The sequence below is a fragment of the Hoplias malabaricus genome, chromosome Y (genome assembly GCF_029633855.1).
Source record: "Hoplias malabaricus isolate fHopMal1 chromosome Y, fHopMal1.hap1, whole genome shotgun sequence".
In the NCBI taxonomy this organism is placed as follows: Eukaryota; Metazoa; Chordata; class Actinopteri; order Characiformes; family Erythrinidae; genus Hoplias; species Hoplias malabaricus.
In genome coordinates, this window is record NC_089820.1 from 56650555 (window position 1) to 56793252 (window position 142698).

The following is a 142698-nucleotide window of genomic DNA, read 5'->3' on the forward strand; positions in this document are numbered from 1 at the left end:
TTACTAGATGCTAGTTGTTGTTGTTGTTGTTTACCAGCTTTCTGTAACAGTACAAGGCTTTCTCTAATTCTTACAGTTCTTCAGGGTTTTACACGTTCGGGCAACATTGATATCGTCGGGAATGTCACTGTGGAAACCATGGATACTATCAGTGCTGTCAGCATTGATTGTTTTTTATTTATTTATTTATTTTTAAAGAAAATGTAGCGGTTCTTTTTAATCTGTTCACAACTCTGGATTTACTGCAGTTTTTTTGGAACACCTACTATTAACAAACAAGGGTGTGTGTGTGGTAACGCACGCAGCACATTTGTTATTTTTCAGCTGCTGTGTGTGTGTTCGCCTGTTGCCCGGTCCCCTGTGATCCAGCCACCTTCTGCTTCGTCTTCAACATTCAGACAGCAAGGTTGGCGAGAGGTCCGTGGGCCGCGGTCAGATGTGTTCGCGATTACGGGCAGCAGAGTGCCGTCTGTCTGAAGAGCCGCTGTGGGGAGGGAGGGCTCTGTCGGCCTGATTTCCCAGATAAATTGAGCTGACTGGGTTGTGGAAATGGTGGCTCTTCCTGTAATCCGATGCCCCGGGGGGTGGGGAGAGAGAGAGAGAGAGAGAGAGAGAAGGGGGTGAGGGGGGCCGTACAGAAGAGAAGCAGGATAAAGGATGGTTGTGCCCTCAGGGTAGCATTAGAGCAGCCGTCCGCTCCTTAATCCCACAGTGCTCTATGAGCCACGTAGGTCTGCGTGTTCACAAAAGACACGGACCAGACCGGAGAGGTGCACAGCGGCGGCCTGGAACCGAAATAACACCAGGGCCGCTCCCTTCCTTACGTCTCGGGCACCCTGAAAACACACCCTCAACATCCGGGGTCATCCGGGAGTCTGTCATTGTTTGTACCTTTTTAATTGTTTTGCTGCTGCTTGTGTGTGATTGGACAGACCCTGACGAGGGGGCGGGGCAGTTCTAAAGTGTCTGCACTTGACGTCAGAAGCGTAGTACAATCAGAACCGCTGTATCACTGACTACTGACTCTCGTTATAGGGCGCAGAGGTCAGATTAAAGATATTAAACAAAGCCGAGAGGCTGTTCGATGGTGATTTCATGTTGCTTTCAGTTCTTGGCAGTTTTTCTGTGGCTCTTGTTGTTTATATCGTATCGACCGAGATGAAGGAATATATCGTGATGTAGATGTTGGCCGTATCGTCCAGCTCTAGGCTTGCACTGATTAAGTGACTTCACTTTCCGAACGCTCTGCGCTTTACCGCGTTTGAAACCTGGCTGTCGTGTGTAGAGATTTACCAGGTGGTTTGTCAGACGCGAGTGTGGTAAAATGTAAATGATGTCATGAGTAGACTGGTTTTGGAAGTGCCTTCTCTGGTTCTAGTTGTAAATATCAACCGGTTTTATCCGTCAGCCTCTGAACTGAGTGAGCTCTTGTTTCGGTCGTAGCTCAGTTCCCTCGGAACGCGTTGGGTGTGGATGATTGTCTCTGTAACTCGATGTGCAGACGTTCCTTTCAGAGTTTGACGACGTGTTCCCATCTCGAGCTCAACAAACACGTGCTGCGGCTCCGAGCACAGGAAATGTGTTTGTTTCTGAAGATTGTTCTCTGTGGCGGGTGGGTATTGTGATGGATGACATGATTGCTGATGCTGCGTGCTCGTTGGTCACTTTCTTTCTTTCCCTGCTCTCGTTATCTAGTCTCAGTGCTGGTGTGGACGTTTTTTCCCCCTCTGCAGTCATTTCCGATGTCACTTCAGACGTCAGCAGCACAACCACCAATTGCTCTGGGCTGATTTCTGGAATAGAAAATGGGCTGCTTGTTTTCTCTCTCTCTCTCTCTCTCTCTCTCTCTCTCTCTCTCTCTGTGTGTGTTTGTCTCTCTCTCTCTCTCTGTGTGTGTTTGTGTCTCTCTCTCTCTCTGTGTGTGTTTGTGTCTCTCTCTCTCTCTGTGTGTGTTTGTGTCTCTCTCTCTCTCTGTGTGTGTTTGTGTCTCTCTCTCTCTCTGTGTGTGTTTGTGTCTCTCTCTCTCTCTGTGTGTGTTTGTGTCTCTCTCTCTCTCTGTGTGTGTTTGTGTCTCTCTCTCTCTCTGTGTGTGTTTGTGTCTCTCTCTCTCTCTGTGTGTTTGTGTCTCTCTCTCTCTCTGTGTGTGTTTGTGTCTCTCTCTCTCTCTCTCTGTGTGTGTTTGTGTCTCTCTCTCTCTCTCTCTCTGTGTGTGTTTGTGTCTCTCTCTCTCTCTCTCTGTGTGTTTGTGTCTCTCTCTCTCTCTCTCTCTGTGTGTTTGTGTCTCTCTCTCTCTCTCTCTGTGTGTTTGTGTGTCTCTCTCTCTCTCTCTGTGTGTTTGTGTCTCTCTCTCTCTCTCTGTGTGTTTGTGTCTCTCTCTCTCTCTCTCTCTCTCTCTCTGTGTGTTTGTGTCTCTCTCTCTCTCTCTCTCTCTCTCTCTCTCTGTGTGTTTGTGTCTCTCTCTCTCTCTCTGTGTGTTTGTGTCTCTCTCTCTCTCTGTGTGTTTGTGTCTCTCTCTCTCTGTGTGTGTTTGTGTCTCTCTCTCTCTCTCTGTGTGTGTTTGTGTCTCTCTCTCTCTCTCTCTGTGTGTTTGTGTCTCTCTCTCTCTCTCTCTGTGTGTTTGTGTGTCTCTCTCTCTCTCTCTCTGTGTGTTTGTGTCTCTCTCTCTCTCTCTCTGTGTGTTTGTGTCTCTCTCTCTCTCTCTCTGTGTGTTTGTGTCTCTCTCTCTCTCTCTGTGTGTTTGTGTCTCTCTCTCTTGCGCTCTCTCTCTGTCTCTGTGTCTCTCAAAAAACACTTTTCCACATCTTTGGAAATACTCTGAGCAGCTCTTTTGAAGGTTTCGGTACAAGCCCCGACCCGTACGCCGCCGCGACCCGAAACCTTGCTCACGCTGCTGCTCTGATGTTGAAAAAGCTCGTAATCTAATTTACGAGGGGAGATTTGGAAAAATGGCCCTGCGCCTTTTCCTGCTTCTCCGAGGCGCGCACAGAGCTGGCCTTATGTGCTCCAGAGCAAGATGGAGGTTGAGGTTGAAACCATTACTGACTCCAGTGGCACGAGAAAAAGAATTCAGAGCGAGGAGAACGCCTCGAACAGCCTTTCACCGGGAGCCGTTTCTGTTCCACAGAGATCCCTCCTGGAATTCAGACGCCGAGCACAACGAAGGCGTGCGGATCTTATTTAAGATAAGGGCGTGTTTAAGGAGGAGGTGGTCGGTAGATTGGAGAACACGCCGGCGTCAGGCTGTTCTTTTCATCAGTCGTTCCATAGGAAGAGCCTCTGGTCATTTTGGGAATGTGTGTGTGTGTGTGTGTGTGTGTGTGTTTTGTGCTGAGTCGTTTCATGCCTCAGCAGTTTCCTCGTGTGTCGGCTTTTCAGTCCCTCATGCTGAGTCAAAGCTAATTAGTCAGAACATCGCTGATAGACGTGAGCAGCAGAGAATCCTCTCAGCACTGTAAACGCTGCCGTTTATGTCACGTATGATGGAGGCTGCATGCTTCTTCTGCAGCGGCTTGCGCTCGTTGTTTCAGCTCCTCTCCTGGTTGTTTATTGTTTTAGAAGTGTGTACTATACACCAGGTGCTCTGTGTTTTCATCTCTGACCTGTTTCACAGCTCGATTAAAGGCTGATAAGAACAGAGTCCAGCAGGTTATTAGAAGATTGGCGCGATAACAGTGACGTATCATATTTAAACTCATCCTGGTGTAAACAATAACACACTCCTTCTACTCAGATCAGTTCAACTGCACCTTCATTCGTCACAGAATTACCTGTTGTTTACGAGCTCATCGAAACTCCCTTTACGTACGTAAATGAATACCTCCGTGTCAGACGTCGTATGCTTCTCTGCGTCCTGTTCGTTGGCGTGGGCTTTAAGCTGTACGTCCACTAGAGGGCAGTTCCAAGTCTCACGTAAACAACAACAAACGAGGCGACTGGAGGCGGTGGTGATAATGGTATATGCTACAAATAGAGGCCTCTGTGAGGCCGATAAATACTTCACAGCATGGGGATGGAGGATTGTTTCTCTCCAGATGCCGTGTTTACCTTGAACTATCAGCTACGCTGCCCCCTGAGGTTTACTGTGGTACTGATGCGTTCTGATGTAAGCTTTCAGAGAATGTGACACGGACGAAATGAACGCAGAATACAGACAGAAGACTTTGTTTATCCGTGTTTAACTGGAGCTACGGGGCTAATGTAGATAAGAAGCTAAGGAAGGCAGTGTCGCAGACTTGGATTTCCGTTGTGTTAAATTATTTCCTTATGAATTCACGTTTTTTGGAAAGATTAAGACACATTCAAACTTTTTTTTACCATTAAAATGTTTTAAATCTCTGTCTCTCTCTCTCTGTCTCTCTCTCTCTCTCTCTCTCTGTTTCTGTGTCTCTCTCTCTCTCCCTGTCTCTCTGTGTCTGTCTCGCTCACTGTGTTTCTCTCTCTCTCTCTGTGTCTCTGTCTCTCTCTCTGTAGTGACGTAGTTTAATAATATAATGTTCAGTTAAGAAGTTCCAGGCTCCACTCTTTGGATTCTGCATTTTTTTGGTGCCCTCACACTCAGTCTAAGTGGTGTCCTTATCCGTGGGTGTTAGATGTGTTTTATTGGTGCCTTCTTTAGCCCACTTTTATGGAGATGTTTGTAGGCCACTGGTCAGGATGTGGGTAGCAGGAGCGAGGCCAGGCCCCTGCAGTGCCACTTCTTTCCTTTCTGCTCGAAGAGAATTGTGAAAGCATCCTCTTTGGGCTGCGATAATAAACAGCCCTTTGACTGGTAATTCAGAGTGCATGAGTTCCCTTCCTCGGGCCCAGCGTTTCCCTTTTAAGGTCAGCAGTGCATGCACTCTGCAGGGAGGGAGCGATTAAAAGAAGGGCTTCTTCTTTTAGCACAAGCAGCTAATGTGGATAGCAAACCGGTCTTTTAAGCTCTTATCTTCGAAGGAATCCGACTCTTCCAGCCAGTCTCCGACTGCTTTTTTTTCCCGCCCTCTCCCCTTCGCTGTAGGTTCAACTGCCTTTTGAAAAGCTGTTTGTTTAGCTGCTGATTTAAGGTTTTGTTTATTGGGGCAAACTGCACAGAAGAGCAATGTGACGTACGTTCTTGGAAAGCGAATAAAGAGGTGTTTCTGATTAGATTAGCTGTGGCACTGCTGTTTCTGCCTTTTGCGCTGATATAAAATGGGCCCCGGGTTCGCAAGCGGAAGCCTTAAATACCGTATGGCACAGTGTTTGCGTTGGTTACACGGCTGTTTGTGTGAAAGGGGAACCATTTAAGACGTTTCTATTTAGTGAATAGCGCTACTTTTAAAGCTAATAGTCTCTATTTTTAGTTCTTATTTTTTTTAATTAAATCCCATCTCTAGTTTCTCATAAACAACCCAGAAAGACGTGGTGCTGTGTTCATCCGCTCCTCTGCTCTGTAACAGCCCCATTGTGTATTCAGTGTATTTTTAATTCCAAATTGTTTTGTACCAAGACGTTCGATTCCAGTCCCGCTGAAACTCCGAAGCGCTTCCTGAAGAATCCTAATCAAATTACTCCGAGGTCAGGGAAGCTCTCGTGCTGTGGGTCTGGTCGTTGTTAAATGGGGCCATTGATGTTCTCATCAGCTGTAACATTGCTATCAGGGCAAGTCGCCACCTGAGCCCGGTTTCATTACCCAGACTCTTATTTCCCACCACAGAACCGTCGGATTTTTGTTTTTCCTTAATCCCCTTTGTATAAGGTTGAGAAACAAGACTCTTACTGTTGTTGTGGTTAATTGCGTCTTGTTTCGTATCTGACAGCTCTCAAAGATGTTGCTCGTACGTTAGACGTTTAATTATGCGGAAAATCCTTGTAGTTGTTCAGTGATGTGAAACTACTACGTTCATCCGTGATGTACGCAGCTAATTTTCAGGATAGTACCCTTCCTTATCACAGTTTGGATTGTTTTATTTGATTTATTCCATTTTATTGTAAAATAGGTTTTATTAGCTTGTGGAGAAGGCAGAGGGAGGTTTAATCAACACCTGGGTAGCTCCAGTGTGGCGTCGTGAGTTATAACAGCCTGTCTGCAGCTTCACAACAACATAGCGCTTTCACTTTGAGACTTTTTTTCCGTTGCTTTCTTACTCAAGTTGTGCTTTGAGTGAGTTTATGAACGTTTTAGGTCATTATTTTTGTTTAATGATGTATAATTAAGTGTTTGGAAACAGATGTACTGCCTCTGGACGCTGGCGTTCAGCTTCACAAATGTGATCAGGTCATTCTTATGAATCGATTCCTGGCGTTGAGTCGGTCAGATCGATTTGAACAAAACCGAGTCCAACTTTGTGTCCGTTTTGCCGTGTATTCCTCGTTTCTGTCTTAAATATTTCTACTAAAATGTAATCTACAAAAATGTTACATAGCAAACTCTGAGGAGACTTGTCCTTTATTGAGCAGAGTCATATGAAATGTTACATGAAACTAAACGGCTGTCAGGAAAAACAGGACGTTACCAGCGAGTCTATATTATTTCAAGGACTTCTAATGAGGAGCATGGACAGCTTTGGACCCACATGAATGAGGAATGCGTACCCATTGCTGGAATGTCTGTGATGCTTGTTGACGCCGGTCCCTTTGCACCTGATGGTGATCCGGCCTCGACTCACCTGGTCTCGTTTCCTTCATGAAAGTTAGCATTTTGCTAATATCACCGAATCTGCCAAGGAATGTACAGTGGCTAAAAGCACTTAATGTCCCCTGTTTATGCTGATAAGCCGGGGGCTTGCGTGAGCTGGAGTGTTTTGGACGGCCGTGTGTGTGTTGGGGCTGTGCTGGTGTGTGTTCTCTGCGTGGTCGGGGGATTTTTTTTCAGTAAGATTACCGGCCTCTTTCCAAGCTCCATTAAGAGCGAGTACACGCCGATCTGGATTAGTCCAATCTGTCAGATTCCTTCTGGGAGAAGCCACAGGGCTCAGATCCTCACACACACACTGCACAGGCCTGGCCTTAATCTGGCCTTTCCATCTCCTCCCCTCTCTGGCCCTCTGTAGAGTCTTCCAGAACCAGGCTGAGGACACAGGCAGAGCTCTGTTTGTGGCAATTAAAGCTTCTCTGAGTCACTCCAGGGTAAACAAATTTGCTAATCCTGTCGTTTATAAAAAGATCACTTCAGATATTGGTCACCCTTGGCTTTACCGATTTAAGAACGTGATTCACTGGTTGTACTTGGTCTTTTTGTGATTACGCTCATGTTGTTGGTCAAGACGTGCTTTTGTTTTGGTTGATAGCGTTAAGAGAGAGAGAAGGAGCAACACAACCACTAAATGAAATGGTATTTGCTGTGCTTTCTTTTGGCGTGGACTAGCGGCATTAACGTGATATGCTGTGAAAATAACACGAGATTTAATTACATCACCGTCGTCCAGCCGTAATATTAAAGCAGCTCTATTTAACAACAACATTATGCCAATTATCTCTGGCACAATAACTGCACAGTGAGTCTATAATTGTAGACTTGTATCTGACAGAAGTAGAACTGCTCTTAAGATGTCTTTCAGCTCTGCGGAGACAGTCGGAGGAAGGCTTTGCTCGCTGTTGTTTGTCTCTTGCGCCTTGGATACCACTCTTGCTTTGACTGTTCGCTGGCGTGCTGAGGTGTAGTGTGTGGGAGTGGGCGATAGCAGAGGTATGCAACCATTGTGTTCCCAGCTCAAGGGCCCCCTGTAATGCCCCCTCTGCCCCCCCCCCCCCCCCCACCCCCCTAAAAACACCTATACAAAGAGTGAAGAAAAACAAACCAGAACTCACTTAACACCAGGCCTTCGAGCATGTTTTTGTGCGGGTTCCAGCTTTTTGTCTAAAAAGCAGCTGATCAGCCAAGGTTTTGCGCTTGAGCTCCGAGGCTGTAACTCCTGTAACCTACGGTTTTATCGACAAACACGGACAAGTAGTTAGTTAAATAAACTTTTACAAGTCTTAGCGAGTCTGTTTAAGATTTGGTTTGGTGATTTTTATTGTGTGTAGTTTACACAGTGCTTAAAGATTGGCTTAGGGCTGGACAGTAATTCAATATCGATATTCATCGCGATATACAAGGGTTCAATAACAATAATGTGATTTTAACACACTATCACTATTTCAATACTCCATTATTTACAGCATCTGTCAGTCACTGACCGTCATTACCGGACGCTGCCGTCATATCATCACACTCAATTAAACGTATTAATATTGATAAAGCTAGGAGGAGCTTGTTTGTCTGTGATGTCAAGTTGTTTCCGTTCTTAGCAGATTTTCGGTGGCTTTTTTTATTGTTCCTATCGATATCTGAATTAAATCATATTGACAGAGATTAGTGCTGGGTGATATGAGCGCAAATCAATATCACGATTAATTGTACATTTTACCGTGATTACGATTAATGGACGATTATTTTAGTTTTGTATTTGTGACCCTCATATTTCAGCGACTGAACGTATTTTCCTCAGTGTTTACGTTTGACGTCTTTTTGTTCGGTGTCGTCTTAATTAAAGTCAAAACGCAGCACGTCCAAACCACAGACGCTGTGTTTTTCTTTGGTACGAACTGCTCCCACCAAAGAAATATAATTGATATAGACTGATTTAGAATTCTGGATGTCGGTTTCGATTAAGAAATATATTGTGATATAAATGTTGGCCACACCACCCAGCCCTAGTTTAGCTATGTTTCCATCACTTGTGTTAGCTGCGTTAGCCTTACAGCTACAGTGCAGCGTAAATTGTGGGTTTTAAAGTAACACTAGGCAAGATTTTGTATTTTTGCACCTTGGCTCCCCCTACAATTGCAGAGCATTGCATGTTATTAATTGTAAAATCCAGGGGATAGGGGAGAGCCTGGTGGTTTCCTACGTTCCTCTAAAAGTTATATGGTACACATTCTACAGTGCTGCGCTTAGAGTAGCAACAATGGTGCTCTACACGGCTCCACTCGCTTTTAGCAGGGCTCCCCCACAAAATGGAGTTGGTGCTGTTGCAAAACCCATGTCTTACAGGAATCACTGGCTTTGAAAACCACAACAACTGCGGCGGTAAATTTAGATGCTGTTTACACATCGTGTATCGCTTGTTGTTTTATGTTTTGGACTCAACACTTTTACTTGTTGCACGTTCGGCTTCCACTGGAAGTGTTTGTCGGCCGTCGGCCCAAGCCTCCTATAAACCTCTTCAAAACGCCTCGAGGGAAAGTCACGAGCCGCTGCTGTGAGTCCGATCAAAATAAACGTGAAAGCTGCTAGAGATTTGACAAGTTGCGGTTTGTGCTGGATTTGAATGAGCTCTGCATTTCCTGGTGATTGACATGGCTCTGGCCAATCAGAGCCCTGCAGGGTTTACACCTCACCATTTGGTACCTACTCAACACGGTTGGGACTTGAAAAGAAAAGCAAAAGAGTCGAGTCAAGTAGGTTCCATGCAGTGGAAAAGCGCCACGAGAGAGAGGCCTCATTCTCCCTGTTACACCTCAGTTTAACATCACAATGATTCTACCCAGTGTTCCTTTAATACAGATAGAAAGGTTTGGCAAACAAAATGCCTCTCTTTTCCATCCACACTCCTCTTTTTCTGCACTCACGCACCCTTTATTTATTTGTGCTCTTTATTCGGCCATGGCGTGTGAGCGAGACAAACCGCCTATGACCCGAAACTCCCCGGAGGACACGCCGCCTTCTCAGGGCACGCCTCGCTGGTGTTGTCCCGCCCCTCGGTGTGAAACCACAGTCCAGAAACTAATCAAAAATAAAAACAGGCATAAAGAAAAATAGGAGCGATAAAAGAAGCAGATTTATAAAGATGGAGACTGAGGAGACTCAGCACAAAACCCACTAAAGTCTGCAGTCACAGCCCTGACCAATGTTTAATGTGAGCGCACATAAACGATGAGGTTAAACAAGGCAAAACGGACATAACGAGCACTCCATGCCTTTAAAGCTCATCAGTCCTGCTCCTTGAGCTACAGTGGGGTGATTTAAAACTGGCTCGGCCTGCACTACACCTCAAGAACGCCTCACTTCTTGCCTTTATTCAGAGAAGTCGTTTGGAAGGGGATTGCTTGCTGAGTTACGATATTAGAGTTCAGACGTCTCCTCGGCCGGGCCTTGCCTGGCGTCGATGAGCGTAGAGTAAACGAACACCTGAGCGGGGAAAGATGATCCTCCGTGCCGGATCACTTTAGGAATGTGAAACTACAGCATCCAGGAAACTAACCTCTCTTTCTTCTTGTTTTCTTGTGTTTTTCAGGATTTTCTTGGAATACAGACAGAGAGCTGCGTTTTTCTTGGCTTTTTTTTTTTTTTTTTTCTTTTTTTTTTTTTTTCTTTTTTTTTTTCCTTTTTTCAAACCACCCTTGGATTTTAACCCTTCGCCTCTCTGAAGCCAGCCATGGAATCGGTAAATATCCCATTTCCCTCTTCTCTTACGTTGTCCTGAACTGAGCTGCTGGGTTTTATTGCTGTCCTCTGTCACTAGTCCTCCTCCTTCCGTGCCGGCAGAAGCCACGTTGGGCTCACGTCGATTTATATATATATATTAGAGCTTTTATTGCTGCGTGTCCGCTCTCCGTCTGACAATAATAAGCTCATTCATTTAACGCAATCGTCAGAAAATAGACCTGGCCTGTGACTGAGCTCCGTTTCTGGGTTCGCGCTTTGGGTGACGTTCGTCTTTGTGGTCTGTAAATGCGCACATAGGTGTGGGGTGTGTGGTCGAGTGTGTGCTAGTACAAACAGGCAGGTCTAAAGTGGTGGAATTTGTGTGTGTGTGTGTGTTAAGAGCAGGGCTTAAGCATGTCCAGGCCCTCCCCGTCTGCCCCTTTGTTGGTTTTTTTTTCATTGTTTTGAACTGATGAGCTAGTGTGAGTGTGGAGAGAGAGAGAGAGAGAGAGAGAGAGAGAGAGAGGTTTGTGAAAGTGGGTCAGCTCTTGCTCTGTCCCTAATGAAGAGTCCCCCTCCTGTGTGTGTGTGTGTGTGTGAGCGACTGCTTTTCCTGCATCAGTAGGAGTGGTAACTCAGTCCTCTACACGCTCCTGTTTCTCTCTCTGTGTGTTACACGCAGCTATTAGTGTTCCTCTGTGCACCAGGCCGCCCCTGCCTGCCTTCCCAGTGGAGCCGGGTGTTTAAGGCCGTGTTTTCCTGCGACCCACGGCTGAATCGAACATGTTTATGGCTGGTTTTACCTTTTTGATGTATTTCCTTATGCATTTCTCCAGTTGTTTTAGTTAAACACTAATTTATGAGCAGGACCTCCAGGGGTTTTCTGTCGGACGCTCTGTGATCCAGACCTTAGACCTGTTTTCTCTGGAGGTTTTTTTTGAGGAACGCACCACTGCATTGATTTTTAAAAATGATTGTGTTATCAATGATGATAACAGTTGTTATTGCAGTTTTCTGAATTTAAAATCCCAATACAGTAGTTTGTCTGTTCCAGTGGCCGTGCTCCTCCTCTTTGAGATTTCAAGAAGCTTGTGGTTTTCTTTCCTCTCCCCTCTCTCTTCTCTCCCCCTCTCTCTCTTCTCTCCCCCCCTCTCTCTTCTCTCTATCTCCCCTCTCTATCTCCCCTCTCTCTCTCCTCTCTCCCCTCTCTCTTATCTCTCTCCTCTCTCTTCTCTCTCCTCTCTCTCTCGTCTCTCCCCTCTCTCTCTCTCTCTCTCTCCTCTCTTCCCCCTCTCTCCTCTCTCTCTCCTCTCTCTTCTCTCTCTCTTGTCTCTCCCCTCTCTCTCTCGTCTCTCCCCCCTCTCTCTCTTCTCTCTCTCTCCTCTCTTCCCCCTCTCTCCTCTCCCCTCTCTCTTATCTCTCTCCTCTCTCTCTTCTCTCCCCTCTCTCTCTTCTGTCTCTCCCCTCTCTCTCTTCTCTCTCCTCTCTCTCTCTCTCTCTCTCTCTCTCTTCTCTCTCTCTCTCTTCTCTCTCTCCCCTCTCTCTTCCCTCTTCTCTCTCCCCTCTCTCTCACATCAGTTATTCCCTCCATCTTCTCGTGTGTGTGTGTGTCCTCCCGCCTTGGGCTCCACTGCTACAGGAGCTGCTGCTGTTTACCTCTGAAATCAGACCATCTCTGCTTACCGTCAGTGGAAACCAAGGAGACTGATCACAAAGCTCATTATGCTGGCAGGGGTGTGTGTGTGTGTTTCTCTTTGCCCCCTCCTCCCCAATCTCCTCCTCCTCTTCGTGTGATGCCAGTCACATGGTTTCCAGGCACCAGTACAGTAAATCAGAATCAGATTTTATTTTTAACCGCTCTAAATCCTCCACTGTGCTGATGGGTAGCTGTGGTGCCTACACACCTCTCTCTGCTGCTCACGCTCATATTTATACATTTAGACAGAACTGATTTTATTCACAGTAATTCTAGAGCTTTTCTATTGGTTCATCCATCGTGACACTCTCACACACAGTGAGGGACGTGTGCTGTGTTCAGACGATGTAGCAAACTAAAAATCTGCAAAAATGAAGGTACTTTATAATTTTCACCATTTCTCTTTCTCTGCAGCCTTCCCCCACATTCTCTCGCTCTCTCTTGAAATCTTCCTCCCTGCATTTCTCTCTCGCTCTCTCTCCCTCTTTTGAAATCTTCCTCCCTGCATCTCGCTCTCCCTCTCTCTCCCTCGCGCTCTCTCTCTCCCTCTTTTGAAATCATTTCTCATTTTGCATTTCTCTCTCATTCTTGCTCTCTCTCCTTCTCTCTCTCTCTCTTGAAATCTTCCTCCCTGCATCTCTCTATCTCTATCTCTCTATCTCTCTCTCTCTCTCTCTCTCTCTCTCTCCCTCTCTCCCTCTCTCCCTCCCCAGAAGGGCAGATATTATGTGCAGAGTTATCTGTTGGCTGGTAGTGAGGCCATGCTGTCAGTGGTTGCAGATGAAAGGAAAGCCCTCTCCTGTGATCACTCTCTCTGCACCACTTTGCCTCTGCTCATTACAAGCATGTTTCTCTCTCTCTCTCTCTACTCTCCTCTTCTCCCATCTTTCACAGTTGCATCTCATGTCTCTTTCTATCTTTCACCATACTATAGTGTTCTCTACCACACCCCCTCTTTGTCTCTCTCTCTCTTTCTTTTCTTTTCTTTCTCTTGTCCAGGGTCTGTCCCACAGCAGGGTTAGTCTGCAGTGCTCCGAATGAGGAAGTGGGCCCTCCCAGTCATATTACATAAGTCTCATAGCGCGGCTTGAGACAACTATAGGGGCTTTGTTCCCTTTTCTCCCCTCCCTCCACCTCCCCCCAGCCACACTGCCTCCCCTTCTGCCTGGCCACATGGTAATACTATATTGAAAGAGGCTGTGTGTTTCAAACAGGCCGAGCTCTGTGGTGAGACAGCAGAAATACTCGCATCATTACCCTGCAAAATGGCATCTCGCTCCTGTCTTCAGCACAGGAATGAGGGATTGAAGGAGCGGGAATGTTGATTCTGTCAGGTTTGTTTCTATGGGCGGTGTTGAGGGTTACTAGGGGAGCGAGGTGGCTGTTGGTCACACAGCATTATCCTGTTAGCAGCGTTGGTACGTCAGGAGATGGCCAGTAGAGTTAAGGCTTTGGAACAGGATCATCCTGTTATTGAGAGCGGACCAGTGCTGGGCGATATGAGCGCAAATCAATATCATGGTTAATTGTACATTTTACCACGATTACGATCGTTGTTGATTTTGTTGTTGTGTTTGTGACCCACAGATCAGTGACGAGGCCTGTGCTGTAAATATGCTCCAGTGTTAAAGCTGGGGTAGTGTTTCTAATGTCGCTGGGAGCTTGTTCCTCTCTCGTTTTCTGAGCTCTGTTTATATTTGGTGCTTTTTCTCAGTGTTTACGTTTGACGTCTTTTAGTTCGGTGTCGTCTTAAAGTCAAAACGCAGCACGTCCAAACCACAGACGCTGTACGAGCTCGAGTCGCTCGGTCGGCCTCTGTGTTTAGGTTCTCCTCCATGTGGCAGATAGGGGATGGAGTCACGTGACTACAGCTTGGTAGCGTGGTTTTAAAGGGACAGTACATGAACACACAGTGGGGACATAACAGAATAATAATAATAATCGATATAATGGAATAGACAAGTTCGTCGATTAGAAGTTCTGAATGTCAATTTTGATTAATTTTCGATTCATTGCCCAGCCCTAGGGCTGACGTCAGTGGGTTTTGTGCTGAGTCTCTTCAGTCACAGCCCTGACCAATGTTTATATGTGAGGGCGCACAAACGATGAGGTTAAACAAGGCAAAACGGACATAACGTGCACTCCATGCCTTTAAACCTCGTCAGTCCTGCTCCTTGAGCTACAATGGGGTGGTTTAAAACTGGCTCGGCCTGCTCTACATTGCAAGAACACCTCATTTCATGCACAATGCTATAACACCTTTATGTATCAACAGAAGTTCTTGCATCAGTTCAGCCCACGGTTCGCAGCATCGGGTGGAAGTTGTTGATGTTGGATGGAGATGGAGAACCAAATTGGGCACTTTATAACAAAGCTACAGATGCCCATTAGTGCCACTGTCTGCATTCACAAGCCAGTGCTGCTGTCAGATATAGACATGCAAATGTATATCCATCTCTCTCTCTATCTCTCTCTCTCTCTCTGTTTGTGTACGTTTCATGTCTGAGCGTCCTGGTGCTTACATAAGCAAAACTGGACGCTAAAAGAGGACCCTTTGCTGCATAATTTAGGTGATTTATGCAAGGCAGTAAGATGGTGGTTGAACAGAGGGACCATTTTGAAGCTGGCAGGGTTGCCAGACGCTCGCGAGTTGTTAAAAGCCTGGCACTGGAGAATCAGCTCTTAAGATCGTAATCCAGAAGAATGATGTCACTTCTCCATTCATCACGGTGACGGCTGATTGGCCGCGGTACAACTCCTCCCCACTACAACACCCCCAATGTCACCTTTACCCACTGAGTAAAGGCAAAACCGGCTTTAAACGCGCACTGTTTCACGTCTCAGAGCTCTCCCCCAAAGTACAGGTGCAGAGGAGTGACAGATGCTGCGCTGCACTAGATGCGCTGCACCATTGTTGTGGGAATTTGATGGCATTCAGCCTCGAGAGCATTAGAAATGAGGGATGATTTAGTTTTGGATCACAAACGCCATTCCTACTCGTCCCAGAGGCACCGAATGGAGGTCCGTCCCTTCAGAGAACAGTCTCATACTCCTCAGCTCAGTGCTGGAGGGCTTTACACTGCTCTAGCCCACACTTGGCATCGTGTATGGAGATAGCAGGCCCTTGCATGTCAAGTTGCACTCCTGAAAATTTATAAATGTATTAAATAACCTAGTCGTTTAAGTATGGGTGCATGGGTTACATAATATCTCTCTTCTGGCTTACTAACTGTGATTGGAAGCGCACTGATGCCTATATTTGGTCTTGTACAATGCATTCCATGAAAGGTTTAAAGTGACAGAGGCTCAAAAGAGGTCACGGTGTTAAATTTCAACACAGTGAACGTTGATTTCGTGATAGTTTCGTTAAGATCATGGCAGCATCATTGGAAAATCGAGAAGGTGGCGGTGCTGTTTTTTTGGTCAAAAAATAGTTTGCTTTAGCTGCTCCACTTTTGATTTTCCTGTGCCTTTCCAAACAGAACAGAATGTGTCTGTTCGTTATCAAAATGAAGTTCAGCTTGGATCAGGAGCAGTGCGCTGTCAGTGAGATGAAGCTCAATCTCATGCTCTGCTCAAGCTTTTGGTTGTGTGCTGCTGACGAGCCGACGTTTGTCCTTACTTTGCTCTCCTCCTACGCATGGGAAGGGAGAGGGAGGCATGCAGACGTAACCTCTCTAAGACCGTGGTGGCCTCGCTGATGGATGGATGGACAGTGCTCTATTAGAGTGCTCGGAAGGTCATAGGACTTGTACGGCACGTCTAGGCTGTACGCTTCAGTCTTTAAGCGATGGTGCTGATGCAGTACTGGCTGGTGTAGTTCGGAGTCTGAGGACGCTAATGTGACACTGTAGATGGGCTAGTAAGCTAGCACTGGGGCTAAGACCAGATCTAACGTTACCTTTAGATATGCTGAGCTAACATTACAGCTCACTGGAGCAGTACCAGCTAGTCAGACGTTGGGCGGCGATGCTGTGCATTTTTGTTGTTACGTTTACTGCGTTTGAAACATGTAAAATAAAATTGGCTCAAAATCCCACAAGGATCAAACCTCTCAGCCTCGTTCTCCCCCTGCCTAAACAGCCCTGTTCAGAACACCTACTTTCAGCGCCTGTTGCTTTAAATGATAATGAGCCACTCGCTGTTCACCCCGACCCCGAGCGCACAGCAGTGAGGAGCGAGGAGCAGAAGCTCTGGTTTTTAGCTGTTTTTGCTCAGTTCTCTTTCTTCTCTGTTTTTACTCAGTGCTCTTATTTCTCTGAACTCATCGTCTATTTTGCTGTGTTTAACCTCGGCTGTGTGCACTCACACAAACACGGGTCCATCACTGTGATTGGACAGACTCCGACAAGGGGGCGGGGATATTCCAAAGTCTTTTTGGTGGTCTTTTTGAAAGTGTGTGGTTTGATGGTCTCCATTAAGTTGCATATGCTCTGAATAACTGAATTTTTATGTCTAATTTTTTAAGTATTTGTGGTGTCCAACATGTCCCCATTTTTCCACTGCGTGAACTAATGTTTACAGATGTCCAGCACAAATTTAGAGCAGGGTTTTGTTTCCCCTTCAATACACAGTAGATCTGCTCTCAGACCGAGCTGTATTTTAGTCCTGGATCTAAATTTGGAATCCACCGTGCAGGGCTTGATGTCATTTGCCTGGAGCCTCTCTTTCCCTTTTGCCCGTGCAGACACCTAGTCGGAGCTTGATTTGTTATGTTAATGCCTGACTCACCGCCACGTGCACAGGCCCCATGCTACTGTGTCATGGCGGTGAAAGCTTGTTTGCTTTGCCAAGGCCCACACCACTGTTTTTTAGGAACTTCCCCTCAGTTATTGGACCGTCTGCCTCTCCCCGCTGGTCAGCGCTGCCGTGTCGCTGCATAGCTTCATCGGTCGGTCTACGGGAGGCCGCGGAGTAAACCATGAAACCCTCTGGAACAAATTAGAGTTTTTGTTCTAAACTTACTTAAAAGGAGACCTCCCTTGGTGTTTCATGGTAGCCATGGCTTCCGCGTGCTGTTTTGGCGTGTGTGGCGCTCTGGCACAGTGATTAAAGAACATGTAGAGCTTTGGAGGCATTGCGTTGTTTTTCATAGGCGCCCTTTCAACTCCATCTGCACGCGGTAATTGGATTCTTTGTAAATGCACCGCGCTTTATCCGTTCTTCGACAATAGAACGGATGGACAACTTCTGCCTTCGCTGATACTGGCAAATGTCAGATGCTTGACTCAGAATGGGGGAAGAAAAATTATATATATATATATATATATATATATAACAGCAGTGTCTGGATTAGCGAGGCCTACCTTGCGTCTGCGCTCATTGTCCATTTTACCTGTAGTTCTAGTCCACCTGTTGCTCTGCATACTTTCTTAACCCCATTTCACCCCTGTACTTCCATGCCTAGGACCCCCACAGAGCAGGTATGATTCGGGTGGTGGATCGTTCTCAGCGGATTACAGCCTGTAAACGTGGAACTACAACGTGGTCCTGTGAGTGTGAGGCGGTTGTAATGTTATGGCTGATGGATTTATCCACCGCAGCACTGCTGTCTACGAGGGCTGGGCGATTATGACCAAAAATCTCTTGACTCCATTGGCTGCAGCGCTAAATCATGGACAGCTAAGTCTGGCTGCTGATTGGCTGAATAAGAGTGACAACCAATGAGAAGCGCATTCTCTGTTTGGGAGGTGGAGTATCGGTCCCTCCCTGAGGGAGAGCAGTGTGTCTCAAGTCCTGGTCTTAACAGCGCTCTTTTGTATCCTGTGTATCCTCCGCATACTCGATATATGGTCATTTTCAAAATGGTGGAAATGTACTATGGAGTGTATCGAGAGAACCCCCAGCTTTGGCTCGATGCATGCGTCGGAAGCACGTGACTTACGCAACTGTATCGCGATATGGCAGAAGTCTTATCGAATTAATTCGGTATTATCGTGAACGATATATCGCCCACCCCTACTGTCTACTGCCTGAGAAAGGCATGCGTGATGTCTGTCTGTGATTAAGACCTGATAAACCCTTATTTTATACCTCTTTCCGCCCATTTATTCATCAGCGTCTTCACAATGGTCCAGACTGGAGGCCAGCTGAGCTCTTCTGCTGCTGTGAATATGAATCATAGACACTCTGGATATGCTAATGAGTAGCTCTGTCTGCGCTAGCGCTGTGTTGTAGCTGTATTTTGAACGGAGCGTGGGGAGAAATGGCTTAAATGTACGTAGTCCTGCTTCTCCCTCCTGAGTTTGATCTCCTGGAGTGGCAGGAGAAATGGGAGAACACTGGTGTCTCCTTCCTTCCTCAGTGTCCACGGCTGAAGTGCCCTTGAGCACGGGGCAGTGAATACACAACCCCAGCTGCCCCCTGTGTGTGTGTGTGTGTTTGTACACCCCCATTTCATTTGCTCACAATCGTAGCCGTTGCCTTTAATTGTGGATTATCAGTTTCACAGTTGGTGTAATTTAAACTCTTTCCTTCTCTCCTATTAATTAATATCTTTATTTTTACAAAATTGTGTTTGATTACGTCACACATTAAAGGTGTTTTATGGACGTTGTGAAGATACCGTTCTCAGAATCGGCCCCAGTCTCTTTTATGAAGCGGTGTCAGGTTCAAATCTGTTGGTGACAAAATGGCCACGTTGCCTAAGAGTACGTTTTTCTCTTTCGCGGATGTATTTTTTTTCACCGCTCACCCAGGCCAGAGTATCTCTGACCTCTCCACCATCCCCCTCTCTCTCCCTCTCTCTCTTTCCCCTCATCACCTCCTTTTCATTCCTGTGTGACATTCGGGTTTTTCCCTTGGCTCTTTGCTCTCTCACACTCCGTCCCTCGTTTTTCACCCCCCCCCCCTCCCCTTTTTCCTCTCCCCCTTTTTCCCTCTCTCTCTCTCTCTCTCCTGGCAGTGTCTGGATCATGATGACTGTGCTGTTTTCAGTGTCGCTGCAGCCCAGATAGTTATTGTATTGCATTTGATCACAGGCGAATTTGTACAGGGCTTTCAAACCCAGACCTCCTTCACAGACACACGTCAACACCGTCACCGCGGCCGTGAAAATAACAGGAATAATGCTCATGTTTAAGGTGTGGCGATGCTGGACGTCGCTGCATTAAACGATCTCCTGGCTCAACCCGAGAGCTTGGACAGTGGCGGAGGCCTATTTTAGGGAGATGCAGCTTATTATTAAAGAGTTGGATGGGATGAGTGCCCACTCCCCCCCCGTCTCCGGTTTCTGACCATAATGGCCGCAATAATGGCCCTGTTTTTGATTGTTTGTGTCAGCCAGGATCTGGTTTCAGGAAACTGTGCACTTAACATTTTTTCCAGTAATCTGAAGTCCCATGAAAGAGCCGGGAGTCGTGTTCACCAGGTCTGTAACACGAGGGCCGAGCCCACCGGCAACCCTAACCCGGCAAGGCCTGTTTCAGCCGGTCCCTCTGCCACCCCACCAGCCGGAGCGCTGCGACCTTGGTATCGAGTGTCCCTCGCCTGGTAGCAAGCCAATAGCACTCCTGGGACGGTGTGTCCTTGTTCCTGACCCCATGGCGAGTCTACATACTGCTAGCTCGTCTCGCTAGAGGTGCTGACCTTCATTTGTGCCAGGATTCAGTGGGAAAACTTGCTAGGATCTCCGTGATACACACCTGGTGATATTTCAGAGAACACGTCTCCACAGGTGGGGTCTTTATACCCCACTTTTAGCCCACGCACAGTGACCGAAGGGCTCCTACGCTGCTTCTCCAGAGCGTCCCATTGTGTCTAAACGCTGTTGACTACTGCGATAAGAGGCAGGAAACGGTTCTACAGACCCTCGGTAATGACTCGGCCTCTTCTGGTGCTCATCGACATGCACCGAGACCTTTAGGCTGACCTTTTAGGCCGGTGTGTACCTGGGAGACTTATTACCACTGTGTCTCTCATTCATTCTCCTCTTAATAAATGAAACGAGGCTTGTTTGTGTTGTTCTCTGATCCGTGTCCTTTCAGCAGTAGTTCGGAAGAGTCAGTTAAAGTCGCTGTGCCAGGTGCGTGAACAGGTCAGATTCACTGCCCTCTTGGATTATTTCGGTGGGTGAAATTGTTGCTGGCTTCTCTTGATTATCAGTCGGTGTCCAAGCCAAATCCTGTTTCCCTGCTCTTTTCGTTCCCACAGAACTGTGCGAGTAGCAGCAGGAGGCAAGGTCGGGGATCGCTAGGGGCTCCATGATACACACCTGGTGATATTTGAGAGAATACAGCTCCACGGGTGGGTGCTTATACCCCACCTCTAGCCTACGCCTGGTGACCTATGGCTCCTGTGCGTCTGCTCCACGGCATCTCATTGTTGTGTGAAGTGTTAGATAGTCCACTCATGACTGGGCCCGACTCCCTTTGCTTTCCTTTCATGGCTTGTGTCGTTCTGTAGGGCTTTATGGGGTTTGTATCTCACCTCCATATCCTTCAGGTAGAGCTTCTACTCTCGGAAAGCGCCCGGAGGTAACCCAGACAGACAGAGAGAACACAACACACTCCACAGACAGTCACCCGGAGGAAACCCACGCAGACACAGGGAGAACACACCACACTCCTCACAGACAGTCACCGGGAGGAAACCCACGCAGACACAGGGAGAACACACCAGACTCCTCACAAACAGTCACCCGGAGGAAACCCACACAGAGAGAACACACCACACTCCTCACAGACAGTCACCCGGAGGAAACCCACGCAGACCCAGAGAAACACGAGCAAGCTAAGCTATGTAAGTTGTACATTGTGTACCCCATTAGCCCACATTTTGCACCACAATGAGCATAGGGACCGTAGGCTTAAATACAGCATCCCACAGATTTCTAGCACATTGAAGTTAACTCGTATACACGTTTTTGAATAACGAAATGTGTATTCCTGATGCCTCGGGACATTGCACGGTGCATGTAAATCTCCACGAGTAACTCTGAGCATAATAAACACACCCATTTATATAATTGTGCTCTAAACTTCAGCAAGTTTCTCACTGGCACCATGAAGTCTGTTTGTTGTTCTGTCTCCAAACTCAAACTGCTCATTACTACAGCGTTCCTGCAAATGCTGCCCCCATCCTTCAAAACACACACTCCTCCTGCTTTCTTCCCGCCTTTCAACTCCCAACAACCTTCATCTCTGAGCGGAAAGGAGCGTCGTCTCTTCTGCGTTTTTCGTGAGCCAAGCTGAGCAGAGCGGAGGCGCACTCAGGAGGGTTATGGAGGTTCCAAGCCCCATCTGATCCAGGTGTTCCTCCATTACTGTGCTCTGAGAGACAGCAGCCGCCGCATGTGGGCCATTTCAGGCCCCCCCCCCCCCCCCCCCTTTCCCTGCTCCTGGCTTTGAAACCCTCCAGCTGGCCGGCTGGATCCAGTGCAGAATGGGCCTGGGCTTGTTTTCTGCGGAGGAGAATTCATGCTTGGAATTGTGGGTTTTCTTTCCCTCCGTTTTTCCACTCAAGATGCCTCCTTGCTTTTTTTCGGTGTTATTTATTAAACAGTGCTCTTTAAAATGGAATGTGTTTTTCGCTGTAGGTTGGTTTATGTGTTTTTGAGATGTACATGGGTTAGTTTATCAGAGATTGTAGCCCTTTTATAATGGACTGCACGCACTATATTTTAATCGCTAGTTTTACGTACGCTAACTCATCACCTTTTGTCGTATCCGTTCAGACTGGATTCATACCAGGTCCAACTCTATAAACGAAGGCTCTGCTCTGTAGCGCCCTCTCCTAGCATGCTAAGCTAATATGTCAGCCCTATGCTAACACCCTATCCACAGCACAGCAGCAAGCTACGCTCCAATGCAGTTCCAGTTCATATTTGCCTGACCTACTTTACTGGGATTCAGGCAGTTTTCCATGGAGACCTTCAGGAAAGGCTGGGATGTTTTTGGATGTGGTGATTGGTCAGCTGCAGCAAAAGGGAAGTAGAGAGAGAGAGAGAGAGCGTGAGCCTCCACCGGAGCCGAGCAGGGGCCAGAAACAGCCAGGAGAACAGACGAGGCGGCAGATGGGGCTCCTCATACTTAACCCTTCCCACGCCACACATGAACTGTCTGTCCAGCCAAGCAGCTCAGGCCTCTATCTTCCTCCTCCTCCTCCATCCTGCTCTCTTCCCCTCTTTACACCCACCCAAACTCTGCCCGTGAGCATACACAGGGTTTCTGATTAGCCACAGGCCATCACGAGGACATATGGTCACCTCCAATTGGGGAAAACCAGTGTCCTCTCCTTTCTTTTTTTAATTTATCAATTTCGTTTTTAAGACTAAGCTCCCAAAAAATAACCCTTCCTTGATGTCACAAAATCCAACATATGCCATGCATCCTCCAGCTGTTGGTTTCAGTCTAGACTCATTGAAATTAATTTTTCAACCAGCACTGCTTCTGAGTTGAGTAAACCATCAGCCAATCAGAGGAGAGGTTTTGGCATATCAGCTTATTTTAAACATGGATGCAATGATTCTGGGGAATTACCGTTCTCACAGGAAGGCACACCCTCTCTCTCATTTATGTTCATTCAGAAACCACATCGTTTAATGTATAACAGTGAGTTTGAGTAAGAAATGACTGTGACTGACGTGTAGCTTGAGAAACTCATTTGCAACCTGAGCTGCTGAGGTTTGTAACACTGTCTGTATGCGTTTATTTTAATGCAGCTACTAGTCTCCAGAGGTTTCAGTCCGTTCAATCTTAAGTAATGTAACTTGCAGCGAAAGTAAGTCAATATCACCAGCATGTGGCACAGGAATAGAGCACCGTCCTCATTTCTTTTCATGCTTTTCAATGTTCAGAGTTCTCTCCTCCATCCAAAGGCTTCCAGATGCCGTCTCTCGATTGTGACAGAGCCAGAGACGCGATGAGAGAGCTCCTGTGTCAGTTCGGGCAGTCACACTTAGTTGGTTTCCCTATTTACAGAGCCAGGGCTGCATACAAACATCTGACCTTTTTTTCAGAATTTAAACAAATTGGAGAATTAGGAATTGATAAGGAAACATTCCCTGTATTTTGTAAAAAGTGTATTGGAGTAAAATATTTAACATCACCTTTAAATACACAGCTGATTTGGTTATGGTTGTGTTTTTAAAGTCCAAACAAACGTCAGGGGAAGTGTATTTAAGTATAAGATTTGGAATGTGACTCTCTTAAAAGAGATTTGTTGCTCTGTGACGTCAAGCTACCAACCAAACATTCTTTGTGAGATGACATTTATCGTCTCAGCATCTCTTACCCAAACTGAACTGATCTGCCAAGTGGGTGCCTTGACGTAAGGCTGGCTTTAACCGTTTATGGTGGGAACGCTGGCTCCATTGTCCGAGATCAGCTCTTTTCCGTGGAGCGCGTTCACAAGGCTCCTCATTAAACACAGATCAATCCCTCTCTGAGCAAACTTTACGGACGGTTCCTCGTCTCCCTTCTGCCGCGGCACTTAAAATAGAAGCCCCTTTGGGAGGATCAATACAGACTCGGGGGTAATTGATGAGGGGGTTGTGGACCCTCTGGTGACCTGGTCCAGTGTGTGTATGGATCTGTGGAGACGTGAACGTGTGAGATTCCTTCAGAGTCACGAGATTCGGGGTCCTGCTGTTTCAGATCTTTTGTAAATTTTTCTTTTTATACACGTTTTAAGACATTGGTGTGTTAGACATTTTGACCGTTCTTGTAGAATTGATCAGGCTTGGTTCTGATTGGCTTGTGTCCCCTTCGGAATATCACCCGAAGCTGAAGGGGTGGAGCTAACCTTCTCTAAGCTGAATAAATAAATTAATGCCGTAGGAACTCTACAGTTGTGCTCTTAGCTCAAAGCTATTCTGTAGGTTGCCATTACCCACGTTTTTAAGTTTTCCCTTCGTGTTTGGTCTTGTCCCCTCACGTTTTTCACGAATAAGGCAACGTTATGTCATCTCTGTTTGGTTGAGCTTTGGTCACTTCTGGGGCCCATAACACTAGCAGTGAGTGATATCATTTTGACTTTTACAGCATTTGGCTGATGCTCGTATACATTTATGAGGGTGGAAAATGTTCAGGGAAAATGTGTTGTGTTTTTAAAACCAACACAAATGTAAGCAGGCTTCAGGGGACACATTTGGGCTGTGACCATTTTAGTTGCTCATGCTACGCCCTAGGAACAAACCATCTTGGTCAGGTGGGATAACACGGCGTTAGGAGTCTTGCCCAAGGATCTTAGCTGTATTTGCAGATGGGCAGAAATGTGTTTAGACCTTTACAAAAGAGCAGTGTGTTACTGTAACACCATTTCCGATACCTGAATAACTTCTACATGATTCCTGCCGTCTACCAAAATTAACGACCGTACCGCAGCCCTGAATTCCCCTCGTGATGTATCCCAACAAGCATAAAAGACGTGTGGGATTAGTTTTTGGGATTTTGGGAGTGTTGGGAAGGAGTCGGCTCAGAGCTCTTTTCAGCTTAGGCCCTTTGTGCAGGGCTGGGTCTTTTATGCCTATGAAAGGGAGCTCTGTGCGCTCTAGGCCCCAACAGCCTGACCTTTGTCCTGAAAGGAGATCCAGGGGTTTTGACCAGTGTCACGTTGCCCTCCCCTTCTGCTCTGTTCTCTGCGTGCTCCGTGGGGGCAGGGGCGCACACTCTCCGCTTCGGCATTGTGCTGGTCTCTTTCCAATTTCACTCCTGCAGCATTTCAGGACAAAAACTGGTCTTTACGCTGACCTCTGCCCGGGTTGAATGACCTCTCTGTGTCAGTCGGAGAAGGTTTATGTCCCACCCCACCCCAACCACCTTCTCTGGTATTCTTCGGAATTGACAAAGTTCAGTGTTGCGGTATTTCTTGTTTAAACAGACGCGGTGTCAGCGGGTATCAGAGTTGTAAAGTTAGAGAGTTCGTTAAGCACAAATATTACGCAAATATGGTGCTTCTCTAGACCCCCCAAAGCGCTTTCCATTATTTGGGACTTGAGAGAATCGCCACACCAACACACTGCAGCCAGTCTGTGCCAGTCCCCTCACCACACATCGGTTTTCAGATACAGATGCGATGAGAGCGAGGCCGGCGGGGATGTAAATTTTGTTCAGCGTTGGGAGGACAACAGACAATAAAATTCCTCAAGCACTTCCTGAGGGAGATGCCCGAACACTGTCATTTCAAGGCTACAGGTAGTATGTTCATGCAGTAACAAGGTTCTGCAGACTGGGTTTTTTTTTTTTTTTTTTGAAGATGGAGCTGATTAGGAGGTAGTTTTAGACACCAGAGTTATGCCTCGACTCTTTTCTGAGGAAACACCCAAGGATCTCAGAGTCAGGGACTCAGCTGCTTATTCAGTAGTGTTTCCCTGTCACTGCTCCTTGGCATTGGGATCCACATTTATATGGACAGTGCTCCCGGTTTGTCTCACCAACACAACTCCCTACAGCCATCTAGGCTTTCCTAGGTGGTCTCCCAACCAAGTGGAGCCCCAAACCTGCTTGGCTTCAGTGGGCTAGCGTTCCCTAGTGCTCAGACGCTCTGGCTGTAACAATAGATAGATATATCAGGATAATACTCTTGCAATGTTTTTAACGTGGCTCTAAGATCCTCACCACAACTGGAACGCAAGACTGCACTGCGCCGGTGTCTCCTTGTCCTGGGATTAACAACGTGTGGAGGTCACTGCTGCATGGGCTGGTTTTAAACCCAGCTGCAGCAAGGCTACCATCAGTAACCCTGCCTCTGATTACATCATGTGTGTGACTGATGACGCGCTGCTTTTTTGCTGGAGCATGGAAAGATTTGAGATCAGAGCCAACGCGACCGACTCTCTCTTTCCAGGACCGGCGGCTAAGGCGAGCACGGAGCAGCCTCGGATTGAAGGCGCTCTCTTTCTGTGCGGTTTACTTTGTCGATTAAGTCGTCTGCTGCTAACGTAGCGGAGCCTGCCAGTCTTGGACAGGGTTCACTAACCCCTGTCACCAGTTCTTGTTTGACTTGGACGTGGTGTGTAAAGCATTTGGGTGCGAATGAGAAACTTGACCATTTCGAGAGAGAGACTGAGTGTGTGGGTTCTAACCGAGACTTTTTTTTAAGGTGGAATTGCACATGACTTTAATTTGACACTTGTTATGAAACCTTTTTTTGGCTGGAGTCTTGTTTTTTTGTTCCTAGGCAAGCCTCAGAGTTTTTGAGCTTTGTGAACACGGCAATTAAGCCATGGCTATATGTAGAAGTGGTGTTCTGTGGACGAGCGTAGCCAAGATTTAGTGGACTCGAGCTTTTCAGGCTCTCTCTGTCTGAGAGGTGTACGTAGTTCCTGTTAAATTGGCAGTTTCCCGATGCTTTTCAGAGTGCCCTCAGATCAGAGAGTTCTGCATTCGACTTGTTTGCCTTGATGGCACCCAGGAATTGAGGCACAGGGCGTAAATGATTTTGAAAATCGTTCCACTTGTTTATCTCTGTGACCGACAGGGAAAAGAAAAGTGCTGGAGAATTGGATGCATGTTTACTGCTCCCTCCATTTCATATGTGACATAGTACCCTTTCTACAGTGCTGAGCCCAGAGCACAAGGACAGAGGCTACTGTAGAATTGAGCTTAAGAATAGTTTAGCCAGATGCTGCTAACAAGGTTAATTATGAATGGAAGCTCGTTGTAAATAATAATGACAGTGTCAGCTGAAGCACGTATGCAGCCTGTAAGGACAGAAGCTGCCAGAAAGGCAGTGGAAGCAGATCGTGTGCTGCAGGTGATGGCACAGTGGGATCTACCCGAGGCTGACCCACGGCGCAGGTCTTCAGCGTGGTCTGAGTGTTGTATCCCAGCAGCAACTGTGCTTTACCCTCAGCACGCCTCCAGCGCTCTGACGCTGAGGCTGGGAGCTTGGCTCCATCACCGCCCCGAACACCAGCGTAGCAAAGGAGCATTTCCAATGAGAAGGCACTAATGGTCTTTCTGAATATCTCTCTCTCCCTCTCTCTCCCCAGGGTGGGAGCATTATCTTTCCTGACTGTAAGAACTCCATTATTTACCGAGCACTGAGCCCATCCTAATACAATGTTCCATTAGATTGCATCAGCCAGATTTATTTCTCTCTCTCTCTCTCTCTCTCTCTGGGTGGGGGAGGAAGAGGCCTGTTTTCTCTATAAAGGGGGAGGGGGCTGGTGTGAGTGAGAGAGATTAAGTCTGGATACGGTGATGGTTTTGAGGCCTGTGGAAGAGAGATGGAGAGCGAGTGTTGATTGGTGTTAGATAAGGTGAAGAGCGAGTGAGTGATAAAAGCCCGGTTGTCTGTGGGCTGTGGAGCTGAATGGACCGAACAGACCCCAGGCTGGACAAAGGCTCCGTTTGGACATCGAAACCCCCCCATCTTGGCTACAGTTCATTTGACCGTGTAGACGAAATCACAGCACAAATGTATTGTTTAAAGGGAACGTCAGCAATCACAGTTCTCTCTGGTTGTTTACATTCCGAATCCAAGTGTGTTTTAATGTGGAATTAGTGTTGTTTGTGTGTGGTTGAAGCGTAAGTTCTCTCTAAGCTTTTATTCACCGTTTGAATTCCCACGGAAACTCGTGTGTAACTCGAGTTGTTTAGTTTTGTAGCACTGTCGCTAATGCAGTTAGCCGTCTCCTGAGTTTGGAAACGTTCCCAGCTTAAGTAATCCGAAACAGCAAAAATAAGTCAGTTTCAAAAATAAATCTCAGGACTTTGAAAAGTGTGACAAGGCTCTAATCCTGCCTCATAGTGTTACGAGCTGTTACAGTTACGTTATATTTGGTGGAACTGACTTTAAATTCGGGAGACCACTAACTGCATGAAAGTAAACGCAGACTGAAAATGCTACAAAACGTAACAACATCAAACAGTGAGGAGAAAAAGTTAGGTCAACCATCGACATGAGACAGACGGCTTCTTACACAAACACAACATTCCACCTTAAATGATGTGGAGCTTCTGTATAAACACAAATGGGAGGTGGGGGGTTGTTTTGTAGATCTACAGAGTGGTCTGTTACCTGTAAGAGACGTGTGCAGCCGTGTTTTAAATCGCTTGCTTTTCAATCACAATTCAGGTGTTTTTAGCTTTAAGCTAACTAGCTAAAGAGCTGTTTATTTGCATTAGCAAATGTGTTTAAAGGATCAGCTAACCTCATCCCTAATCTTATCTAAATCTAATCTGAGTTTACACACTAGTACTTCATCTATGTACCTTGAAAACCGGATAGCTTGTTTTGCTAACAGCTGCCCAGCCAAGGGTTTCTGACTAGAGTCTGAGGGACACGGTGAAATGACTTGCTAACTATGCTAGCTAAGCTAATGCGCGAGTTTCTTTTTTTAAAGCAGGTTTCTTCAAAAACCCGGTCCTTAAGGTGGTCCGTGCTCTCAGGGCTGAGTCAGTGCCGAATGTGAAGGTGGTCAGGAGCAGTTTGAAAACGCTGAGGAAGCAGCTCTCACTGTCTAGACCTGCACTGTAACATTTCACCTGAGCGCCTTTAGCGCCCACTCTAAATCACCAAATCACTCCCTGTGCAGTGTGTATACACACACACACACACTATTCCTTTTTTTTCCCTTGCCAGGTTTTTATTAAACCTCATTCTTTTATATTTCATTATATAGTTGTCAAGCTTCTCACTTTCCATGGAATTCCTTTTTTTTATTGCTTTTTTCTCCCTTTTTTCTTGCTTTCTCTTTCTTTTTTCTCTTTTTTCTATTTTATTCTGTTGATTTCTTAAGTTGCTCTTTTTCTTTCCCTCTTAGATTTATTTGTTCCCTTCTTTCCTCTGTGATTGTAAACCTTCTGCGTTTCTCTTCCTCTCTTCCTGTTGCTCACCCTCTCTCAGCCCCTCCTTAACCCTTGCTTTTATCTTTCATTGTATACCTCCTTGACTGTTGCCTTTCTCTGTATGTCTGTTTCTTTCTCCTCCTCCTCCTCCTCCTCTCTGTGGCTCCTAAGAGCCGTGTTTCAGCTGCAGTGAGATGGCAGAGTAATCTGGACTTTCTTCCTGTGCCAGAGCTGCTGCTGTACAGAGGCTCAGTGCTGATGAGGCTGAAAGGCCCTGTCCATTAAAAGGCATGAGCTTGCATCATGAATATTTCCACTCAGAGGCCTCTACATGCTGCATAGTGAGAGAGAGAGAGAGAAAGAGGGAGGGAATGATGGATAGAGAGGGAGAGAAAATGCCCATCATGCGCACACACAGCCTCTTCAACTTCATCTCTCCATCCAGGTCCCAACTCTGTGGAGACCGTGTGCTCTTGTGAATGCAGAGCGTTGCTCTTCACATGTGATCCATCCTTAATGAATAGAGCTGCTGATTAGAGCACATTATCTTCCATCATGATGTGCCAGGTTTGAACGGTTGAAGATGCTTCCTTTTTTGAGGCGGAATGCTTTGATCATGATTTGATTGATTCAGTAGATGTTTATTATCATTATAACGGAACCACAGGGTTAACGGTGACTTACAGTACCTTAATGAATTGACTGTGACCAGCTTTGGTCAAAATACCACAAGGATCAAACACAACAGCAGTGTTCTCCCTCTGTGTAAACAGCCCCTGTTCAGAACGCCCGCTTTCAGCACCTGTTCCTTTAAATGATAACGAGCCGCTCGCTGTTCACCCCGACCCCGAGCGCACAGCAGTGAGGAGCGAGGAGCAGAAGCTCTGGTTTTTAGCCGTTTTCACTCTGTTCTCTTTCGTCTCAGCTTTAACTCAGTGCTCTTTATTTCTCTGCATTCTTCATAAAATGCTCCTGGGTGATCTTGCTTCACAGTGTGTGGATTGGTGGGCTCCACACATCCGCTTTAACACAACACCCATTCACAAACAGATTTGATTTGTTTTGAGATAAAGCAGATACAATTTAATGAGAGCATTCAACAAGTCGTGGTCTACCTCACTGAAGGCTTTAGTCTCGAATTGATGTGTGCGCCTCAGGCTAACGCACCAGCCCCCGACGAACGCGCTGCGCTGGCCACAACACAACCATGTCACGTGCTGTGATTCCGTCTGATACAGAGCTGAATCCTTACACACGCTGGGAAATGTTCACACGATGAACACCATTAAGAGTTTTAGCTTCAGAGCTCTGTGTTTTTAGGTTTGTGAGATTTTTATTCAGTGTTTTAAAAACTCATGTGTAACGCGAGGCGTTTAGTTCTGTAGCGCGGTTGGCCATGCATTTAACCACCTCCCGAGTTCGGAGGCATTTCCACTTAGAAACAGTAAAAATAAGAGCAGGAATAGAACAACATCCTCTTCTCACTTTGTGCTTTTTAATGTTTGGAGTCTCTCTGTTGTCTAAAAAAAAAAACGACAGAGACATGAGAGAGAGACAGACAGACATGAGAGAGAGAGAGAGAGACAGACAGACATGAGAGAGAGAGAGAGACAGACAGACATGAGAGAGAGACACACAGACAGAGAGAGAGACGGAGAGACAGCCAGAGAGACTGAGACATGAGAGAGAGAGAGAGAGACAAACAGACAGAAAGAGACATGAGAGAGACTGAGACATGAGAGAGACAAACAGACTGAGACATGAGAGAGAGGGAGACAGAGACATGAGAGTAAACAAACCCCATCTCAGGCTTAGAGCTTAGCGTCAGCTGTGCAGGCTGCCGGTGCGTTTCATCATGGCTGCTGTTGTGTTTTCATTCCTCTTCTTCCGTGGCTATTTCGAACGCAGCTGTTTTTACCGAGGTGGTACTGGGCTGTATTTATGTAGGCAATCTGTTCTCAGTGGAGACGTTGCTGCTTTTCTCTCTGTCTGTCTCTCTCTCCCTCTCTCTCTCTCTCGCTCTCTCGCTCTCTGGACCTGTTTACAGTAATAGGCCCCAGCCCTTGCTCTCCCTCGATGGGGCTCACTATTTGCAGTTACCTTGGCAACAGCCTAGTGGACAGCATGGTTAGTGCAGAAGGCATAGGAGCAAACAGCGGCGTGCTACGTGATGGGAGGATGAGATGAGCTGGATCTGCTGTTCACCTGCCCCCGCTGAGAGAGAGAGAGAGAGAGAGAGTCTCTCTCTCTCTCTCTCTCTCACACACACACACACACACACACATATATATACCTGCAAGTACAGCAAGCTCCCCTCTCCTGAGCCCATCCCCGATAATCTGCTCAAGCTCCCAGTCGAATGCGCCTCCACCTGTTCCTCGGCCCTGGATCCCAATCCCACTGACTAATGCATTACAGACAGGGAAGCGCCTGCGTGTGGCGTGATGCGATTGGCTCTGAGAACATGGCAGGAGAGTTGGGGGGTGGGGGGGCTAAAAGAAGAATGTTCTTCGAAGTTCTCGTCTGCCATGTGGCTCAGGGGGAATGTAAATGCCGCTTCACAGGGAGGGAGCAGCCTCCAGCGAGAGGACGCAGAGGGAAGGTCGACATGGACGTGCCGGACACACACACACATACTCACACACACAAATTAATTGCTTTTGAAACCTGTAGGAATTGTGGGTGTGTGACGAGTAATACTTGGGTTCAGGGCGGCGTGTAATCTTTTTACAGCTGGAATAAAGAGTGAACATGTCTTGGGTTAAGATGCTGAGCGTCAGGTCACTGTCCGTGAGGAACGTGGTGTGTTCTCCCTGTGTCTGCGTGGGTTTCCTCCGGGTGACTGTCTGTGAGGAGTGTGGTGTGTTCTCCCTGTGTCTGCGTGGGTTTCCTCCGGGTGACTGTCTGTGAGGAGTGTGGTGTGTTCTCCCTGTGTCTGCGTGGGTTTCCTCCGGGTGACTGTCTGTGAGGAGTGTGGTGTGTTCTCCCTGTGTCTGCGTGGGTGTTCTCACATTGGTAGATGATTTGGCTTTGAGTGACTGGGTGAATGTGTGATGCCGTTACGAAGTGAAGAATGAAATGGTCACAATGGTTTTATTAGTAGTCATTTTATGTTGCTTAATTTCTTCTTTTTGGGCCCTCTGGTTCTTCAGAAATGTGATGTGGTGAACATTGGTTCTTAACCCAAGACACTGTGGTAATAGTGTATTTCTATCTGTAAATCTCTGCATGTTTTGTTGGGCATGAGCCAAGTTTGATTATCCTTCCTGGATAATACCAATGTTCATGGCCTGTTCCTTAAAGGCTAAGCACCACTTAATGGACCTCCATGAATATTTCACATTATTGTAGTTACTGACAGATATAAGTATGAATTAAAATGAAAATAGCAGCTTAATTTGCTTTAAAACTGACAATTTTATTAAATTGACGGAAAAACCCGAGCTCTCTACGGAAATTCTCGAACGCGACCGTGACGTCACTGGTGGACAACAGCTGAACAACGCCGCGGTAAAACACCGTTATGACTGACTGTTATGACAGTATCTAGCTAAATAACCAACATTATTCATGACAATAGCCTAGCAATAAGCTAAACTCAAATGTAGAGGTACCGTTATTCTTGTAAATGTGATCGAAGTCGAACTCGAATTCATCCGACACTATAAACCTCCGTAATGCAGCTACGTAGCCGAGTATAATCTGAGCCACCGAGTTTAGCGAGTCAAGCTAACGCTAACTAACACCAACTAAAACAGGCGAAGTGAGTGTCCTTACCCTGTTTACCTCCATGTTACAGAGGCTCTTGAACACCTTTCGTGTTCCTAACATCCTAACACCTAACATGTTTTCTGACTCTCAATAAACACAAGTTAGGAACTCAACCACTGTATTTATTTGTTTGACACTTTCATAGAGCTGCTGCTGAGCCTTTAAAGGTAACGTCTATAATTGTGGTGAGACACTGTGCTCTCGTTTGTTTACGTTCAGAACCTCCGGGTCTTTTTAAGGTGGTACAGTGTTGTTTGTCTATGTTTTAATTCACTGTTTGAATGACCACAGAAACTCATGTTTAACTCGAGTTGTTTATTTTTGTAGCACTTTCGCTCTGTATTTACTTTCGTTTTGGAGTGAGTTCCATCTGCAGCAAAAATGATTGAATATTTCCCACCCGTGGAGTAGGAATAGAGCCATGTCCTCATCTTGGTTCACGCTTTTCGATGTTCGGAGGAACCTTCAGATGCCTTTTATTTGCCGTGAGCCGAGAGAGGGAAACCCTAGCATGTCGTATATTTAAATCTCTTTCGCCCGTTCGCTGACCCTGGTGTTAGACAGTTTCTGATGGCGCACACAGGTTGAAAACCAGCGAATGGTGAGGAAGCATCCTGAGAATATTATAAAATGAATGCCGCTTATGATACCAACTTTCCGCCGGTCGCGCCGTAGAACCACGGCCGCTCCTGAGTCACCTCTGCTGACCCGCTCCCTGTCACTGCTGCGGTGGAGTGTGGGCTGGATGAAAGTGGCTGGGTTTGAAGTGGCTGTTTGTCCCGGTCTGCAGCTCTCTAGCTCCCGTGGAAAGAAGGAATGAAAGGTTCTGTGTTGTCTGTTCACCACATTCAGCAGAGCAGCGGGGTTTTTTCCAGATGTCTGGCCATGATCGCTCCCTAAGACCCTTCCTCCTTGAGCGTGGTAGACCCGGACGGCACCATCTTTGGAGAAGGACTTCTCCTGAAATCAAGGACGTTTTGAAGGAGTGTTTTCCCCGTTGGCGACTGTGAGAGTGTCAGCTTTTCTGGGGGCAGCTTGAGGCTTGATTTTGGGGCTTCGCTGTGAGGACACGCCCCATTACAGCATGCACGGTTAATTATCTCTTCACTTGTAAAGGACGGAAAGACCTACCGCGCTGGACGTGTGGCGCAGGCGCAGCGCTCCCGTCTGGTCGTCAGGGTTTTAGAGAGGAATGGAGATGTTTGTGGCGTGTTGTGAAACTTCTGCTCATTCAGCATTCCTTTAAAGAAGAAGAGGAGTGTGTTGTGGTTGGTTTCGTCATCTCTGCAGCGAGGATGCAGCGTTGTGAATTCTTCTTCTCCACATGGTATTAAACCAGTGCAGCCACGGCTGACCACGCTCCCCTTTCAGGCGCGTTCTCTCTGACATGGCTTCTTTTCTGCTCCTTATTTGTTTGTGCGTTTGTTGTTTTTTAGTGCTGTGTTTATATTCGGTTTATATCTGGAGTCTCTGGTTTCCTCTAGAAGACGTTCACAAACATGTCGGTTGGTGAACTGGTTGTTAAACTGCTTACAGGGTTGGGGGGTGTGTGTGTGTGTGTGTGAGAGGGAGAGAGAGTGTGTGTGAGAGGGAGAGAGAGTGTGTGTGAGAGGGAGAGAGAGTGTGTGTGAGAGGGAGAGAGAGTGTGTGTGAGAGGGAGAGAGAGTGTGTGTGAGAGGGAGAGAGAGTGTGTGTGAGAGGGAGAGAGAGTGTGTGTGAGAGGGAGAGAGAGTGTGTGTGAGAGGGAGAGAGAGTGTGTGTGAGAGGGAGAGAGAGTGTGTGTGAGAGGGAGAGAGAGAGAGAGTGTGTGTGTGTGTGTGAGAGAGAGAGAGAGAGAGTGTGTGTGTGAGAGAGAGAGAGAGAGAGAGAGTGTGTGTGAGAGAGAGAGAGAGAGTGTGTGTGTGAGAGAGAGAGAGAGAGAGAGAGAGTGTGTGTGTGTGAGAGAGAGAGAGAGTGTGTGTGTGTGAGAGAGAGAGAGTGTGTGTGTGTGAGAGAGAGAGAGAGAGAGAGAGAGAGAGAGACTGTGTGTGTGTGTGTTTGTGTGAGAGAGAGAGAGAGAGACTGTGTGTGTGTGTGTGTGTGAGAGAGAGAGAGAGAGACTGTGTGTGTGTGTGTGTGAGAGAGAGAGAGAGAGACTGTGTGTGTGTGTGTGAGAGAGAGAGAGACTGTGTGTGTGTGTGAGAGAGAGAGAGACTGTGTGTGTGTGTGAGAGAGAGAGAGACTGCATGAATGTGTGGAATTATCCGCAGGTGTAATTAGGGCTGGACAATAATCCAATATCAATAAATATCGCAATATAAAATGTTTCATTAACATATAATTTTTAAACACACATTCAGTGAACGTTTTCTACAGCGCTCCATCAGTTCCAGGTGTTCACATTCTAAAGTTAATTTCGAATTAGAATATTGACAAAGCCAAGAGGTTTACAGAGAGAGCTCCAAACGTTAAAAAGCATGAACCGAGATGAGGGTGTTGCTCTATTCCTGCTCCACAGGGGGGTAACACTGACTTATTTCTGCTGTTTCAGTTACATCACTTAAGGTGGAACATCCTCCGAACTCAGGAGACGGCTAACTGCATTAGCGACAGGGCTACAACACTAAACAGCTCGAGTTACACACGTTTCTGTGGGAATTCAAACCATGAATTAAAAAACACAAAGTTAAACTTCAGCCGCGTATAAACAGTTGTTTCTTCCCCCTCAAATACACTGTTCCACATTAAAATACATGGAGCTTCTGAATGTAAACAACCAGAGAGAACTGCGTTTTCCTGCAATCGTAGACGTTCCCTTTTAAACCAACACGAGAAATAAGAGCACTGAGTAAAAACTGAGAAAATGATTAGTGAGGCAGTGAAAAGGTGTGTGTGTGTGTGTGTGTGTGTTAAACGAGTTTCCGAAAGCCCAGGCACTGTCTCCTGCACTTCCTCCTCCGCAGCACGCTTCACACTCGCAGTAACGTGATCCTGAATAAATTGTCACACTCGCGCACAGATGAACCGGCCGCACCATGCCTCTCTGCTGGAGAACCGTTCAGATGCCTGTCTCACACTGCACTTCTCTCCTCTTCTCATCAATTCTTCTTTCCATTTCTCTCATGGGTCCTTCTCTCCATCCGTCTGTCGTCTCCTCTCCTCTCGGTTCCTACTTTGTTCTAGAGCTCTCCTCCCCTTCTGTCCTCATTTTTTTTATTTCCATTTCTCTCAGCTTCTCCTGTTTTTACTTTTTCTTCTGCTCTGTTCTTTCTCTCTCTCTCTCTCTCTCTCGTTTAGCACAGCAGCAGCACGCTCAGCTTGGACTCGGCTCTGTAGATGATACGTGGATGGAATGACAGACAGACAGAGAGAGAGAGAGAAGGGGAGAAGGAGCGAATGTGAATTTGTAGAGGCAGGGAGGGAGCCTGCAGGAACTGTTGGATGTCCGAGTGATGGGTGTGGGGGGGTTGGGGTGGTCCGATTTACGGCACTATTACTCATACCCCCCTCTCCCTGCCCCAGTTCTTTTTCAGCTCTGCTCTTAGCTATCGCTCACCTCTCTCTCTCTCTCTTCTCTTGTTCTTTTTATGAGTGCCCACCCCACCCTCTCCTCCCTCTCTTCTCGTGCAGTGATGAGCCATCTGAGAAAAGGCAGGGGTGGGGGGGCACAGGGCTGGGCACGGATAGAGAGCTGAAACACAGTGGGGGTGAACTGCTAAATTTAGAGCAGCTCTAGAGGAGTGATGTCATGGGGCAGCATTGGAGAGAGAGAGAGAGAGAGAGAGGGAGAGAGTGGTGCTTGTGTCTCCAGGACTTTCAGCTCAGTCTTGGAGAAGATGTAGTAATAATAATACATTGCATCTATTTAGCACTTTTCAAGAACCCAAACTCGGTGAACGTCATCGTTATCGACCAGCACCGACTTTCTCTGTGCCACAGCAGCCTTTAGGAGGAGGCCACATATAAAGCTATAGCAGCCACGAGGCTTATCCCAGATCGATACACTGCGCAGTCCACACACATGCTCAGACTAGATAAGCTTTACAACAGGATTGAAGCTTTGAGGAGACGTCCCATCATCTGGTTTATTAGCTCCTCTCTTTTGTTCGACTTTTTTAAGAGCGCTAATACTTTATTTTTGCAGCTCAGTGAATCGTAGGTGAAGTGATTACACCATGGTTGTGTATCATCCCTCTGTGTGAGATGGTTAGACTTTGGATATGTGTAGGGATCCTTTTTTAAGGAGCGAAGTTGTACCATATTCTATAATAATTCATTCGTTACCTGTAACCCTTATACAGTTCAGTCACCCGGAGGAAACCCACGCAGACACAGGGAGAACACACCACTCTCCTCACAGACAGTCACCCGGAGGAAACCCACGCAGACACAGGGAGAACACACCACTCTCCTCACAGACAGTCACCCGGAGGAAACCCACGCAGACACAGGGAGAACACACCACTCTCCTCACAGACAGTCACCCGGAGGAAACCCACGCAGACACAGGGAGAACACACCACTCTCCTCAACACACTACGTTCCTCACGGACAGTCACTCAACAGACTTGAATCCACAACCTCCAGGACCCTGCCACTAATGAAACACAGCTGAACAATATAGCGTGCCCGAGGGGAATGCAAATTTCCCAGATCTGTCACACCAGCTGACAGAGGTCCCAGCTCGCTAGCACAACGAGTAGGGAGAGGGGGCCGTCCTACACGCCCAGAGAGTGAGGTCAGTTGTGCTGTCTAGGACCTTGCCCTGCTTTGGTATGGGTTCGCAGCCCCATCATGAAATGTTTTTTTTTTTTTAACAGATTATAAACAGTTTTTAAAGCTGTGACAGCAGAGATGAGGATTTAAAATGTACATACTACTTTCCTCCGAGGACATCGTAGTATATTCACTCTCCTGCTGTGCGTAATGATTAAACAGCAGTGTGTTGTGTAGTGGCTGGTACGTGAGCTCCTGTTTTTAGACTCTGGCTTTAGAAAGACTCCCAGACTCTGCGAGTTCAGACAGGCCGTGACAGGTGTGCTGTTTGTTTTGGGTCTTTGTTTTGCTTCTTTTGAAAACTCAGAGCGCGGTGGAGGATTATGGGAAGTCTGCTGAAATTTCAAAGGTTTATGGGGGTTTTTTTTGTTTTGTTTTTTTAATGTAAAAGTAGCGTTTTATCTCCTGGAAGATGTTGTCTTTGGAGTTTACGTTGTGGGAAGAGGAGGAAATGGGGGCTGGGAGTCTTGGTTGCTTCAGAGTGATGCAATAACGGAGAGTCAGCTATTGGACGGGTTCGGGAACTGGGCTCTGACTCCACTTCGGCAACAACAAAGAGCCAGCGCTCGAGCTGGAGCCGAACGTTAGCTGGCGAACCTTTTAATGGACGGGGGACTTTCCTAATCCTGAATCAGAAGTTGAGAGACCTTGTATAAACCATGTTTCTCATGAGGATGATTTCAGAAGTGATGTTTGTGTTTCTTCTGCGGACCCCTGGTGACCCTCTGCTGCTGTTTTTACTGTAGATTTAACAGTAAATAGTTGTAAAGGTGGTGAATACCTTTACCTGGGGATGTCAGGGCTTCACAGGTTCGTTGAATCCAAACCAGCGAGCAGTGGACATTGTCCCAAGTCTATTTCCCATCACACAACAGTTTTGTTGCCGTGGGAGGAGTGTCTGGAGGCTGTTTTGATTGTGATGTCACACACGACTCTAATGTAATCATCGAACACACAACATTGTGTTTAAACTTTGACGTTAAAGCGACGTTAGCTACTGTTACTACTTTATTATTCCAGCTTCAAATCATTGCGTTACTCCCTTGACCTCTAATAGAGAGAATACAGCTTCTGCTGCTGTTAATCTCCGCTCAGCACTCCAGAAACTGCACTATGTAACCTTTGGAGCAGGGTGTTTGTGTGTTTCTTTTCGTGTTAATGTTGTTGAGCATTAGGTCTCAAACCTTTGGGGCTTGTTTGGTTGGGGACTGTTATTCTGAAAGGTTGAGATTCAGTGTGTGTTTGTTCTTTTGTGTGTGTGTGTGTGTTGTATAGGGCCTGGGCGGCGGGTAGCAGCAGGCAGGCGGGTGTTGGGCAATCCTGAGCAGAGCGGGTGGGGCGAGAGGACAGAGACGTGGTGAGCAGCTGTTGCTGGAGCAGGTGCTCTCTGTCCAGGCTTGGCTTTCACACCCTTCCAGCGTTCACACGACAGCATTCCCCCACAACTCAGAGACAGAGAGAAAGATGGAGGGAGAGAGAGAGAGAGGGAGAGAACAGGAAAGAACAGGAGAAGAACAGCAACCTTCGCATGATCCGTCTGGCCTTCTAAGCTCCCTTTTTTTTAAAATGTTTTCTACAGCTGTACTCACAAAGTTTGTTTCATCGCTGGCTTTAATGCCTCTGAATGGAAATCTGAGGAGGAGAGTGTGTCCAGGGGCTCGGCTCTCAGCAGTTGAGTCCCAATTTCTGCCTCAGGCGTCGCCTCAGCAGCTGACACCCTACTCCTCTCCCGCAAGCTAATTTAAGGCTGTGGCAGGACTGTGGCAGCTAGGACTGCTGCGTTTTTTTTCTTTCTATCTCTCCTTCTATCTCTCTCTGTCAGAGAGAGAGAGACACTTCAGGCCCGTATGGGTGGGCAACATGGCTGAAATATCACCATTCGTAAAGATGGAGGATATGTTCGTTGTGTTGTATTGAGTTAGTTTTGTCATATTCTAAACCACTCAATTTTTACGATGTGCAGTCGGCCCAAAAGCGCACCAGAGGCGAAACGCACCAGTGACCAGTGAAAAATCAGTGCATTAAAGGCATGAATATTTCACATTATTGTAGTTCCTGACAGATATAAGTATGAATTAAAATGAAAATAGCAGCTTAATTTGCTTTAAAACTGACAATTTTATTAAATTGACGGAAAAACCCGAGCTCTCTACGGAAATTCTCGAACGCGACCGTGACGTCACTGGTGGACAACAGCTGAACAACGCCGCGGTAAAACACCGTTATGACTGACTGTTATGACAGTATCTAGCTAAATAACCAACATTATTCATGACAATAGCCTAGCAATAAGCTAAACTCAAATGTAGAGGCACCGTTATTCTTGTAAATGTGATCGAAGTCGAACTCGAATTCATCCGACACTATAAACCTCCGTAATGCAGCTACGTAGCCGAGTATAATCTGAGCCACCGAGTTTGGCGAGTCAAGCAAACGCTAACTAACACCAACTAAAACAGGCGAAGTGAGTGTCCTCACCCTGTTTACCTCCATGTTACAGAGGCTCTTCAACACCAACGGTCTTTTAAACCTTATTCCTTCAATTAGTAAGAAATAACATGTTTTCTGACGATCAATAAACACAAGTTAGGAACTCAACCACTGGATTTATTTGTTTGACACTTTCATATCGCTGCTGCTTAGCCTTAAGAATACACAGAAGTAGTCGAATAGTTTGATACGTACAGAGTTGTGTGACGAAGCGTGTGAGTGGCTTGCCGTCCTCTGACTGCGGTGATGGGTTCGGCTCTGCTTTTCTCGACAGGCTGTTTGCAGTGGGGTGGTGGATATTTTTTATTCTTGCTTTTCGTTTTTATTTCTATGTGAATATATATTTATTTCTGAAGCGCAGTAGGTGGCTGGATGAAGCAGGAACACTCACTTCTTACGAGACAGGCTCAAACCTCCGTGATGGAGGATGGTTACACATCTGTGATGTTTGTTGTTATGCTATGTTTAAAAAGCTCCTCTGGCTGCTGGGCAGATCTGATGTGGCGCTTGCGTGTGCAGGTAACGTGACCTGTTACCAGCTGTGAACTTTGAGCTCTGTGTTGTGTAACCTACAGGGCTCAGGGCTTTGTTGGTGTAAATATGGCCGTCATAAAGGTGGTTTATACAGCCCGCTATAAAAAGAGCCTGTACAGACCTCAAGCCCCTTCTCTTTATTGTCCTGGTTTTCTGACTTCTCTTCTTGCCGCTCAACAAGCCACACATCTGCAGCTGATACTCATCCCCTCGACTTTAGCCCCAGTGCAGCCTAGGGCTGAGTCATGTGGGAGGGGTCCACTATTTTTCTGGCTTGAGAGTGAATCTACCCCAGTGTGATGTTTAGATGTTGGTTGTGACGTCACACCACATTGTGTGTTTGATTTTGATTGGTCTAACACCATACTCTCAGTAGTATCAGTGCTTTAAAAGGGACATATTATTAAAAGATATGTGTCATAGAGTCTGGAGGCCACCCAACCACACACTGTGAAACTAGACCGCCCGGTCCCTTCACAGTGGTGGACCCGTGTTTATGTGAGAGCGCAAAGACGGGGTTAAACGCCGGAAAATGGACACCGAGAAGAAAGAGAACAGAGTGAAAACGACTAAAAACCTTCTGCTGCTCGCTCCGCACTGCTGTGCGCTCGGGGTGGGGGTGAACTGCGAGTGGCTCGGCAATGTTTTTAAATTATTCTTGTGGTATTTTGCGCAAAGGAGCTGTCACGTGTTTCATTAAGACCCCAGGACTTTGTTCCCTTGTGAAAAAGGGGTAGAGTATGTCTTCTTTTGGAGAACATTCAGAATAAATGTACTGACTTTTTTAAAAAATATATATATAAAAAAAAATAAAAAATAAAGTTTTTTTCTGAATGACCTCGCTCTCACTTTCATTCTCTCTCTCGCTCGCTCTCATGCTCCTCACTCTCTCCCTCACTCTCTCTCTCTCGTTCCCTCTCTCACACTCTCTCTCTCGTTCCCTCTCTCTCGTTCCCTCTCTCACTCTCTCTCTCTCGTTCCCTCTCTCACTCCCTCTCCCTCTCTCGCTCGCTCTCATTCTCCTCTCTCTCTCTCTCTGTATAAAATGGCCATGTATCACCATGGAAACCTGTCACTTGACCAGCCAGTTGTCTCCTTTGTTGGCAGCTCCTCCCTCACTCCAGGATGTTGTGGTTGATGACCAGACTCCTGCCATAAAAGCAGTAGGCTGCTATTACTCCGTTTATAGCGCAGGTTACTGGCTGTAACAGATTTACCCAAATGCTTTCAGCGCAGGGGCTTGCAAAATAGTGATCTTAGGAAACTGAGCTGTAAACAAAACTGAAATAGTAGGAATGCCACGTGTTGTTGTCGTAAAATTAAGTCGCTGCATTGTCTCCTAGCTTTCACGCTAGTGCCGTAACGAAGCAGAATATTTATTTATGAAATGATAACACCCCTGATATCGAGATGCTCTCAGGTGCCTGGGTTTGATCATTGACGATGCTCTTGGTTAAATACGGGAGACGAGGGGCGGTGAATCAGCATTAGTTTGAGATTTCGTACAACACTGTGTTAGAAAGAGACAAAGCCTGTGGCCTGTCATGTTGGCATCTCTAAAAGGTGTGTGTGTGTGTGTGTGTGTGTGTGTGTTGAGAGACAGAGAGAGACAGACAGCACAAGCCCTGCCAAGTATCTCAGAAGAGCACCTGCAGTGTGGCTTGCTTCCGTTGCGTAGCAACATTCCCGAGTGTTTCCAGGTTCGGATACCTTTATAATTTTAGCCTGGAAATAAAGCCGGAGAGAGCGGGGAGTGAGACGGAGGCTGAAAATGGGAGCGTGTTTGGGTTTGTTGTTTATGTCGCATATATTCCGAAGGCTCCGCTCACAGATCGTTAACTCCTTCCCACTCTCCAGGCGAGTGACCTCTCACCGAAACCATTAGAGATTAAGAGCACAGAAGGAAAAGGGAGAGGTTGCTGCCGTCGCACAGGAATCTGCTTCGTTTTTACGGCCTGTACGTTTTTGTTTCTTCCTCTCCTGTCGGCCACGTCGGGGGTCCTTTATGCCGTGAGAGGAGTTGACCATGAAGTGACCCGTACAAATCATTCGTGAGCGCTGGGAAACTTTTGCACTGACATTTACAGCTTTGGCCAGATGCTCTTATCCCAAGAGACTTACAGTTAGTACCGTGTTACAGCGTTAGGAGTCTAGCCCAGGGTCTCTTAAAGGTGTACAGCTTCCTGTGGGACTCTGGATTGAAGCTGGGAATAAATCTATGGTCCCTGTCTGAAGAAAAACAAGTTTAAAACGTAATATCCTCACTTTAGATAAACTTTAGAAATTAGCTGTTCGACTCGAATGAGTTAATGCACGTTTAAAAGTTGAGAGGTTGGATACAGCGCTGAGAAAGAGGGAGAGAAATGGAGAGAGAGAGAGAGAGATTAGTGGAGGAGGCCTGTATGCAGGAAGCTATAAAGTAGTGGAGTCTACCCTGGAGAGGAGTGCTAGAGGGAGGGAGGGTACAGCGAACAAGTGATGGAGGGAGAGGAGGGGTGGCTATAGAGGAGGAGTGAGTGACAGAGAGAGAGAGAGAGAGAGAGAGGCAGCAGCGATGACGGTAGCTGGAATGAAAAGCCTTTGTGTGCTTAATAACAGTCCTGGAGCTCAGCCAAGGACTCGGGGAGTGTGGGATTAGCCTGAACAATCAGGACCGCAGGATCAAAACAAGGAGGCAGAAACGGCGAGGTCACAGCGCTACCATCTGCCCTGCCGCAGTGAGGGGGAGGGGGAGGGGGAGGGGCAGCCAGTCGCCGGCCGAGCGAAAGAGAGAGAGAGAGAGATTGAGGGAGGGCCTGGGCCGGACGTGCAGGATCCACAGGCTGCATTAAAGTGGCTGTATGCGGCTTTCGTTTAACAGCCTCGCTGCCGACGCTAACAGCGTTTCAGTCCTCGGACGTACCCCTGTCTTAGAGAGTTCTGTCCTACCATCATTCAGCCTCCCTTCAGCCCTCGGAAATAAACAGCTGTTTAATAAACGGCTGTTACTGTGCCTTTAAGACGTGTGTTCACTCGTCTTCATCCTGATCAGTGTTGCAGGGGGTCCGGAGCCTTCCCTGAGTCTCACACACTCATTCACTCAAACACACACACCTATGGACAGTCCCCTACGTGTGTGTTTGGACCCCGGAGCTGGGTGGCAGAGAGACCGCCTGCGGCGCCACCGTGAGGCTGGACAGATGTCTTTTTTTGATGAGTTTATAGTGAGAACACCGTGATTAAACATCTATAACAGATCTATATTATACATGTATAGTAAATTAACTCAGTCAGGGAGATGTTTAACTCCGTTTGCTGAGTGTGAGTGTGTGGCGCTGGCAGATAGCGTAGAGTCCATGAGCAGTAGCCTTCGTTCGGTGGTCTCCAATATCATTAACTGTCACGTGTGCGGGATTAACCACCACCACCCATCTGGACTCTGTTTGTGTGTTCGTTGATATACACGTGTGTGTGTGGGTGGGGGGGGGGTATATTCATCTATACTCTGTCAGGGAATACAACCCTTTCTGTTTTGTCAAAGCCAACAGAGATGGAAGATCCAGTGTAGTGTGTGTGTGTACACACACATAATGTGCTTTCCATTAGCGTCTACGAGCGTGCGTTCCCCCCCCAATGTTGGCCCCTCGGACACACTCCTTGGCAGTGTGCTCTGGAGCTTGTGTGTGTGTGTGTGTGTGTGTGTACACTCTGTACAGGCTCTTTTATACCGTGTCTGAATAGCTCACAGAAATGAGTGAAACGAGTGGTCTTCAATACTGGCGTGCACAGGGGGTTAGCTCATGCCTTTTCTCTTTCTGCTTCTCTCTCTCTCTCTATCAATCTATCTATCTGTCTCTCTCTTTCTCTCCATCTCTCTCTCTTATCTCTCTCTTTCTCTCTATCTCTGTCTATCTCTTTCTCTTCTCTCTCTATCTCTTTCTTTCTCTCTGTCTATCTTTCTCTTTCTCTCCTCTCTATCTCTCTCTTTCTATCTACCTCTGTCTTTCTCTTTCTCTCCTGTCTCTCTTTCTCTCTCACTCTCTCTTCTCTCTCTCTCTCTCTATGCATCTGCCTCAGTGCTCCCTGCTTGTTTCTATCCCCTCCTTTTTATTCTCTTTTTGTGTGAAAGTAAAGATGCAGCCCTGCACTCCTTTATCATTCTCTCTCTCTCTCTCTCTCTCTCTCTCTCTCTCTCTCTCTCTCTCTCTCTCTCTCTCTCTCTCTCTCTCTCTCCTGTTCACACTGAGAGCTGTGTATCTGTATTTACTAATTACCTGTGCACAGGTCACGTAAAATAGAAACTAATGTTATTGAGTGATGCTAATGAGTCTCGTACTAAAAACCTAGAGCAGCTGTGGCCTGAGTTAAACAACAGAGCTGCGTTTTATTAATCTGAGGAAGCTATGCAGCGAGCGCTGAAATGATCCTGTAGATTGTGGGTCTGGAGCACTGTTCTGTGTCGTATCGGGCTGGTTTCCCTACACAATACATGATAAACCTATTAGACATCAGTAGGACAAGCGTGCATTAATCAGCAGTACATTACAGAGCTGTAGAACACAATCTGGGCTCCACAGTTAACTACCATCTACAGCAAGATGGTGATCAGGGGCATTGAACTTACACACACATGAAAGAGCGGGCAGCTGTCTCGGGGGGGGGGAGGGCAAATGGGGCTCGTGGCGCTTTTCTAGAGCATGGAAACCACACGTCTCGGCTCTGCTCTTTCGCTTTTCCACTGGCCGAATCTGGTCCTTGTCCCTGGAACTGGGTCCTTTTTCGGTTCCTGCTCTCGCCTGGTTCCAACCAATCGGAGGCGGTACTAAACAGGGATGTGTAAACCCTGCAGAGCGCTGAGTGGCTAGAGAGACCTGTCAATCACCATGAAAGGCTGCTGTCAGGTTTATTTTGATCGGACTCACAACAGTAGCTGGTAACTTTACTCCGAGGTGTTTTGAAGAGGTTTAAGGCAGATGGCCGACGAACATTCCCAGCGAAAGCCGAACGTGCGACAAGGAAAACTGATCTGTGAGAACTGGGGCGCGGTTCAAAATACAACAACATTATTCAGCGATTCCGTCACCAGCTCCTTTTTCACGAGGGAAATGCACTAGTGGAAAAGCGCCAAGCTCTAAGCGAGCCGAGCCGTACAGAGTCAAGGCGAGTAAAGCTGGACTCGTGCGGTGGAAAAGCACCATTCAGATGTTTTTAGCTGTGAATGTTCCTTCGAATATCAGCGCAGGAACCTTCTGGCTCCAGAAGCACTTCTCTAAACGTAGACCCCTACTTGTGAAAGCAAGAGGATTCACCGACACATCGTTCCTCCTGCGGGACTTTTTTTTGGAGCCCTAAAGGCTCAGTGAGGTCAGATACCGATGTAGACGACACGCACTAGATCGCCAGCACCAATCCGACAACTCCTTTCGCTCAGTTCCAAGGCTTCAACAAGGAGTTTGGCATTTAGCGTTGTGACCTTAGGCTCATGTGTCGCTGCTCTTCAGCTTGAGACAAAAGGATCTCCATGGGAGTTATACAAGTTGTGCATGTTCAGATTAACACATTAGAGAGTACACATTTAGACGAGGTGTATCACACTCTGACCCAAGTCCAGCGACCCTCCTCCTCCTCCTCCTCCTCTTCCTCCTCTGGGGGTCTGGCTTGTTTTGCTCTTGGTGAAGTGGTGGAGTAGTTGAGTTTGTATGCATAAGATGTGTGGGAGGTCCACTCTGTAAACACTCTAAAACAACTCTTGTTGGTATGGGGACACCAGCCTTAGGAGTGTGTGTGTGTGTTTGTGTGTGTGTGTTTAGAGCCACACTTTACTGTCCGTGTGCATGAATCCATTGCTGTGATTGATTCACATTGTGCAGTCCACTCAGATTTACATGCCCAAGTGTTTTGAGTAAATATCCGAGGGCCTCTCCGTCGCGGCGGGCGGATCACGTTGGAGTGCGTAACTCTGCAGAGCTGTTGTTTCGTCCCCGTTTGCTTAAGAGCTTAAAACACCTGCTTCGTTTACCGAGCTGGAAGGCGTGAGCTGGTTTGGCTTTACTTTGCTGCACTCTTTTCATCAGCAGAGTGAATTCTGGCAGCGGGCTGCAAACCTATTACGTCGGGATCTTGTAAAATGCTTTCAAGAGGTTTATAGGAGCCTTGAAGGCAGCGCTATTGTTTCACTTGGTTCTAGCCGTCCTTTCTGTCCACCATGGCTCGGGGAGTGTGCCGCTGGATCTGCGGATGATAAATAAATGAGAGGTGGTGTTAGAACCGTAAGGAAATGGGTGATTGAAAGAGCGTTGTTGTTGTCATTATTGATCTCTGTGTAAAAGTATTAGGAATGCTGGAATATCACTGAAACGATGACCGTGTGCATGGCCTCAGGCTTTTACACATGTGGTATATGCTTTTTGTGTTTAATTCCATTGCCAATATTCATGCCACACAAATCTCCCACACCTTGGTTGAGGCTTTAAGAGCGCTACTTTGGCTGGGATTATTCGTGGCCACGTGATCTCCAGCTTTAATTAAATATTCATACCGGTGGATGTGCTCTGCAGAGTCGTGGCGGGGGGCGGTGGTGGGAGTGGCTGGTTTTTGGGTGTGTGCCTGGAGGTGATGTCATGCGTAACGTTATCCTGCCTCCTTTATGAGCTCCTGTGCATTAGTGTTGCGCAGCCTAGCCTGCTGTCTCTGCCATCAATTATTTAAAGTGTCTCTATAAAGGCAGCGCACACACCGTCTTTTCCAACTGGCCGCGTGTAACGATACGCCCAGTCGTTTATGGTTTCGGGCCGTTCCTCCTGGTCCGTGTTGTCTGGTTCGGGTTCTGATGTTACAGGAGCGATGGAGAGATGCACCGAAGGCCCTTGTGGCCTGAATCAGAAATCCACCAATCGCACAATCCCCTGTCGTTATTAAGTGGACACAGTATTGATTGGGTGTAATGAGAGCTTTGTTATACTGCACTGCCGGGTGGATACAGGCTCTGATCTGGTTGGTTGAAGAGCAGCTCTCAGCCCAGATATATCTGCTGTTATGTCGTTTCCTGGTTGCCAGTTGTGATACTGAAGACCGCAGGACGTACATGAGCCTCTGAGCGAGACCAGTCACGGCTCCACACTGGTGTTCAGTGGGGCTTTTCTTAATAACGGAGGCTGGTGACGCTTCCAAAGCTAAAGTCCTATCACCATCAGTGCATCTTACAGTATCACAGACGCAGACCTACATCCATCCCTCCATCGTCTGGTTTCTCAAGAGCTGTGACCAGCAGTCGGCGCTTTAGGAGATTTCTCAGTAGCCCCGAGCAGAAGCGCTGTTCTTGTGAAGAGGTGATTCATGGCGGTGCAGGGAATAATGGGAAATTCGGGCCGTCCCCTTTGGGCCGGTTGCACCCTCTGTATTTGGGACGGATAAAGAACAACATCCAGGGACTCTAACGGTTCTTGGTTTGTGTTCGGTGGGAGGTGACTTGGGCCGTTAACCGAAAACTGATCAAAATCGTTATTCAGAACTCAGTAATCTTGTCTACATCGATCATTTTTATTCTGTTATGTCCCCACTGTTTAATCATGTACTGTCCCTTTAAAACATATCGCCCAGCGCTTTTAGGAAGTAACTAGGGCAGTGAAAGATGAAACAAAGTGAGAACATTGGAGCGCACACAGTTTTTAAACATTTACTAATGAAAACCCACATTTCCCTCCTTTGAAATTAGTTTAGTCTGATATTTAAACCCTGTTTGAGTTCCAGGAAGTAAGTGTGTGTGTGTGTCTGTGTGTGTGTCTGTGTGTGTGTACTTTTTCCTGAAATCACAGAAGCCAGTTTAGCTTTCAGCCATTTAAAGGTGAAGCCTAAGGTTGTGGGGAAACGCTGTTTGTTTACGTTCCAAAGCTTTATCTTTTTAAGGTGGAAGTGTGGTTGAGAAGGAAAAATGGCTGCTGTTTGTACGCGGCTGAATTGTAAGTGTTTAATCACTGTTTGAATTCCCACAGAAACTCGTGTGTAACTCGAGCTGTTTAGTGTTATAGCACTGTCGCTAACGCAGTTAGCCGTCTCCTGAGTTCGGAGACATTTCCACCTTAATTAATCTGAACCAGCAAGTCAATGTTACCCCCCTGTGGAGCAGGAATAGAGCAACATCCTCATCTCGCTTCATGGTTTATAATGTTTGGAGCTCTCAGTCGACTACAAGAACGACAGATGCATTTTCTGTGCCATGAGCAGAGGCAGAGAGAGAGAAACTAGCATACCGGCTTGTTTTTTTTTTACTCATTTACTGAAACCGAGGGCGTCGTAAACCCATTAGAGCAGTTTCCAGCGCCAACCCACTGGAGAGCAGCAAATGGTGAGGACTTTTATAGAAAGTGTTTTATCATTACGGTCGAGAACGTTGTGAGGAACACAGCCTGCTTAGATTTAAAGGGTTAAAGGGATGATGCATGGAGGCTTTGTCTGAGGCATTAACTTTCATAAATATCCTAAATTAATCTCAGGGAATGAAATACTGAAAAATCTATTGCAGCAGCTCTGTTTTGGTTGAAGAGCTCTTTATCTTTGTGAAGTTTACCGTTTTTACTTCTTTTGGAGGTTGGTTTGTTGGATTTTTCATCACAGAGCCGTAGATGAACAAAGTTAGCCGAATCCAAACTCTCCTCCCACGCTTTATCCTGCAGATATCTTTCCAGATACCACTCCTGTTTTTGTCCTTAGGCCTGTATCTCTACAGCTCGCCTTTCCACAGCTCAGTGCTGTTCCTGTGTGTGTGTGTGTGTGTGTTTTTCTGGCAGAGTTGGTGGTGACGCAGCAGAAAGCGAGAGGTACAGAGAGTGTAGACTGATGCAGAATGTTGGCTAATGTGGCCTAAAGCAGGCTCGGTTAATTGCTGTTCTCCGCGTCGTGTCTCGGGCCGAGGCCGTTGTAACGTGTTTTGTCTGAAGGCTGCCATTTAAACGCTCCGTTTTTTAGACCGTCCGTACGCCTCTCCCTGGCTGCTGTGGCTCATGCTGGGTTTGCTTAGCGCTCTCCTCTCACCTGATCGATGCTCTTTATCTTTCACCATCCTCCCCCCCCCCCCCTTTTTTTTTTTTATTTCCCTCCTCTGCCTCTTTTCTCTTTTGAATCCCGGGTGTCTTTGAAAGCCGAGTGGCTGTGGTGGCAAGCGCACTCTTGAAGGTTTGTTTGCCTTATTCGGGAACGTGGTCAGTCATCTGCTGTCGGTTTAGAAGTCTGGATCTCTGGATGCGATTGGACCACAGACTTAGACGAAACATTGAGCATTTGAAGAGTTTATTTATTTTCATGTCAAACATCGTACAGTTTTGATTGTGTAATGTATCCGAGTTTTGTTTTCAATTGAGCTTTTGCTACCATTTGTTTTGGTCGTCTCCCCCCTGTCTACTTTCGCGTAGTGTGGTCTGGAAAAACGGGAAATTCAAAGTTATGACATCATGACTGAATTAATTAACGACTGTTCTGTGAAGCTGTTTCTGCAAAAAAATAAAATGCATTTGTGGTTGGAGCAGTGATGCATAGATTAAGCAAATTTCTGCACGGTTTCAGGTTGATACAGATATTTTTGTATGGGTAAAGTTTCCATTAGCACACGTTTTCCCATCTCTCTCTCTCTCTCTTTCTCTCTCTCTCTATCTCCCTCCCCCTCTCTCTCCCTCTCTCTCTTTCTCTCTCTTTCTTTCTCTCTTTCTCCCTCTCTCTTTCTTTCTCTCTTTCTTTCTCCATCTCTTTCTCCATCTCTTTCTCTCTCTCTCTTTCTCTCTCTCTCTCTCTCTCTCTCTCTCTCTCTCTCTCTCTCATATGTATAGTACGTGGGTGTGAGTCCTGCTCTATTGTATTGGAAAGGAAAGAAGGGAGGGGGGGATGAGGACTTGATTAGGAAACCAGACCCAAAGAGCAGAAGACATCTGCAGAGGATATTGATTAAAGAAAACCTGCTATGGAGCACTTTAGCGTCTCCCATGAGCTAAGCACACAGTTTGGGAGTTGGTCTGCGGTCTCCTCTGGACTAGACACTCGACCCTGAAGACTGGGTTATGCCTCTCCATAGGTTCATATACGTCCTGGGTCAGTGCAGGCGCACCATGCGTAGTGCGGACCTGTAGAGCTGAGTCCGGAGTGAGTGCTGGTCGGAAATGTGGTGGAGTCGGTAGAAGGTTACTGCACCTAAACAGTACTCGAATAGAAGTAGCAGGAAAACTAGCGCACACCCTCGTTACGTTCAAGTGTGTGGGTTGACAGCCGTGTGAACGTCTGCGTATGATCCCTGTGCTTGTTCGCAGATGCAGAAGTAGACAACAGTCTATCAAACGGCTTCATCACGTAATGTCTGTTCTGTGGTTCGAGGCGTGTTTAGATTAGTTTTAGTAGTAAATATCGGCCGATACAGATAACTTTCAGTTCTCATTAGTGCTGGGCGATATGCGCACACATCAATATCACGATTAATTGTACATTTTACCTCGATTACGATTAATGAACGATTATGTTGTTGTTGTGTTTGTGACCCTCACAGTTCAGTGACGAGGCCTGTGCTGTAAATATGCTCCAGTGTTAAAGCTGGGGTAGTGTTTCTAATGTCGCTGGGAGCTTGTTCCTCTCTCGTTTTCTGAGCTCAGTTTATATTTGGTGTGTGATTGTGCTTTGGCTGAAACTGTTTTTACTCAGTGTTTACGTTTGACGTCTTTTAGTTCGGCGTCGTCTTAATTAAAGTCAAAACGCAGCACGTCCAAACCACAGACGCTGTACCAGCTCGAGTCGCTCGGTCGGCCTCGGTGTTTAGGTTCTCCTCCATGTCACTTCCATTTGGCAGATAGGTGCAGAACCATGTGACTACAGTGTGGAAGTGTGGCTTTAAAGGGACAGTACACGAAGACAGTGTGGGGGACATAACAGAATTATATATCTATTTAATCGATACAGAAACGATTGTCAATTAGAAGTTCTGAATGTTGATTTTGATCAATTTCCCAGCCCTAGTTCTCGTCATGCAATAACTCAATCTTGAGCCTAGGACGTCTCATGTTGGGACATCTCTAGGGACGACACTGCCCCTGTCTTCTTACCTACATCTGTATTAGCTCAGAAGACATAGGACGCCTGGTTGTGTCTTTCAGTAATGAGTGCTCTAGCTTATCTTCCTGCAGTCCTTTCAGAAGCAAAGTGATCCCATGGGCTTGGCATGTTTACGTTTGTGTTAATGAAGTGAATGTTGCATTAATGGACGACTCCTTCCTGAGGAGCAGCACTTGAAGCTTCAAGAGTGTTTTACACACTAATATAGACTGGTTTTATAGCTTGTGTCGTAGAAACATGGTTAGCAGCTTTGCAAGTAGCCATTAGCTAAAGAAAAAGAGGGATATCGCTCATGTTTCTGTCAGTTTTACTCGCTGTGGCTGCGCTGATTATTTGCGATTGCAGAGTAGAGTCACTGTCACAAAGCTTTAGGGTCTCGGGGTCCTGGGTTCAATCCTCTAATTGGGTCAATGGCTTTTGGAGCTTTTTGGTACCTCCTCGACTCGGCTCGGTTCTACTCTGGTTCCTGGTACATTGTACTGTTTGTACTCCAAGCGAGCCGAGTAGGGACTAAGAGTGCTGTGTAAACCTTGCAGAATGCAGATTGGTCAGAGATGAAACAGCGCTCAACCTGACGGCCGCCATTGTTGTGGTTTCCAAAGCTCAGAGTTGCTTTTAGAGGTTGGGTTTTGCGACATTTCCCCGGCTACAGAAGGGAGCCATTGTTAGGGAAAACCAGCCCGTGTCAGGAATCAATAAACGAGTAGAGCGGAGTAGGTACCATGCAGTGGAAAGTGACATCTGAGGAGTGTGGTGTGTTCTCCCTGTGTCTGCGTGGGCTTCCTCCGGGTGACTGTCTGTGAGGAGTGTGGTGTGTTCTCCCTGTGTCTGCGTGGGCTTCCTCCGGGTGACTGTCTGTGAGGAGTGTGGTGTGTTCTCCCTGTGTCTGTGTGGGCTTCCTCCGGGTGACTGTCTGTGAGGAGTGTGGCGTGTTCTCCCTGTGTCTGCGTGGGTTTCCTCTGTGTGCTCAGTTTTCCACTACTCAGTCTACATAAATACAATGCAAAGACTTGTCTACAATAACCCAGCGTCTTTTACTCTGCTCGTCCAATTCACAATCAATACATCACATATTGGTTTGAAATATCAATTAAAATATAGCTTTTACACAGTGCTGACCTTTTATTTATTTTGCTCAGAACACCTTCCAAAATGCTGCATCAAAAATCTACACTATTTCTTTCTATTCGTTTTTAGGCAGTGTTTATCACACTTTATTCTTCCTTTCTCTCTCTTTCTCTCTTTTCCTTGTCCCCTCATCCTCCCCTCTGCCTCAGGAAGGCGCACACACACACACACATACAGAAGATGAAGTAAACACTTTGCTATGCGGAAGCTGGAGCCTCTTCCACTCGCTGCCTATGTAGGTCACGATGACTCACTTTTTTTTTTTCCTTGCACGTTTCACATGCCCACGGATTTCTGCACTCCACCGCTTTTCGAATTGAGCGGCTGAGAGCGCCGGAGCTTCTGTGGTTGTTGCTGGTTGAGGCTGGGGGCTTTTGGACACTCCTTTTTTTGATTGCTGATGTTTGTGAGGTCTGCTCTGTTGGGGCATGTTCTACGCTGAAGCGCTCGGCTCGTTTCCAGCTGCCGCTCCTCTGCGTTACTTGTTTTTGTCACGTGACCTGGCGCACGTCCCCCTGAGGAGGAGAAGGAGGCAGAGGCTGATGGGAGCTTTCACCTTTGTGTTTTGAGGATGCGGTACAAATGCCATGTCACTCAGCTTCAGAAACCTCCTCGTGCTCCTCCTTCTCTTCCCCTTTTTTTTTCCCCCTCCTCTGGAGCCCTGCACTCCCCTCAGGCCCTTGGTTCATAAAGGGACTGCAGTATGAGCCTGTCTCACTGCTTAGAGCTACACTTGCATGTAGTGAAGATGGCACGCAAGAGGTGGCTCACTTACGCTCTTTCTCCCGTTCCCTACCATCTTGTCTATATCGATTATTATTATGTCTCCACTGTGTGTTCATGTACTGTCCCTTTAAAACCTACCAAGCTGTAGTCACGTGACTCCGCCCCCTATTTGCCACATGGAGGAGAACCTAAACACTGAGGCCAACTGAGCGACTCAAGCTCGTACCAAAGAAAAACACAGCGTCTGTGGTTTGGACGTGTTGTGTTTTGACTTTAAGACGACACCGAACAAAAAGACGTCAAATGTAAACACTGAGAAAAACAATTTCAGTCAAAGCACAGAAAACGAGAGAGGAACAAGCTCCCAGCGACATTGGAAACACTATCCCAGCTTTAACACTGGAGCATATTTACAGCACAAGTCTTAGCTAAACCAGAGCTTCTGCTCCTCGCTCCTCACTGCTGTGCGCTCAGCGTCGGGGTGAACAGCGAGCGGCTCATTATCATTTAAAGGAACATGCGCTGAATGAGGGCTGTTTAAACAGGGGAAAACACTGCTTGGGAGTTTTGTTCTTGTGATTTAATAGTAAATACAGTAGAAGCCAAAACGTATTGCTGCTGGTTTTTGTTTCCAGGAGGTCACATGATCAGTTAATGTACTGAGGCCAGCTAATTAAAGGAGTGAAATCAGGTGTGCTCCGGTCTGAACGGACTAAAATCCAGCAGCCACACCGGGCACCCCCGTGCTAAACTGCAGGAATCATGGCAGATCTATCAATGTCTAATGCACCCAGCATCAGCTCGACTGCCGTAGCCTTTTCTGCAGCAGAGCCAGTGATGGATAAGTAACTTCAGAACAATCTTTAAAAGAATAACAAGACAGAGGTGTTGTGGCATCTCCACGCCGCTGTGAAGCACCACTCGTACGTATCGAACAAAGACGCTGCTCTGCTTGTCCGGGCTGACACGGAGATCGCAGAGACGTCAAGGACAACATGGTTATATACTATGCTTTGTAGTTTTTACTGATTCTAATAAACCCGGTGATAAATGTGGTCAGTCGTTTTATTCCGTCTAGTCCTCTGGTCCCACTCCACTGTGTTTTAGTGCATTTTCAATGCCACGGTTGCTAAAGTGCCATCATTTTACATCAAGACCTGGTTTGGGTTCAAATACAGTGCTTTGTAAATGCTTTATGGGTGTGATCGCGGCTATTGCATGTCCTACAATTGAATTTTGCAATGCCTGCAGATAGCTCGCCTCCTTTGCTCATCAGAGTACCAGGGTCTTCCTAATGGTCTATAGATGGCTATGAAGGAGAAGCGATAGGGCACTGTAGGGTATTGTGCTCTTTATTACTGTAAAGCAATATTAAAGCAGGTGTAGGTGGAGAAGCATAGTGCAGTGTTTGCTCATCACTTCTCTGCACTTACTCCTCTAATTGTTCCATCGAAGGCTCCTAAAGCTCACAGCATGCACTTCCACCGTTTCTGTCTCACGCCATTGGCCTAAAGTTTGAGTCCCCGTGCTTGTCCAACGTTAGTGGAGCAGAGTTCACCACAAAGTAAGCGTTGAAGTCGATCCACGTTGGCTCGTTCGGGTTGCCAGAACTTTGTAAACTCATCTTCAAACATTAGCGTGTAGCACCTTTTGGTGCATTCGCATTATAAGCCAGTTCACATTATAAGCCTCATTAATCAATTCAGATTGTTTTGGTGCGTTCACATTATAAGCCTCATTAATCAATTCAGATTGTTTTGGTGCGTTCACATTATAAGCCTCATTAATCAATTCAGATTGTTTTGGTGCGTTCACATTATAAGCCTCATTAATCAATTCAGATTGTTTTGGTGCGTTCACATTATACGCCTCATTAATCAATTCAGATTGTTTTGGTGCGTTCACATTACAAGCCTCATTAATCAATTCAGATTGTTTTGGTGCGTTCACATTACAAGCCTCATTAATCAATTCAGATTGTTTTGGTGCGTTCACATTACAAGCCTCATTAATCAATTCAGATTGTTTTGGTGCGTTCACATTACAAGCCTCAATCAATTCAGATTGTTTTGGCAGTTCACATTCATAAAGATAAGTGGCGTGTATCTGTCTGTAATGTGAATGAATCTGTCTCTTAAACGATATCAGTCAAAATGTTCATGCTCTTGGAGCATTTTCCCCTTGGTTTAGTTAGTTTTCACACAGCGCCCCAAACTGTGTCACCGCAAACCCCCTAAGAATGTACTCTCCGCTGATTGGTCAGACCTGACTGGGGTAAACAGGAAGTAGGTCCTGTGTTCTGGACTAGTGTAGGTTTCTGTCCTATTTTTCCGATTAGCGGCTGAACTTGAGCCTGTTTCCCTGCTTCTCTGTGTTTAATACACACAGCGCCCCCTGGCTGCAGGTGGTGTTTAACTCTGACCTGCTGTGTTCACCTCAGAATTGGTTCCGACCACGTTCTCAGCAGCAACAAACTGCTCTAGAGTTGGTTTGGGACCGGACTGAGAGCACCACGTCTTGGGGGGGTGGGGGGTTGCGTCTGAGTGTGATAACTTTTTTCACGCCTGCCCAAACGAACCGCACCAAAGATGAAAACAGACCAAACTTGGGTTTTAAGTGGACTAAACTGTACTGGTGTGAACATGCCCTAAACCCTTGGTGTAGTGTATTATAATAATAATAATCGAACGCCAGCACATCTTTTTCTAACGTTCAGTGCCTTATTTTGGTGCAGAAGCCATAGTTCCGTCACAGGGCAGTGCAACATGGAGGAAACACAGAGCCGTTTGAGATTTGAGAGACAGCCTGCACTCGCTCAGTTCTGGCCGATGACCACAGCACACTACTTGCGCATTAGATCTAAACGTTCACGGCAAAAGAAATCAGATTTGAATCACTTCTGCCTGATAATATGAATGCAGCCGTTGTGCTCTTGGCCTTTGAAGCAGAACACGATTCCTCTGAGCTGATGATGTTATGTGAATGTTCTCCTGCCTCGGATGAGTTTGTACCGGCACTTCCGGGCAGCTTGATTGGATTACACCTCGCGAAGGCTGGAGGAGTGTCTGCGGTGGGGCGTTTGACGTCAGCTGATTGAATCTCTGGAGGTTTGACTCGCAGCAGAACCTCTCCGCCCCCCTCGGCCTGCCCTCTATCATCAGACAGTGACTCCATCCCAAGAGGAAGCTCGAGCAAAGCTCTTCATTCAACTCTGATTAATGCAGGAGCATCTCCTGTTGCTTATTTGCCTCTGACCCATGCCTGGGAATGTGTGGTGATCTGCTTGAACTAGTGACAACAGCAGACTTTTCACGATCATGTGAACGTTAATTTGGGCTGCTGAGACTTTAGAAACGCTCCGCCCCCTCGTCAGAGTCTGTCCAGTCACAGCGCGGGATTTCGTCTTTTGTGCGAGTGCAAAGACGAGGTTAAATGCTGCAAAATGGACACGATGTGTGTCTAATGACCAGGGCTGTTTAGACCGGAGGGAGAACACTGCTGTGGTGTTTGATCCTTGTGGTGTTTTGACCAGTGGTGTGTCCGTTGCTCTTGGTAGAGGTTTAAAGGTTGCTTTTTTTATGCTTCTTTTCAGACTGACTGCTTGATGTTGGGACATTATGTAAAGCTGGGGTTGACCTTGAGGATAGCGTTCCCCACTCTGTGACCCGTTTTCCCAAGCCTCCAGATGAGATTAAAATCAGCCCGAGATCCCCACCCTCCTTTGCCACTGAAGGCATGTAAACACAGCTCTGTTTAAGTCGTCCTCGGGAGCGTTTTGAGTGTTGTGTAATCCCTTTCTCGCTCGACTGTTTTCAGTCCGATCTTTTTACCCTGCGTGTGTTTGGAGGGGGGGGGGGGGGGGGCAGGGGGCGGTGTGCGTCTGATTGGTTCCGGTGCAGACAGACCACTGCACTTTCGGTGCACACATGGCTCGGGATCTGCATATGAATGAGTCCTTCTGCTCCGAGAGGGACGGGTTCTGGCTCTGTCATTGTTTGCCCAGAACTGGCTGAGGTCCCTCACCCTCTCTTCTGTTATGCAATCCTACTCTACAGGGAGTGTGTGTCTGTGTGCATCTACGTATATGTGAAGCTATACGGGTGTGTGTCGGAGAGACCACTGAAATAGGGGCCTCAGAAAGGGGGGAATGGGTACTGCAGGGCCAGACGGTTCTTATAGGCCGTTAAAGATGGGAGATGGCGGCTTGGGAAGCGGTAAAATGCGTTGACCTACTTTTAAGAGCGTTTACAACATGCTGCTTGTGTGTGTGTGTGCGCACACATGTGGCTGTCAGTGTGTTTGCCTTTGTGAATCTGAACATTTTTGATGTCACTAGATCCCAAGAGGGACTCAGAAGGTAGTAGCTGTGGTCGTTCTCCTCTCGCCCCCCACCCACCACTTTGGCTAATTTTGTGCCTTGCTAATATGAAACGATTCAAACGAAAAACACATTAAAGGGGTCGTCATATGGCAAGATCTCTCATTCAGTGTATGGTCACATTTATTTGGGGAACTGGAGCCCACCAACGCACACACTGTGAAACAAGACCATGCAGTCAGTTTACAGAGATAAACCGAGCCGTTCTGATTCAGATCAGCTTCTGACGTCAAGTGCAGAGACTTTAGAATGGCCCCGCCCCCTTGTCTGAGTTTGTCCAATCACAGCGCTGGACCCGCGTTTATGTGAGAGCGCAAAGACGAGGTTAAACAGACACAACGAGCGCTGAGTAAAAACGGAGAAGAAAGAGAACAGAGTGAAAACGGCTAAAAACCAGAGCTTCTGCTCCTCGCTCCTCACTGCTGTGCGCTCGGGGTCGGGGTGAACAGCGAGCGGCTCATTATCATTTAAAGGAACAGGCGCTGAACAAGGCTATATAGACAGAGGGAGAACGCTGCTGTGGTGATTGATCCTTGTGTTGTTTTGACAAAACAAAGCTGTTCACAGACATTTAATTAAGGCCCCAAAACTGAAATTACCGCACAGTTTTGTTCGAAACCTTTTTGAAGCCGATTATTTTAGACTGTGTAGTGATTTTAGCGTCTGTGCTGTGTACCTGTAGAATCAGCCTTTCTCGTTCCTGTGTTAGCGCTAGCTCTGAACTCTGTTCACGGACTGAAATCGTGACTGGGTCCTTGCATTGCTTTCATGCTACATTAGTCCCTGAAACGACACTCCCCCTCTGTTTTCCCTCTCTTTTACTCTTCCTGCTCTGTTCGGGTTGAAATCTTTGTGGCTCAGGAGTTTTTCCATGCGAGTGTGGGGCAGTAGCAGCAGGCCATCAACAGGAAATTCCAGATAGAGAGAGAGAGAGAGAGAGGTGTGGGCTGTGACAGAGCTGCTTTCTCTTGGTGCTCTGTAAGGCTCTCCGAGGGACTGAGGAGTGGGGGCTATTCAGTGCAGCAGGGACAAAGAACAAAGCCAGTGCATCTCATCCTGGTCAGCAGTCCCTGAGCTGAGGCACTAGTGACCCTTCAGTGAGGCCTGGCTGAGGCTGGAGCTCTTCTGTGAGGCGCAGTGTGGTGGGGCCGGGGGGGGTTGTGTGTTTCAGCCGCCTAAATTGTGTACAGCTGGTTAGCACTGTTGTTTTTGGTGTTGAAACGCTGCAGAACAGGAGGCGTCGAACCGTTCTCACAGTCATAGCCTTGATTTTAAACATAAAGAATCATAGACATGGAAACCACACTGTGGAGTGGCCCTTTATAACTCTTTTTCCAGGAGTCTAGGACTCGATTGGCTTGCTTCCCCTGACTTTGGAAACAGAAAGGGACGTGTGTGTGTGTGTATGTGTATATATGTGTGTATATTTATCCCACTTTTCCACAAGTGATCAGAGTCTGTATGAGATTTGCTTTGGTCAAAACACCACAAGGATCAAACAACACAGCTACACGACATCCTGTCCCTTTAAATGATAATGAGCCACTCGTTGTTCACCTTTGAACTGAGCGCACAGCAGTTAGGAGCGAGGAGCTGTAGCTTTGGTTTAAAGTTGTTTTTTTCATAATATGCCTACTTTTAAACTTCTAATTCTTACTTAATCCTACTTTAAAACTACTTTGCACCATGTTTTGTGTTTACTAAACTGTGTTAAAATACTAATGCTCTTGTGGGAGGTCGTTATAAGTGTTTGGTTTGCCTCTGTGTGCCCATGTGTAGAGTAGTATACGCCATTAATGTTTATGCTCCTTCAAGGACCTGGAAATGTGGTGGTTCCTTTAACCCACAGTCTGGATGACTGACACTCCCCTCCCCCAGAGGTCATATTCTGACCTTTCCCCTACCGAGCCTAACCCTAACCCCCACTTGTGCACTCCAGGGAGCCCAACCCCCCCAGTCCTGTCCAGCTCTCACGACAGAGCAGGCTTTTGTAAGAAATGGACGGCTGTCTGTTCATTCCTGTGTTGGGTTATCGGTCTCAGAGAGGCTCAGAGTAATGTACACCACGGACGGGTCGGTCTGGGCATTTTTAATTTCGCTTGTTATGAGATTTGCTGGTTTTGTTCCTTTATTAAATACAGTGGGAAATGCAAGATGATCACTCTAAAACAAACAGCACAATAAATCAGCTGTGTTTGTTGCCGTCGTTGGTGCACAGGGAACGGGAGCGCAGTCCTCCTCGGAATGCCTGTGTGGAATTTCTTGGTTTGGTTTCCCTAAAGTGAGCATCGTCGTTTAGTCATTGGGCAGACGGCGTTCCTGATGGTTTGAGGCCGAGACCGTGTTGCGTGTTTAACCGCTCGTTCCCACCAGTGCGGTCTTGTGACTCGGCTTTTGTTCTGGAGAAATGCTTCAGAGAGCAAAGCTCTGTAAAGTGAAGTCATCCAGGCCGTGGCCTGCGAGCTCACGAGTCCGATCCCAGGCTTGAGCAGCAGACGGGTTCCCGAGGCTTAAGCTGGTTCAGCACCTTGGTGACAAATCATTGCATCCAGGCTGAATGTGGCCAGTTGGACCATTTGTGCCCAGGGTAAATGCATCAGGAGCTTAAAGGCTCTAAAGGAACCACACAGAAGCATGGGAAATCTGCTTGGCCCAGGCCCACCAAGCAATCCCCGATCTGAACACCAGAAGCCAGATTAGTTTCCAAGTCCGTCCTCCGTGTCCAGAGAAAGAACAGGGAGGGATGGAGTGGGTTGATTGGGTTGAACTGAGGACATGTTGCACGTTGTGTAAATTAACGTAGCGAAGAGGTTTTAAGCTGAAACTGTTTGGAACACCTCGGCGTCTCTGCAGGTTTGAGCTCGGAAAAGCTTTTATAGCAGCCATCACTTCTCTGAGTTTATCTCCGTTTGGTCTGCCACAGGTCTCTCTGAGGCAGCAGGCCCTAGCATCAGCTCACTACCAGCATAGTTCCTGTTTGGTGCCTGTTTTGTTTCCACAAACTCAGCTCACACACCCCCACCTCGGCATGTAGATGGAGACATTGCAAAACCCCGTCTCTAAGGGGAACAGTGGGGTTTGGAGACCACAACAACGGCGGTGGTAACGTTAATCGGTGTTTACTCATGGTGTGTTGGCGTGTTGTTGTTGTTTGGGACTGAACACAGCTCCGTCATCAGTTCAGACAGATCAGTAGAGTTTGTTTCTTCCTTGTTGCAGCGTCCAGCTCTCGCTGGATTCTTTCGTCGGCCACCGATCCAAGGAGCGTTTGAACCTCTTCAAAAGACCACGGCGTCATTTTACGAGCTGCCGTCGTGAGTCGGATAAAAACAAACGTGATCTCTGCTGCAGCTGGAGATTTTACAGATGGAGAGTTGGTGCTGGTCGTCTGCGTTGCGTGGCGTAGAGTGACGACTCTCTCTGGACGATCAGCGCTCTGCAAGGTTTACACGCCACGGTTTAGTCCCTACTCGACTCGCTCTGAACCACGAGAGAACAGCCACTAAACAAGAACCCGCTTCCAGAACCAGGACCTGATTCACCTGGTGGAAAAACAAAAATGTTGAATGGAGAAGAGTAGGTACAATTCAGTGGAAAAAGTGCCATTACGCTAGACCAATCTGCTGCCACTGCTATAGTGGGTGGGACTTGTTTCACAGTGTGTGGGTTGGTGGACTACAGAACCCAAGATTAATGTACGCATGGACCGAGCACGTGATTCTTTTTCATAATATGTCCCCTTTAAGTTTAGGGAACAGAGCAATGGGAACGTAATTGTTGTGGTTTTGGTGCAGAGTGGTTTGCGGTGGCCCTGTATCACCGTGCCTTCGTGTCTCCGCCTGGGTCGAGACCATCGCCTCTAACGAACCGTCCTCCTGTCTGAATGGGCATTGTGTGCAGGAGCTGCTTTGCTGTCGTTAGTTTGAAAGAACAGTGGCATTAGTCTTGTGGTGATGAACATATTGTACTGCCCTCATTTCAGAAGACCTTCATTTCAAGTGATTATTGATTTTAATAATCTGCGACGGTCTGTCGGCTTGTATCCGCGTCTGCTGCTTTGTGAAGTTAGGGTCGTGTCTCCTGTGAGGCACCGGTCCAGAAGCACTAATTGGTGTGGCCCTGCTTTGCCTAATGAGTGTATTGATCGCTCCACAGTGCAGCTGTGGACACTGACGTGGGTCAAACCCTGCATATGTTCACTTTAAATCCTAACGTGGCCTTGCGTAACTCTTCCGTTTGCGCTTTGCATGATGGAGTGTACTGTAGCATTGTGGGCCCTACTTTTAGAGCTGTTTTGGCTGTGTTTACACAGACATCATGGAGATAATTCATACCAAATTAGCAAGGAATGGGTTCCAGAGCGCTTAGTGTGGCCATGGTGCTTTTAAGCACACGCTTCTGTTTGCAGTTGTGAGAGATCTGGGCAGTTTGCATTCCCCCCGTTGCGTATCTGAAAAAGCGGAATTAGAGACTTGGTAACTTGATAATTGGGTGAGAAAGTTACCAGAGCTAGTGCTGAAAAGTTGAGAGCGTGGTTCCTTTTTCCGAAGCGGATATTGAGACTCTGAACTGATCCTGTTCCTGCTCAAATATACAGGACTCTCAAAGTTATTTGTCCTCCTGAAACTACTCAAGCGCTTCAGTAATCCACAGGAAAATCTTCAGAGCTAACGTCGTGTGTGTGTGTGTGTGTGTGTGTGTGCTATTTCAAGACAGATTAGTTACAGGATTAGGTTGTATTCTATCTCTTCTTTTGCTTCCGAGATCTGATCCAGCTTTTCCTGCTGATATCAGCTCACTACTGATTCCTGGTTTTGGGAATGCTTCGTATCGGTGTCATTCTCCTCACTTCTACACACGTGCCCCGCTACGTGAGCTCGGATCCGCTGATTCTGGTCTTCTAACCATTCCTAGAAATAGGCTTTTCACTATGGGCACGTCCTTGGGTGTGTGATCTCAGTCAGTGTCCTACATTATATATAAATAACGTAGCAGCGTTGGTTTTGCTTTTGGCATTAATCCCACGTCAGAGCTGCCTTTAGTTGCACCTTCAGCTTCGAGTGAAATAATCCGAACCGTTTTGCACCGGTTTTATTCATAGTTGACTAAAATAGTTTTCAGTGTTTCCGGTGTTGCGCATCATCCATAAACACACACTCGGGCTCCCTGGGGGTGTCCTAAATATGGCCAGGCCTTTGGTAGACATCCCTTTAGTGCAGTAGCTTGGGTGTTGCCCCACCTCTCTGCGCCTCTCTGCTCCAGCCTCCGCTCTTTCATCCTACTCCGTGATATTTAATTCATACAGGATCTGAGAAATCCGCTGCCTGAGCTCAGCCTGCTCAAAACACACACCCGCCTCCACACACACACACACACACTCACTGTAGCCTACCCACTCAGCAGCCTGCACCAAGCTCTCTAATGCACACACCCCTTTTTCCTCTCACTTCTTCTCTCTCTCTCTCTCTCTCTCTCTCTCTCTCTCTCTCTTTCACTACATCACCAGATGTCTGTTCTTCTTTTTCTTTCTCCTTCTTTCATCTCCAACTCTCTCTCTTTCTATTTTCTTTATCTTTATTTTTTTCTGCCTTCATTCTGCCGTCTTCTGCACAGCTCTCACTCGCTTATGACTTTTACAATCTCTCTCTCTCTCTCTCTCTCTCTCTCTAAATGTACACACATGCTGTACGTTAATTCCTGCGAGTCTGTGCCCCCGCCAGAGTGTCTCCTCCAGGACTGCTTGGGGATAATGGGCCGTGTTTGCTCTGCTGTTCTTTCTGCCTGTGCGTTTTTTTCCACTCTGAGGGATCGGGTTTCCACCCGCTGCTGTTGTTTACACCCTGTCTCCGCCAGTTCTGACAACTGCTGCCTGACAGCTAGAGCCCCTCCACCACGAGCTTGTCCTGGACCCTCGTGCCCAGTAGCTCTGTAAACTCGTGTGTGTGTCTGAAACATGAGTTTGCTGACGCTCCTCTGTGAGATGAAGAGATGCTGTAGGGGTATGAATGACTTTCGTGTACCACACACACTTAAGTTGGACTTACAACGCAATTTTGATGGATATAACTTAAATGAAGGCTCTCCGCAGCTCTAAAGGCTGCACAGCGGTAGAACTGCGTTCTCTGGAATGGATCTCCAGATCTCCTGTGTCTTTGGGAGGAGCCGCGGTGCTGTTGGTGGTCAGGGTCTCTAAGCAGTGTGAGGGTATTCTCGCCGGAGTGGAGGCTGTTCCCGTGGCTGTAGATGCACACACTCCTTGTTAGTAACCTGTGGTTTCGGAACCAACGCTGGACAAACAGCTCAAAGCTAGCTGTCCACCTCGGTTTGGGTCTCAGTTCATGGCCACGCCCCACTGCCACACTTCATCTCCTCTTTAGGAACCAGGCAGCTGCCTTTAAGTCTGGTTTATAGTTCGTATGGATGCAGACAAGACACCGTGTGGATTGTGCACGTTGTTTCTCTTTTCCGTGGTACGCAGGAAACGCCCAGCATTTCCATCATGGCCGTTCGCGTCTGCACTATGACCCAGCCTCTCCCTCCTGTACTCAGCACCCTTCAGGAACCTCAGCCGCTGCGCCGTCCCCCTCCTGTCCTCCGCCCAAACGGGTACCGTAACCACCACAGCACAGCTCCACGTCCAAACCAGGCGTCTGTTCCACGCAGCTTTTCACACGTGATTGCGTAATGTGTTTGTGATGAAGAGTGTGGGTTTCTTCCCCTCGTTTCTGCTCGGTGTGAGCGCAGCGTGATGAGGAGCGGCAGGGTTCAGCGCCGTGTTTGTTTGATGTGGTATTCATATTCACGTTCGCCAAAGGTCACATCCCATCTCCCTCTGTTCTTCTCCTGCGCCTTGTTCATTATCCAGCTACGTTCAGCACTTATTTTTACCTCCGCCCCTAATCCTTAATTAATGCATTCTCAGTCAGAGCTCCACACGTCTCTCTGGTGTTCTCTCTCTCTCTCTCTCTCTCTCTCTCTCACACCATTGTGTTCAAATCCACGTTCTCTTTTAGAGCAGAATCCTCGTGCTGTGTCGTCCTCTCGCTGCGTCTCTCCTCGAGGATGCCGTGCTGGAGCGATGGTGTACCTGTGACCTTGTGAAAAGCAGAACGGCTCCGCAAATTACGCTAAGGTCTCTCGCCGTGACTTGAGGCCTGTTCTTCCGTAGTTCATCAGAAGGCCTTGTGCAGAGAGAACAAGGCTATGGGCCACACGCTGTTCGACTTGAAATATTCGGTGCCATCAGAGTTGCGTGGCCTTAGAAGTGATGTAGGATGGTAGTTGTTGTTACACCCCCCTGTGGATGCACTCTGCAGAGATTTTGCAGGAGCAGCCATAGCCTGGAGGTTAGGGAACTAGGCGTGTAACCCAGACTGGAGAGCAAGGCACCAACCCCTCAACTGCCCCCCGGGTGCCGTGGCTAGTGAGTATGTGTGCTCACTGCCCCCTAGTGTGTGTGTGTGTGTGTGTGTGTGTGGTTCTACACGGATTGGGTTAAAGAACAAATCCTGGGTTCGGCTTCGTCTCACTGTCTGCGAGGAGTGTGGTGCGTTCTCTCTGTGGCTGTGTGGGTTTCCCCCGGGGGCTTTGGCTTTGTATCGCAGTCCAAACACACACGTTGAAAGCTGGACTGGCTGTGTGACTATGTCCGCAGGTTTGAGTGTGTGTTCACCCAAAATTCACAAGGGTGTGTGTTGTGTATGAGAGCTTGAAAGTGGCCGGATAGCAGGACTCTTCTGCGTGATGTGCGCCTGTCCCCGTCTTGTTTTATTTCATCATTAGCAACGTTAGCTCACTGAGGTTTTCTTGTTATGGTGTTTGCAGGCTGTGCTGATGCAGCACGAGTCCGCTGCGGAGCAGTAATCCTGGCAGAGCCGCCTGGAGCCCAGCCTCAGGGCACAGATGACACACTGCCTTGCACCTGAGGGCTCTCTGCAACCCCACACACACACACACACACTGCCACACCCACTAGCTTCAGCTAGCTACGCCATCAGAGCTTCACTTTCATTTGACATTTCTGCGCATTGCTACGTGGTGATAGTCTGATGTAGAAAGCCACAGTGGGGATTTTCTGTCTTTTGCACGAGTCTAGATTAAATGTCTCCCTGACCTGAGCATGACACAAGGCCCAGAAAAGATCAGCTCTCTGATGAGTGTTGTTTTATGTAGTAGATCTCTTTGTAATTGGAGGTGTCTACAGATGAATGTATCACAAACACGTCCTAGATGTTTGGCTTAGACTAGGTCAGGCGTTTCATTATTGTGGACAGTTTAGAACTTGTTTTGGTATCTTAAAGAGGACACACTATGAAAATCTCAGGTCTGGAGCCTGCCAATCCACACACTGTGAATTAAGACCCACCAGTCATTTCTCTTTGGGCTGAAGTCTGTAAACATGGGATGAAACATGGGTTCTGATTTTGTGCGGACTTTAGAAACGCCCCGCCCCTTCGACTGAGTGTGTCCAATCACAGCGCTGCACCCACGTTTATGTGAGAGTGCAAAGACGAGATAAATGCAGCAAAACAGAAACAGCGTGAAGAGAAATAAGAGAACAGAGTGAAAACAGCTAAAACGGCTTTCTCCTCACTGCTGTGCGCTCGGGGTCGGGGTGAACAGCGAGCGGCTCGTTATCATTTAAAGGAACAGGTGCTGAAAGCGAGCGTTCTGAACAGGGCTGTTTACACTTCCGGTGAGGAGAATAAGTCCTGTAAAATAATCAAAATAAGTGTCAGTGTCTTTTCAATCTTATCTCATTGGTGCTGAGTGCAGTCACAGTTCAAAAGAACGTGAGCTTGTAGCCGTTAGAGTCCCCACAGAGACGCCACGATCAGACTCAGTTTTCTATAAGAGCTGCTTAGCGCTAGTTGAGCATGTGGCTAATGCACGCAGTGCAACTGTAAAAGCTTTGCCCCCAAAGTAGTGCTCCCCAAATTGCGCTGAGACCAGAGACCCCTCGCTGGTGGCGAGATGGATGGGAGCTGCAGCCGGAGCTTGCTTTTCGCTGCTGGTGGAGGTGAGGGCCGCAGATCCTGCCAAGCCCGATCATGTCACAGCCGTCTCAGAGAGGTGGGGGTGGAGAATGGCTCCAGAGCAACATGTTCTCCAGAGCTCTGCCACTCCGCCATTTTCCGTCAGACGTGTCAGAGGACCCCTTCTACTCGAGCCTTGCGTAATCTAATTAAATTTGCCAAGATTTCGAAACACTGCAGTTCAATCCAGCGATGCTGCATTCCAGACGGTTACATACACAGCGCTGAGAAAACAAGCCCCAAACAGACCATAACCTAAACAATACCGCTCCACTCAGAGAGGCCTTCGAGCGCAGACCCAGCCACGTTCACCCTTTGCTACATCAGGACGGAGAAAGAGAACCTGGGGAAGAGAGCTGAATGAAACTGGATCCTTGTGGTAAACAAACAAGAGCAAGGAAACTGTTTAAGACCCTGAAACCGGAGTCCAAACGCTTAATTTTAGTGTTTTTATTTTTCATCTCTACTCCGATCCAGCCCAGACATCTTCACTAACATGAAATTGAGCAACGTCGTGTCCTGATCCAACAAGGTCATGCCTAAATGGTACTGAGAAACCAGAAACCGGAAGCCGACCCAAAACCAATTCCTCAACCTTTCAGCACTCCAGCTACTGCAGTTTAAATGAGACGCGTCCTCCCCCTCCCTCCCCTGTTTCTTAATGAAACGTCTGTGACCTGCTTTGGTCCAAACCCCACGAGCCCCACAGCGGTGTTCTCCCCCTGTGTAAACAGCCCCTGTTCAGAACGCACCTGTTCCTTTAAATGATAATGAGCCTCTCGCTGTTCACCCCGACCCCGAGTGCACAGCAGTGAGGAGCGAGCGGCTCATTATCATTTAGCCGTTTTTGCTCTGTTCTCTTTCTTCTCAGTTCTTGTTTTTACTCAGGGCTTCTATTTCTTGTCTGTTTTTTTTTTTTTGCGTTTTGAGTAAGGAGCAGTGAATCTGATGTGGGACAAAATAAAGAATATCTTCTATGTTTCTTCTTTTTTTAGCTCTCTTATGACGTCCACCTTGAGTTATCTGTGTAGTATTTGTTTTAAAAGAGATATTAAGTAGGTATCAGTCAGAACATCCGTTTTTATCTTTGTTATTGGTATCAGAACTACAAAGTGGTCCCGTGCTGTCTCTAAAAAGCACTTTGATGTTTTCAAACGGTCCTCGGCTTTGTCACGTTTTGATATATCTGTGTGTAAAGAACCGAAGACTCTTGAAGCCCTTTCTTTTTAAGGTTGTAGGCTGTTGTAGATTTTACTGAAAGCTGGTTGGGGGTCTGACTGAGCTGAGACTAGCGGGCCGTGTGGAGACATGTCTCGTGTGCGTGGACGGAGGAGAGAGCCTTTACAGAGGCAACTTTGATGCAGGTCTAGAGCACAACCAGATGGTTTCACTGAAGCCTGACGGAGATCGAGAGAGCCCCACGACGGTGGGAGTTAGGAGCACACTTTCTACTGTTTGTTAATTGTTATTGTGATATAGATTTATATATTTTTTATTATTACTGCGACGGATAAAGGAGCAGACAAATAAGGACAGTTTCTCTGCTTCACTCTCCAACGCTAGGGGAACCCCACAGAGCAGGTGTGATGTGGTGGTGGGTCATTCTCAGCGCTGCAGTGACACTGACGTGGTGGTGGTGTGTTAGTGTGTGTTGTGCTGGTGTAGAGTGGATCAGACACAGCAGTGCTGCTGGAGCTGTTGTATCTGAATTAAGTAGTACTCTGTACTCTTCGCGTCGGCCTCGTTTTCTTCAGCAGCGCTCAAACTCAGACGCGTGCAGGAGCCGGCATCTGCTGAGCGCGCCGTTACACTCTGCCACAAAAAATAGAAAGAAATTACAAGCATGTGGAAAGGAACTTTATTTTCCATGACATCTGTATTGACTTTTATGGAAGAGAAATGTCCTCCCTCTCTCCCATCATTCCAACTGCTCTCTCTCTGAGGACCTAATGAGAGGGTGGGAGAGAGCAAGCAGGCTCGCTCTCTTTTATTATCGTTGTTGTGATTATTTTTAATAGCTGCACACTGTGCCGAGCCTCTGCTGCATGCCCCGGCAAGATTTATTTCAGTCTTTGATAAGCAGATTTGCCGGGCAGAGAGGGGGAAACCCGGCTGAATTCGGAGCGCCCGGTTCCAGAGGACGGCCGGCTTCCTGCTTATCTAATACTTGTATAACACGGAGCGCTCGTCCGCGGATAGACTCCACCGACACGGCCCCTGATGAGACAGGAGTGCCCGCGTGGTCTGCTTTTTGTGCACGTTATTGCAGAAGCCGTTTATAGGATGTTTACGGTGTGCCGTTTTGAGGCTAAGAGGCTAAATGTCTCTAATGTGATTGGCCAGACTAGCTGTTCATAGTGTATCAAACCGTTTTGCAGCTCATTGTACTGTTGTAACATTTTATTTAAATTGTAGTAATGGCGCCCCCTCCAGGGTGTGTCCCTGACTTGCGCCCAATGATTCCGGGTAGGCACCGGACCCACCGCCACCCTGAATAGGATATAAGTGGTTACAGACGAATGAATGAATGAATTGTTTTAACATTTAAAAGGACACATTAGAACAGAAGCACTTGTTCTGTGCCTGTGCAATTTAATGTGAGCTTACCAACCCACACACTGTGAAACAAGGCCACACAGTCTGCTTTTTGTGGGCTGCCAATGTCAAAAAATATGGGATGAATGTAGATAAAATCTGAGAAATAAGAGCACTGAGTAAAAACGGAGAAGAAAGAGAACAGAGCGAAAACGGCTAAAAACCAGAGCTTCTGCTCCTCGCTCCTCACTGCTGTGCGCTCGGGGTCGGGGTGAACAGCGAGCGGCTCATTATCATTTAAAGGAACAGGCGCCGGAGCTGGCCGTTTGAACAGGGCTGTTTACACAACGGGAGAACACTGCTGTGGGGTTTGATCCTTGTGGTATGTTGACCAAAGCATAGATAGGTCACAGATGTTTCATTTAAACCCAGAACTGTGTTCACTCGTGAAAAAGGGGTAGATGCTGGGCCTGATGCTGACACGGAAACTCTGATGAGATGGGGTTGCGTTAGGGACAGTGTGAGGCTGTGTTTGTGAGGTAGGGTGTTGAACATGTTGTTTCTCCTCATGCCGCAGGGCTGGAGCAGGCATGCAGGCGGCCTGTAGAAACAGAGCTATAAGTGAATCCTTAACCTACCGTCAGGCATGCGTGAATCACAGGCCAAATTACGCCCTGCTTACATAAGCCGCCAGGGCCGTTTGTATTGAAAAACAGTGGTGAGGAGTGTTATCTGCGCAGTGTATCCAACACACACTCGCTCTTCTGTTTACAAACACCACCAAGGACCTCCCTTTTATACACTTTTCATATATTTCACACACAAATGGTAAGATTAAATGCTGTGTAGTATTTAGAGGTGTGTGTGTGTGTGTGTGTCCACTCAGTGCTGCTGTCCTCGAGGTCTCTGTTACTGTGTGTGAACACCGACCGAAAGGCGACACAGCGACCGGAAGCCATTCATTTTCAATGAGAGACAGTGACACTGGGCGACGCAACCGTGAGCAAAATCAGCCACGCGATGATGTTCAGCTCCGCTCACGTTTATGCAAATGAGCAGTGACACAAGGCGGCGACCACCAATCGGAAAGCAGTGTTCACGTTCCCTCAGAACCGCTCCACTCACTTCCTACTGAAGTCTTTCTCAAAACGTCTCTCACTGCGTCCGGACTTCAAACAACAAATCAACTACATTACAGTGGACGTTTGAGTAAAAAGTAATGTTCGGTTATTTTCACGTAAAGAAAATAAACATAGCTGTAGTTTAGCTGTAAGTTCAGTGTTTTTTTTTAAATGATAAAATGAGGCTCTGATAAAAGGTAGTCGAGGTTGTGATCATTTTGTGAATGAATAGAGCCCATGCTCTTACAGTGGTTGCTGCACTAGGGGGCGCTGCCTGCTCGCGTGTTGCTGGACACGCCCACCAGCGACACGTCACCTGCTGCACCGACGACCCCGAGTAATTTTATCTCTTTTGCTGTGTACGCACTGTTAGTGTCGGTGAGAGGGAGCTGACAGAGCCGAGCGGACCCAATCACTTGTTTACACCTGGTGTCTTTTTAGAACACGTTTACCTGTGTATACACAGTGAGTAAGGGCTGATAACTCAGTCGAGTGTATGTTGGTCAGTAATCAGCATCAGTCAGTGTTTCAGTGAAACTTCGTGCTCAAGATACAGGTTTTAAGCATCAGATCTTTTCATGTCTTTGCCCTCAGACCTTTGTGAAATCTTGAAATCAACTAAAATAAAATAATAAAGAAAAACAGAGCATTGATCCTCACGCAGTTCTCACTCCTCTGACGTGACGCTGAGCGTCCTGCAGCTCGTCCTCGTTGGAGAAGCCGCTGTCGGAGGCTTGTTTTGGAGCTCGGCGCAGGGCCGTCACGTGACTCTCCCAGGGCCTGTCTGCTCGTGGCTGGGGAACTGGAGCACGAAAAATAGGCTGCTTCGCTCCTGCTGATGCCGACATTTAATCTGGAATCTCCCTCCCTTCTCTCTCTCTCTCTGTCTGTCTCTCTCTCCCTCTCCCTCCCTTCTCTCTGTCTCTCTCTCCCTCTCCCTCCCTTCTCTCTGTCTCTCTCTCCCTCTCCCTCCCTTCTCTCTCTGTCTCTCTCGCTCTCTCCCTTCTCTCTCTCTCTCTCTCTCTCTCTCTCTCTTTCTCTCCCTTCCCTCTCTCTCTCTGTCTCTCTCCCTTCCCTCTCTCTCTCTGTCTCTCTCTCCCTTCCCTCTCTCTCTCTCTCTGTCTCTCTCTCCCTTCCCTCTCTCTCTCTCTCTGTCTCTCTCTCCCTTCCCTCTCTCTCTCTCTCTGTCTCTCTCTCCCTTCCCCCCCTCTCTCTCTCTCTCTCTCTGTCTCTCTCCCTTCCCTCTCTCTCTCTCTGTCTCTCTCTCCCTTCCCTCTCTCTCTCTCTCTCTCTCTCTGTCTCTCTCTATCTCTCTGTCCCTCTCTCTCTCTCTCTCTCTCTCTCTCTGTCTCTCTCTCCCTTCCCTCTCTCTCTCTGTGTGGACAGGACCTGTAGTAGTGCAGAGCAGTGGCCGTTATGTACACTAAAGTATATCATTATTTTTGGACAATACTAGTGACATATGGCGGTTAGAGATAATAACGACCTCATCGTATTACATTGTTTACTGTATGGAGTTGCATCACACACTCGTGGCTGGCATAGCATGTAGCTAGCGTCTTAGCTTGAAGCTAACGTATTAGCTTGTGCCTGGAGCTGTAGTTTCCTGCACTAAACTGATGTCTCTGTTACGTGTTGTGCCTTTTGTAACATTGAGAGCTGTAATGAACTAAAAGTGGAGACAATGGACAGTGTGTGATGTCACTTCCCTTTACATTTACACTAGAAATGTCTTTACGGTCTGTTTCTCGTGGCAGGAGGCACAGTAACAGACTTGTTTGGTGGTTGCACGTATAAAAGAAGGGTTTTGAAGCTGGTGTCTGGTGTAAAACAGATATATTTACATCCATTGGGCAGCCATTACGATAAAATACCTGCCTTATGTTGGACGTCACAGTCAGGGGCTCAAAGACGTCTCCTGTGGTGTCTGACAGTCTCAGGTTGTGAGGTGTGCTTCTAGTCAGACCTTAAACTCCACCATGTGAGCCTTGTGCACCCATTTACCTGTCACTGCTTCATCGGTCACTGTCCTTCCTCTGAGCACTTTTGGCTGGTGCTGACCCCTGCAGACTGGGAAAATCCCAAGAGACCTGCTGTTTTAGAGATGCTCCGACCAAAACGCCCCCCCACCCCTTCACTTCCCCGCTCAGTGGTTTTAATGTTGTGGCTGATGTGTGTATGTGAGAGTCTATATCCTGGGGCGGTCTCAGTTCTGTGCGTATATACAGTGGCCTGCCTCCCACTGAGACAGGAAGAAAGCGAATGAGTGGAGAAAATGAGCGCTGTGCAGCGAGGAGGTGAAGAAAGGGCATGAATGGGCTTCTATAGCGAGGAGTGAACACACACACATGCGCACACGTTTTCATTAGCAGTCCAGTCCTGTTCTCTCTTGCGCTCTCTCTCTTTCTCTCTCTCTCTCTCACCCGCTATCAATATCTCTCTTTTGCTCGCTCCCTCCCTTCCTGTTTTTCTCTCGCTCTCTCACTGTGTCAGCTCCTCAGAAACACGTGCCTCGTCCCTGGGTTGCTAGGCAACAGGCCTTTGCGTGTGTGTATAACTGCCTTGTGTGTGTGTGTGTGTGTTTGTGTGAGCAGCTCCCTTATGATCTCCTTCATTTCTCTGTTTGTCTCTAAGATGGTTGAATAGCTATCTGCCAGAGTTAGAAAGCGGGAGGGGGAGGAGAAGGGAAAGAGAGAGAGAGAGAGAGAGAGAGAATAAGCAACAGAGTGAGAGAGAGAGAAGGGAGGATTAGCTCAGAACTCAGAACAGGGGGTGGGAATAAGTTGGAGGAAGGGATCTGTTTGAGAGAGAGAGGGAATAATGTAGAGATGGTTAAATCAGAGAGACTAAAGCAGATCACCCTCCATTTCACCCTTCTGGCCGAGATACGCAGGTAGGCTCCAGTGCAGCAGAGATGTGCCGCAGGCTAGATTGCTGCTTTGCGCGTGCACACACACACACACACACACACACATACAGAGCTCTCTCAGCCAGCTTCCCACGTGCTCAGAATATCACTACAAATCATTCGCTTCTCTCCTCCTACTGCACCCTTTCTGGCCTCCTGTCGAGTCTGCTCTGGAGATGCAGGAAGATACTCTGCCACCTCAGTGTCCAACACGTCCCCACGCTGCTTTCTCCTCTCGTGGCGTCAATAAAGACCCGTTTCTTTATTTTCCAGTGATTAGATGGTACTCTACGTTTAGTAAAAATGCTTTACAGTTTGGCTTCGTTGGATCGTAGGGCTGGACGATGTTTCCAAATCGATATATATCGCGATATAAACTGTTTCAATAACAATATGATATTTAAACACTTTCAGTGTTTCAGCACACATTATTTACAGCTCATTAGAGGGCGCTGCTGTCAGTTCTTTAAAGTTAAAATATTAAATTTGACAAAGCCGAGAGGTTGTAGTTTGACGGTGGTGGTGTGTTGCTTTCAGTTCTTGGCAGATTTTCAGTGGCCGTTATGGAATTATATCGTATCGACCGAAATTAAGAAATGTATTGTGATATAAATGTTGGCTGGTATCGTCCAGCTCTATTGGACAGACGATTTTAACATTAACATTTGCATATGACACAGAGCCGGTGATCGATTCTGAACGACTGTGTGGTACCGATTTTGAGTGTGAACTGTTGACAGTACACTAGGGATGGACAATAATTCAGTATCAAAAATATTTGATATATATAGTTTGGCTTCGTTGGATTGTAGGGCTGGACAATATTTCCAAATCGATATATAGCACGATATATACTGTTTCAATAACAATTATGTAATTTTTAAACACACTTTCAATATTTCAGTACACATTATTTACAGCATCCATCACTGACTGACAGTCTTTACTCTTTTATAAAGTTAGTTTAATTATTTAAATGAATTATTTAAATTAAATTAATATTGACAAAGCCAAGGGGTTAATGTTTTGATGGTGATGTCATATTTCTTGTTGTTTTGGCAATTTTTCAGTGTATTTTTATTGTTCATATCAATACCGGAAATATCATTTTGACTGAAATTAAGAAATATATCGTGATATAAATGTTGGCCGGTATCGTCCAGCCCTATGGTACGCTAAGCCCTACACTAAATAAACAATACACCTGAGCATCACACCGTTATAAACCATATTTCTGTGACTGAAAGGCGCTGTTTGTGTTCGCAGCTGTTAACGTTATCTTCTCTACGATTTTGGTATCCGTGGTGACCTCAGTGCCCCCGAACCGGCCGTGGTATGATATAATTCCCAGCACTTTAGAGTGACCACAGAGGAATAAGACGTACAGCCCCCTCCTCTCAGCGCCTGGTGCGATAATGCCTCTTTCCCGCTTGGCCTTGTTTGTCTTCTCCCTTCGTTACACAAAAGCCTCTAATGAAACACATCGGCGCTGGTCGTGAGCTCGCTCGGCCTATCTCGGCCGGCCGTTGCCTGGAGACGGGAGTGTGCCCGGCTGGCCTCGGCAGCTCTATTTGCACACCAAACAGTCCTGACCGCTTGTGTCCTGCTCTTGTAGCTAATGCAAATGGCCTGTTACAGTACACACAGAGTGGGAAGGACAGAATGAGTGAGAGTGTGATTGTCGGGCATCTTTTGTCTAGAGCCACTAATGATGATCCTGAATCGACAAGTAAGATTGGTTTTTTTCTCACCACCCAACAACACTTGGGCTGTGTCCCAATTGTGCTAAATGCACTTAATACTAATTCTGACTAGTGTTTGAGTGTGTAGTACACAAGTGTCAAAGGTATATGTACTGTTTAGTTTGATAAAGATGGACACTACTGTCCCACAGTCAAAGTGGGGAGCTTCTCACTCCTGGAAAGTTTCTGTCTCAAATCATGCCCTACTCCCTACATAGTGCACTTCACAGATTATAAAACTAGTACTACTACCTCACAGGCAGCAGACATGAAGCTTGTATCAAATACGTTTTTTTTTTACGTACACTGTGCACTACGCTGTGTGGAGGGAGAAATTTGATTTTCAAAAAAGTGAAAAAAGTGGCAGCTGCGGCTTTGTGAGCGTTGTCATGGCAACAGTTCATCACGTTCCTGTTATTAAGAAATATTTTGTGTGTTACCTGCCAAGCTTAAGGTTAGTACATAGTAACTGGGTAGTACACAATTGGGACACAGCTTTATTTTATCCTCTAGGACATGACTCGGTTACCAAGCAGTGTATCACCCCCTATGCTTCCTGTAGCATATTGCAGTCTGTCAGAAAGACTTAATGTGCCATTGTGTTTTTGTTCTGTTTTTTTCATTTTTATCAATCATTACGTACACACGGTGTTCACAGCATCACACCCAGGTTTCCACAGTCGCAGGAGGTTGACCATGATCTTCTCCAAGGTGGGCACGTCCAGAAATATGGAGCACAGATTGATGCGTCAGTGGCTAATCAACTTTGTGGACTTGTATCTGAAGTCCTGCTTGTCCTGCTGGTCGGGGACCGCCCGGAACTCTCCTCGCGTAACTCTTAATAAAGCAGGACACTGGAGGCAGCAGCTCGGTCAAACGGGCCGCTGACTAAGGGACACGAGAGGCCTCACCCCTAACGCTCATCTGCTCTCGTAAACACACACACACACACACACACACACACAGAGGCTCTCTCTAATACCCATTGACTTAGTGCAGCTGCCGCAGTGGAGCTGTTTTCCATTGGAAGTGTGAGGGACAGGTGCAGCCAATCCCGCTGGAATACTGAAAGGGTGCGGACGTGCCGACAGCACCCCGTGTTACAGTGAGGAAGAGGGGAGGAAGACCGGCCTGCCCTTTCATCTCAGCAACACGCGTGGTCACCGGAGTCAGTCCATATTAGCGCTGCTATCATTTTGTTTGTGTGTGTGTGTGTGTGTGTGCGCGTGTTATGCCTGTGCGTGCAAGAGACAGGCAGAATGAGTGAGTGCTGCACAGACGCCCCGCAGTGAGCTGAAGCGATGGCCTCTATCTGACCGCGGAGGGAGGGAAGGAGGGAGGAAGGGAGCGAGGGAGAGCTATTGATAGAGAAAAGCAGAGATGTGCATTTGAGCTCTCTGGAGCCCCCGTCTGCTGCTGTGTTGAGCTTGGCCTCCCTCTGCTCTCTTTCTCTCATCTACACCGGATCTTGCTCTTATTAAATTACTTTAAATTATTATATTACACTTTCAGCGCTTTTCTAGCTCTATGTATTTTTTCAGGAAATGCAAATATTTAAAATGAGCTCCAGTGATGTCCAGCTGCTAAAATATCCGCCCAGAAACGGTCCATTCTTCAGATTTTTGAGCTTGGTTTCATATCGGTGCTTTACATTGGTGCTCTTGATTAACACTCCGCTCTGAGACCGTGGAAGGGCCCTCTGGTTTAGAACCGGCCACAGGAAAAATGACCACACCATGCTCCATTTGTTCGTCTTTAAACACTCGCTTTACTGTATCAGCTTTCCTTATTGTGGAGCAGGACACGCTGTCCTCAAACTCGCATTCCTGTCGCTCTCTCTAGTCAACCGACCACGCCATCCTCACTCCCAGTCCCTCTTGTGCTCTCTAGTGAGCTGGCCGTGCTGTCCTCGCACTCACGTCCCTGTCACGTGTGCCATACTCACTCTCACGCCCCTCTTGCGCTCTATAGTGAGCTAGCCGTGCTGTCCTTGCACTTGCGTCCCTGTCACGTGTGCCGTACTCACTCTTACACACCTCTTGCGCTCTCTAGTGACTTGGCCGTGCTGTCCTCGCACTCACGTCCCTGTCACGTGTGCCGTCCTCACTCTCACGCCCCTCTTGCGCGCTATAGTGAACTGGCTGTGCTGTCCTCGCACTTGCGTCCCTGTCACGTGTGCCGTCCTCACTCTATCGCCCCTTTTGCACTCTCTAGTGAACTGGCTGTACTGTCCTCGCACTCACGTCCCTGTCACGTGTGCCGTCCTCACTCTCACGCCCCTCTTGCGCTCTCTAGTGAACTGGCTGTACTGTCCTCTCACTCGTGTCCCATTTCCTAGATTTATTTCATTTCATTGCATTGATGTTGCCCGAACAACGAGAGCGAGGGTTGTGTTTTAAAGCCACTCTGTAGACCTCCTTTATTGAGGTAAGTGAAAGCAGAACGGATGCTCTCTTTTCAGTGAGAGATTTGTACCATGCTTTGTTTGTGTCTTCCCAAGAGTGAGAGGGGCCACGGAGGGCAGCGATGGCAGAATAGTTGCGCTGTGCTGTTTTCCAGTCCAAATCCACGTGGTATGCACATGCGTGTCTGAGCCAGAGGGCCAGGCCGGTCCGGACAGGGCGCTGGAAGCGGGAGATTAAATACAGCTTTGTTTGCCTGGCTGAGCTCGGACCTTCCTGCACCGTCAGCAGGCGAGAGGAAGCGAGACCCCCGCTGACCCCCTGGGTCGGCCTTAGCAAACAGCGACTCACCCAAAAACCCATTCCACACCCGCATTCTTCCCTCATCCACCGGCTCAGGGCCTCGTAGACCCCAACAACACCTGGATTATCTGAGCCCAGCTAGTGCTCCATGCACGGCTCTGAATACTAAGCACGTGATCAGCCAGACCCAGGCCCAGCGGTATTTCCACCTCCCGCCGCTGGACAAACCTCCGCTTCAATGTCGAGTCTCATTCACGTCCTGAAAATCCTAAACTAATATTGTATTGGGAAGGTGTTGACGGTAGGGCAGCGCTCCCTAAATCAACAAGTGGACTAATCAGTCAGAGCCTGTTTCTGTCAGCGTATATTGAATTTATCTTCGGGTCTGGCTTGTGTGTTTGGAGTACACTGCTGTGCTGCGATGAATCTTTTTGCAGGATTAGCTGTGCTGTAGCTAAGCTGACGTTTGGGTAGTTGTCTTTTAAGAGCCCCTACTCTACATGGGAACACGGCTCTGTTCAGCCTTCTTCAGAAACACTGACTTCAGCGCCTGTTTCTTTAAATGATAACGAGCCGCTCGCTGTTCACCCCGCCCCCGAGCGCACAGCAGTGAGGAGCGAGGAGCAGAAGCTCTGGTTTTTAGCCGTTTTAGCTCTATTTTTTTTTAGCTCAGCTCTCTCCTTTCTCCACATATTTAACTTTGACTTTGTTCTTTTATATAAACGCTGGGCCAGCGCTGTGATTGGACAGACTCAGACGAGGGGGCAGGGCCATTCTAAAGTTTTCATATCAGTTTTTGAGAGATCGTTTCTGATCCCATAATTGTTTTCACCCTCCAAAACTATTTTTTGGTATATATCATACATAACATATCACTTCCCACTTATTTGAAGTACAGCGGGGTTTGGGAGAGAGACGTGAGGCGTGCGTCTCGTCTGTGATGCATTAGGGACATGGGCCACGGCAGAGGAGTGTTTGGACCCTGGAGGAGATCGTACACGCTGCACACATGCTCCGTATTGAGGGGGATGTTGTCGTAGCGTGTTTGAGAACTGCAGGCAAATGCAGAGAGGCTGTTGGACAGGGGCCGGGCCTACAGTAGTTCACAGCGCAGGAAGTGGGTCTCGTGATGAATTAGAGTCGGCTGCGTGCAGAAGCTCTCTGTAAGCTCTAATGGCAGATGCTCTGCAGCTTGTGATTGTGGAGGAAGGTGGAGGAAAGGAGGAGTGGCTGTGACTGTGCTTCCTCTTGCCATGCCTTTGCTTCGCTTTTGTGTTTGTGTGTGTGTTCCTCTTCCTGCCGTGACAGTTCACACAGACCACACACACACACAAGGAGTTTATAAATCCCTATAGAAACAGTTTACAGAACCCAAACAGAACCAGAGAGAGAGAGAGAAAAGGGAACGTGAAACTCTAATAACACAGTAGCGTCATCCGAACTGCTGCTCTCTGTACGAGGGTACACACAAGTCTCAGAAGAAATGGGAAAATTAATTACACCGCTCCCTCGTATACGTTCACCCGGGCTCGGTCTCTGCTGCTGTGAAGTCCGGGTATGGATTATTATTTTTACATGAAGAAGCTCGGGCTGTGTGGAGCTGGGTGTAGTCTGAAGCTTACCACCGTAGGAGCTTCACAGTATAATGTACAAATAAAAACACTGGATATTGGCGCTGAAAATGAATACATTTGTTAGGGATTCAGTTTTAAAGCCTTCTTTTTTCATTTTTTTAGAAACAGTTGCATAACATTAAAAATGACACACTGTCATTTATTCATTCATTCATTATCTGTAACCCTTATCCAGTTCAGGGTCGCGGTGGGTCCAGAGCCTACCTGGAATCATTGGGCGCAAGGCGGGAATACACCCTGGAGGGGGCACCAGTCCTTCACAGTGCAACACACACACACACACACACACACACACACACACTTACGGACACTTGAGTCGCCAATCCACCTACCAACGTGTGTTTTTGGAGTTTGGGAGGAAACCGGAAACCAAGACCACACTCCTCACAGACAGTCACCCGGAGGAAACCCACGCAGACCCAGGGAGAACACACCACACTCCTCACAGACAGTCACCCGGAGTGGGAATCGAACCCACAACCGTTTTTCACAGTACTGTTTCCTACCCTCCTCCCAAAGATTCATAGTACAGCTTCTGCGGTGCTGGGACTGGGGTAGCAATGACCGGCTCTATACTCCCTATTACAGCCCAGTGAAACAGCACAGTGATTCTGAAGCTGTGATTTTAAGATGCATTAAGATTACAGTATGTTTCTTTAAAATACTGCTCCGAAACATCGACATCCACCAGAGCCTGCAGTTTCCGTAGAGTTGGGACCGATAAATATTAGACTGACTTTGCCACGTGCTGATTGTGTGTGTGAAAGCGAATCAGTGCATCAATACGCCACACACTTATCCACAATACATTGCCCTGTCGGTTGGTTGAACCCAGCCCTAGGGCTGCTTAATGATCTTCATCTGTGTGTGTGTGTGTGTGGTTGTTGTGTCCCTCAAAATAGACCCCAGTGGCTTGTATTGTTCCAGAAGATGTGGCCGACCCAGTTTTAGATCTGTTTTGTTTGTCTCCGTGCTTGACTCTTTGGTCCGGTTTGAGACGTGGAAGATGGCATGGCGATGGAGTGTGTAGGAGACGTCTCATGTTCCATATGCTGGGAAGGGATAGAGAGGAGCAGTATTTCTCCCAGCCTTTGCATGCGTGTGTGTGTGTGTGTGAAGGGGAGGGTTGATATAAATAGCTGTCTTTGAATAGGAGAGCTGCGGAGGGAGGGCTGTGGCGCCGGGGCAGAGCAGAGTGCCAGCGTTACTGTGGAAGGAGGGAGGGACCGAGGGACTAGGGGAGTGAAGGAGGGTGAGAGAGAGGGAGAAGCTGAAAGAAGAGGAGGGAGGGGCGGGGCTCTGTTAGACTCTGGAGATATGGCGGTATGGATGAGAGAGTTATGGAAGTCTGTGTGATTTATTCATGCTCCATATAGTGTAAGTACCTTCACATAGTGAGAAGAGCAGGGCGAACAGGACGCGTTTACCACAGGAGGGATGTAAAGGAGCTCCGGAGTCGGGGTGTGTGACACAGCTCTGACACTGAGGGCCGTAACAGCACTGGTTTCATCATAACTCCTTGGATTCATGCCCTGCCTTTCATTCATTCACTTTCTGTAACCCCTTCATCAGAGCACGCCCTGGACAAGGCTCTCGTCTGTTAGAGCCTCACACACATTCAGCCCGTCACTCACACACCTGTGGACAGTTTCACACACTCATAAATGACGAGAGACACTCAGAAGAGGGGCCAATTATTGTTTTTTTATTGCCCTTTTATTCCTCGTTTTTTGAAGCTGTGTTTAAAGGTCTCACTGTGCTTCAGTCTCCAGGCGTCTCTGCCTCCCTCTGAGTCAGGGTTCACGCGTTTCGCTGCGAACAGAACCAGCGGTTTAGTTCTGATTCGGCCGTGGCCCACGCGGCGCACACGCAAAACACTGACATCTGATAACTGAAGGTTTCAGATCCACGTTTCGCGTTTCTGCTTTTATTGTAGCTCTGTGAACGGGTTGGAAGCCCTGCTTTGATTGGGTTGGAGTTGGGTTGTAAATGAATGAGTAGATTTGACATTTCCAGGCGTCTTATTGTTATTATTATTATTATTATTATTATTATTGTTATTATGATAGAAGTATAACACTAGCTCTGTTCCTGTTTACCGCAGGCAGTAGTGGAGTCTAAAGACGAGCGGCGGCTCGGTGCGGTTTATTTGGTGCAGAGCTCAGAGGCAGCAGAAAGGGTGTTAATAACAGTGACAGATCAAAGGCTATCAGAAGTTGCTGAGTCAAAAAATTAGCTGTCGCGCTTCGGTTGAGTAATGTGTCATTTGGCCAAGGTGTAGCTCTGGGAACGTAGCCATTTTGTTTCTCGAAAAGGAAAGAAAAAAACCCTCCATGCACAATACAGCGCTAAACCTGTCACCACGCCGTACGTGAGAGCGTGCGAAAATAAATACGAAGGTTTTGAGGCTGCAGAGCAGTGAGAGTGGGATTTTGGAGACGGGGATTGTACGTCACGGTGAAACACCTTCAGCAGAATTAATTGTGGGGTGAATCTTTGTCGTGTGGTGACGGAGAGGAACATCTGTGGGAGAGGAAAACTTGTATTAACCAAAGCTACCACATCATATCTTCACTCTCCAAAGACTAAGAACATCTCTGTAAAATCGTAACTTTACAGGAGACGAAAAGATCTTTAACTTCCAACGGAAGTCCGCGTAAAAAGTCTGTATTCGGGCGAGTTTTGGAGCATTGTCTGTCGTGTGAATATGACGTAATAAACTGGAGTTCCACGCAAACGGAGGTGTGTTTCTCTTTAGACAGCGACGATGTGTTCGCGCCTCAAACCCCACTACAGTACGTCCGCAAATAAATTAACTATTTAATGGTCTGTACAGTGAACGAATACGGACTCGGCTCGTCACAACAAGGTCAGAGAGACACGCTGGGAACCAATGATTGACCCCAATTATAGCTGTGTTCTCACATATTGAAGGAGGTGGAATAACCAGCACTCATTCACCAGTGTCACTCAGGACGAAGTGAGACCCAAACCCTGTGTGTGACCGATACGGCCGTCCCTCAGTGTGGACCCTATCCTGGTTTCAGGAGAACTGCTCCAACACTGTTGTAAAATGCTGGCGTTTCAGCGTCCAGTCGGATTCCAGTGACTAAAATCATGTCCCGCCCACATCGCTCCTCGACCAATCGGCCCGCTTCACTCGTGTATGTGACGTTAAAGAAATAAAACACATTCTGGCTTCTGTTTGGACTTTGGTGCCTAAGCGTAGATGCAGATGTTTCCTTATGGAACTGACCAAAGGCACGGATGTTTTCTCAGAGATGACCCGAAATACAGATGTTTCCATAGAGCACAGACCACAAAAACTACCCATGTTTCCATGTAGAACAGCACTGTCTCAAAGTCGGAAACGCCTGCTGTCTACTGACCTCTTATTATTGTTGTTAGTCCCTATATAATGTCTTTAATACCACCACCACCACAGAGGCCGTGTCGCCCAGCGCAGCCTCGGATCTCGTCCGTTTAGCGCGCGTTCGCTCCGGCTCAAACCTCCTTTTTCCAAGTTTACATTAAATTGCGTTTAACAAAATGCCACGGGTTTGGCAGAGCGATCAGAGCCAGCCCACATTTAAAGGGCAGCTCTGAGCGAGTGCAGCCGCCCGCCCGTCACCTGCGCCAGCCGAGCTGAGGCGTAATTGCTGGAAATGGAAAGCCTGATGTTGTGCTAATGGGAGCATTGTGTGACTGAGCAGAAATGGCTCTTCTAGGGAGAGTGGCAAACAGGTGCTAATGTTTTTTTCTTTTTTTCTCTCTCTCTCTCCTGCCTTCCCCCAGACGGTCGATGACGACGCGATGGAGGCGTGAATGTGGTTTGGCGTGGCGATAGCTGAACGATGCCCAAGGGTGGGGGTTCTAAAACCCCCCAGCTGGAGGACTTCCCACTCAGCACCGACATGGTGGAGAAGCAGGGTGGGAAGAAGGTGAGAGAAACGCAACCTTTTACTTTCCTCTCCCTCTCTCTCTCACACACACACACACTCTCTCTCTTTCTCTCTCTCTCTCTCTCTCTCCCTCTCTCTCTCACACACAAACTATCTCTTTCTCTCTCACTCACTCTCCCTCTTTCTCTCTCTCACTCACTCTTTCTCTCTCTCTCTCTCTCACTCACTCTTTCTCTCTCTCTCTCTCTCACACACTCTCCCTCTTTCTCTCTCTCTCACACACTCTCCCTCTTTCTCTCTCTCTCTCACACACTCTCCCTCTTTCTCTCTCTCTCTCACACACTCTCCCTCTTTCTCTCTCTCTCTCTCTCACACACTCTCCCTCTTTCTCTCTCTCTCTCTCTCACACACTCTCCCTCTTTCTCTCTCTCTCTCACACACTCTCCCTCTTTCTCTCTCTCTCTCTCACACACTCTCCCTCTTTCTCTCTCTCTCTCTCACACACTCTCCCTCTTTCTCTCTCTCTCTCACACACTCTCCCTCTCCCTCTCTCTCTCTCTCACACACTCCCTCTTTCTCTCTCCCTCTCTCTCTCTCTCTCACACTCCCTCTTTCTCTCTCTCTCTCACACACACACACACACACACACACCTCTGTTATGACCTGCTAAAACCATTATGAGCAGTTAGGAGACAGTCTGGCACTGTGCTGGTGAGAGAGCTCCTGCTGTATTGATTATGATCTAAATCCAATGCCCGAGAGGGTGATATGCGCACACACACACACACTCTCTCTCTCTCTCTCTCTCTCTCTCTCTCTCTCTGCTGATAGTATCTGTCAGTGCACTGTTTTCAAGTGCAGTATGATCACCAAATCAGTCTTTGAGGTTGGACTGTAAAAGTACAAGGCTCTTACTGCAGTCATATGTTTGAACACCACAGGTCTTTGCTCTACAAAGCCCTGCCCCTTCAGGTCACCGTCATCAAAACAAGTTTCAACAAAATGGAACACTGCACGTGTCATTGTGGCAAATACCTTTGTAATAAATGGGATTTAGTAAATTTTAAAGGGTCGTATTATAAAAACAAATCACTTTTTCAGTGCACATTCACATTAATTTGAAACCCACCAACCACCACACAGATCAAAGACCGCTCAGTCGTCAAGTGCAGAGACTTTAGAATTGCCCCGCCCCCTCCCCTGAGTCTCTCCAATCACAGAATTGGACCTTGGTTTATGTGAATGCACAAAGACGAGGTTAAACGCGGCAAAATAGACACAACGACCACGAAGAAGAAAGAGAACAGAATGAAAACGGCTAAAAACCAGAGCTTCTGCTCCTCGCTCCTCACTGCTGTGCGCTCGGGGTCGGGGTGAACAGCGAGCGGCTCGTTATCATTTAAAGGAACAGGCGCTGAAAATGGGCGTTCTGAACAGGGCTGTTTACTAAGGGGGAGAACACTGCTGTGGGGTTTGATCCTTGTGGGATTTTGACCAAAGCAGGTCACAGAATGTCTCCTTTATGCTGTAACATCCTCCACAGAGGACACGATTGTTGCATCTTCATGAGAAACTGGTACCTGTTGAAAACACCCAAGCACTTAATGCTCTATGCTAGCAAGCATCAACACCCTTGATTTTCTATTGGCACCCTTTAAAACCGAGCATTATAGTCAATGTTATTTATTAATTGGTAATAAAAACATGGCAGCCTGATGTCACCTGTGATGGACTGCTTCTCTTACACTCCTGTGGTTTATGTGCATAGTGACCAGGCCGGGCTTTATCTCCTGTTTGTTTAAGTGCAGATGGCTTTTACTGTCGCCTCCGTGGATGTTTTTCATGCGTTAAATCTGGCTCTGCGTTTCTGTCGTCGCTGGTGCCACTCTTTCCTGTCCCTCTGTGGATTCATATGTCATGTTTTTAGCTCTGTTTCCGAGCGCTCCTCACAGACGTCTCGCCTGGCGTTAGCTGTAGTGGCCGCCCGAGACGCAGGCTGATGAGGTCACTGCGAAATCCGACTCCAGCGTGTGCGTGTGTGTATGTACAGAGTTCTGTGCAGGATTGCATCAGACAACTGCAAGGGGGAGGGGAGGGCGAGCGCGAGAGAGTGAGTGAGAGTGCGCAAGAGCATTGCTAGGAGACCAGTCACTAAACACGGCCACTCTCGCAGGCAGCTTTGAAGCAGAGCGGCGGCTCACAGCTGTCATTTGATTCAGCCTGTTTTTCTCCATGTGCTGCACCAGTCCCTCCTGAGTGCACTCTCTGACTGTACGTGTGTGTGTGTGTGTGTGTACATATATATGTACATGTAGAGAGCCTGCTCAGGTGGAAATGGTTCAGCACATGGAAAAACACACACACAGATATAGATATGTATATATTTATACAGCTCTAAGCAAAAAGCACCTTGGAGAATGAGATTCATGAGTTCAGATGAGTTTATTTGCTCAGAAACCTAATAAATAACTCAATATTAGAACAAAGAACAATCCCTTTATTTCAATGTGTGTGTGTGTGTGTGTGTGTGTGTGTGTGTGTGTTGGTTTAACCCTTTCCACACCTCTCCTCCTGACAGTCCAGTGTTATTTGAAGTGATCATCCAATCCCTAGTTTTAGCGTTTAGCTTTTTAGCTGGAACCGGGTAAGTTTTCAGTCCCAGTTCGCTCCGGGTTCCATCCGAGCCGAGTAGGTACCAAACGATGAGGTGTAAACCCTGCAGAGCTCTGATTGGCCAGAGCCATGTCAAACACCAGGAAATGCAGAGCTCATTCAAATCCAGCACAAACCACAACTTCTAAAATCTCTAGCAGCTTTCATGTTTATTTTGATCGGACTCACAGCAGCAGCTCGTAACTTTACCTCGAGGCGTTTTGAAGAGGTTTATAGGAGGCTTGGTCCGACGTGTGATAAGTAAAACTGATCTGTGAGAACCGGGACTCAGAGCCGTGTTGAGTCCAAAAAACTAAATCAGCACGTTAATACACGGTGAGTAAACAGCAGCTAAACTTACCGTCGCCGTTGTTGTGGTTTTCAGAGGCAGGGATTCCTGTTAGAGACGGGGTTTTACGACATCGTCGGCTCCATTTTGTGGGGGAGCCCTGCCAGTGGAAAAGTGACAAGCTTTAAGCGAGTCGAGCCGTGCCGAGTCGAGTCGTGTAGAGCCGGACTTTTACACAGTAATGTGTGTGTGTGTGTTTATATGTGATTTATAATATCATCTTACTGTGACTTAGCTCTCATTTTCCTCTGTTATGTAAGTCTCAAAGTTCACTATCAAAGGAGCACCGTTCTGCTCTGACTGTGCATAAAAAACAAGGTCAATTTGAAACCGTGTGGTTCAGTTGATTGCAAAATATATTACCTTCAGGTTCATGCTCGGAGAACGTGGAGCGCCAGAAGTTCAGTATTTCACATACAGACGTGAATGGGTTTAGTGTGCCGCTGTTTTTCTCGCCCTTCCGCACTGAGGGAGTCTGTTGGCTTCACATACAGTAACGTAGTGTGTGTTGAGGCGGTGATATCACAGTCTTATGACAGCGGCGTGTTAGTGGTCCCGGGCCCTGGGACAAAGAGAGATGAGAGAGAGAGAGGGAGAGAGAGGCAAACTGTGGGAACAGAGCCGTTCTGCATTCCTCCTCTGCCTTATCGCTCCATGTTCAACCCCAAACGTCCACAAAGAGCTCCTTAATTAGCCTTCATTAGGGCTGCCAGCAGCTGCCAGCGCTCCAGCTGCTCCGCCTGCCTTCCAGAATCATGGAAAAGCAAGAGGAGAGGCGAAAAAATAACACCATACATTGCATAAGTGTATTTATTGGTTTATTTTTAATTGTACGACCATGCATCGCCGCTTTCCAGAGCAGCACTCGGCCCACGAGGGCCATTACAGGGCATTGTTTAGAGAGAAGAGCAGAGGGCTGGCCGTCACATGTTCGCTGGGTTATATAACACAGAATCGTAGTCGACGGGTGAGGGGATTGGGTTTAGATGTCTGCGCGCTCAGGACCTAACGGAACCACTCAGAGAGGCACTGGAAAGATTTGTTTATGACTGTGGTGGGTGGGCTGTGCAAACACCACTTGACTGATCCCGCCTGGAGTATGGGTCGGTACAGAACTGCAAATAATCACATGTAACATAAAAGGAATATCACTTAAAGTGGGATCTGGAGCCCCCCCCCCCCACCCCCACCCCCCGGTCTGTCTTTTGTGGGCTTAGGTCGGAAAACACTTGATTCAACAAGACGTTCGGATTTTGTGCTGCATTTTACGCAGAGTGCAGAGATTTTAGAACTGCCCCGCCCCCTTGTCTGAGTCTGTCCAATCGCAGCTCTCTGTGAGAGAGCGCAAAGATGAGGTTAAATGCAGCAAAACAGAGTGAAAACAAGAACAGAAAAGATATAGAAGTGAGTGGAAAACAGCTACAAAAACAGCTACTGCTCCTCGCTCCTCACTGCTGTGCGCTCGGGGGCGGGGCGAACAATAAGCGGCTCCTTATCATTTAAAGGAACAGGCGCTGAACACGGCTGTACTGAACAGTGCTGTTTCGACAGGGGGGAGGACACTGCTGAGGGGTTTGATACTTGTGGTATTTTGACTAAAGCAGGTCATTTTCAACAAATCCTTTGAAGTTTCAGATAAACAAATTAACCATGAAAGTTACCATCACCATCAAAGTATGTCTCTTAAAGTTTACCCCACCCTCCCCCATTACTACCTTAGTGTATCCAGGCTCTGTGTACAGAGAGAGCATGCTCAGAACTGTGCGCGCATGTGTTGGTGTTTACAGGTCTCTGTGGTTTGGGTGTGTGAGAGTATATGTGTGTGTGTGTGTGTGTGTGTGTGTGTGGTAGAACTCAGGTTAAGTTGTGTAGGTTACAGTGCTGTGAAATGTTCAGAAATAAAAGAAGAAACAACACCTTTATTGATGCCCTTAGAGAAATTACTCCTCTTCATTTGACACATCCGTGGTGGAGACCACACAACACACGAGTGAGCACTTCTTCACAAACACTAGGGGCGGTGAACACACACACAACCAGAGCAGGGGCCTGTGACCACCTCGGGGCTCGGGGAGCAGTTTTGGGGGTTAGGTGCCTTGCTCAAGGGCACCTCAACCGTGGTAAATAAGTGTTATGAATGATATTCCTGTGGTTTTAAGATCGTTTTATGCCACTGATATAAGGATAATATTAAGCCATAATGGGGGCGGCACGGTGGTGCAGCTCCAGGGTTCTGGAGGTTGTGGGTTCGAGATTTGCTTCGGGTGACTGTCTGAGGAGTTTGGCGTGTTCTCCTTCTGTCTGCGTGGGTTTCCTCCGGGTGACTGTCTGTGAGGAGTGTGGTGTGTTCTCTCTGTGTCTGCGTGGGTTTCCTCCGGGTGACTGTCTGTGAGGAGTGTGGTGTGTTCTCTCTGTGTCCGCGTGGGTTTCCTCCGGGTGACTGTCTGTGAGGAGTGTGGTGTGTTCTCCCTGTGTCCGCGTGGGTTTCCTCCGGGTGCTCCGGTTTCCTCCCTCAGTCCAAAAAAAAACAAAAAAAAAACACGTTGGTAGGTGGATTGGCGACTCAAAAGTGACTGTGTGTGTGTGTGTGTGTGTGTTGCCCTGTGAAGGACTGGCGCCCCCTCCAGGGTGTATTTCCGCCTTGCGCCCAATGATTCCAGGTAGGCTCTGGACCCACCACGACCCTGAACTGGATAAACAGTTAGAGATAATGAATGAATGAATAAAGCCATAATAATTCAGTGGCAGTGATATTTTAGCATTTTATTTTAATATTTGCAATGTTTTAAAATACTGAAATATACTAAGTAATACTTCAATAATATAAAACTACACTTTTTAAACAAATCCACTTAATGACTCCAGACGACCACAGAAAAAGGAGAACAAAAGAGAGGCTAAAATATTGACGTTTATTCTTATGTAAAACACACACTGAGAATGTCCATATACTTTATGATAAGTCAAGTGTGTCATTATCGTGACAAGCCTGGCTCCTGACAAGTACCTGCAAAGCAAGCGTTCCTCCGGGGGCTTCTCCGTTGCAGACATTAGTCCTAATACCCTCATTAAAGCCTGAAGTCCTGTCCTAACATCTCTGTTCCTTTTCCCCAGGATAAAGACAAAGGCTCGTCAAACAAAACTCCCAAGTCGGACCGCAGCGATGGTGTCAAAGAGATGAAAGAGAAGGCTCCCAAGAGGAAGCTTCCCTTCACCGTCGGAGCCAATGGAGACCAGAAAGATTCTGACTCAGGTGAGGGGGCGGGGCCTGTGGGCCTCCCTGCAGGGCATTGTGGGAAGGTGGAAGGAGGAGGGCTAGTGCTTGTGTAGCATGTGGCTGCGGTGTGTTTGGTTTATGAGCCGGAATAAAAAAACCCTTCTTATGTGGAAGTCCTGATAATGCGAACGTAGCCGTGTGGAGCCCGCGGGACAAGAGGGGATGAGAGGCTTTGGGGTAAGGCGTTCACCTCTTGTTTTCTTTAATAAAGGAGTAAAGGCCACCACTGTGCTGTTTGAGCTTAGCTTAGCAGATCACAGACCTGTTTGCTGGTAATGGGCAGTTCAGACTTGATTCCTAATGAAATCCTTATCCTCCAGAGCTAGATTGGGCTTAGATTAAGTCATTTGCCGTGTTCTTGAAGGGCTCGTCTGCTGTGTAGCTGCAGGGCTGCTCTGAACGGCACGTTGGGGGTTTCTTGTTTGTGCTGCTGCGAGTCATATGCATATTGACAGTAGTCTGATTACTCTGAGGGGTGTTTTACAGCAGGATTTTCTTAATTAGCCTGATAACTTTAGCCAAATGTCAAGGCTGGGCACCGGGGACGTGTCTGCCGCGTAATCTCCTGTTTGGGCTTAAGACGTCTACTTTTCTGAGAAACGCTGCTCCGTGGAATAACCGCACGGGTCAGTGATGGCTGTTTGGAAGCGTTTCTCTTGCTGTTTGTTCGGAACAGTGGGAAGATCTCTGGGAAAGATAGCGGTGCTGTTTCTCTGATGTCCCTTTTTAAAGCTTCAGCGCTGCTTTGTAGCTCAGTCGACCAGTTCATGAACTCGGGGTGAAGTTATCTACTTAAGTTTGATTTGTTTTGAATATCGTTGCTGTCCGATTAAAACGTCCATCTCCCAAAATAGTCACGTTACAGGAGAAGGGGAAAACCTCCCTAACGTTCAGTGGAAGTGCATGTAAACAGATATTACACGAAGTAAACGTGGAGTGTTTGTACTGGTCCGTTCACTGTGTGTGGAGGACAGCTGCTGTAAACTCAAAAATGCAGAAAAATGTTGGAGAAAATGGACTCTTTAAATTTGAAAGAGAAACGTTTGCTATAAATGCGATGATCTACTCGGCCCTGATATAAACACACACACACACACACACACACACACACACACGCACTGAGTGAAAGGCTGCTTGCTGGTCAGTTTGGGCAAGAATGGGACCGTCCTCTGTAATGTTTCATCAGGCCGTTGACGCTCTACCTCTTTTGTGTGGCTTGGCCGTTAAGCGTGAAATCGTCTCTGTTCTCGCTCTCTTCAGACAATGCCCCCTGGACCTCATTGTGATGCTAATGGGGGGTGGAGCCCCTCCACCTTTTCACTGGCCTCCTGCGTGTCTGTCACTTTCACTGCCTTTCTCCTCCCAGGTTATGCCTTTGTGCTAGATTATGCACTCCCATATCTTCACCCAGGGTGTGCGCGAGTGCGTCGGCGCTTCATTCACAATTTACAGGACGTCATTCAGCTTTTATGTCCGTTGCATTTTAGTGTGGCCATTTCCTCTTTTTGAAACTCTTTGGAAATGATAACATGCTCAGTACACATGGGTTTACAGCTCTGTTGTTGGTGTTTGGGGTGTGGGCTTTGTTTATTAGCATTTGTTCAAAACTGTTGGCGTTTGAGGGGGAGAAACGTTTTAACATTTTTAAATCTTGATTTGAATTCATGTTGTGTTTCTGTTGAGAGAGCTGTCGGTCTTCTACAAACTCTCACAAGTAGTGAGAGCCATGTCTATGACAAATGAAAACACTCGCAGTTCTTCCACAGTAGCCACTTTGGCCACAGTCGTCTCGTCCTGCGCTGGGCGCGTTGATGACGGGTTTGGTGTAGAGCGAGCACTGGATTGTGACCTGCGTAGTGCTCTGACACCTCTCTTCTTCACATCATATCAGTAGCTGTATGTTTATTTTGATCATGCACTGATTCCTGAGAGTAACATCAAAAACTTCCCCCACACTGCAGTCAATCAAATGAGAACTACACACACACAAAAATAAACCTATTTTTCACTGCATGAGCACATTAATCTCTGTGTCGGATATTTTAGAATTGCTCCGCCCCCTCATCTGTCCAATCACATCGCAGGACCCGTGTTTATGTGAGAGCACAAAGATGAGGTTAAAGACACAATGAGCGCAGAGGAATAAGAGCACGGAGAAGAAAGAGGACAGAGCTAAAACGGCTATAATCCAGAGCTTCGGCTCCTCGCTCCTCACTGCTGTGCGCTCGGGGTCGGGGTGAACAGCGAGCGGTTTAAAGAAACAGGTGCTGGAAACAGGCATTCTGAACAGGGCTGTTTACACAGGGGGAGAACGCTGCTGTGGGGTATGATCCTTGTGGTATATTGACCAAAGCCGGTCACACGTTTCATTAAAACGTGAACTGTGTTCACTCGTGGAAAAGGGGAGAATATGAATGCTTTTTAAAGGTTGGTGTGTGTGTGTGTGTGAGAGAGAGAACAAGGCCTCTGAGATGTCCAGCTAACTTCATATGCATTGCCCTTTTCGACCTTGGTGTGGTAAGCAACTGAGCTTTGACCAGTTAATAAAATTCCCCTAATAACAGTGACATTTCTACGCATTTCATATGAACAAGGGTTGGACAGGTCACTACAGCACACACTGCTCATGGGTTTTCATGCGTGGTGTGGGAGCAGTGCAGCTCCTGTTTTTGGGTCTGTGTTTTCTGCTCCGTCATCTCTCGTCCTCCGTGGAATATTTGTGATACTTGGCACAATTCCTTTCTACTCCCCGTTTGATGCTTTGAGTCATGATACTCTGTGACTGTGTGTGTGTGTGTGTGTGTGTTAGCAGTCCTGTTTACCTCTCTAGCTTCCTCTCCCAGTGGGATATGTGCCAGTTCAGGCCTGTAACCTTTGCGCTATATCCACCACTAGCACAAACGGACACACCTCCCTGTGACTAATCTTCAGCTCTGTGCACATGTGCCGGTGGCATAACTTTTCCATTGAGTACGATTATGGACAGACAAATGCTTTAATCCCCCCGCAAAATAAAGAAAAATAATTGCCGCTTGCTGCAGACTGCTGTTCCCAGGCCAGAGAGAGAGAGAGTCTGCCTTGTATTATGTAATGAACTGGAGTGACTAGTGGTGCACTCGTAGACTCAGCCCTGTTTTAGCTCTAAGGATGAAAACAAGGACCCGTGAACCTGTTCTTTGTGCTGCATTGCTTTGTATTCTTTAAGTCCCTCAGTAGTCGGGCTGTAGTGCTCTTTGATGCAGAAACCACGATGTCTGATACCGAACACGTGGACCTTGTCTGAACGTTTCAGTCGACACCGAACGCTTCGAACGTAGCATAATAAAGACATTTCAGAAATCCTGCTTCTCTCAAGTGCCTCGTCGTGGCTGCGTTTGGCTCGGAAATCAGGTCTCTCTCTCTCTCTCTCTCTCTCTCTCTCTCTCTCTCTCTCTCTCTCTCTCTCTCTCCCTCTCTCTCTCTCTCAGTGCATGGTCACATTCGCTCGGCTCTGTACTGTACGGCTGTTCTTATGCAACAGACGTAGCCGAGTTTGTGTGGGAGCTGCGTACACACTGCGGCTGTGACATAAAGAGGAGAAGCCACAGAGAAGATAAGCTCCATCTCGTCCCCCCCCCCTCCCACCCCACAGAGAGTCTGAAGCTGAGGGAGAAGAGCAGCTGGCCTTGTGCTGTCGGCCCTGCACTCTCCTGCCTTTCATTTTCCGGAAGACTCCATTAGAGAATGCATAATTCATCTAGCTGGTAGTTTCGCAGAGTTCTTTCTCTTTCTCCACGTCTATTTCTCTTTCTCTCTCTCTCTCTCTCTCTGTTCCTGCTCCAGTGCTTCCTGCAGTCACACTGCTGCCCGCTCTGCTGTGAGAACTGCTGCAAAAGACCTGAGAAACCTCCCACTTTGTCTTCCGTGCTTCCTTCTCTCTCCATCTTTCTCACTTCACTCCTTCACTATCTTCTCTTCCTGTATATGGTGATGCTGAATCATAGCAGTCCCACGCTGGACCGTAATTAACATATCATCAACAACAACAAATTGCTTGTCTCCTATTGTTTTTAAAGCTGTTTATCTGAATGCGTGGAGTGTAATAACCGCAGTGTTGTCCGTGTTAAAAGGCTCACGACCCTCACGTGTTGGCGTTTTAGTGTAACGTAGAGTTTAACGCATTTTTAAATGTAATGCAAAGCCCGTGGTGATCACAGTGCAGTGTGTGGTGTGTTGTCTGAATCATTCAGTCCAGAGAAAAGTTCTCACGGTCGTAAAAATAATCCACCAGTGTGTTTTTGGACTGTGGGAGGAAACTGGAGCCTCTGGAGGACACCCACACAGACACAGGGAGAACTGCTGCAGGTTGCGTTGTGTATTTAATGACGTTTGTCCGTTTTGTTTGGACTGTGTGAGCTATATCTGGGGTGTGTTGCGGTCACAGTCTACAGCACAGCAGTCTGAACGCACTCCTCGGCTCCTGGAGCTGGGTCCTCTTTTACCTTTTGTGATGTTACAAGCCTGGCATGTAGCAGGAGAGTGGAAATGTGGTATTTAGTTCATGTGGTGCGTCCTAATGTGGGGCAGCGAAGCCCCACAGCAGCTGGGAGGGCTCTGTGCGTTTGGGAGATGCAGGGAGTGGCTGTTATGGTGGGAGCTGGAGGGGAGTGGGTTGCTTTATCAGAGACAGTAATATTCACCGCTGCTGCCCACGCTAATGCTGCCAGGCACACACACACACACACACACACACACACACACACCGTAGGCAGAGGACAGAAGAGTCTCCATTGCTTTTTGGATTTTTAAACGCTCTCCTTCTGCAGCGTTCCTCGGATCGGAGATTTCCAGAGGCAGGAATGTTTTTGTAATATTTCATTCTCCGCCGTGGTGAATAATTCACTACCCTGATCCTCCCGTACTCCAGATCCTACCGAGGATTGGTGTGTGAGTGCATGTGTCTGTACACACTGCCCTGTGAAAGTGTGTCTGTGTAAGGCCTACATTTACAGCCCTGAGCACAGGGAAATTTACCAGGTCTCCACAGTTCAGTCGTAGAAGTTGGTTGCATTTTCTTTTTCTTAAGATCTGAGTTAGACTGCAAACAGGAAAATGCTCAGTCTGTGTGTTCTCCGAGGCTGTGTTCAGTTCGAGTTGGATATTGTCCGCTGTTCTCACTGTGTCATTTACACACGTATCAGAACCTGTGAAACAGTGGATAAACCATGACTCTGTCTGTTTACGTCTGGCTCTGAATCCGAACACTGGAACCGAGCCCCCACGGCGCCTCCTGCTGATGATGCAGCCCTGGTTCCCTTCAAAGTGGTGGAGACATGGACTAGTTTCCTGGAGCGCAACACATTTCTAAGGTTCCTGAACAGAACCAGAGTACTTTGTGGAGATGGGCTGCCAGTCCATTGTTTTGTTCTGTTTTTTTTAAGCTGCAGTTCGGGGGTTTCTCTACAGCTCCACGTCCTTTCAGACCCATAGTGGCTCATAGTGGACAGAAGGATGGACACAAAGCTGTGGATGTGTTCAGATCTCTCTCTCTCTCTCTCTCTCTCTCTCTCTCTCTGTATCTATCTGATGGGGGTCTGTTTTGGTGCCACTCCGGGTCCCGTGTGGTGGTTAGGACTCCCTCTCTCCACGTTGTTTTCTCCCCTGTCCTCCCTCGTTCCATACGCAGGTGATTTTCTTGTCTCGATCTCGTCGTCTCTGGCATCTCTCCGTCTCTTGAGAAATGTGCTGGTCTCTGACTTTTACACATTAGGACCTTCAGAAGGTGCTGAAGTGCCCCAGAGTCCACCACACATTGTTTTGTTTTTTGTTTTTTTTGTGTCCCTTTTACTCTTGCCCTGTTCTTTCATTTGCAGCACATGCAGCAGTGACACAACATCCTGTGGGCACTTCCTGTCTCTTCTGCCTTCATTTCCTGTTTTGTATGGGCAGCTTGAGGGGAGTGTCTGTCTCTCTCTCTCTCTCTCTCTCTCTCTCTCTCTCTCTCGCTGTTTTCCTTAACTATATTTTGGCAATTTTCTTTCTCTCATTTCTTTATTTCTTGCTTATGTTTTCCTCTCTCCCTCTCTCTCTCTCTCTCTCTCCCCCTTTGAAGAAACAGCCCAATCAGGCTGAGTTATATAACCCTGATGAAGCCTGGTCTGAGAGTGGTTTCAGATTTACACTCGGAGGAAAAATCTCAGTTGGAGGGACGCTTTTTTTTTCTTTTCTTTTTTCTTCCTTTTTTGTTCTCTGGAACTCATTAACCCTCTCTTCTCTGGTTGTCTCTCTCTGTGTGTGTGTGTGTGTGTGTTTGTGCGCTCAGCTTTTTGGTGTAAAACGAACAGTAAAAGAGGCTGTTCTTCGTGTCCCTGGCCATGGGAAGTCCCCCTCCTTGGTAGGGCTTCAGTCCCACCCCTTCCCCAGCTCATGACCCAGATTCTTTACCTCTCTCTCTGTCTCTCTCTCTCTCTCTCTCTCTCTCTCTCTCTAACAAACATACACACACCCACAGTTCACCCACAGAGCTGCTTGGCTATACAACAGATTCCAAGAAACCAGAATGCAGTCGTCCAGTCCATTGTCTCCTCCCACACGCTGACATTACCTTATGTGTTTTCTGTTTTCATTTTCTTTTTTTCTTTCTTTCTTTCTTCTGTTCACATGTTGCACACACCCCTCCCCCCCGTCCTGCTCCTCCGGTCTGATTAGTTTCGCCACCATGGAAGACAAGTGTTTTCAGCAGCGATAAGATTACGGGCAGGCGGCCCATGCCGTCTCACTTTGTTGCACAAAACCGTTGGCTTTGTCCTTGTGAACTTATATTTCAGGTTTGTCTGCCTCCACGCTGATGTTTGGCTCTCCAAATCTGTTTTTGGTGAAGGAAGGACACTTCGGCGCAGGGGTGTGGGGGCTGACAGACGAATCGTGTTTAATCAAATCACAACCTGACGGAGTGCAGCTTCGGAATAGCCAGTGATACAGGTTTAAATTTGGCCTGCGTTATCAACAGCAGTGTAGTGAGCTTTAAAACGGGGGTGTGGACATCCTGTAACCGAGGTAGTCCATTCACAGGCAGCCGCACACTGCACTGAGTACAACACACAACAACCACAACTCACTGGCTGCCTGTATACGTTCAGAGCTCAGAATTAGCCCCAGATCTGGACCTCCATTTATAGAAAAAAATGTTTTATTCAAATTAATTCGCAGTATTGACTACAAACGCCACAATCAGGTGTTTCCCCGAATCGACAGACCCTACGACGGGAAGGTGTTTGTGTGTTGGGCGATCAGTTATTACACCAGACGTCTCACTGTTTCTTGTAATTTTATTATTTAAATACGATGACACACCACATTTCTGTAAAATCACCTCCAATGTTTCAGTTTCAGAGGCAGCTCAGTTTCTCTCTGAGGTCTGTGTTTACCCCACGCCGAGGGTTAATGGTAGGGGAAACGGAGCGTACCGAGGCTGTAACAAATGCAAATATCACCGATAAAGCCGTGGCAGTTGGGGCCACCAGGTCTCCTTTACCAAGACCTTCGGTTTCATGTCAGAGCAGGGGTTATTTGAAGACACCGTACTGGAAAAGTACCTACTCTTCCTCAGATATATTTAGCCCTCTGTTTCTGGACGCTGCATGTGTGCCACTGCTGTTCAGCGATATTAACCTGCAAAGCCCATCGTGCCTTATTCACATATTCGCTCTGGATCTTGTGGAGCTTTGAGGCGTCCGATAATCGTTTCAGGTTTTGTGTTCGCGTGTGGTGTTGGGTTTTCTTCCCTCCTTTTGAAATGTCATTCAGCTGATGTGAATTTTGCATTCTGGCTTTTCCTCACGTTTCCCTCTTCACCCAGTGTTTAATTGTGTTGTTTGTAATCCTCTAGGAATGTGGCGTGCTGTTTGTGGGTTTGGAGCCCGTTTTCAAATACAGTTAATGGATTAATGGCAGCTGCGTTTGCGCCCGATGACGTGCGCTGCGTAGTTAATTTTAACGTCCAACATTGCGCTTTAATAACGAAGCTACACCGCGTACAGTTTCAACAATGCAGCGTTGGCTTGTGATTCTTGAATTCGGATGAGAATAAACCCCCCGTGCCTCTGTATCTAGTGCGGTAATGTTGGTTCAACATCTGTCAGCATCTCGCCCCGGTCTTCATCACGAGCTGTCACTGCGTGGAGCGTCCACACCGTTATAGTTTTATATCTGTGTGTTTCTTCAGTCCACTTATGTCCCGAGCCCGGGATATTGAAGCTGGCATCGTGAATCAAACCCAGGGTGGGTTTATCATTACTCCCCTGATAGTAACAGCTTTCATTATCGTCTCAGAACCTCCTCCATTTGCCCGAGCCGTGTATAACGTCTTTCTGCAGCCTCTTTAATGCTTCAACAGCGCCGTTTTCTGATCTAATCCTCGCTTGGGTTAAAGCTGCAGTAGCTGGCACTGCACTTTTTAGGTCCTCTCTTCTCCCGTCGCCTGAAAACATGTTTAGACTGCTTCTGCAGCGCATGCAGGTTGAGTCTGAATCGAAGGAATTTGTCTAAAAGGCAGATGTGTGTGTGTGTGTGTGTGTGTGTGTTAGAGAGAGAGAGAGAGAGAGCATGTATGGGTGGAGGTACATTAAGTGTAATAGTTTGCAGATGCTGAGGAAAGTTCATCAGACCCGACTGTGGAAAGTAATCCCTGGAAAGACTTGTGTGACCGGAAGGTTCTCCGCTGCTTTGTTTCCTTTCCATATAACTTATGTTTGTGGCCTTGAGCAAATCGCTCTCTTAGAAGCGGCAGCACGCAGACTTGTAGATCCGACAGGGATTAACCCGTGGGCTGAAACGAAGACGATGGGGGTCTGTTGTAATTCACTGTTTTTGATCGGCAGCACGGATGTGACGTTTGCGTGCGTCTCCCGTTTACACAGACGCCTCGACTCTGGAATTAAAGGCAGCGTCTACGGTTGTGGAGAAATGCAGTTCTAAGCTCTGCATTTGTTTTTAAAGGTGGAGTGGTGTGTTTGAGCGGGAATATGACTGTTTGTATGTGGCTGAAGTGTACAGAAATGTCTGTACGTTTTTATTCACTGTTTGAATCGCCCCAGGAACACATCTGCACCTCGATGTTTAATTTTTGATCCGAAATAACACTGATGAGTTAATATTTCCCACACGTGGAGCAGGAATAGGGCAATATCCTCATCTCTGTTTGTGCTTTTTAATGTTTGGAAAAAACAGATGCTTCAGAGAGAGAGGACGGAGAGAGAGAGTGACAAAAAGGAAAGAGAGAAAGTGAAAAAGGAGAGAGAGAGAAAGTGAAAAAGGAGAGAGAGAGCAAAAGAAAGAGAAAGTGAAAAAGGAGAGAGAGGGAGAGAGAGAGAGCAAAAAAGGACGGAGAGAGAGAGACAAAAAGGAAAGAGAAAGTGAAAAAGGAGAGAGCAAAAAAGAGAGAGAGAGAGAGCAAAAAAGGACGGAGAGAGAGAAAGTGAAAAAGGAGAGAGAGAGCAAAAAAGGACGGAGAGAGAGAGTGACAAAAAGGAGAGAGAGAGAAAGTGAAAAAGGAGAGAGAGAGAGCAAAAAAGGACGGAGAGAGAGACAAAAAGGAAAGAGAAAGTGAAAAAGGAGAGAGAGAGCAAAAAAGGACGGAGAGAGAGAGTGACAAAAAGGAGAGAGAGAGAAAGTGAAAAAGGAGAGAGAGAGAGCAAAAAAGGACGGAGAGAGAGACAAAAAGGAAAGAGAAAGTGAAAAAGGAGAGAGAGCAAAAAAGGACAGAGAGAGAGAGAAAGTGAAAAAGGAGAGAGAGAGACTGGAAAGCAGCAAATGTTGTGGAAACATCTGAATTTTATAAAAACTTTTTGTTGTGAACTTGGCCTATAAAGCAATCCTAGGTTAGATTTGTGTGTATCTTTGCCCCTATGCTCCTGCAGTTCATTTTTACAGCACTGTCCTTAAATCAAGGGCGATGGAAGTGGTGTGGAGTGGTTCCCTACCCTACTCTGGCCATTACTTAGTGCAGTTTCTGCAGTGCTGGTCCCAGAGTAACAACAACAGAGGATCTGATCTCACTATTACAGCTTTGTGAAGCATTGCAATGACTCTGAAGCTGCAGGGTTAAAGTGAAAATACGTCTTAATGTTGCTTTAAGTGTGACTCAGAGCTGCAGTGAGGTCCTGGTGGTTTACCCACACGAGACCCTGCATGTTCAGGTGTGAACGGAAGCCATAACAATTCCTGGGAACAATATGATGTTTAGATCGCCGGCGATGGAGCAAAGGAGCTCATGGAAGTGGCTTAAACTGCAATCACACAAAATACTCCACAGAGGGCACTGTTCAGTCTGGAGTGAGGGGTGTTTTTGCTAGTTTTGGGAGTCACATGACTGTTTGTGTCTACTCTACGGTGTGTACGAGGTATTTTTTGGGAGTGTGTGTTCGTACCTGGTTCGTAAAGCTGTTGCCTGTTGGTGATATTCATGGCCGATGTAAACACATGCATCATGGTAAAATACAGTGTGTGGGCTGCATTTAAAACCCGAATGTCTCAGGTAGTATCTCAAAGGTGTGTGAAGGAGGCGTGTTAATGGCCTGTTGCTGCTGTTGCAGAATGTGAGGCTCGGGTCGTAGGATGTGTCCCAGTTGTTTGCCGCTGTAAGCTGATAGCGTGGGTGATCACAGTATAATGGACCCTCTCGGTGCATTGTGGGGGAGCTGTGTTAACACCCAGATGCTGAAAATAATTGACGGGCGTGTCTTTGAAAAGCAGCTGCTTTTGTCCGGCTCCTCGTCTGCGTGGTGACCTTGCCTTAGCCACGCTGAAACCAACACCGGCCATTTTGTAATCGCTGTTGGGCTGCCAAGTCACACCCTTAAAGAAACACACACACACACACACACGTTTGTGTTCTCTCTCTCTCCTCTCTCTCTCTCTCCCTGTCGTCCAGACTGGCAGCAGAGTGCTCCTCCCTCCCCAGGGGAATGCTGGGTAATCCTGCTGTATGGCTACTGCAGGCACTAAGGCTGGGCCGAGTGAGGAGGGGGGGGTAATTCACCCAAGAGTGCAGGCTTTCTCTTCACTTTCAGAGCTCACACCCTCAACACACAACCTGATCTAGTTAAAGCATCACTAGGTAATGTTTTTACCATAAAGTTACAGCTTCAGAGTCATTGTGATGCTCCTCTGAACTGCCTCTCACTGCAGAAAATGCGCTGTGTAACGCCACCGTCGCACCTGATTTCAGAACAGTGATGTACACTATGCAACTGAGCAAAAATACCAACTCTTACCTAGCGTCCCTTTTGAAAACAAGCCACAGCCTGGTGATTCGGGCTAGGGTTCGTTTCCCAGCTCGGGCAGCTATGGCCTTCCCGCTCAGATCCGTGTGATTATCTGTTCCTCTTCTGTTTACATGTTGTGGAGAGAAGTAGGACACTGTTATTGTACTCGAAGCTCGTGTGGTTAGAAATCACTCAACGTCATCTTTGTTGCTCTCCTGCTTTTCACTTGAAGTGAACTACGCTGGTGATTCACAGAGAAAGTATTGGGAACTGGGTCACATTTACATATTTTAAAAACATGCCCTAGTCTCCCAACAGTGCGCCACACCTACGCTGCACAGGTGGCCACTTGCAGCACGAGGGGAGGAGGAGGGAGCGGTGAGGACTCGCCTGCCCTCGGCCGAGTTAGAGTCAGCGAAGCTCGCCGTGTAAACAATGTAATTCGGAATGTTTTAAAGAAGGAGCTACACTTGATGGTGATGATAATCCATAGTGACGCCAGCTCCAGAGTCCTGGGGTCCTGGGTTCAAACCCAAACTCAGGTCACTGTCTGTGAAGAGTGTGATGTTCTCTGTATCTGCGTGGGTTTCTTCTGGGTGCCCTAGTATCCTCTGTGTGTGTGTGAGAGAGAGAGAGAGAGAGAGAGCAAAGGCCAATTTATACTTCTGTGCTGACTCCACGCTGAGCCCTACGCCGTTGTGTGTTTAATTTTCTCCATTGGTGTCTGCGCCTCTCTGCAATTACACTGCCACACCACTAGGGCCAGATCTCAATCATCATCTTCTACACTATGTAGTGGTGTAGTAGTATTACTTTTTATAAATCACTAAACGGTGCAGTTTGGGACGGAGCAGAGTTTACGTGCGGTGCCAGGGAAAAAAAACAAATACAAAGTCTCTGTGTGTGGAGGAGTTCATGGTTCAACTTAAACAATGTCCGTCCGACTACTGACCAATCACAGTCACTGTGGTCTGCGTCAATGCGACGCATAGTTACATATCTGCAGGTGTGTGTGTGTGTGTGTCAGGCTACAGCTTCGACACAGAAGTATATATTGGGCTCAACTGTCTGAGTGTGTGAAATTTCCCACAGATGAACAGGATGTTACAGAAAATGAATAAACAAATGAGTTAATGAAAATGTAATGTCATTTATAAAGGCTTTGTTTATAAGCTGTGTGCCATGGTTAGCTTTTTTTAGCCTTCAGTTCGTTAGTTAGCAAACCAGTGGAGTTATTTTAGTCTGTTTTTCTCTCTCAAATCCTGTCTGAATGTAACAACTGGAGTGTGTTGTTTCCTAAGAAGGATTTCCATCAAGTCGCACTGGTTTCTGAGCCTGTGATGCGGATGTTGGCACTTCTGTCCATCTGATAACTTCACTAGTATAAATATAGTAGTATAAAGGCCCTAAAGCCAGCTACAGGGGTTTCCCCTTTGCTGTGATTGCAATGTCGAGGCAGTGTTTAGCCCGGTTTATGGCGTGAAAGACGACGTGAGATGTGTTCCCGAGACCAGCGCTGAGAGACTCTGATTAGACGACCCCAGTTTCTTGCTCATAATCTTGTGATTGAGGCCATTGTTTGGGACTAACGCAGCCTTGTGTTTCCTCCTCTTTACAGAAAAGCAAGGTCCGGAGCGGAAGCGCATTAAAAAGGAGACCTCCAGGAAGCCCAGCCTGCCGTTCGGGATGGGGATGCCAGGGATCCGGGCTGGGTACCCGCTCTCAGAGCGGCAGCAGGTGGCTCTTCTTATGCAGATGACGGCAGAGGAGTCAGTAAACAGTCCAGGTGCGTGTTTGTCATGAGCTCCACGTCCGTCCGTGAGCTCTGCAGCCTCACAGCCCTCACTGTCCCTGTCTTTACACACACTCTCGCTCTCCCTCGCTCTCACGCTCCCATGCTATGCTTCATTAAAACGCACACTACAACACTTAATTAGAATTCAATTTAACAAGATAACCCTCATCAATTCCCATTACTTCAGCCAAACAGACCTCCACAGTCTTAATCCGCTCCTGTCCACGAGCCTCCCGCTTCGTCGATGACACCGCAACAAAGGAAGCGTTTGTTTAGCGGCGCTAAAGCGGACACGTTTTTGTTTGAGTGCCCGCTCTGATGTTTTCCTTCTGATTTCAGAGCGAGGGGTCGTTTTTCACCCAGGATAGACTCGCGAGAGCGCGACACCTTTCATTAGCAGAGTCTGTTCGGAGCCGGAGCCAGACCACAGACTCTGAGGTCTTTTGTTGATTTTCTTATCTCAAGAATGCATGGCTCTATTAGATTACTCAGATTTAGCTTTCCCTCTTCTACAGCTCGTCCGGATTCAGCTTTCCGAAACAAAAACAAAGATAACGACAGAGGGACGAGCCCTAACTCCGAGTGTTTCAGTTTCTTATTACACAGCAGGGCATTTGTTTTTATGCTGATGAATAACAAAGTGAAGATGGAACAGTGAAGGGCTCTGTGTGGGTGGGTTTGGCTCGGACTCTTCCGAGTTCCTTCATCTTGGTCTGTTTATGTTCAGGCAATTTTCTCTGTTCACACCTGTCTGACTGAACGCAGATTGAGGTTTAAATAACTCTCTGGACAAAGCCCCTGCAAAACTCGATGAGGAAAATGTGATTAAGGGTTTATTTTAATCTAGTAAGAGATGATGAGTCCAGGCAGTGAGGGCTGTTCTCGCTCTGGTGGTGGATTTTGTTTTTTAATAGAAGGGCACCATCTAGAGGCCGTCGCTGGTTATGATCCGCTTCACAGATGTTGTTTTTGTTTTTTATGCCTTTCTTTACAGACACAACACCAAAGCACCAGTCACAGTCAAATCTGGGTCAGAAGGGAACGCCAAACTCTGCCTCAAAAACCAAAGACAAAGTGAATAAGCGCAATGAGAGGGGTGAGACGAGGCTCCACCGGGCAGCCATCCGCGGGGACGTACGCCGCATCAAGGAGCTCATCAGCGAGGGAGCTGACGTGAATGTAAAAGACTTCGCAGGTGAGGACTCCGTTCTGTTCCCTGTTGTCATTGAAGTTACTTTCCCTCTGTCGGTGCTGTGCAGCCTGCAGACGGCGTATCAGTGAACGGATGGGGTTTGTTTGTTTATATCGTTCCTCTGTAGCTGGTGTAAAATTGCACGTTCCCATTTCTTTACAGCTAATTGGTCAGTTTTCGTTAGCCAGATTCTTTATATAAATAACGTTAGCATGCTCAGTAATAGGCTTTACAAATGGCATCCACCAACCCACACACTGTGAAACAAGATCACACCTTCAGACTGGTAAACGCTGTTGGCATGTTTGATCCTTGTGGTATTTTGACCACAGCAGGTCACAAACATATCATTGGGAACCCCAGAACTGTGTTCCCTTGTGGAAACGAGGAAGATTGTGTCCCTTTTTAAAGATGTCACATGTTAAAATGGCAAATTTCTGTGAGTCCGGTAATGGTGCTTTTCCACTGCATGGGTCCTGCTCTACTCAACACGGCTCTACTCGCTTAAAGCTCGTCGCCTTTTCACTGTCAGTGCTCCCCCTCTATTTAAACATCATTCCGAATACACGATGTGTGAACAGCGCCTACATTTACCACTGCCGCTGTTGTGGTTTTCAAAGCTAGCGATTCCTGTTAGACTCCAGGGTGTTGGATGTCTCCGGCTCCATTTGCGGCGGAGCCTTGCCAGTGGAAAAGCGACAAGTTTTAAGCGAGTCGAGTCGCGTAGAGCCGGATCCATGCGATGGAGAAGCACCTCATTGAACATATTCCAACGTCAATTAATTTATTGCTGTGTATCTGGAGACTACCCAGAGTCACTGAGCACCAGGCGGGAACACACCCTGGACAAAGCGCATAGAATTAGTAATAATTCTAGAGATAATTAACTGACTCATTGCTAATGGATTAGCAATGAGTAGCATCTCTAGTTATGATCTTCTACAGAAGAGTTTAAATAAAGCTTGCTTGCTGTTACATTGTCATTTTGCCACCTGCCAACCAGGGCCCCTGTCCGTCACAAAGGTCACAGAGAGTGCTGGAAACCTGCTGAGACTCTCAACTTTACAGATAATGATCAAACAGCTAAAAACTTGTTGTCATTCCCCAGGCTGGACCGCACTGCATGAGGCGTGTAACAGAGGGTATTACGATGTGGCTAAGCAGCTGCTGGCAGCAGGGGCCGAGGTCAACACCAAGGGCCTGGACGATGATACCCCCCTACATGATGCGTCAAACAATGGCCACTTTAAAGTAAGTGCTGAATGGTACACTACGCTTCGGTTCTCATCCAAAGGGACAGAACAGGGGGCATTGTTTTATTATTTTCTCTGCTACACTCACTGATACAGGTTTTTCAAAACCCCAGAGAAGGTACTATATTTGCCGTTTAGTAAAAGGGGACTGTGAATGAGAGAACAAGGGTTTCTGTTTTAAAACGTGGGGCTAAAAAGAGGGAACAAGTATTTCTCTTTTAAAAAAAGAGGGATTAAAAAGAGAGAACAAGGGTTCCTGTTTAGAAATTTAGGGCTTAGAATGAGAGAACAAGCTTCTGTCCCTTAAAAGGGAATTCTGATTTGAAAATAAGCTGCAGTGCTGGCATTAATCAGTTTGGCTGGAGGGTCCCTTTAACGAAGAATGACTCTAGCAAAAGTAATATCTCTAGTTTAAGAAACCAGGCTGATATTTTATTTTTTCCTTCTTATGTTTGAATATTTTGCAGGTGGTGAAGTTGCTCTTACGATACGGAGGGGATCCTTGTCAAAGCAACAGAAGAGGGGAGACCCCACTGAAGGTGGCCAACTCTCCCACCATGCTTAATCTGTTGCTTGGAAAAGGCACCTACACCTCTAGCGAGAGTTCATCAGGTAAATGTTGTCATATATTTATTGTTTATTATTATTATTATTATTTTTTAGAGGTCTATGCTTAAGGGCTTGTTTCTCAATGCCTAAGTGGTTCTACGCTTTTAAAAATGTCTTACAATGTCTGTTTTTGTTCCAGCAGAGTCTTCGGAGGAGGAAGACGCCCCTTCGTTCGCCCCGTCCAGCTCTGTCGATGGCAATAACACAGACTCGGAGTTCGAGAAAGGCCTGAAGTTGAAAGGGATGGTTCTCGATCCGCCCAAGTCCACCGCTACGCCAGTCAAGGACGAGTACGAGTTTGACGAGGACGACGAAGAGGAGCGCGTCCCTCCTCTGGATGACAAGCATCTGCTGAAAAAAGAGTTCCGCAAGGACCCCGTCAGCAAGACCAACAACTTCATCTCCATACCCAAGATGGAGGTTAAAACCTATTCCAAAAGCAACTCGCTCACACCAAAGAAGCCTGTGCGTCGGATCCTGTCGGACAGCAACAGCTCGGACGAGGACGACCGGACGTTATGTTTCACGCCCACACCCACGCCACGGCAAACTGCTGCTCAGACCAACAAGAGCAGGGACTCTGCCACGCTGAGCTCTAAGCAGCAGAAAGACAAAAACAAAGTCAAAAAGAAGAGAAAGAAGGAGACGAAAAATAACGTCAATAAAGAGGTGCGCTTCGGCAAAATCAATGACAAGTTCTGTACCTCGGACTCAGAAACGGGCGACATAGAGAGTGAGGATGACAAGAGTTCAATGCCGAGCTCGAACTGTGTCAAGGACTCTTCTGCTTTGAACCTTAAAGACTCCTCTGTGTTCAGCTCTCTGTCCGGATCTTCGTCCTCCTCTCACGGGAGTTTGGGCTCTCAGAAGCTCACTCAGTCTTTGGCGGAACAGCATCCGAAGCAGTGGAGGACAGACGGCTGGAAGACGGTGTCCTCTCCGACTTGGTCTGACGTTAGCTCCCTCTCAGACTCTGTCAGAACGAGGCTCTCCAGCGAGTCTGACTACTCCTCTGCAGACTCCAGTGTGGAGTCTGTAAAACAGGTGAAGAAAAAATCTCAAGACAGCAAAAAGAAAAACAACACACACACCAATGCGTTAGACAAGAAAAACTCAGACTTTTACAAGAACTCAAATGCAGACGGAGCAGTTGCTAAAACAGACAAAGATGGAAAGATCCTGAAAAAACACAAAGTGAAACACAAACACAAAAACAAGGAGAAGGAAAAGGTTCCAAGTGTGGTACTGAATCAAGACATGAACGAAAAGTTTGTCAAAAGCTTCACCTTTGACTTTGACGACTCCCGGCAGAAGTCCCTCATTGTGGAGACAGAGTCACCCTCAGACAGTAAAGTCAAACTTTCCAAACACGACAAAGATCATTTTAAGAAAGAGGACAGATTATCGAAAGTTAAAACTGAAGACAAAGACTGGTCAGGGAAAGAGGTTCAGAGAATATCAAAAGAAGAAAAATCCAAGAAAACAAAGGAGTCCAACAAGGAGAGAGTGAGCAAAGAGGAGAAAGACAAAACTTTGAAAAATGAAAAGGAGAAGGGCTTGAAGGAGAAAGAGAAACCAAAGGAGGAGAAACAAAAATCTCACAAAGAGGATAAAAAGAAAAAGTCCAAGGATAAGTCTCTGAAAGCAGAAAAGAAGAGCGAACAAAAAGAAGATAAACATTTTAAATCAGAAAAAGACAAAAGCAGTAAAGAAGAAAAGTCCAAGAAAGATAAGGCCATTAAAGAGGAGCCGGATTATGAGGAATATGACATTAAAAATCATTTTTTAGAGGACACAAAGATGAGTGCATCAGATGATCATGATCGCTGGCCTTCGGACCTCTCCTCCGACAGCTTGCTCTCTGGAGATGACAGCTGGGATGCTCCTATGAAAGAATACAAAGATAATAGACCTGTAAAACTCATTGTGGAAACAATGAAAGATGAGAGCAGGGACCGGAGAAAGGACAACAAAGTCAAAGACAAGAAATCAGAGCATGGAGAGAAGCGCTCAGAGAAAGAAGTTACATCCAAGAAGAAAGAGAAGGAGTCCTCCGACAAGGGCAACGATAAGAAAAAGGACTGGACTGACAAACAAAAGCTCAACTCCAATCACTCAGAGAAGGAGAAGAAGCGAAAGGAGTCAGAGGGGGGTGTGAAAGAGAAAAAAGAAAAGGAGTCGGTCGATGGCATTAGAGACAGAAAGGATTCCTACGAGTGGAAGGACTCCAAAATAAAACAGGAATGCCTGAGAGATGAATATGGGAGTGAGGCGTTATTCAAAGACAAATCCGAAAATGAGACTCCTGCTAAATCAGATCCCAGGGAGAGGAACCACTCCGGGAAAGAAAAAGAGAAGAAAGGGGATGGTGTCGAAAAGAAAGACAAACTGAAAGGAGAGAAGCACAAAGACAAGCCCAAAGATCGAAGTTTGGAGCAAGAAAAGGAAAAACCCGAGAAGAACTCACTCGATAGGTCTTTGAAAGATAAAGACATTGAAAGGAGCTCCAAAGACAAGAAGGATGGTGCTAAAGACAAACACAAAGACTTTCACAGCAAAGACAAGGAGAGGAAGCTGTCATCTGAGCAGACTAAAGACAAGAAAGACAAAACATCCCAAGACAAACATTCTGAAAGGGAAAAGGAGTATTTCGAATTCAAAAAAGAGGAGAAGAAGCCGGAAAAGGTGAGGGAGAAGACCTGGTATAAAATTGAGGATATTTTCACAGACGAGAGCGAAGATGAAAATGACAGTTACAACGGAGGGGTGGCGAAGCTGAGCGACTCGTTTGGACTTTTGGACTCCCACCGAAAAGATTCCACACCAGACCGAGACGACATAGACCATATCCTGACAGACAAACACAGGAAGTACTCTGGAGAGGGAAAACAACACTCCACAGACAAACAGAAAGACAAGGAACATAAAGATAAAAAGAAAGAAAAGACATCCTTTGATGCAGCAAAAGAGAGAAAAGGTTCCATGGAAAAACACAAAGATAAGAAAGAAAAGGAATCGGCCGATGCCAAACACAAAGACCGCAAAGATAGAGCATCTGTGGACTCAAACCAGGACAAGAAAAACAAGCAGAAGCCCACAGACAAGAGGGAGACTGCAGAGGAGAAGAGTAAAAGCAAGTACAAAGACAAGCCGGACCATCTAAAAGACAGAAAGCCCTCAAAGGGCAGTGGTGAAAATGAGAAATCCTTGCTCGAGAAGCTGGAGGAGGAGGCCATGAATGACTACAAAGATGACTCCAATGATAAAAACAGCGAGATCTCGTCCGACAGTTTTACGGACAGAGGCCACGATCCAGTTTTAAACTTCTATGAGTCCTCTAATGACATGTCAGAGGACAGAAGAGAGTCACTGTCCATTTCCAATCCGCAGGATAAGTTCAGAGAAAAAGAGAGGCTCAGACACTCCTCTTCCTCCTCGTCCAAAAAAAGTCACGATAAAGAGAAGGAAAAGGTCAAGAAGGAGAGAGCTGACAAGAGGGACAAGTCAGAGGAGCTCAGAGAGTCCTTTAGTCGCAGAGAGAGCTTACCTTTTGAAAAAGAGCCCATGCCCCTGGAAGCTGATCCTTACACTTTTCCCTATGGTTCAAAGGCAGATGGAGAGGATGACTTGGATAAAACCCTGGAGTTTGAGAAGGAGATGTCCAAAAAAGACAAGATGAATAGCATCATTAGCAGCGAAAAGAGCAAAGAGAAGAAGAAGAAAGAGAAACATAAGGAAAAGGTGAAGGAGGACAAGCATAAATACTCCGATGGCTTCGGGTCCTTCAGACACTCAAAGGAAGATCAGAAATCCGGACTTAAGGAAAGCCCTCAAGTCACAAGTTTGAAGGACAAGTCTAAAGAAGATAGTCCAAAATTTGATGGCAAGAGCAAAGATAGGAATAGAGACATCATAGACAAAGAGAGGGTGGATTACAGCAAGACTAAGGCCAAGGAAGACAACGACAAGCTAAGCCAGGCAAAGGAAACGTCCCGGAAAGACACTCGACCACGCGAGCTTCTGGTTGATGGAGATCTCAGACTCACAAGCTTTGGCAAAATGCTTAGTTTAAAAGACCAGGAGATTGAAGAGCGTCACAAGAGACACAAAGAGAGGATGAAGCAGATGGAGAAACTGAGGCATAGGTCAGGTGATCCCAAGCTTAAAGAGAAAAAGTCCAGTGAAGATGTCAAAAAGAACCGTGGTGATCTTTCTTCTAAGAAGTCCAGCTCTTTAGAATCTGCCCTGAAAGAAAAGAAGCTCAAAGATGTTGGCCTTCCTGCCCAGATGATGTCTCCGGACAGGAAGTCACAGCCTATGGATAGCCAGACCTCAAAGGACTGGTTAGCGGGCCAGATGAAGGAAAATCTCCCTGCCTCTCCACGACCTGACCAGAATCGACCAACGGGGGTTCCCACTCCGACATCAGTAATTTCATGTCCAAGCTTTGAAGAAGTAATGCAAACTCCTCGCACTCCATCCTGCAGTGCAGAGGACTACCCGGACATCATGTTTGATGGACTAGACTGTCAGAACTCTTCAGCAATGACCATGTCCATGAACGCCTGCTCCCCATCGTTCTTTGATAGATACTCGTCCCAGAACTCATCGCACAGTTTTCAGGAAGGAACTTGCATCACGCCAGCGAAGAACATGCAGTTGCCTCTTGTCAGTCGATCATGCAACTCTGAGGTTAGAAGACCACTTGAAGACGAGTTCAAAGCGGAGGCTGACAAATTCTTGAGGCAGCAAAGTGTGCCATCAGCTACAGAATTTGACTCTCATCTTCCCGATGACAAATTGCCCATTGACAGACTTGACTGCCTCAGCGTCCCCTCTCCGTACCTCCCTCCTCAAATCGGCATGCTTTCTCCAAGACCTGATTCGACCCAACCTGTACCGGAAAGAACGTCTGCAGCAAATGCTGGCAATGATGCTATCGATCTCCCGCCAGAGAGTATGTTTAACAGCTACATGACGAAGCCTTCAACTCCAATCCACAGACCTGACCCTCAGGAGCCATGTCTGGAGATAGCTGCCCCTCCAACACCAGCTCCTGCAGCTCTGCCTTCCATGGACATTTATGATTTGTCTGAACCGCATCAGAGCGAACCCAGCTTACTGCCCTCTGATCCTGTGAGCGGCAGTGAATATTTACCTGTAGTGAAGAAGCAGGAGGAGGAGGAGGAGGAGGAGGAAGAAGAAGAGGAGGAGGAGGAGGATGACGACAATGAGGAAGAGGAGGAAGATGAGGAAGAAGATGAGGAGGAGGAGGAGGATAATGCAGAGGAGCCACCTGAATCTCAGATTGCCTCAGATCAGACCATTCAAGCTGTGGAAGATGCCACATTCCCTCTTAGTATTGAAGAGTCTGCCAGGAAGACTTGGGTTGAGTCTCCAGACCACAGAGAGCCTGAGGTGCTTCCGCTGACACCCACACATGCTCAGGATAATCTCATGGACAACTCCTGTGATCAGTCTGTAGCGTGGAACTCGGCAGGGCTTATGAAATCACCTCATGAAAGTTATGGAGAAGTAGAAGCTGCCGTTTCAAAAATCAGTAGTCCATATTCACACTCAGACTGTGAACTACAGCATATCCCGACGGCTTTGTCTGTCCATCCATCCGTGACGCCTCCTTATTCCACATATTCCAGGTCATACTGCCCCTCACAAATATCAGAGCCTCATTATGAGTTGCAGAAGGAGAACGTGGAGGACATATCCTCACCACCAAGACCTGAAACAGAGCTTGTGGATTCTGACGCAAACTTTATGCCTCCTTCCTCAACCCAACTTGACACCTTCTTCTCGGATATCAAACCTCATAATGAGGAGAATCAAATGGATGTAGAACCATCGTGCATGATGCAAGAAAGTAGAGACGAAGCCCTCAGTTATGCGCCTGAGAGCACGATCGCCCCATCAGTAACCCAAGAGCCCCACTGGGCAGATCCGTTCCCTCCTGCTGGTGATGAGCTAGATGACTTGGGGCCGTTTTCTTTGCCGGATCTTCACTTTCAAGAAAAAGAAATGCAGGGTCCTGAAATCCCAGCTCCAGAGATACTCCCACCTGCACAAATAAGACCTTTGACCATGGAAACAAGTAAGGAGCTAGGGATATTGGACGTTGGTTTGCCTAGTTTGACCAAAGCCCCCTGTTCTCCTGCAGCTATTCCTCCTCCTGAACCTGCTCAGGATTTGGTGCCTCCTGTCCATGAGGAGAACTACAGACACCAGCATGAGCTAGAGCCAGAGCCGGGGCAGCAGAACATCCAGGATGTTCCCTCCATGAAAGATACAACGCAAGAAGACATGTGCACGTTCAGTGAGCGGGATGAGGGTGATGGCAACATGTTTTCCTCTTCTGTTGTTGAGAATGACCAGGAGTACAGACAGAAAGACGCCACTGATATTTTAACACCAGTTTCTACACCATGTATGGAAACACTGTCAACAATAAAGGCAGATCAGATTGTGCCCAACCCAGTGGTAGCTTTGGGTCGCTCCTGCAGTCCTCGCCCCTCCATTCCAGTCTTGGTTGTCACGTCCTCTAACACGACGCAGGTGTCAGAGGCCCTGGAAACAACAGCCAAAGCTCCAGTTGTCACAGCCACGTCCGAGGCCCCCAAGAAGGTTGAGGAGATTCCTCAAAGGATAACTCGGAATAGAGCTCAAATGCTGGCCAATCAGAGCAAGCAGAATGCAACAGCGAGCCCTGCAAGCGCCACGTCATCAGCAACATCCTCTCCCGTCACGACAAGCGTCACCAACAGCACTCCATCGTCTGTTAATGCAGGAGAGAAGGAGAAAGACAAGGAATCCATCAACACTCAGACAACACCAGCAGCACCTGCTCTCGTCACCAAAAGTAAAGGCCGGATTGTTGAGGAGGAAGACGGACAGGCGCAGCATCCGCGAAAAAGAAAGTTTCCGAAATCTGGCCCTCAGCAGGTACAGGTTCAGCTTGTCAACACGGCCATGCAGCAGACACGGGAGATGATTCAGCAGACTCTGGCGGTCATAGTGAATGCCATCAAGCTGGAGGAAATCGAGCCCTACCACAGCGACCGCTCCAACCCTTATTTCGAGTACCTGCAGATTCGCAAGAAGATCGAGGAGAAGCGGAAGATTCTCTGTTACATAACGCCACAGGCTCCCCAGTGCTACGCAGAGTACGTGACCTACACCGGATCCTACCTGCTTGATGGCAAACCTCTGAGCAAGCTGCATATCCCCGTGGTAAGACCATCATCCGTACACACTCTACTTTTTCAGTAGAGTCCTGTGGAAAGGTTTTGCATGCCTTGACATTAGTGAAAATAAATGCACAGAAGACAAAGAGTTCTGTACACATTAACATGACTTTCAGTTTGATCATGTGTTAGTGTTAGTTAATGTGGTAGTTGAAAGTGTGTTTCCTTGCCCAGTGTCGGAGGCGTCGGGTGTGATAAGGGATAATAAGACTAAAGATTGTGGGGTAGCGTAAGAAACGTAAATAAAAAGAACCCAATCCTATTCAGGTTTTATTTGCTTGTATGTGAAGTATGATTTTTCCCTTTCCCCCCACAGATTGCTCCCCCTCCGTCTCTGTCAGAGCCCTTGAAGGAACTCTTCCGACAGCAGGAGGCGGTGAGAGGGAAGTTGAGACTGCAGCACAGCATTGAACGGGTAAGTCTCCCAAACTCCCGGCTCCCCCACACAGAGCTTCCCTCCTTCCCTGCATCCCTCAACTTACTTTAGAAGTCATCCAGCTAGAAATTGAGCTTTGATCGCTCAGCACAAAACCTTTTGATGAATGATCAAAGCCTCTGTGTAATGGAAAAGCCCGGTATCTGCAATATGCATTTCTCCAACCAACAGCAGCATAATACAGTACAATCAAATTCCTCATTTCATCTCGCCCTCTTCTGAAGTTTCTCCTGTGACTTTTGTGAACCTTGATGATTTTGAAAGATTGTACCACCTCTTTTGCCTTAATCAAAAGTTTGCTCAAGGGTTTTTCCGAAGACGGTTGAGAGTCCAGGCTGACCTTTTTTTCTTCTTCGTCTTTTCTACATTTTTTATCGCGCTCTTCTGCAGGAAAAGCTGATTGTTTCATGCGAGCAAGAGGTGCTTCGAGTTCATTGCAGAGCGGCAAGAACCATCGCAAATCAGGCTGTTCCCTTCAGTGCTTGTACCATGCTGCTGGATTCAGAGGTCTACAACATGCCATCGGAAAGCCAGGTGAAACACCTCTGCTTATTTCCTGTGACACATTCAGGTTTTACTGATCGTTTATCCGAACGTTGTGAATCTCATTTATTTGTTTTTCCTGCGTTAATAAACAGGGGGATGAGAACAAGTCCGTCAGAGATCGGTTCAACGCTCGGCAGTTTATCTCTTGGATTCAAGACGTGGATGATAAATATGACCGCATGAAGGTGAGGACCTTTCTGAGCTGTTTCATTTAATAACAGACGTTTAATATTCAGTGCTGTTCATCTTTTTTGATATGTGATCATGAAGCTTGAGGAATTATAGGAGAGACATTTTTTATTATTGTTAAAAAAAACTATAATAAATAAGATGTCACGCTTTACGCTTGTTCTTTTCCTAAAGTGTTAATTATGTTTTTTAATTATGGGAAAATATCACTAGTTCACTGCATTGACATTACTGTGGGGATCTGGAGCCCACCAACACACACACACACACACACACTGTAAAATAAAAACAACACATTCCATTTTTCTGTAGGCTGCTTAAATCACTAAACATGGGATAGAATGAGACATTCTGATCTTATACTGCATCTTATATGGAGTGCAGAGACTTTAGATTTGCCCCACCCCCTTGTCTTAACCTGTCCAATCACAGCACTGCACCCAAGTTTGTGTGAGAGAGAAAAAAGAGTGAAAACGGCTAAAAAAAAAAAAAAAACAAGACTAGCCTGTCAGTTTTCTAAACACGGGATAAAACAAGCCGTTCTGATTCTGCTCTGATTCTGACGTCAAGTGCCTAGACTTTAGAATGGCCCCACCCCTCATCTGAGTCTGTCCAATCACAGCGCTGGACCCCTGTTTATGTGACAGCGCAAAGACGAGGTTAAACTCAGCAAAACAGACACAATGAGCGTGGAGAAGTAAGAGCACTGAGTAAAAACGGAGAAGAAAGAGAACAGAGTGAAAACGGCTAAAAACCAGAGTTTCTGCTCCTCGCTCCTCACTGCTGTGCGCTCGGGGTCGGGGTGAACAGCGAGCGGCTCATTATCATTTAAAGGAACAGGTGCTGAAAGCGGGCGTTCTGAACAGGGGCTGTTTACACAGGGGGAGAACACTGCTGTGGGGCTTGTGGTGGTGTCTAAAGCATGTCACAGATTTAGGAAAAGGGGATAAAATGTCTGTCTTTAGTATCAGAAATTGTACCTCAATATTTCCTTAAACGTCCCCGTCCTCTTTCCTCAGACGTGTTTGCTGATGCGACAGCAGCATGAAGCTGCCGCCCTGAACGCCGTGCAGAGGATGGAGTGGCAGCTCAAAGTGCAGGAGCTGGACCCTGCTGGACACAAATCCCTGTGCGTCAACGAGGTTCCCTCCTTCTACGTGCCAATGGTTGACGTCAACGATGACTTCGTACTGCTGCCTGCGTGACACAGACACACACAGACGCAAGGCGCGCGGTCTAAATTTCTTTCTTTCAAAGAGACAACAGACAGCAAGTTCGGTAAGGGCTAGCCGGTTTGAAGAGAAGATTTCTTTGAGGAGAAAACATATATATATTATATAGAAAAAGAGTTAAAAAATTAAAAATCGTTCCCTTCCGTCAGAAGAGTGAACATCTTTTTACCGGAGGAAAAAAAAAACCACAACTTGCACTTTCATCCGTTTGTATGCTTTTCTTTGGGATTCGAGAAAGCGACGCTTTGGCGCTCGCCCACCCCCCCCCCGTCGCCCCCTACGTGCAGGTCTGGGTGAGAACGAGACGGGGAAAGAGAAAGTCTATTTTCTTCGTTTTTGATCCCCTTCAACTAAACCACAACGAGAAGGGTGGGTCGAGCCAGGCTCTCTCCGCCTTTGTCCGTCAGAATCAGGGACAGGAGGAAGGCTCCAGAGCGCCGAACGGAAACGGAGCCGCAGCCACGAAATAAAAGACTCCGAAAGGGGCCGGAGGAGCGCTGGAACCTCCATTCCTACAGAAGACAGTAGGAGGGGGATCTCTCGCGGCGCGGAGGAGCAAAGACTGCCTTCAGAACCGGGGGTCCACGCTAAAGCAGAGCACCCAGAAACAATGCCCTCAGCCACAGGTCACTGCGTGGGGAACCGTACTCTAGCGGTCTGCCATGAAGTCAGGCCCGGCGTGCCTGCTCTCCTGACCATCAGCGGAAAGAAAACAACGGGAGAGAGACAGTGCTGCGAACCCGAGAGGCGCAGAGACTTGGAAAGATGAAGGTGGTGTTTTTAGTGGAGTATATATATATATTGTTTTGTTTTTTGTTTTTTTCTTTTGTTTTTTTTTTTGGTCTTTCTTTACTCGGGCATTTCATCGTTCCCTTTCTGAGGAAGTGACTTGAAACACTACAGAGCCAACGTTAGTTTAATGGAAAAAAGAAAAAAAGAAAAAAAAAAAGACAAAAATACATTGTATTCCGTAAATGATGTACAGTTTTTATATTCGTTAACCAATGTATTCTCGCTGCCTTCTAGATAATTTATTTTGCCACCCATTACTGCACAGTTGTAAATAACTTATGTACTGTAACATCACACAGTTAAGTGTAAAAAATAAATGAATAAAAATTATCTTTGTATGTACAGTTCACTTTTGGGCAGCACCCCCCCTCCTCCCCCCGACCCCCCACCCCACCCCCACCGTACCCTCGGGCCAAAACGTGTACACACTGTCAGTATTGTAGGACTCGTGTTCAGGTCCTAAGGTGTTTTTATGTCCAAGGCTGGTCAGAGTGAGTCTCCTGGATCAATCACCACCACCACCACCACCACCATCTCCTCCACCACCTCCACCAGAAGATCACTTTATTTCCCTCGTGATGAAGCCGTCAGGGCCGCGACTGCTGTGCTGTAGATGTAGCAGACGAGTGATTAGGGGATTATTTAAGTCATAGTAAAGGTATATTAATATTCACTGCTTTAATACACAAATATTTATCTTTAAAAAACAGAATGATACAAAAAATAAACCTATAAACCAAGAAAATGCCTTTGTTTACAGTAAACATTACAAGCTGCACACGTTATAGTTAGAAACATCGCGGCCGTGCAGCGAACGAGCCGACGTAGGACCCCCGGTGCGTCACGTAAACGCAGTCCATCCCTGATTACAGCCCTTTACTTCATCCTCTGAGCGCGTCATCAGCTGCAGAACTGCACGCTTTTTCTTTCCTCGTGACAACCGTAGCTCACTCCCCTTTCCCCCGTTCCCCTGCCCCTCGTTTGGGTTTTGTTCAGCAGACACCAGCCCGGCACTGGCCCGACGTGGCGGTCGGAGTAGAAACTCGGGCGCCCTGTTGTTGTTGTTGTGCTGTCCCAGGCGCAGCACTGTTTCCACGATGTCTGTTCCTCGTCGCAGATCAGACTTTCCCTTGTCCAGCGACTTCATCCTCAAAGCACAATCACAGCGTGGGAATAAACCCTGCCCCGACGCGGAGGGGACGAGGGCAAGAGAGAGTTGGTTTTCGGAAAACTGAAATGTCCTGTTTTTAATAAAGGAGATTTTATCTCTTACGACTTTTTTTTTTTTTTTTTAAATAATTGCTCTCTCTTTATTTTTAAAAATGCCATGTTTTTGATGTTTTAGTTCCTCGTCGTTAGCGGCCTGTACTTCAGGGTGAGGCTGAGGGGCGTTTGCTCTTGGTCAAGAATCATCATTCGTGTGTGTGTGTGTGTGTGTGGAGGTGTGTTAGACAAGGCCATGAAGAGCAGAGATCGCCCCCGTGTAGCGTCCAGGTGTTTAATGAACACCGTGACATTAATCAGGAAAGACGAGTCAAACCTAGCGTCTGAGCAGGTCCCAGCTCTGAGCTCCATTGCTCCTTCGTTTCTCTCGAGTCTTGTGTTGTTCTTTTGGCTGGATTTATCCTCCCCCCCGTTTGGTCTTTCTCTGTGTCACACAAATCCAAACCTGAATGTATCCTCCGACTAAATCCGTTCGGTTCCACTGTCCTTCACAGGAGCGTCGTGTTGGTTTTAGCTCTTTTCTCTGAAACATTGCGACTCTGTCCTGTTCCTTTATTTACTTTCTTTTGCAGGGGTTTTTTACATTTATTTTAACCCCTTTATCTTTTGTTCTTTCTTTTTTTTTTTTTAATGTAGCAGCGTCTGAATCCTGGGGTTCAGCTCATTCTTCTGCGGACCACCTCCTCGATTCCTCTTTTCTTTTTCCCGTTTCAAGGTACTTTCGCTGCAGGTGTAGGGTCTGTCGGGGAGTTTGGGAGCAGAACTCTCGTCTCACGCCACGTTTACCTCCACACACTCGAATCCGTTGACGTCGAGTCTCTCCTGTGACCCCCCCTCTCCCCCCTCTCTCTGTCTCTAACTGGACAGTTTCACGCCCTTCCTCTCTCTCTCTCATCCATGTCCTCCTCCACTTTACATAAACCCGGCAGTAGATGTGTCTTGAACAATGGAAAATGACTCATAAAGCATGTAGAAGTATTCTCTTAAATGGTGAGAAATAGCCTATTTATTATCTTTCTGACACCTGTGGTATGTTTGAGTTCGAAGGTCTCCTCTGTGTAAATTTTCCTCTTGTTAATGATTAAAAAAAAAAAGTGAAAAATACAAACAAACAACAAAGAGACACTGTACATAGCTGTAAATAAGTCCCAGGACCTTTTGCACCCTCCTCTTTGTTACTAGTCTGAACTTGAGTAGAATGTGGGGTCCCAAGGCAGCGAGGTGGAGAGCTCACTGCGTGTCATGTATAATGTATCTTTCATTTTGTTTTCTTTATTTTCCTCTTTATTTTTGGGGTTTCATTTTTTTTTTCTTTTCTTTTTGTACAATGTAGTTGAATTGTGTACATATTGTTGGAGCAGCTATGGGAGGGATGGGTTTGTTGATGCTATCGTCAGTGCTGTCAAAAGATCCAGTACTTTCACCTTTAGCTGTGTTGATATCCTGCGATTCAGAAGCGAGAAACTCAAAAAAAACAAATAAAAAACAAAAAAAAACACACAAAAAAGAAAATCACAAAAAAAGTTAATGGAGTAAAAATTCAAAATTGTTATTTTCTACAGTTGCATGTACAGAGAGCGCGAGAACTGCTGTTGTTCCTCAGAGATTATGTTCGTAAATAAATTTTTGAAATATGACTTGTGTCTGTGCCGTCTTCTTGCTTTTGTTTGAATTGTGTTTATTTATTTATTTAACGTTTATTTATCCAGGAAAGTCATTAAGAGGAACTTATTGACCGCGGCACGACGTCTTGAGCGACGTAAGAGCCACGAGACAGTCGAGAACAAGACGGAGAGAAAAGGACACGAACTGAAATGACGTCGGTGGATTTCAGGCTCGGCACCAGTGCGTTTATCAAAAGTGTGTCCCCTCTTGGTGTGTTTTGCAGCACGTTCCAGGACCTGGCTACAGCAGATTGAAGTGAAGACTGTTAGTTTTGGGGACGGTGAGCCTGGTGAGAGGCACAGCAGGAGTGTTACAGGCCACAGACAAAGAAGGGGTTCGTGTGTAAGTCTGTGTCGGTGAATTACATGTGAGTTTTGTAGCGTGGGGTAAAACGTGAAGTTAAAGGAGAAGAGTGAGTCACATCGGGGGCAGGACGAATTGTTCTTAACAAACGGACACTTGCTGTGTAAGGGATTGTTGTAGCCTTTTAAACTCCCCCTGAGGAGATGGGACACACACCGTGGCCCACACCAGGAATACGAGCAAGTTGAGAACGGATGTGTCGCCCATTCCTTTTCTGACAATAGTTTAAAATATGGGTGACTGACAGCGTGTATAAACTTAGATGAGGTGCCTTTTGTTTTTCCTCCTGCAGCTTTGTTGTGTAAAACTGCTGTGAATTAAAACCAGTCTAAATAGGTTGTAGTTTCAGAAAATAGCCACCAGGGGGAAGCATTTACATTTCACAAAAAATAAATAAATTAAAACCCTAAGCAGTTTTGGTGTAGCCTTTTATTTAAGACAAGACTCTCTGTAAATGAACTTGAATTTACACAACATCAATGACTTTAATGACATTGAACAGAAGTAAAGTAAACGTTTGCCACTGTATTTAACTCACCAGTGGCAGTGAACACACACACACACATTAATTTAATTTATTCATCTTCTAGTAGCACTTCGTCCTGATCAGGACCCATCAAACCCACGCAGACACAGGGAGAACACACCACACTCCTCACAGACAGTCACCCGGAGGAAACCCACGCGGACACAGGGAGAACACACCACACTCCTCACAGACAGTCACCCGGAGGAAACCCACGCAGACACAGAGAGAACACACCACACTCCTCACAGACAGTCACCCGGAGGAAACCCACGCAGACACAGGGAGAACACACCACACTCCTCACAGACAGTCACCCGGAGGAAACCCACGCAGACACAGAGAGAACACACTACACTCCTCACAGACAGTCACCCGGAGGAAACCCACGCAGACACAGAGAGAACACACCACACTCCTCACAGACAGTCACCCGGAGGAAACCCACGCAGACACAGAGAGAACACACCACACTCCTCACAGACAGTCACCCGGAGGGGAGGTTTGAACCCAGGACCCTGGAGCTGTGTGTCAGTGTGTCACTGATGAAGGACTAGAGGACGAGCGACACACACTGTGCAGCGACAGATGAGCTACTGTCTCTGACTCTACATCTAGGTGGACCAACGAGGGAGGAGTGTCTCACAGAGTGGACACAGGGGTTTAAAAACTCCAGCAGCACTGCTGTGTCTGATCCACTCTACACCAGCACAACACACACTAACACACCACCACCACGTCAGTGTCACTGCAGCGCTGAGAATGATCCACCACCACATCACACCTGCTCTGTGGGGGTCCTGAGCACTGAAGAATGGGGGGTGGTGCAATAAAGTATGCAGAGCAACAGATGTACTATAGTCTGTGATCAGAGCTGAGGGAATGGACAGTGAGAGTTTGGCCAGAAATGAGGGGTTTTGCTGTGGGCTGTTAGTCAGTATTTAGTTATGAACTGATGATGCCAGCCAATCATCATCGAGGGGGCGTGTCTTTCTCGTCCTGGTAGTCCCGGACTGAACTTCTAGCCAATCCCAGCGCGGGGGTGTGTCTTTCCCCTCTGTAGACTGAGTGTGAGAGTGTGTGCTGTGTGAGAGAGAGGATGGAGTTCGAGGGGAAGGTCCTGCCGCAGATCGGCGGGTTCGGGCGCTATAACCGGGTCCTCGCGCTCTTCAGCTGGTTCCCGAGCTTCGCCGTGTCTCTGAACCTGTTCTGCGACGTGTTCTTCACCCAGGTCCCGGACTCGTTTCACTGTGAACCGGACCCGGCGCTGCTGCCCTCGGCCTCTCTGCTCGCGAACCTCTCCGCGCGCGCGCTGCTCGAGCTCTCGGTGCCTCGCGATAACGGCTCGAGCTCCGGGCTGAGCCACTGCGAGCTGTACCGGTACCGGCGGAACCTTAGCGACTTCAGCGACCTCACCGAGAGCGCGCACAGGGACACGGTGCCGTGCACGAGGGGCTGGACCTACAGCAAACCCGCCGGACTCCACAGCAACTTCGTTACTGAGGTGTGTGTACTTGTCTGTGTGTGTGTGTGTCTTCTTCTGTCTGCCTCTGTGTGTGTGTGTGTGTGTGTCTGTCTGTCTGCCTCTGTGTGTGTGTCTGTCTGTCTGTCTGCCTCTGTGTGTGTGTGTGTGTGTGTGTCTGTCTGTCTGCCTCTGTGTGTGTGTGTGTGTGTGTGTCTGTCTGTCTGCCTCTGTGTGTGTCTGTCTGTCTGCCTCTGTGTGTGTGTCTGTCTGTCTGCCTCTGTGTGTGTCTGTCTGTCTGCCTCTGTGTGTGTCTGTCTGTCTGCCTCTGTGTGTGTCTGTCTGTCTGCCTCTGTGTGTGTGTCTGTCTGTCTGCCTCTGTGTGTGTGTCTGTCTGTCTGCCTCTGTGTGTGTCTGTCTGTCTGCCTCTGTGTGTGTCTGTCTGTCTGCCTCTGTGTGTGTGTCTGTCTGTCTGTCTGCCTCTGTGTGTGTGTCTGTCTGTCTGCCTCTGTGTGTGTGTCTGTCTGCCTCTGTGTGTGTCTGTCTGTCTGCCTCTGTGTGTCTGTCTGTCTGCCTCTGTGTGTGTCTGTCTGTCTGCCTCTGTGTGTGTGTCTGTCTGTCTGCCTCTGTGTGTGTCTGTCTGTCTGCCTCTGTGTGTGTCTGTCTGTCTGCCTCTGTGTGTGTCTGTCTGTCTGCCTCTGTGTGTGTGTCTGTCTGTCTGTCTGCCTCTGTGTGTGTGTCTGTCTGTCTGCCTCTGTGTGTGTGTCTGTCTGCCTCTGTGTGTGTCTGTCTGTCTGCCTCTGTGTGTCTGTCTGTCTGCCTCTGTGTGTGTCTGTCTGTCTGCCTCTGTGTGTGTGTCTGTCTGTCTGCCTCTGTGTGTGTGTGTGTGTGTGTGTGTGTGTCTGTCTGCCTCTGTGTGTGTGTCTGTCTGCCTCTGTGTGTGTGTCTGTCTGTCTGCCTCTGTGTGTGTGTGTCTGTCTGTCTGCCTCTGTGTGTGTCTGTCTGTCTGCCTCTGTGTGTGTCTGTCTGTCTGCCTCTGTGTGTGTCTGTCTGTCTGCCTCTGTGTGTGTCTGTCTGTCTGCCTCTGTGTGTGTGTCTGTCTGTCTGCCTCTGTGTGTGTCTGTCTGTCTGCCTCTGTGTGTGTGTCTGTCTGTCTGCCTCTGTGTGTGTGTCTGTCTGTCTGCCTCTGTGTGTGTCTGTCTGCCTCTGTGTGTGTCTGTCTGTCTGCCTCTGTGTGTCTGTCTGTCTGCCTCTGTGTGTCTGTCTGTCTGCCTCTGTGTGTGTGTCTGTCTGTCTGCCTCTGTGTGTGTGTCTGTCTGTCTGCCTCTGTGTGTGTGTCTGTCTGTCTGCCTCTGTGTGTGTGTCTGTCTGTCTGCCTCTGTGTGTGTGTCTGTCTGTCTGCCTCTGTGTGTGTGTCTGTCTGTCTGCCTCTGTGTGTGTCTGCCTGTCTGCCTCTGTGTGTGTGTCTGCCTGTCTGCATCTGTGTGTGTGTCTGTCTGTCTGCATCTGTGTGTGTGTGTGTGTGTGTGTCTGTCTGCGTCTGTGTGTGTGTGTCTGTCTGTCTGCCTCTGTGTCTTTCTGCCTCACTGTATGTCTGTCTGTCTGCCTCTGTGTGTGTGTGTGTCTGTCTGTCTGCCTCTGTGTGTGTGTGTGTGTCTGTCTGTCTGCCTCTGTGTGTGTGTGTCTGTATGTCTGCATCTGTGTGTGTGTGTGTGTCTGTCTGTCTGCATCTGTGTGTGTGTGTGTCTGTCTGTCTGCATCTGTGTGTGTGTGTGTGTGTGTCTGTCTGTCTGCATCTGTGTGTGTGTGTGTGTGTGTCTGTCTGTCTGCATCTGTGTGTGTGTGTGTCTGTCTGTCTGCATCTGTGTGTGTGTCTGTCTGTCTGCCTCTGTGTCTTTCTGTTTGTCTGTCTGCCTCACTGTATGTCTGTCTGTCTGCCTCTGTGTGTGTGTCTGTCTGTCTGCCTCTGTGTGTGTGTCTGTTTGTCTGCCTCTGTGTGTGTGTCTGTCTGTCTGCCTCTGTCTTTCTGTTTGTCTGTCTGCCTCTGTGTGTGTGTCTGTCTGTCTGCCTCTGTGTCTTTCTGTTTGTCTGTCTGCCTCACTGTATGTCTGTCTGTCTGCCTCTGTGTGTGTCTGTCTGTCTGTCTGCCTCTGTGTGTGTCTGTCTGTCTGTCTGCCTCTGTGTGTGTCTGTCTGTCTGTCTGCCTCTGTGTGTGTGTGTCTGTCTGTCTGCCTCTGTGTGTGTGTGTGTCTGTCTGTCTGCCTCTGTGTGTGTGTGTGTCTGTCTGTCTGCCTCTGTGTGTGTGTCTGTCTGTCTGCCTCTGTGTGTGTGTGTGTCTGTCTGTCTGCCTCTGTGTGTGTGTGTGTCTGTCTGTCTGCCTCTGTGTGTGTGTGTGTGTGTGTGTGTGTGTTTCTCTCTGGAAAGAAGCTGAGAGATATTCCTCAAACCTGGGTTTAACTTCTCAGTAACTCCTTGATAAACACTGCTTTGTGGAAAAGCTCCAGTTGTAATGTTTTGCTTTGTTTTGGACCTGGACGCCTGGGGCCAGAACTGAGCCGTGTCCTTCCAGCACTGATTACAGATGGAGCCGTTCCACATTTCAGCTCGTGTCCTCTGTCCGTGAAGGTGAACTCCACCCAGACTGTAAACACTGAGCAGTGAAAGCCCTCTGGCTCCGTCAGCGCTCACAACATCGTTCCACTCTCTTATTGTTCTGCAACATTACAGCAGACGTAAACAAGCTCCTAGAAATACAGCTGCCAAAGTGTGTTCTTCAGATCGAGGCCTTAGAACAACCACCTTCGGTTCTCTAGGGAACATTTCACTGTAGTGTTCCTTAAAGGCAGCCCTGTGAACCAACAGATCACACTCAGTTTTGATGGAGAAAACAAGAGCTGAGAAATAATAGAAATGAGCCAAAATAGAGAAAACATCAACAGTGAAATAAGAGGTGAGCAAAGTTGAAGAAAAATATGAGGAGAAATAAGTGAGCCTAGCAACAATGGAGAAAGATGAGAACTGAGCCAAATCTGAGAAAATGAGTGAGGAGAAATACGAGAGCAGATGAAAATTGAGCCTGGCAAAATAACTGAGAAATACGAGACTTAAGAAATCAAGAAAGAAGCAATAAGACAACTGAGCAAGAATGGAGAAAACAAGAGCAGAGAAAAAGAATAAGAGAACAGAGCAATAATGGAGAGAGCAGAAGTGGAGGGGTAAGAGAACCCAGCAAAAAAAAACACACAGAAAACAAGAGCAAAGTAATATGACAACAGCATAAACTGAGAAAGTAAGAGCAGTCAGATCACTGGTGGTATTTTGATTCCAGAACTTTGTTCCCTTGTGGGTTCTTTAAGGAATTTTCTAGGATCTTTTGTGGTTTGCAGAATTAAGCACAGCTTTGTCTGTGTCGCTCTAAATCCAGAGCAGCAGGATCTCGACGCTCTGTGTGTGATGAAATGTGCTGTGGGTCAGTGTTGTCATTACATCGTCGTTGTAATGTTCGGACGTTACTGATGTCCACGCGGCGGTGTCCGTGAGTCAGGGCAGAGTGCGCTGTCTGCTGTGTCCCCCACAGGAAGACCACAGCCCCCTGGACTTTTTTCCTGAAGCCTTGACTCAACAACCGTGTTTCCCTCCGTGTTTCCCTCCGTGTGACGTCTGTGGAATTTAAACAGGGCCAGGTCCTGTATTTCCAGAGAGAGAGGGAGGGAGGGATGGATAGAGAGAGAGAGAGAGAGAGAGAGAAACAAACAGAGAGAAATAGGATTGGAAAAGAAAACAAGGATGCAAGAGAGAAATAGTGGGGGCAGAAGGACATAGAAAAAGAAAGGAGAGAGGGAGAGAGAGATAATAACTAGAAAGTGCATTTCCCAAAGGAAACACAGCGCTTAAATGGTTCCTATTTCCTGCTTGGCTGTTTGCTAGACTGTGGTTGCTATGGTGTTGCTAATGTGTGGCTGAGCTATAAATGTTAGTTGCTGAGGTGTAGCTATGGTGTAGGTGTTGGTTGCTAGTGTTGCTAGGTGGTAACTATGGTGTTGTTGTTAGTGGTTAGGTTGTTGCTATGTTAAAAGTTTTGGTGAAAAGGTGAAAGACACTGTAACTTGGACATGTGAGAAATTGAATGGAAGTGATGGAAGAAAGTGACTCCGGGTGACTGTCTGTGAGGAGTGTGGTGTGTTCTCCTTGTGTTTGCGTGGGTTTCCTCCAGGTGATTGTCTGTGAGGAGTGTGGTGTGTTCTCCCTGTGTCTGCGTGGGTTTCCTCTGGGTGACTGTCTGTGAGGAGTGTGGTGTGTTCTCCCTGTGTCTGCGTGGGTTTCCTCCGGGTGACTGTTTGTGAGGAGTGTGGTGTGTTCTCCGTGTGTCCGTGTGGGTTTCCTCCAGGTGCTCCGGTTTCCTCCCACGCTCCAAAAACACACGTTTGTAGGTGGATTGGAGACTCAAAAGTGTGTGTGTGTGTGTGTGTGTGTCGCCCTGTGGAGGACTGGCGCCCCCTCCAGGGTGTAATCTCTTTTGACCGAAATACTGCAAGATTGAAAGTTAAGATTTTGTTCTTAGGAAAAATCTATCTGTTTCTCTCTCTCTTTCTCTCTCTCTCTCTATCTATCTGTTTCTCTCTCTCTTTCTCTCTCTCTCTCTCTGTCTCTCTCTCTCTCTCTCTCTCTCTCTCTCTGTTTCTCTCTCTCTCTCTCTCTCTCTCTCTCTCTCTCTGTGTGTGTGTCTCTCTCTCTCTGCTCATGTGTGAACAGTGGAACCTGGTTTGTGGAAACTACTGGAAGATTCCTCTGCAGCACATCTGCTTCATGACTGGTTGGATCCTGGGCTACATTTTCCTCGGCGCTGTTTGTGATTGGTGAGTTTTTCACGAATTATTGAGTTATTTGAACGAATAAATCTTTAATTGTTAATTGGAGATGGGTTTGTTTGTGTAATGTGTTTTATATATATTCCCTGATGTAAAAACTGGGTGAGTGTGTGAGTGACAGGGTGAGTGTGAGTGTGTGAAACTGTCCACAGGTGTGAGTGACTGGGTGAATGTGTGAAACTGTCCACAGGTGTGAGTGACTGGGTGAGTGTGTGAGTGACTGGGTGAGTGTGTGAAACTGTCCACAGGTGTGAGTGACTGGGTGAATGTGTGAAACTGTCCACAGGTGTGAGTGACTGGGTGAGTGTGTGAGTGACTGGGTGAGTGTGTGAAACTGCCCACAGGTGTGAGTGACAGGGTGAGTGTGTGAAACTGCCCACAGGTGTGAGTGACAGGGTGAGTGTGTGAAAATGTCCACAGGTCTGAGTGACTGGGTGAGTGTGTGAGTGACTGGGTGAGTGTGTGAAAATGTCCACAGGTGTGAGTGACTGGGTGAGTGTGTGAGTGACAGGGTGAGTGTGTGAAAATGTCCACAGGTGTGAGTGACTGGGTGAGTGTGTGAGTGACTGGGTGAGCGTGAAACTGTCCACAGGCGTGAGTGACAGGGTGAGTGTGTGATGCTCTGTGATGGACTAGTGATCTGTCCAGGGTCTCCCCACGGGTTCCAGGTCCGCTCTGGACCCACCACGATCACTGTGGTCAAAAAATAAATGAATGAACTCACCACTGCCCCATTAATAAGTATCAAAACAACAGATTCCCCATCAACAGCTGGAGCGAACGCTGGTGGCCACCCGTGACTGACCTTCAGAGTGACAGCAACATTTCTCTTGATCTCGACGATGTTCTGAATCGTTCTGATGTCGTACCTGTACCTGTCCCTGTGTGTTTTTCAGGTTGGGTCGTCGGCGAGCTCTGCTGATGTCCGTGTCTTTGTCCGGTTTGCTGGGAGTGGCCGTGTGTCTGTCCAACAGCCCTGTGGCCTTCCAGCTGCTCCGTCTGTGTCAAGGCAGCGTCCTCGCTGGAGTTTTTCTCTCCTCTTATATCTCCCGTGAGTCATGTGACCTCTGCATCTGACTCAAAACTCTGGACATTACGACCCTGACTAACTGGCCGTCTGTTACAATATGCTCCGTGTCCAAGCGCAATGTGTGCGGTGTTCTCCCCCTGTGTAAACAGCCCCTGTTCAGAACGCCCGCTTTCAGCACCTGTTCCTTTAAATGATAATGAGCCGCTCGCTGTTCACCCCGACCCCGAGCGCACAGCAGTGAGGAGCGAGGAGCAGAAGCTCTGGTTTTTAGCCGTTTTCACTCTGTTCTCTTTCTTCTCCGTTTTTACTCAGTGCTCTTATTTCTCCGCGCTCGTTGTGTCTGTTTTGCTGAGTTTACCCTCGTCTTTTCGCTCTCTCAGACGAGGGGACGGGGCCATTCTAAAGTCTAGGCACTAGACGTCAGAATCAGTGCAGGCTCGTTTTATCCCGTGTTTTCAGATGTGTTTAGAAAACTGACAGGCTGGTCTTGTGGTCTTCATTGTGGTAGATAACTGTCCCTGACTGGCTGCATTCCTGTTGCTTATAAAACAATTAAGATCATGTGAGCAAAGAAATGTTAAAGGGCCCATATCACAGAAAGAAATAGAAAGAGGAGCGTTAGAGTTTGTCTGTAAACACCAGGTACGTTTCAATATGTAAAAGGAAGGTGGTAAAGGGTTTAATGTTAAAAAATGGACTAGGTTTTTAGGTTTAGTTCGTGACTGGACTGGACAGTGCAGGATATGAGCCCTCTGAAGTGCCCTTGTGTGTTTGGAGGAGGGTATTTGTGTTTATATTTATCCAGTGTGGCACGCAGAACAGGAAGCTTCTGTTTTTATGTTACTCCCTCTTTATGTCACTCTTACTTCCTGCCTGTTGTTTGTGTTGTTTGTTTGAACAAAATCATGCAGAAACAGATTGAAGAATTATTAAAAACCCCGTGTATCGAGGGCAGGCCTGATCTGCAGAAACCCCCTGCCCTGTTTTCTGGGGGGTTCCCTTCTGTAAATAGAAAGTGAGACATGATTGACAGTGCTCAGGTGTGTGCTCGGTTACGAAATGCTTTCCGTTAATATCTCGGTGAGGCCAGGGTTCCGGTTTTTAGTGTCCTCCAGGACACGGGAGCCCACTGCATCCTGACCTCGGAGCCTGGTTCGTGGAAGTGCCGGGGCTTTACCGTATGAAAGCAAACCTGGATTTAGTGCAATAGAAAGTAAAAGAAAGCTGACTGGGTGGTCTTGTTTCACAGTGTGTGGGTTGGCGGGCTCCAGTTTCCCACATTAAAGTGCACACATGCACAGAATAGTCAGCATGAGGTAGAAAGACAGACAGACAAATAGACAGACAGGTGATTTTACTGATTCCTAAGAGAAAATGTTTGGTTACAGCAGCACAAAGAACATCAAGACAATACAGCAAATACACACACACACACACACACACACACTAACCCACTAAACATACACTATAACACACACTATAAAACAGCAAACACACACACCAAACACATCACACACACTCTAACACAACTAGCACACACACTAACCCACTAAACACACACTAAAACAGCAAACACACAGTAAGAAAACATGAACACATACTATCACACACTGACACACACACACACACTAACCCACTAAACACACACTAAAACAGCAAACACACAGTAAGAAAACATGAACACATACTATCACACACTGACACACACACACACACTAACCCACTAAACACACACTAACACACAGTAAACACACACACACACACACACACACACACACACACACACACACACTAAACACACAGTAAAAACACATGAACACATACTATCACACTCTAACCCACACTGATACACACTGATCACACACAAACAGAATGAGACAGTGATATAACAGTGACACAGATTGTGTAAGCACTTTTTAGTCGTGTCGACACATTTAGGTGCTCAAACATCAGAATGAGCCCATACACACATTCCTGATTTATACTCGTCTTTCTAAATCCACATTCTCTTAGAAATCAAAGGACCCCGCTGCTCTGCCTCTGGTCTGGGGTCTGGAGGTAAAACAGACTCTAAACGAGGTCCGCCGGGTCCTTCCCTGGGTTTTCCATTGTGGGAAACTGGTGTTTTTCCTACTGTTCTTCCTGTGATTGTTGTAGTGTGTGTATGTGTGTGTGTGTGTTAGTTAATAATTGTTAACTCATAGAGGAAAAGCTGCTGAGGGAAATCTTTGTACTGTGCTTTCTCACAAACAGCCCAGGAATCCCATCTGTGTTCTAAAGTGTGTGTGTGTGTAGGGGGGGGTTGGTTGGTTGGTTGGTTGGTTGGTTGAAGGCAGTGTGGGAGACTGTGTTTTCCTAAAGTGTGTAGGCGTGGATGGTGCAGAGTGTTACAGGATCAGAAGGAATCTCAAAACACACACACACACTCCCAGTGAACACTAGATTCCTCAGAGGTCACAACACTCAGTCCATGTAGAAAATGAGGGAAGAACTGACCTTCGCTGGATTTACAGCCTCGGTTTTTCTGATTCACAGCCAGCGTTTCAGAACAATAATAGGATGGAGAGCTGTGGGAGGAAGAGAAGTCTCTCTTTCCTGTTCTCTCTATAGGAGACTAGAAAGAGCCGTAGATTCCTCCCTGGAGATGAGGCGACTCAGGTGTTTTGGGAAGCTCTGAGGACCCTGTGAACCAGGCAGAGGTCACCTCTCCGTAACTCAGCACTGTGTTTAAAGTAAAGGAGAATTCCTCCAGTTCCTCTTAATTAAATGATTGAGATATAAACAAGTTGACTGTGAATAGTGTGGTGTTCTGAAAACAGTGGTGATGCTGATAGGAACCAGACGTCTGAAGAGTTTAAACCCTACTCCCTCTTAGATCTGCATTACTGAAGTTTTATTACCTGACATGGGCATTTCTGTGAGGAGTGTGGTGCGTTCTCTCTGTGTCTGCGTGGGTTTCCTCCGGGTGACTGTCTGTGAGGAGTGTGCTGTGTTCTCCCTGTGTCTGCGTGGGTTTCCTCCGGGTGACTGTCTGTGAGGAGTGTGGTGCGTTCTCTCTGTGTCTGCGTGGGTTTCCTCCGGGTGACTGTCTGTGAGGAGTGTGGTGCGTTCTCTCTGTGTCTGCGTGGGTTTCCTCCGGGTGACTGTCTGTGAGGAGTGTGGTGCGTTCTCTCTGTGTCTGCGTGGGTTTCCTCCGGGTGACTGTCTGTGAGGAGTGTGCTGTGTTCTCCCTGTGTCTGCGTGGGTTTCCTCCGGGTGACTGTCTGTGAGGAGTGTGGTGCGTTCTCTCTGTGTCTGCGTGGGTTTCCTCCGGGTGACTGTCTGTGAGGAGTGTGGTGCGTTCTCTCTGTGTCTGCGTGGGTTTCCTCCGGGTGACTGTCTGTGAGGAGTGTGGTGCGTTCTCTCTGTGTCTGCGTGGGTTTCCTCCGGGTGACTGTCTGTGAGGAGTGTGCTGTGTTCTCCCTGTGTCTGCGTGGGTTTCCTCCGGGTGACTGTCTGTGAGGAGTGTGGACCCTGTGAACACCAGGGTCCACAAATCCATGTGTTCTGCTGAAAATCTCCAGATATTTATATCGTAATTTAAAAAAGCAGAAATCTTTCACTGCACTGACTTGTTTTTCATTGTACAGCTTGAATGACTTTGTTTACTGATCAGTGACTCTCTCTCTCTCTCTCAGGTCTGGAGCTGTGTGATCCTCCTCACAGGTTGATGATCTCCATGGTCAGTTGTTTCTTCACCATTTTTGCGGAGCTGCTGTTGCCGGGTTTGGCCGTGCTGTGTGGTGATTGGCCGATTCTTCAGGCCGTGGCTACCCTGCCGCTGCTGCTGCTGCTCTCCTACTGGTGGTCAGTCAGACGTTTCAGATCAGTCAGATGTTCACACACACCGTAATACACGGTCGATTTGTCGAGTCTGATTTTGGAGAGTGATGTGTGTCTGTGCGCATGGAACTGTAAAAATATTCCCTGCTCAAGCACCAAGCTTAGAGTTTGAGCTTGTCTTGATTAAAGGGAACGTCTACGATTGTGGGAAAATTCAGCTCTAAACTGTCTTTTAAGGTGGAACTGTATGTTTAAGGGGAAAAAACAACTGATGAAATTTAACTCATCTATACGTTTTTATTCACTGAATTACCACAGAAACGTATTTATAACTAGAGATGTTTAGTTTTGTAGAACTGTCTGTAATGCAGTTAGCCATCTCCCGAGTTTGGAGACAGTTCCACCTTAAGTGGTTAGAAATAGAGCAATATCCTCATCTTGGTTCATGCTTTTCAATGTTTTGAGTTCTGTTCATAGTCTTAAACAACTCCGAGAGAGAGAGAGAGAGAGAGAGAGAGAGAGAGAGAGAGAGAGAGAGACTGACTCACTACCTCACTATCTCACTCATTACCTCACCTCACTCACTACCTCACTATCTCACTCACTACCTCACTCCTCACTCACTACCTCATTACCTCACCTCACTCACTACCTCACTATCTCACTCACTACCTCATTACCTCACCTCACTCACTACCTCACTATCTCACTCACTACCTCATTACCTCACCTCACTCACTACCTCACTATCTCACTCACTACCTCATTACCTCACCTCACTCACTACCTCACTATCTCACTCACTACCTCATTACCTCACCTCACTCACTACCTCACTATCTCACTCACTACCTCATTACCTCACTATCTCACTCACTACCTCATTACCTCACCTCACTCACTATCTCACTCACTACCTCATTACCTCACCTCACTCACTACCTCACTGTCTCACTCACTATCTCACTCACTACCTCATTACCTCACCTTACTCATTTCCTCACTCACTACCTCACCTCACTCACTGACTCTATCAGACCAAGCCAGTTTGTGTTTTCAATCATTTACAGACACTGGGGCTTTGTAAACACTTTAGATCAGTTTTGAGCGCACAAACAGACAGTTAGCAAATGGTGAGGAAACATCTGAGTTTTATAAAAAGTGTTTTTTGATTACACTTGTGAGTTAGGCCTTTAAACACTATACTATAAGTCTGTCCCAGTTTAGTATTCTCACCAATTTCTGTTCCAATCCAGTAGTGTTCCCCGAACCCAACCGTATCCTAAACTAATTACATCTAAACACAACTTTATCCTGAGAATATTGTCTAACATTTGTTTCACCGTATTAAGTCTTTTTATTTTAATTTCCTGTCGTATTTCTATTCTCCCACATTCCCACATGTTATCTATGTATTTCTCGTTTGTAAAGCACTGTGAATGACCACATTGCATGAAAGGGGCTATGTATCCAAATGAATCCGGACCACATTCTGTCTGACTCTGTATGTTCAGTGTTTAATGGATTGTACACTGGTGTGTTTCAGCTGGGCGTCTGTATTCCCCGAGTCTCCTCGCTGGCTCCTGGCCACGTATCAGATTCCTCAGGCCAAGAAATGCCTTCAGATGTTCTCCCTGCGGAATGGAGTGCATATGAGAGATGAGATCTACCCCGCTGAGACGCTCCTGACAGGTACCAATATGTCTTTTCTGTCTCTGTCCATTTTAGCCCTTTAATTCACCATGTGCACATTTGTAGCCAAAGTCCCTGTGAATACAGCCCCCTACAGGTCGTATCCCACAGTGTGAGTGTGTGAAACTGTCCACAGGTGTGACTGGGTGAGTGACAGAGTGAGTGTGTGACATTGTCCACAGGTGTGAGTGACTGGGTAAGTGTGAGAATGACTGGGTGAGTATGTGAAACTCTCCACAGGTGTGAGTGTGTGAGTGACAGAGTGAGTGTGTGACATTGTCCACAGGTTTGAGTGACTGGGTGAGTGTGTGAAACTGGCCACAGGTGTGTGAGTGACTGGGTGAGTGTGTGAGTGACTGGGTGAGTGTGTGACACTGTCCACAGGTGTGTGAGTGACTGGGTGAGTGTGTGAAACTGTCCACAGGTGAGTGTGTGTGAGTTATTGGGTGAGTGTGTGAGTGACTGCGTGAGTGTGTGAAACTGTACATAGGTGTGTGTGTGAGTGTGTGAGTGTGAAACTATCCACAGGTGTGTGTGTGAGTGACTGGGTGAGTGTGTGGTGCCCTGTGATGGACCCTGTCCATAGTGTATTTTCTCCTTGCCCCCCACACATTCTGAGTTGTCTCTGGACCCACTGCTCCCTCGACCGGGAGGTGGATGGACATATGAATGAATGAACATGAAGGTGTCATTGGTTTAAAACTGTTGTGGATTGTTCTGACACGGCCTATGTAATCATTCCTTTTTGGTCTTCACCTTTGGACCTGTTCCATGTTAATCTAAGCTGTCCATCGCTGAGTTTCGACTGAGTCTTGTGACTTTTTTCCCTGTGATAAATTACGTGTGACTTAAGAAGCTATTGAGTATGACTCAGTTCTGTGTGATTCACATATAAAAGAGCTTTCCTTTGGCAGTTGCTAAGAAAAAAATATTATTGTGGATGCTTCCTGATGCCAGTCAGCCCTCTGCACCAGTGGGGCATTAGTAATATGAGAAAGAGAGGGAGAGAGAGTGGAACAGAAAGAGAAATGTTAATTCCAGCTTTCCCCAGCTGCTATGCATTGATGCGTTGTCCTCTGTGCTTCTTAATGCCGGCAAAATGTTCCAAATTGTTGACAGAAATTGCATTAGTGAAGATCCAGCTCTGTCAGGGACAGTGAAAGAGTCTTTTTAAAAGATCCTCCATGGACAGATTTGACCTCCGCTCTGCTGGAGGATGTTAATGTGGTCAGGAATGCAGGCTGCACCAAAATTGGTGAATTAAGTGGCTGCTGCAGTTCTGCCTTTCACTTATTTGATTTTATTAAACTCTACTCTCCTCTCGTTTTCCATCGTGCAGAGATTGACGTGAGTTTCCCAGACGATCCCCAGCCTCAGTTCCATCACGCCCTCGAGCTCCGGCATACCAGAGTCATCTGGAGGAACTGCCTCATCTTGGCGTTTACCCTGTGAGTTGCCATAGAAGCGCTACACCTGGGTACACACACTTCATAAGATACTGCGTGCCTTGGTTTACCAAATACCTGGGCTACCTGTGATGACTTGTTTGGACAAACCCAGGGGTGAATGTTAACACTGACTATTAATGGCCTGTTTGAGTTGTAATGTTAAGTAAAGCACTGAGCAGAAATCCGAGGGTTCACAGGGTGAAAGGGGGCTAATAAAGTATGCAGAGCAACAGATTGACTACTGTCTGTATTTGTAAAACCACAAAGAGCTCGACCACACTTACAAGAGATTAGCGAATCTCTTGTAAGTTTCTGTTTAAAGGAGCCTCTGTAACCCCTGACCTTCTTGTGTAATATGTATGTAACAGCAAAGCCTCATCTTCTTTTCCAATCAATAAGATCAATACACATTTCCACAGAGCTGTATGTGAGGAGGTTGTTTACCTGTGTTTAATGGTGTTTCTTTCCCTGCTCCTCAGCTTCATTGGGACAGGGATCCAGTACAGCTTCACCCGCAACATCCACCTCTACTCTCCGAAGTTTTACTTCGGCTATTTCCTGCGTGTGCTGACCGGAGCGCTGGCGTGCGTGTTCCTGTGCGTGTTTGTGGACCGAGTGGGCCGCAGAGGGATCTTACTGCTCTCCGCCATCGTCACAGGCCTGACCTCACTGCTGCTGCTGGCCCTCACTCAGTGTAAGAGCATTCAGACCTTAACGCATCACACTCCTATCACTGGACACTCTTTCATACCATTGCATCGTACTTAAACTACTCAACTACTTGTTTGGTGTTCTATTAAACAATTCGTGTCCTGGCCCTGGTTCTGGAAGCGGGTTCTTGTTTAGCGGCTGTTCTCTCGTGGTTCAGAGCGAGTCGAGTAGGGACTAAACCGTGGCGTGTAAACCTTGCAGAGCGCTGATTGTCCAGAGAGAGTCGTCACTCTACGCCACACAGCGCAGACGACCAGCACCAACTCTCCATCTGTAAAATCTCCAGCTGCAGCAGAGATCACGTTTGTTTTGACGCCGTGGTCTTTTGAAGAGGTTCAAACGCTCCTTGGATCGGTGGCCGACGAAAGAATCCAGCGAGAGCTGGACGCTGCAACAAGGAAGAAACAAACTCTACTGATCTGTCTGAACTGATGACGGAGCTGTGTTCAGTCCCAAACAACAACAACACGCCGATACACCATGAGTAAACACTGCTTAACGTTACCGCCGCCGTTGTTGTGGTTTCCATTGGCTACATTTCAGGTGCGGGGGCTGTGGTGATGGCAAACACACCAGGTCCCAGGCACCAAAAAGTAAGCAGAGCTGAGTAGAGTTGAGTAGAGTAGAGTCTGTACCATGCAGTGGAAAAGCGGCAATAGTCACGTTAGAACATCCCTGTGTATTGGTCAGTGTTATTCTATGGTGCACATTAAGGTACAGGAAAGTGTCTACAAACCTTTAAACATCTAGTACATCAAGGAAACCCTTGATATAAACATGTTTGCCTCTTCCCTGTTCCTCCTCAGACCTGAAAGGGGTGCTGGTGCTGATGCTCTCACTCCTGGGGCTCCTCTCCTCTCAGGCCCTGGCCATGCTCAGTGTGTTTTTCGCCAGTGAGGTCATGCCCACCGTACTGCGGTAAGCTGCACTTGAACACTCATTTTAAGAGGGCTACAATCTGTAGAGCCTACAGCGACATCTCACAATCAAACCCCATTGTCTCAGTCTGCTGTAATGTCTGTGTTTCTCTCTCTCTCTCTCTCTGACCGTCTCAGAGGTGGAGCTCTGGGTCTGGTGATGGCGGCGGGGTCTGTGGGCATGGCGGCCTCGTCTGTGATGGAGCTGCAGAACAACGGCGGCTACTTCCTGCACCACGTGGTTTTTGCCTCCTTCGCCATCCTGTCCGTTCTCTGCATCATGCTGCTGCCCGAGAGCAAGCGCAAAGCCCTGCCGGACTCCCTGAAGGACGGAGAGAGGCTGAGACGTCCTCCTCTCTTCCTGTCCCGCACAGAGAGGGACAACCTGCCCCTGCTGCGAACGAGGCAACCTGCCTCAGAGTATAACCCCGACAACTACTCCCGCCTCGTCAGCGCCACCAGGAAGATGCTGTCCAAAGATTCTGTGCCCTACAAGATCGCCGTCCCGTCCCAAACGCCACTGCTGCCCAGTAATAGCACCACACAAACAGGACAAGACCAGTCTTCATAGCAGAGCCGCACCGCTCCGCTTAGAGACTTTTAATGCTTTTCAGAAACCGTCAAATGACACTAAACACTGTGTTACAGCATCAATGCAAAGTTTACTGATATTTTGAGACTTCAGAATCATTGCCAACGAAGTGGACGACGACACCACGCGCACCGTTTATTTTATTTAACTTTTATTAAAAATATGGGCTCCTTAGCGGCTCAGTGGAGAAGATTTCGCCAAAACCGTGAATGTCGCAGTTCCCGCTACGAGCTGCTCACCTCAGCCTCAGCCTCAGCCCCAGCCACGCGTCTAAAGGAAGATCGCTTTAATGCAGGGCAGTGTTTATAATCCTTAGAAGGCAACACGGCACGTCTGTATTCCCTCAATGATTGTGGACACAGACTGAGACGAACATGTCAATCAAACGCCATGAAAGAAGCTGAGCTCCTGTTGTTTCCCTCTGATAAGCTGTTTAGGAAAGAGCAGTCACTTCTGAACGGCTGTCTTCACCAACGCTCGCCTGTGATTGGTCAAATGAGCTGGTTGTAACTTGTTTTCCCAGCAGTAGGATGTTTTGAGGACCCTGGCAAATAGAAGCCTCTTCTTTAGCAGCTTCAATGTCGTGAAGTGCCTCTTTTTTTCTTCTTTCCCTTTAATATTTAATTCCCCCTAGTGTACACACCTTTGCTAATGTGTTTACTGACACTTGTGTGGTGGTAGGTGGCCTCAGGCGTTAGATCAGAAATGTAAACAAAGACTGAATTGAAATAGTTGGTTGTAGGGAAAATTACGGGCTCCGATTTCTTTCCATTGGTGGAGATCGGAATCATGGGTAAAAATATATTTCATATCCAAACTACCATTGAACGTACACATTACCTCGATCATCCTCTTTAATCACGTATTCAGGGTTGCTCCGAGTCCAGATCACACCGCGTACAGAGCCCCAGTCCATCACACGGCGTCACGCTCCTCTGACGTCTGGTTCCTATCACACCTCACTGTAAACGAGCCTGACTTGGGCAGGAGGTGGAGCTGCCCTTTTAAAAGTGATGGTGTATGTTCGGAGAAGGTGAGGTCCCTGTTTTCTGAGCCCCACCTTTGTGAAGATGTGTGGGTGACACCTGATTCTTTATGTTTGTGCTGTGGGAGAACACCTCTTCTCTCAGTGTCATGTCTCTGACTGACGGTAAAGCTTCGGTAACGTAATGCTCAAGGGTCACTTGAGAGCTGGTCCCTATCCACTTAGCCACTCAGTCTCATGGCTCTCGTTAAGTCATGCCTTGTGACCGGTTTGTCCTTTATTTAGCCTTGATCTCACTGAAAGGTGCTCGAATACACCCCACTGTCATTTTGATCGTCATTCCTTTCAAAGCCGAGCCATGTCCGTTCTCTTCATTTAAAACACAGCTGCAGCTCACACTGTGTGAACATCTGGACCCAGTGGGCATGGTCCGACATCTCCAATCTCCATGTTTCTGTGTCCAGAAGTTTGTAGACGCCCATTTTATGAGTAATTTTTAAGATTTCCACACAAGAAAAGCGCTAAAAATATAGAACGGGGTGCTCTGAATTAGCTCAGGTCATCGTTCCCACTGTCGAGTGTTGGATAGAGGGGTGTACAACCCTCCCACGTTGGGCTACGCAGCAGTGGAGCTGTTCTCTGGACCTTTGAGGTGAGCTGGTGTAGAATTGATGATCCAGAACTAAGTCTCCACCATCAGTACCTGACCTCATTGCTGTTGGTGGGTGAACACAATCAAATCCTTACAGCTATGTTCCAACGCGTAGAGTAAATGCCTTCCAAGAAAGAGGGCTAACTACCTGTTGATTTCCGTGAATGCAGAAGAAACACTGGGCGAATGGTGTCCGCAAACTTTTGGCGCTTTGTTGTGTTCCCATGTGATGTTTGCTGTGGTCTGAGGAGCGCTGAAGGATGTGAGAATCACTGTTGTAACGTATGGATGTCACTTCAGGGATGTGTTTCTCCTTCTTCCTCCTCTTTTCCAACTGTGAAGCTTTTGTTTGTTTTGTTTTTTTGGAGAACGCTTGTGAAGCCTGGGAACTGGTTTTATTTTTGTAATATGTTTGTACATAAATGCAATAAAATCTCTATTTGTAGATTCTCAGACTTGTGCATTGGCCCCGTCTCAGTTTCTCAGATATGAATATACTTCAAATAATTATCAATTCAAGGAAGGAACACACCCTGGACAAGACACCAGCTCATCACACACTCACCCAGTCACTCACTCAGTCACTCACTCAGTCAAAGGGTTGTGGTGGTGTGTGTTACTAGCTCTCTCTCTCTCACTCATACTGGGGGTGTTCCTTAGTTAGCCAGGTAACCTAAGCCCAAAGCCCAGCCTGTCCAATAGGAACGGAGCTGAAGGAGATTCCTATTGGACAGTCCTCAAATTTAGGCTTAAGATAGCTGGCTAACTGAGTAATCCTGCTTTGTGGAACACCCCCCATTGTCTCTGTCCAGTGAACACACACACACACACACACACACACACACCCCTATATATAAAACGTGTGTGTTAAGAATAAGTAACTGCAGTTAAACCTGAGCTGTGGAATATTGACTGTGGGCAGCTTGACTTCCAGCAGATGGCGCCATAACACAGACTTTGTACTTCAATTCTGAGTGAGTGAGTGAGTGAGTGAGTGAGTGAGTGAGTGAGTGAGTGAGTGAGTGAGTGAGTGAGTGATCGATCTCCCTTTGCTACAGCAACTGCCAACAAATACTTCAAGATCACTTTCTCATCCCAGAGGAACTGAATGAGAGCGCCACTGTTCCCCAGCCCACCACTGGGGGGCGCCCTCTAGCCCATGCTTGGTGAATGTATCCTCATGTGCAGCTGCTCCAGAGCATCCATTTCCTTATACAAGCCTTGTTTGCAAATGAACCTTTGTGTCTACCGTGGGTGCATCTTAAATAAAAAGCTGAATTCACACAGTTAACAAAGGGTGTCTATAAACTTTTGGCCATAGAATGTAAAGTGTAATTCCTGAATAATAGATTTATTTCTGTAATAAGAATTTGTCTTGGCCTTTTTTCAGCATTTGACTGATGACTAAACATGGGAGGTTTTCAGTGCCATGGCCCTTTCTTTCCACAAGGGGGCGATATATCGCTGTATTTTCCTTCATTAAAAAAAATATCTGAAGAATGTAACTAGGCCTCAGAGTGAACTGTTTAAAAACTATAAGCAGATATCAATCCCACTGATATTCCTTGACTTTAATACTAACCCCCATCAGTTTCCAGTACGTTTGCTAATGCATGTTGCTTTTAAACTAATCCCAGGTTCTCTGTAAACGCTGAATTCAGAAGGGGTTCCGTGTCTGAGTCAGTGACAAAACATGCAAAGATCCACTGTATCCTTCCTTCTGCTCAGGCTTTCTGTTCGTCCGCTGCGCTCTGTATGAATTAATCCGCTGTGCTGAGATCTCAGTGGGTTTCTTCGTCTCAGACGAGAGCTGGAACAGTGGCTGGAAAAGCTCTTGATGCCACAACATACGCTGGACATTCACTCAACCCCAAATACAGTGAGACAAATGTGAGAAGGTGTGTTTGGACCGTTGAGGGTCACGAGCCAGGGTCACTGTCTGGCCCCAGCACCAGCCTCTTCTTTATGGTAGATGTCGATGTATATCTGTGAGGACTGAATTGCATTCAGCCAAGAGTGCATTAGCGGGGTCAGATGACTCCAGCGGTCTAATATACAGCGGCTGACTCCACAACTGAACGCCTGTGTCCACAATGTGAACGCCTTAGAGCAGCTAGTATTAAGGGGAATATAGAAACCTTTGGAAATGAGAGTCCTGAGAGTGTTACTGTGCTCTTAGACAACACGTCTCTCCTGTAGCTTCATCAGGAAACGCAGCCCCGCAGCTCCATCTGCTTCTAAACCTTCCAGCAGCAGGGGCCTGGCTTCAGCTCTTCAATCTCCACATCGCTCAGGATTTAAAGCAGCAGTAAGTCACTTTTCCAACACAAATAGCTGAGAATTGTTACTAGAAAGAGGTTATATTTATACATTTTTTTCTCTATAAAATTCAGTGGAGCTGAGATGAAAAATCAAACTGGTTTGTCGTCCGTGAATGAACCAGGTTATGGATCCATAACGGGGCATCCATGTTTAAAATAGATTTACTGCTGACACATTCAGGCCACTAGGTGTCAGTATAATGTCTGTTTCACAACCTGAAGTAGAATTAATCGAGAAATTATGTGATATCTACTTTAATTATATAAAAAAACATAATAGTGGCCCAATCAGAGAGGGATGACAAAGCCTCACAGCAGGCTGTGCCTCTTGAGAAGCAGTGGTGGACCCGCGTTATGTGAGAGCACAAAGACGAGGTTAAACTCAGCCAATCCGACACAACGAGCGTGGAGAAGTAAGAGCACAGAGTAAAAACGGAGAAAACGAGAGCAGAGAAGAAAGAATTCAGTGAAAACGGCTAAAAACCAGAGTTTCTGCTCCTCACTGCTGTGCACTCAGGGTCGGGGTGAACAGCGAGTGGCTCATTATCATTTAAAGGAAAGCAGCCGTTAGCCATAAGCAGGCCACAGAGGTTTCAGTAAAACCTTATACCTGTGTTCATTAGTTTAGAGCTAAATCTGGTTCACAGTGTAATCTCTGCTCTCTGTCGTGGAACTGTGTTTAAAGGTGAAGGGTGTTCATGCGCTCTGGGCACTCTGGAATTTGAAGCATGTGGATTAGGATTCCTACTCCATGGCTCTGATGGCGGATGGATGCTGATATGCGTTCTCTCTTCTGTTCTCTGGCTCTCTCTCTCTCTGCATTAGAGGACAGTGTGGCCTAGTTTTGACTGATTCGGCCTCTCAGGATTTCACAGGGAAACCACAGGCCCCCCGTTAGGATTTAGACGCTGGCAAAGAAACCTCAGCTTTTATTGTAGATGGGCGTAATGTTTCTTTACATTTTTATTAGCTATTCATTGTTTACATTCCCAGGGTTATTAGTTTAGTAATGAACAACAACACCAGCTTATACTTTAGCGACTAGACTGAGGAAGGGAAGCCTGGGTGTGCTTTTAGTCCCTGGGCTTTTGAAGGGTTAATAAATGAGAGAAGAGAAAATCAGATGGAGGAGCGTTTGAAAATGACTCAGCCATCTCAGGCCAGGAGACCGAGAGAGAGATTAATAGGCCCTGCTCTCTCTGGCTGGGTTGGATGGCCCTCCCTCTCTCGCTTCACTAATGGCATTGCTGACCAATGCAAGCGTCTGTTAGCTAACGGAGCAGAACCGGGCATGTTTCCCAAGAGAGATTGTTCAGTGTAATGCTCACTCAACCACTTAAGATTCATTTCTGTAATAAGATGCTTTCATGAAACCTGGCCCTGGGGAGTTAGTGTTCTCCTCCAAGTGTGTTGAGCTCAGTCCATCATAGGGGGTAGTACATTAAGCAAATTTGGTACCTGGTGCTTGGAACCAGATCCCATAAGCTTTGGAGAGCTCTGATTGGCCAGAGAGACTTGCATTGCAGACGTCATTGCGTCAGTGTGAAAACTCACCATCTGTAAAATCTCCAGCTGCAGCAGAGATCACGTTTGTTTTTATCCGACTCACGACGGCAGCTCGTAAAATGACGCCGTGGTCTTTTGAAGAGGTTCAAACGCTCCTCGGATCGGTGGCCGACGAAAGAATCCAGCGAGAGCTGGACGCTGCAACAAGGAAGGAACAAACTCTACTGATCTGTCTGAACTGATGACGGAGCTGTGTTCAGTCCCAAACAGCAACAACACGCCGATACACCATGAGTAAACACCGCTTAACGTTACCACCGCCGCTGTTGTGGTTTCCAAAGCCCACTGTTCCCCTGTTACTGTTAGAGATGGGGTTTTGCAATGTCCCTGGTTACATTTCAGTGGGAAGCTCTGGTAGTGAGTCAAGTAGAGAACAGGTACCAGAAGCTAGACAGTGGCTCGAGGCTCAAACCCAGGCCCTCATGGCCCTGGAGCTGTTCAACACCTCACATTCATGATTAGGATCAGTGCTCCCATTAAAAGTGAACAACAGGAACTACAGGGACAGATCCCCCACAGTCTTGTCTGTTTTTTCTTCTTGGTGTAGTCCTATCTGTACTTTTTAAACATGCCAGTTTCAAATATCCTTATAAGCTTATAAGAGCTCTGACAACACACATTCTGTAGCATCTTTTTTCTTTTTTTATTTTTATCGTACTGAATGTTGAAACAGTGCGACATGGTGGAGCAGCAGGTAGGTGTCGCAGTCACACGGCTCCAGGGACCTGGAGGTTGTGGGTTCGATTCCCGTTCTGGGTGACTGTCTGTGAGGAGTGTGGTGTGTTCTCCCTGTGTCTGCGTGGGTTT

At 47.2% G+C, this 142698-nt stretch overlaps 2 protein-coding genes across 3 annotated transcripts; both read left to right on the top strand.

The window, feature by feature from the left end:
* The first annotated feature begins 10371 nt into the window (after positions 1-10371).
* Positions 10372-116346, top strand: LOC136677994 (ankyrin repeat domain-containing protein 11-like). Of its 2 annotated transcripts, none has more exons than XM_066655737.1 (12): positions 10372-10388; positions 83120-83265; positions 89342-89480; positions 102366-102533; positions 103537-103737; positions 104843-104985; positions 105455-105599; positions 105736-112838; positions 113169-113267; positions 113679-113822; positions 113927-114019; positions 115043-116346. In XM_066655737.1, exons 2-12 carry the CDS (start codon positions 83179-83181, stop codon positions 115226-115228), a joined length of 8508 nt encoding a protein of 2835 aa, XP_066511834.1. In that variant the 5' UTR covers positions 10372-10388; positions 83120-83178; the 3' UTR covers positions 115229-116346. The 2 variants fall into 2 exon arrangements, with proteins under 2 accessions (XP_066511834.1, XP_066511835.1); XM_066655738.1 differs by having other exon boundaries at positions 105739-112838.
* A 4565-nt stretch (positions 116347-120911) lies between these two features.
* Positions 120912-138424, top strand: LOC136678749 (putative solute carrier family 22 member 31). Its single transcript, XM_066656877.1, has 9 exons — positions 120912-121329; positions 126040-126143; positions 127052-127206; positions 130863-131031; positions 132554-132699; positions 134039-134147; positions 134627-134841; positions 135665-135776; positions 135914-138424. Exons 1-9 carry the CDS (start codon positions 120925-120927, stop codon positions 136344-136346), a joined length of 1848 nt encoding a protein of 615 aa, XP_066512974.1. The 5' UTR covers positions 120912-120924; the 3' UTR covers positions 136347-138424.
* The last annotated feature ends 4274 nt before the right edge of the window (positions 138425-142698 follow it).

Bases quoted from the DNA above. Each gene is read 5' to 3' on its own strand.
- LOC136678749 (XM_066656877.1), top strand. From the start codon at position 120,925: ATGGAGTTCGAGGGGAAGGTCCTGCCGCAGATCGGCGGGTTCGGGCGC. The intron at 121,330-126,039 runs GTGTGTGTACTT...ATGTGTGAACAG, and splicing joins ACAGCAACTTCGTTACTGAG to TGGAACCTGGTTTGTGGAAA. The intron at 134,842-135,664 runs GTAAGAGCATTC...GTTCCTCCTCAG, and splicing joins GCTGCTGGCCCTCACTCAGT to ACCTGAAAGGGGTGCTGGTG.
- LOC136677994 (XM_066655737.1), top strand. From the start codon at position 83,179: ATGCCCAAGGGTGGGGGTTCTAAAACCCCCCAGCTGGAGGACTTCCCA. The intron at 104,986-105,454 runs GTAAGTGCTGAA...AATATTTTGCAG, and splicing joins CAAACAATGGCCACTTTAAA to GTGGTGAAGTTGCTCTTACG. The intron at 105,600-105,735 runs GTAAATGTTGTC...TTTTTGTTCCAG, and splicing joins CTCTAGCGAGAGTTCATCAG to CAGAGTCTTCGGAGGAGGAA.